The 144,179-nt window shown below is 37.9% G+C and overlaps 1 protein-coding gene across 4 annotated transcripts; it reads left to right on the forward strand.

Annotated features, from left to right (window-relative positions):
* The first annotated feature begins 432 nt into the window (after positions 1-432).
* Positions 433-110,588, forward strand: Fkbp5 (FKBP prolyl isomerase 5). 4 transcript variants are annotated; one of them, XM_078020127.1, is made up of 12 exons: positions 543-585; positions 36,836-36,905; positions 47,893-48,020; positions 52,482-52,626; positions 71,614-71,756; positions 72,645-72,759; positions 89,123-89,279; positions 94,121-94,211; positions 96,596-96,679; positions 104,731-104,916; positions 106,931-107,170; positions 107,902-110,588. In XM_078020127.1, exons 2-12 carry the CDS (start codon positions 36,899-36,901, stop codon positions 108,007-108,009), a joined length of 1,404 nt encoding a protein of 467 aa, XP_077876253.1. In that variant the 5' UTR covers positions 543-585; positions 36,836-36,898; the 3' UTR covers positions 108,010-110,588. The 4 variants fall into 4 exon arrangements, with proteins under 4 accessions (XP_077876254.1, XP_077876255.1, XP_077876253.1 ...); XM_005318774.5 differs by lacking the exons at positions 543-585; positions 36,836-36,905 and adding exons at positions 17,020-17,134; positions 18,695-18,938; XM_078020128.1 differs by lacking the exon at positions 36,836-36,905 and having other exon boundaries at positions 433-585.
* The last annotated feature ends 33,591 nt before the right edge of the window (positions 110,589-144,179 follow it).

Raw genomic sequence — 144,179 nt, forward strand, 5'->3', positions numbered from 1 at the left:
TTCAAGGTCACTGGTGTCCAGAGGGAGGTACTATGAGTTAAAGTGATTACCACGGTGGGATTTCCCCTGACCCCACTGAGCATCTAGGAGTTGTTTCCTGGGGGAAGACTGGCCAGCGGCTCCAGCCCCAGGGCAGGCCTGGTGAATCAAAGGGAGGGGCTGAGCCTTCAGGGAGACCTTGCAGATATGAAGTCAAGTAGCTTGTTTAGACATTAGTTTCTCTGGAGGTAAGGGATGATGTGAGGGGGTGTTGGTCAGCTTCCTGCATCCCTTTTCTGCGGCCCCCACAAAGGGCAAGGGCCAGACACGTGGCTGATGTGGGGAGGAGGAGATGCAAATGAATATGGGCGGGGTCTCATTTGCATGGATGGTGCTAGGCCACCAATCCGGACAGGCGGAGCGGCAGCCCGCGCGCCTTTTGGGGGCGGACTGACAGCCCTAGGACCCTATGGAAGGCGGGTCCTGCGGCCGGCGGGGGCGGGACGGCGCCGGGCGCTGCCCGGGGGATTCGGGCCGGCTCGCGGGCGCTGCCAGTCTCAGGCGGCGTTGTCCGGCGCGCGGGCGGCCTGCAGGGCGGGCTGAGGGGTGAGTGGGGCGCGGGCTAGGCAAAGAGGGACAGAGCCTGCGAGCTACCGCGGGGACAGGTACAGGAGCCATGGCTGCAGGGGTGGGGCGGGCGGCCGTGGCACCCCAAAAAACCGAATTCCCTCCTTCCCGGTCCCGTCGCGGTCGCTCTCTTCCCCGCCCCCTCGCGCTTCTCCCCAACCCGAGCAGCGTGTAGGGGCGAACCGGGCCCGGGAAACCTAGAGGTGAGCGCGCGGGAGGCCCAGCCGCACTGCGGGGTCCGTGCCGCGCCTCAGGGGCCTCGGGGCCGGGGCTCTCTCCCGGAGGCGCGGAGCGGGACGGCCGCCGGAGCCGCTCCCCGCCCCCGCCGCGCTCCCCCTCACCGAGGCGAGGCCGGTCGCGCCCGCGAGTCCTCGGCTTTTGTTTCCCGCCCGGGTGACAGGTCTCGCTCCGGCTCTGGTTGGCGGCCCAGGACTCGCTCCAGGCCAGGCGGGCAGTGACCGCAGCGGCTCGGAGCGGGCGGCCGGACCCTCTGAGAACCGGGCGGCGCCTGAGCAGCCACGCCGCGGGCGGGAGTGAAACTTCGCCTTCCGGGACCCGGACGGCCCGAGAAGTCGAGCCCGGCTGAGCCCGGCGCCGGACGCCGCGGGCGATGGAGCCCTGCTCACCTGGCGGGTCCGGGAGGGTGAGGATAACGGAGCGTCCCGGGGCTGTTTGCCGCCTCTGCCGTGGCCGGCCGATGGGTGTGGATGGGCGTTCACCGCCTTCACCTGCCGCCCTAGGACAAGTGACAGGGAACCGCGTCGCCGCTCTCGGCCACTTGTTGAGGGTGTGCGTGTGAGTCGTTCTAACAGGTGATCTGCATTAGCCTAGTGCTAGCAGAAAGCCAGTTAAAAGTTGTGTTAGGGTGCTTACTCACTTCAGCCCAAGGACGTTGTAACTCCTGCCCTGTCGATCGTCTAAAAAGGTGTGCTGACGATAGTGTATCGCCTAAAAACCAGTACTGCCAATGTTTTTTTGACGATTAGGGTGTAGATTGCTTTTTTTTTCCTATTGATGGGCCAGGAGGAACATTTTAGTCGCATTTTAAAAATCGGGTTCTGCAGTGTTGGCGAATGGACTGTAAGGTACAAGTTGTAAGAGGAGAACGCAGAGCTCTAGATATCCTTCAGTGTGGCTCAGGACAGCGTGTACAGCGATTGGCCGCCATTCAGTAAATTCTGCATGAAGCATTTTGAGCTCGTGGTTTTGGATTTACTTTTTAGGAGTACGTTTCCAGTGGAATAAGGCTTAGCATTGAATGGGAGCTTTCTTTGCCTGAGAGTAGACGGGTGTGTTTATTTTCATTGTTTTTCCATTTTCTTAGGTTGTAGAAAAGGGAAAAGTTAAGGCATAATTTGGTTAAGGATTTTTTAATAGTGTGTGGGAGTTCTGCCCCCCTTCTGCATTAGGGTTTTTAGAGAATATAGTAGCAGCTTTTCATGGTATCTGAATCAAAATTCAATAATTGACTTGAAAAAAAATTCTTATTCTAGTGGGAAGTTCTTATTCTGTCATGCTTTCACTTACCATTTTCTGTTTGTCTCTCTCCCAACTGACCTATGCCTAACAATCTACAATTATGGCCCTAATTGAGCGATTCTGTAGAAATAGTATATTTTGAAAATTACTTTTAAAAGGAGGCTTATAGTTAACTTGTCATTTGTGAGAAACACTTGCTTTACTCCATTTTTCTTTTCTAATGTGTTATTTGTAACCATATTGCAAATGATTTATACTTCAGAGAAGTTAACTTCTCTAAGAACAAAGTTAATATTTAACCATGCTAATTTATTCAGATTTAATTGAATGGTAATTTTACCTTTTTACCATGTAGAATTAGCTAATAGTTCTCATTATTTGAGATTTAAAAAATTTAAGACAGTCTTTGTAAATTTTTATTTCTCTAAAACAACAAACTTTTATGTTATGAGGTCTTTGCCATTCCAACATTAACAAATGTTTTTTAATCTTTTTTTTTTAATTTTTTTTTTTAGTTGTAGTTGAACACAATATGTTTATTTTTATGTGGTGCTGAGGATCAAACCCAGTGCCTCACATGTGCTAGGTAAGTGTTCTACCACTAAATTACAACCCCAGTCCTGTTTTTTAGTCTTTAATTTTTTTAGTTATGGGAATTTGGGATGGATTTCTTTTAGAACATAATTTTAATCAGTTGAACATGAAAAACTTAAGACTATTGGGTTAGATGACTAATTAAATCTTCAATTTTCTGTTTATATTTAGATTGGAAAAGAATGCGTATTTTGGATTTTTTAGTTTCCCAAAGTTTTCTCAGATTAGGATGAATTAGTCCAAAGAATGAGCATCCTTTTGGAGTACCTATAGAAGAGGTTAGTGCCACAAAAGGCTGAGTTGGCTTTTGGATGATTGGTGAGGGCAATTTGGTTGAACGATAACTTTTTCCTTCATGTTGAATGGGTTAATTCTACATAAGTATCTGGAGGGAACTTATAAGACTGGGGCTTTCATTGTTTGGGATGATTTAATTGATTCCATGATTTAACATTAATTTAAATTATTGTATGTAAAGAGAGGGTTCATAATCCTTTTCCTGTGATGATGATGCTTGAGTATGCCACATTATAAAGTTATAGTTCATAATCTTAGTTACAAAAAAACATATTTTAAGTTTTTAGATAGAAAAGTGCTTTCACTTAAAAGCCCAGTTTAGAATTAAATTTTTATTTATTTTTGTTCACTTTAACTTGTGGTAGACCACAATGGTAGAGTGCTTGCCTAGCACTTTTGAGGCACTGGGTTTGATTCTCAGCACCACGTATAAATAAATAAATAAGTGTTTAAAAATTATCAACCATATTTTAATTTTAAAATTAAGCATAAGTTGATTATCACATATATAAAAGAAAAAACTGGCACCATTTTAAAGCATCTACCTTCAGATATGGCTCATTTTGAGTTTGGGGGGCTGTTGTGGTAGTAAATTTTCTTTTTTTTTCTCTCTTTCCCTGTGGATTGACTCTTGGGCCATTATGTATGGTAGTCAAACACTACCACTGAACTACAAAAAAATAAGGGCTTTAAATTCAAGAATAGATCAAATGACACTGTTATAGATATTAAAACTCCTTTACATAACAGTAATATGCTTGTTGTACCTAGCATTAGGAATATCCTCTAGTCAGGTGTGATGGCGAATGCCAGTAATCCCAGTGGCTCTGGAGGCTGAGGTAGGAAGATTTGCAAATTTGAAGCCAGTTCTGGCAATTTAGTGAGGCTTTAAGTAACCTAGTGAGACCCTATTTCAAAAAAAAAAAAAAAAACCGGCTGGGGATGTTAAGCACCTTTAAGTACCCTTGGGTTCAATCCCTGGTACCAAAAAAAAAAAAAAAAAAAAAGAAGAAGAAGAAGAATATCTTCTAGCAGTTTCTGGTGGTGCATACATGTAATCCCAGCTTGGAAAAGCTGAGGCAAGAGCATCACAAGTTTGAGGCCATCCTAGGCATCTTAGCCAGACCTTATTTCAAAAAATAAAAAGGAGGGAGAATATAGAACTCTGTGGTACAGCGCCCCCAGGGTTTAATCCCCAGTACAGCAAAAAAAAAAAAAAAAAAAAAAAAGTCTAATTAATTTATGCTGAACAATTAAATATCTACATTTTATAATCTGGAACTATTTCAACATTCCAATTTAGCTGACTAGTAATTAGATTTTTGGTTTTGATATTTCCAGATTTTTCTACAGTTTGGTTTAGTGATTGCTTTGTGGTTTGTGGTTCTGAGAATTGAACCCAGGGCCTTGTGCATGCTAGGCAAATGCTCTACCCAACCGCACTTTTGTGCATTTTTATTTTTTTAATTTAAAAAATAACTGTAGTTTTATTTTTTGGGGGGGAGGGTGTATCTAACCCAAGGCCTCACACAAATTAGGAAAGTGTTCTACCAGTGCACTATGTCCCCCAGCCCTACTGCATTTTAAAATTCTGACATTTTCCTGAAATATGTAAAGAAAATTAAATACACAGGCATCAAAGACTGAGTCAACAATGATATGCAGATCACAACTACTGATTTAAAATGGCCCCTTAAGTGTGATTTAATTTGCAAATAAGATGTTTATTTACTATGTAAAAAGCAGTTCTGCAAATGAGACAGGTAAAAATGATTGATTGTAGGGCCATGTATTTTAACAGGTTATCAACAGATTGCAGCTAATAGATTACTATATTCTATTTATTTTATTTTATTTTCCCATACTGGAGATTGAACCCAAGTACTTTTTACCACTGAGCTGCATCTCAGCTCTTTTTATTTTTTATTTTGAGACAAGGTCAGGCTAAGTAGCTGAGGCTGGTCTCAAACTTGTGATCCTCTTGCCTCAGCCTTCTGAGTTGCTGAAATTATAGGTGTGGACCACCATGCCTGGCTCTAAAGGTAGTTTAGCAACATTTAGAAGACTAAAATTTCAGTACTCAAAATAAGTTGTATGTCTTACAATTTGTTATGAGAACTGACTTGCATTTTGTGCATACTTCCTTATAGTCTTTTGGATTTGGTTAATGAGAGTGAAGGACCACCAGAGGGAGTGTGGGGTCTGCACATTTGGTGTATTTGTTTTTCATCCTTGGTGTGAAAGCAAAACATTTTAAAAACAACCATAAAATTTTATTTTAGTTCTCTAGTACAATCAGGCAAACCATATTGAAAGTTAGGGAATTAAGCCAATAGGAGTTGTTATAAAAATCAAAGCTTAATCAAGGCTATTTTTCTTCTTTTAAAGAAAGGTACAGTTATTAGAAAAATGAAAATGGTGTATTTTCAGAGTGAAATAATGGATTTTTAAGTAAACAGTCACACATCTGTGAAAGCTAGGGAACATCCAAATTCTGAGTAGTACATTTGAATTTTATGTTTTTTAAATTACTCATTTTTTTTTTTTTGGAACGAGGAATAAAAGATGAAGAAAGATCAAAGACTAGAAGAGGATTGTTTTATCCCATTTGTAGTTTCAGATTCCTTTTTAAGGCAATGGTAAATTTCTAGAATTGTTTGTAGTAGTGAATTTTGGCAATTGATAGATTATATTAAATGAGCCGCTGAACATGGGCATCTGATTATCAAAAACAGGGTTGCAAATTTCAAATTGATCTCTAAAAAATCAGATTTGTGTATATTTATTACTGTTCTTATCTCTGGCGAATTAAAGAAATTTCTCTTGTCAGCTGAAAATTACACAGTAGAATTGAGAGTCAGAATGTTGCTATCACAGACAGTGCTGAAGTAAATTACTATTTGGAATAGAGAAAACATCCTAGAGATTAAATCTTTATCAGAATATATTCTGAATGCGTGTGGGATGTTCTTTACCCATGTTAAATATTAACTAGTGAAATTATTTGCATGTTTAACTTTTTGAAAAAGCAAGACAATAAAGTCTTGTAATCTTTTTTCTTAACTTTTTTTTTTTAGTTGTTGATGTAGAGCAGTTGCCTAGCACGTGTGAGGCCCTGGGTTCGAATCTCAGCACCACATATAAATAAATAAAGGTCCATTTACAACTAAAACAAATGTAATTTAAAAAAAGGACATGTACAAAATGTTCATAGCATCTTTTTCACAATAGGAATGAACTACTGATTCACACAATAAATAGAGCAATGTCAGAAATATTGTTCATAGCAAGAGAACACAAACTAGTTCAGACACAGATGAGTGTATACTGTATGATACTGTTTATGAAAAATACAAGAACAGACAAAACTAAGGTATGATGGAAATCAGAATAGTGGTTGCCTCTGGGTAGGAGCTTTGATTGACTGGAAAGGGACACAAGGGAGCTTTCTGGAGTGATGGAAATGTACTTTAGAATGACATGGGTGATAGAAATTCATGTGTATATTTTTGGGCAACTTATTATATCATTTTATCATTTTTAATCTGTGGAAAGTATAAGACTAGTATAAGGAACTTCTGCAAACCTTTATCCATATTCACCAATTATATAAGTTTGTTCAGTTATTAAGCTGAATTTTAAAGATCTGTGCATTTTATGATATGTAAGTCTTTAATAAAAAGGGAAAAAGCTAAAAACTATTGAAGATTAGGAGAAATATTTTAATGTCTGAAAAAAGTGAAATACCTCAATTAGGAATTAGCCAGTTGCTTAATAATGATGAAACAAAAGAATCATTTGAGTGTCTGTGCATACATGTTTTTATACTGCTTTTCACTCAAGTTTTATGACAACTTGTTTCTGTTGGAAGAAACAGGATTCTGAATATGATTTAAGTAGAACTGCCAGTGAGGAAACCCTGCTTTGTTATTTTATGGACGTCACCTAGGGAATGAGACTGATACTTAGCAATAGCTTTCTGGAAATCAAAGATGGTGATTATTGCTGTTTAAGAGTGGAACACTTGTAGTGTGCTAGGTTTTGCGTAGACATATATCCTTTTTACTGTTCTGGAGCTTATTAGTCAAGAAGAGGAGGCAGACAAATCTGGTTGTCATTTTTGGGTGGTGCTATTTATCATAGGAAATGTTGGTGCCCCAAACCCTAGAAACCATTCATGATTATTGATGAGTGGTGAATCTGCTGCTCTCTCCTAGTATTAAAGTCTATTTAAATCATAATTTAAGCAATGATAATTATTATTATTATTTTTTTTTATAAAGAGTGAGAGAGGGGAGGGGAGAATTATTTATTTATTTATTTATTTAATTATTTTTTTTTAAAAGAGTGAGAGAGGGGAGAGAGAGAGAGAGAGAGAGAGAGAGAATTTTTAATATTTATTTTTTAGTTCTCGGCGGACACAACATCTTTGTTTGTATGTGGTGCTGAGGATCGAACCCGGGCCGCACGCATGCCAGGCGAGCGCGCTACCGCTTGAGCTACATCCCCAGCCCAATGATAATTATTATTATTTTTTTTTAAGAGAGAGAGAGAGAGAGAGAGAGGTTTTTTAATATTTATTTTTTAGTATCGGCAGACACAACATCTTTGTTTGTATGTGGTGCTGAGGATCGAACCCGGGCCGCACGCATGCCAGGCGAGCGCGCTACCGCTTGAGCCACATCTCCAGCCCCCCAATGATAATTATTTTAAAAATGAATTTTCCCCTCTACTTATTATTTTGTATAATTTTAATATATGTTCATTACAATTTAGGATTAGGTATAATTTATGGATAGGTTTGCTTTTTAAAAATCTTTTTTGCATCTGTATCAGATTATTTATTAGAGCGGTAGATGTTTGAAGTAACTGGAGGGCTAACTGACTGCTTCAAGATGTAAGAATTGATATTGAAGGTAAATATTTTGACCTTCTTAATCAGAACCACACACACACAGCCTATACATACTTCAGCAAAGACTTAAGTTTAATGAAGAAAAAAAATGACATGTCTAAAATCAATCAATATGAATAAAAGGACCTTTTCCATTTAATGAACATATTCTTGTTCCTTTGAAGTGATAGACTAGGTCTTTTCTCCGTTCTATACACAGTAAATTTTATTGGTTTATCAAGAATGAAGCAAGCATTGTTTGAAAAGTATTTATTGTCTACTAGAATTTTATTTTTAATTGTCAGACTTATCTGTTGATAGAATTTTGAAAATATTTGTATGTAGTCAGATACTTTTATTATGATAGTTTCCCATATGTACAAAACTGGAGAAAAGAGTATAAAGAACCTCTATGTTCCTGCTCTCCAGATTCATTAGTGAACCTTCATGTACCCATTCCCCAGATTCATTAATTCTGGATATTTTAGTTGAAGTGCTTTTTTTTAACCTTTAATTAATTAATTAATTTTCTCCTCAAATATTTATTTAGTTGTAAATAAACACAGAGTATCTATTTTTATGTGGTGCTGAGGATCAAACCCAGTGCCTCAAACGTCCTAGGCAAGGGCTCCACCACTGAGCCACACCACAGCCCCTGAAGTACTTTTTTTAAAAAAAAATTTATTTATTTATTTTTTAGGTGTAGATGGACACAACACAATGCCTTTATTTTTATGTGGTGCTGAGGATTGAACGCAAGTCCCGCCCTTGCTAGGCAAGCGCTCTACCGCTGAGCCACAATTCCAGCCCTCCCTGAAGTACTTTTTAAAATGGTTACATTCTGTTGGGGCTGGGGTTGTGGCTCAGTAGTAGAGCACTTGCCTAGCATGTGTGGAGCCTGGGTTTGATCCTCAGCATTACATAAAAATAAACAAATAAAATAAAGGTATTGTGTCCATCTACAACTAAAAAATAATCGTTAAATTTTCACAAATATTGTAAAATAGTGGTAGTATGAGAATACCAGATTTTTCTGTTTTTTTTTTTTCCCCTTCCCTTTTATTATAGATAAATTTAAAAATCGTGTTCTAGTTCAGAGATTTGACTTCAGACAAATAGTAATTATGAACCTACTTTAGCTTGTTTCTGTTAATTCATAACATGAAATTAAAAAGAAAATTTAAGCTTCTCATTACAATAAATTGGTCCAAATGCACTATCTGTAGAATAGAGTACTGCTCACCTGGCAAGTTATTTCTGATGTACTGTCTGAGGAATGTAGTTGTCTAAATGTTCTTCTTTAATCTTTCTTTCTCTACAACCTCAATCATCAGAGTGCTCTAACACCCCTTTTAGGTCCCAAATCTATATTGTTGTCTAAACTTCAGGTCTAAATTTTCTCGTACTTCTTGAAAGAAAATATATTTAAATACCATCTCTCCAGCAGCTGTATACCACATCATCCTTTCCCCTTTCCCCAGCCCAAACACCTCTCTTTCCTCCTCTTCCCTCTTTAGCTATTAACAACTTCATTATTCTTTAAAAAAATTTTTTTAGCTGTAGATGGACAACTTTATTTTATTTATTTATTTTTATATGGTGCTGAGGATTAAACCCAGAGCCTCACACATGCTGGGCAAGCTCTCTACCACTGAGTAACAACTCCAGCCCTAACTTCTTCATTATTCTTACTGGTTATTTTTTACCCTTCCTTTACTTCTCAAACTCAGTGAGTAATTAAATTTGTTTGTTCTTTTTTTATCCTTTTGTCCCTTTCATTTTCACTATATTTGTCCTAATTTGATTAACATGTTTTAATAGGAAGTTATCCCTAATTTACAGTGAACTTCATACATATCAAAATTAAGGTATGTTCCTGAAGTAAAATAAGACATTTTTTTCCCTTCCAGAAAAAGCTTCAGTTAGCCTTATAGGCAGACATAGAATTTTTAAAGCTGAGATAATAATTATATTTATACCAAGGTGATAAGGAAGAATGCCAAATCACTCATGTCAAATGACGTGGTGAATGGTGGCTAACAGGTCCTACAGTTTATCAGGGTTTTGAGCACCAAACTATCTTAGACCACAGGTGTGGTCCATGATGACTACCTTCTAGCCTCAAATATCTACAAGAGCTTTGCAGTGGGGGAAATTCTGAATTGAATGTATATAACATATTTTCAGAACTTTCTAGTGTTTTTATGGCAAAAAGTGCAGGTTTGTTGGCCTACCTGATGTCTCTTCTCTTTGTTCCATATATCCTGGCCAAGACACTAAAAATCTACTTGTGTTAAAAGTGACACATACTCAGTTTCTTTACCTCGCCTTCTCTATAGTTTCTGGAATTGAAGTTTGTTAGAAAGATGGGAGCCTGAGGTTAGTCAGAAGTGGGTCAGTTCTAGTTGTACATACCTGTAATCCCAGGTACTCAGGAGGTTGAGACAGAAGAATCTCAAATTTGAGGCCAGTCTGAGCAACTTATAGAGACCCTTATAGAGATCCTATCTCAAAATAAAAAGGACTGAGGATATAGCTCAGTGGTAAAGCATCTCTGGGTTTAATCCTTAGTGTCCCCTTCTTTTGCCCACTCAAAATAGAAAGGAGATGCCAGGCTCTGTGGCGCATGCCTGCAATCCCAGCAGTTTAGGAGACTGAGGCAGGAGGATTGCAAGTTCAAAGCTGCCTCAGCAAAAGTAAGGCGCTAAGCAACTCAGTGAGACCCTGTCTCTAAATAAAGTACAAAATAGGGCTGGGGATGTGGCTCAGTAGTCAAGTGCCCCTGAGTTCAATCCCTGGTACCAAAAAAAAAAAAAAGTAAAAAAGAAAATAAATGATATCATTATATTTCCCACCTGTAGCTGTCCAACATCCTGGGTTCTTAGGCTCCTTCTTTCTGTATAGATTGTAGTTTATCTGCTGGCTTGAATTTGGTGTTTATGGAGATCTGTCTTCCTTCTGCTCTTCAGGAAAGTATTTGAATTTCTTCCTGGTAGGAAATAAGACCCAATTTAAGATTACTGACTTTGGAGATATGAAAATAAAAAGTTACATGTCTTGTTCTTGATAACACAGAATATCTGGTAATTGTCATCCAAGGTAACTATAAATTATGTGGGGATTCTGAAATGCATATGTAGAAATTTATGGTTATTAGGATGGAAAAGGAAGAAAAAATACCATTTCTAGGAAGTCTGGTGAGTTAGGAATAGATACTGGAATGAGATTCAGATGTGTTGCTATGAAGTAGCTGTATGATCTTGGGATTAAAGTTACCTAGCCTTTCTGGGCTTTACTTTTAACTATAAAATGAGTGGGTTGGATTAAATAGTGTCTCAAGGTCCTTTTGCAGCTCTGCTATTCTGAATAGTTTACTGAGGGAAAAAAAAAAAAACAACTCTTCCTAATGCAGCTGTTGTTTGTAGCTAATGATTTTTTTCTTTTTAAAGAGAGAGTGAGAGACAGAGAGAGAGAGAGAGAGAGAGAGAGAGAGAGAGAGAGAGAGAATTTTTTTTTAAATATTTATTTTTTAGTTTTTGGCAGACACAACATCTTTGTTGGTATATGGTGCTGAGGATCGAACCCAGGCCGCACGCATGCCAGGAGAGTGCGCTACTGCTTGAGCCACATCCCCAGCCCCGTAGCTAATGATTTTTCAGTTAACGTTTCACATACAGTTTTTTGTTTCCATTAGAGATTAGGAAAAGAAAGCAATCAGCATTCATAAAATGGATTAGCTCTAATTGTTTTTATTTGTACTTCTTCACTGAATTTATTCTGCATTCTTAATTGCACCTTCTATTTGTGTCTGTATTCCTGCTTTTCTTCTTATCTTTGCTCTACAGTGTGACTTTCCAGTATTCCTTTTCTCTGCTTCTTCTTGGTATTGCTTTTTTTAAATAACTGTCCTTCATTATTCATATTTTATTATTTGCATGGAATTCATCAGATAGACCCTTGAGTCCAAGTTATTGCTAATTTAAATTCAGATGTCCCAGTAGTTGATAGGATTAGCAAGAGTCCTTCTACTCTATAATACAACAAATAGAAAGATGAGTTCTAGGATAGAGGGAGTGGGTAATCCTGGAGGGAGGAGTGGTATAGAAGAGAATTTCTAAGAACTAAAAAAAAATTTGCCCCTAAACTGTAAGTTAAAATCTGAAGTTTTTTTTTTAATATTTATTTTTTAGTTTTAGGTGGACACAATATATTTATTTTATTTTTATGTGGTGCTGAGGATTGAACCCAGTGCCTCACGCCTGCTAGGCGAGCTCTCGACCTCTGAGCCATAACCCCAGCCTCCAAATCTTAAGTTTTAATGATGGTGACTCTGCTAGTGTTATCAGTTTGGTCCTGAAGTCTTGATGGAGTGTGAGTTTCTTGGAGGCAGTAACTATGAGTCCTGTATTAAGTACAGCTAAAGTACTGCTGCTAAGTAAATTTAAGTTGAATGGTTATTTTCAAGATTTATGGTAGACTGGAGATTAAGAGTATGGTGTAGACTGTTATGTTGTACTTTTGGAATTTGAGTCTTATCATACCATGGTGATACTAAACAAGATAGTTTCTTTAAGCTTCAGCTTCCTGGGGCCGGGGATGTGGCTCAAGCGGTAGCGTGCTCTCCTAGCATGCGTGCGGCCTGGGTTCGATCCTCAGCAGCACCACATACCAACAAAGATGTTGTGTCCGCCGAGAACTAAGAAAAAATAAATAAATGTTAAAATTCTCTCTCTCTCACTCTCTCTTTAAAAAAAAAAAAAAAAAAAAAAAAGCTTCAGCTTCCTTATCCTCTATATGGAGAAGGGTCAAGAATAATACCTGTCACTTAGCTCAGTATCTGGTGTGTGTTTTCAATAACTATTAAGTACTATTTAGTTTTATTAATAAGCACTGCTGTGTTCCAGATACTAAGTTCTGTTAGGTTTAAAATAGTATTACAAAATAAATAAGAAAAGATAGAACGTATGCACAAAGATAAATAAACTGGATCCCATGGTAAATGACAAGTGAGTAGTTTACTTAATGGCCTAAGAGGCAAGAATAATTGCCAAGTAGATGAGAATTTCAAGAAGGTGACAGAACTTGACCTGAGTGTTGAAGACTAATTAGCAAGTTGACAGGCTACTTGGAGCCAGACTGTGTCAATCCTAGCTCTGTTACCATGTAATTTTAAGCAAGTTATTTAACCTCCCTCCTAGGATTATTGAGAGAATTAAATTATTTAATGTATGTAAAATATTTAGAACAATACCTTATTAGAACTTGATGAATTATTAGGTTGAGAAGGGAATATGTGTTTCAGATCGAACATTGAATGATAGGGGAGATAATCTAAGTTCCTTTGAAATGAGGAAGCCAAATTGGCTAGACGGATAATCTATTGGAAAATAGTGGGTGATTATGTTGGAGCAGAATTATGAATGATTAAGCCAGGGAATGTGATATCTCTCTCCATATATACTGAGGAAACTTGAAAAGATTTCTTAGGTTATTTAGCAAGGCCCCTTGTATGTTACAGATCACACTTCTAAGTCTGCATCTCTAGCATTTCTCACTGTCTTTCTGGATAAACAAATGACTTATATTCAAATTAATTTTGACAGTGATGCTCATGATTCTGTATCCTGCACCATAATGCTTTTTTTTTTTATCTGTCCTTGTTTCTTTTTTTTTTTAATTAGTTACAATACCTTTATTTTATTTATTTATGTGGTGCTGAGATCGAACCCAGTGAGGCAAGTGCTCTATCACTGAGCCACAACCCCATGTTTGTGTCTAACTTTTTTTCTTCGTGTCCTAGTTATTTACATAATCCTCACTCCTTTTCTCCACAATCTAATAGATTTTTGTTGCTGCTTGCCTTTTTGTTTTCTAGACATACAGTGTAAACCCTATTTCATAAAGCCACAAAGAAGAGATGAAGAAAGGAAATAACACTCTGTTCTAGCCATCTTGTTTAAATTTTAAAAAAAATATTTATTTATTTATTTATTGTTAGTTTTTGGTGGACACAACATCTTTATTTTATTTTATGTGGTGCTAAGGATGGAACCCAGCACCCGGCGCATGCCAGGCAAGTACGCTACTGCTTGAGCCACATCCCCAGCCCTAGCCATCTTGTTTTATAGACAAGGAAATTGAGGTCCAGAGGAAGTAAAGTCACATTCTCAAGATCCACAGCTAATTTTTGATCAGGTCTGCATTCTTCAGGGCTAACCTAGGGAGATATATAAATCTTTAACTGTCATCTCTATATGATTCTCTTCCATCTGATAGAAATTATAGTATCAATAATTTTTTTGTCTAGCTATGAAACACCAAGATAAAAAATAATTTTATCTGCCAGGAACAATAAGATAATAATTCACCCTTAATAAGGAGAAGCTCATTTCTACATTTCTTGAGCATCACTGTTCTTAAAAGTAATGTTTAAAATCAAGACTCCAAAATCAGCTTTGAGAAGAAAAGGATTTCTTTCTATTTTAGTGTTGTGAATTATAAATACAATAGTGTTTTAAACATAAAGGGCTTTCTCATAAAAAAGTATTTTTCTACAATGGTAGAATAACCATTCTTTTATAGAGCTGTTGATAGGTTGGTAGTAAAATGAAAAGTTAATTAACTGTGTTTTTACTTCACAGCCCCTGACCCTGTACTTGTATTGTTGCTGTAGTCTCTAAGTTTACAACAAGGGTATTCATTTCTTACCTTTTGTTACATGCTGTGCATAATTGTGGGAATCTTACTAAGCACTGTGTTTTGTCTGTTTTTCAGTACAGGGGATTGAACCCAGGGGCGCTTTACCACTGAGCTACATCCCCTATCAGTTTTTTCTTTGGAGACAGGATCTTGCTAAGTTGCCCAGGCTGGCTTCAAACTTGTGATCCTCCTGTCTCAGCCTCCGGAGTTTCTGGGATTACTGGCATGTGCCACCACATGCAGTTCAGCATTTTTTTTTTTTTTGTACATTGTTTTTACCCAGATGCAATATGATGGAATATATATAAAGCCTAAAGCTTAGTGTCTGGTCACACCAGTTAATAAATATTCTCTTCCATTTTTACAAAGCAGGTCATTTTTTCTTAAATGTAAATAATGTCAGTTCCTGATCATCAGTGCACTATCACATCACTTCCTTTTCTTCCCTTAAAATGTATTGTTTTAACTGTGACAAGACACTCTCTCTGCATTTTGAAAAATTGTACACTATATAAATACTTTTTAGTCACTAAGCATAATTTTATCATTAAGCATAATTTTATCGTGAAACTATTTTGCAGTTGGTAATCTTTTCATGTTCTGTATTCTTTCTCATGATTAAAGAAATAAAAAGTGGCCTGGATTACATAAAGATGCCCTTGACCTGCAAAATCTGCCACATTTCTTCCCCAAAAAGCAGGCTTCTGGGCTAGGTTCATTTCTACTGAAATACTGATTTTTATTTTAATATTTATTTTTTAGTTGTAGATGCACACAATACCTTTATTTTATTTATTTATTTTTTTTATGTGGTGCTGAGGATTGAACCCAGGGCCTCACACGTGCTAGGCGAGTGCTCTACCATTGAGCCACAACCCCAGCCCTGAAATAACTAATTTTTAAAAGATTCATTTTTAAGCAGTGTGAGGTTTATACACACACACACACACACACACACACACACATACACACATATATAAAATTCCATGTCTTTATGCTTTGTATCAGATCACTTATTTATATTTCCTATGGTTTGGTTTCTTTTTCTAGGGGGAGGGTTTTTTTTTTCTTATGACTTGTGACTTGTTTTGTATTTAGATGATTATCCTTTATTACATATTTTATCTTTTGATCTAGTACAAGAGAAGATATATACTTCAAAATTAGATTTTGGGTTTTTTTGAGGTCTGAATGTGTGGATGTGTGTAGGCTTCTCTTGGCCCCTTCATGTAATATATAGGAACTCTTTCTGTTTTTAAAATATTTTCTTATGCTGTACTATTTTATTGTTTGGATAAACCACTGTATATAGGTGGTTGCTAGGCTTTCCTTCTAAATTTATATAGTAATAAATTGTTGATTTCATTCTTAGAATATTATTTCTTATAATTTAACCTCTTTAGGTATTAACCCTGTACTTCTCATTTTCATTTTATATATATTATTTTGCTACCTGGCACCTCTCATTATATATGATTTTCTAGTTTTTGTTTGTATCTTTTAAAAGTGGGAAAATTTAACATTATGTTATGCATTCTTCTTTTATGTGTGTGGTGTTGGGAATCAAACCCAGGTATTATACATGTTAGGCTGGTACTCCAGCTCTGGGCTATACCCCCCAGCCTGTTATACATTCTTATAGACTATTGTCTGTTATAAAATGTTTTCATTTCTCTTTTACATTTTTAAATGACTTTATTCTAGATCTTCTTTATTTAATTCACGATACATTTTTATTTAGTTTTTGGCTAGATTTGTCAGTTTGGATTATTTCTCCTTTTTTTTTTTGTTGTTGTTCATTAATACTTCACATATCCACTTAACAAACTGTTTTGCATTTTAATATACTAAACATCATCATATATATGTTTATAATTTCTAAATTAGTGTAATTGAGTTCCCCCCTTTTTATTAGATCATAGACTATTTTGTCTATTTTGCACCTGAAGATGTTAACAGTATGTGAGAAATAAATACACTTTATTAGAGTTAACTTTTTACAAAAATTCAACTTTGCCAGAGCAATTTTGTTTGTAATTTTTCTAATCCTCTTAATCTAGTGTCCCCAGTTTAGTAATTTAAGTTATGGTCCTTTTGTCATTTTATTATTATTTTATTTTAAAAATATTATCCAGCTTTTACAAAAGTGAATCATAATTTTATGAAAAATTAGGAAGAGATAATTTTCATTTTAGAACCTATATTTTAGGGGTTGGGGCTGGGGCTCAGCCGTAGCGCACTCGCCTGGCATGTGTGAGGCACTGGGTTCCATTCTCAGCACCACATATAAGTAAATAAAATAAAGATCTAAAAAAGAAAAAAGAACCTATGATTTATACAAATTGCACTAAAATGTTATGTAGTGATTTGGAAATATTAATTTGTTATAATACATTTCTTCTAATTTATGATTTATATTAGCCTATTCATTGGGAAGATTTTCATAATTTATAATTAAAACAGAATACAAGAACCATTAAAAAGTCAGAAAACAAACATAAGCCACTTGAGAAATAATGAGCAGGATGAGGGAGAGGGAAGAAATCTTTACACCAATAATCTGAGGTAAGATAATTTCTGTGTTTGAACATTAAATTTAGCTCTGAGCTTCCTGGCAAGCAAGAGAAAAAAGGAAACAGGATGGGATTCATAGTTATTGTCTGATAAAGAAAGCTTATCAGTTTCACAAAAGAAAAATTTTTTCTGAATCCTGAGTTATACAAGAAATTTGTTGTGTGAATTCTTTTTAAAAAATATTTATTTAGTTGTAGAAGAACACACAGTATCTTTATTTTTATGTGGTGTTGAGGATTGAACCCAGTGCCTCACACGTATGAAGCAAGCACTTTACCACTGAGCTGCAGCCTCAGCCCCTATTATGTGAATTCTTATATAAGAATAATTTCCATTTTGATAAATTATTAATTTCTGCTGTTGCTGTCTTAGCTGCTTTGTACTATTATATGCACTGTAATTATATTTGGTCATATTAAGTTCACATCCACTGTTGTCAGAAGTGGAAATACCATGACTGGGGTGTGTTTATGCATTGCCTCTAGAGTTGTAGCTATTGACGAACAGGAAACTGAAAGCTAAAAGTTCAGGAAATGTATTTTGACTGTGTGGAAAAAAAACATATATGATACTTAACTACTGAAATCATGAGCGTTTCAAGACTGAGAATTTTATTTGTATATTTAGAGAGGAATATTAAGGATTCTTGTAACAATGCTGTCAGATGTTTAAATATGATAATAGATACAGTATGTGCATTGTAGGCCAGGAACATTGTGCAATGCTAGAAAAAAGATGCAACAGATTATTATATGTTTCACTATACTCTTTCAAGAAGTAAATCAGCTAGCACATCAGTGGAATTCTTCAAGGATGTTTTATTTTCAGAGAATTACAGAGTTTTAGTTTTAGTTTAGTTCCAAAGATGGGGAGGTCCATGTCTTACAAGATAGTCCATTTCATTCTTAGAAAATTCTGGTAGTTAAATTTTGTTTTCTTATGTTGAATTGAACTTTTGTTGCAATTTATTAATATGCTCTGTAATTTTCTTTGTTAAGAGAATTATTAATTGATCAAAATTATTTTAAAAAGTTAAATGTATCTCACATATTTTCTTAGGTGTTATAGCATTTTAGAAACCTTATAAGAAACTACCTATAGGAGTCTTTATTCTTGAAGTTATAAAATAATTTCTATTAAAGAAAATGTGATGAATGTATATGCCTACCAGACTTGTATTTTCTTATTATTTCTATACTTAACTATTTTAATAGGATATGATTTATATGGATTTAACATTCTTATTCTTCGAAACAAACATGAAGTTTTATCACTTCTTTGAAATGGAAAATTTCCAATATTACATATTTTGTTGCTGTTTCATTGTTGTATATTTTAACAAAAAAAAAGTAACTTGTGACTATATAAGTGCAGGTTTTGTGATTTAAAATTTTAACTTCATAAAATATTTAGGGACCACATTAACTGAAAAGTCTCCTTATTACAAAGTTCTTTTTAGGAATTTTATCTGTATTATATGTTAGTAATTATGATAATTTAAATAATTTCATTAGTCTCTTATCAAGGTTGATTTTGGTTTGGATCTCTTAGGGTCATGTGTTCATCTCTGAACTATTAAAGTTGCCAGGGCCCTGACTGGCAAAGACTGGTCCCAGCCCAGAAGATTAAGAACACTGGTTTCCCAGAAGAAACGGACATGGACTCTGGGTTGACAAGGGCAGGGAATCTCAACAAGTACAGACCACAAGGGAGCTGGCGTAGCAGAAATCTTGGACTTTTTGTCATGCTGTTTTTGCAGTGGAAGTCTCTCCAAGAAATGGAGAAATCATGCTAGGTAAAATAAGCCAGACTGAGAAAATCAAGGGTCATTGTTTTCTCTCATATGTGGAAGCTAAAGCAGTATTACAAGAAAGAAGAAAGTGTGGAGGGGATCAGATATCACAAAGATATAGGGAAGATTTGTGGAGCAGAAATAGGATAATGAGGAGGGAGGAAAGAAGGGGTAAGGAAAGAAATGTGGTATGAATCTAACAGAGTCATGTTATATATGTATATAAATGTACCAAAGGGAATTTCTCCTTTATGTATATGTAGAAAGTGGCAACCAGGAATAAATGAATAAAAATGTGAAATGGAGATCAGTAAATTTGAAAAGGGGGCGGGGCTGGGGTTGTGGCTCACCCGTAGAGCTCTCGCCTGGAATGTGCGGAACCCTGTGTTCCATCCTCAGCACCACATTAAAAATCAATCAATAAATAAATAAATAAGTGAAATGAAAGGTATTGTGTCCAACTACAACTAAAAAATATTTAAAAAAATTAGAAAAGGGGGAGGTAAAGAAGGGGTAAGTGAATGGGGATTGAAATGAGATTCCTTGTATGTAGTTATGTCAAAAGGAACCCAGATACCATGTATGAATATAATGTTTTAAAATGTTAGCTATTTTAAAAGTAACTCTTGCTTTCTTTTTTTTTTAATTTTAATTTTTTAGTTGTAGTTGGACACAACTTATTTCACTTGTTTTTTATTAATTTATTTTTTTTATGTGGTGCTGAGGATCGAACCCAGGGTTTCGCACATGTGAGGTGAGCACTCTTATCGCTGAACCCTAGCCCCAGCCCCTCTCTTGCTTTCTTATGTTTAGTATAGAAAATTTTAGGCAGCATAAATCAGTGAAAAAAAAGCAAAGTTTTCCTATAATTTTCTTTTTCCTTTTTGAATGTTCTTACCTGATTTCCCTTAAACTTTATTTAGCATCTAGGTTATCTCCTTTTTCATTTATTTGAAAGGGTGCTAATTGATTTTTTTTTTGCTACAATATGCTTTTTTTTTTTTTTTTTAAGAGAGAGAGAAAGAATTTTAATATTTATTTTTAGTTTTTGGCGAACACAACATTTTTGTTTGTATGTGGTGCTGAGGATTGAACCCGGGCTGCATACATGCCAGGTGAGCATGCTACCACTTGAGCCACATCCCCAGCCCTACAATAAGCTTCTAATACTTTAAAAAATTAATTATGAAAGAAGTCGGGGTTATTTTTTTTTTTAATATTTATTTTTTAGCTTTCGGCGGACACAACATCTTTGTTTGTATGTGGTGCTGAGGATCGAACCCGGGCCGCACACATGCCAGGCAAGCGTGCTACCGCTTGAGCCACATCCCCAGCCCGTAGGGGTTATTTTTTAAAGTCTTGTTTGTTATGATTCTGTTCATTGGTATCTATTTTATGAGGTGCCATAGGTATAATTGGCATAATGAAAATAGACTAATAAGTTCAAGTGGTTCCTATAAGGGAAACAGGAAAAATGGAAACCAAAAGGCTTTTCTGTAAGCTCTTTGGGAACAGGGACTAGGTCTTTTCTGTTCTCCATTATGTTAGTATTATTAGGCACAATGCTTGACACATAGTAAGTGTTCCCTAAATAGTTGCTGAATGAATGGACCAGTTTCTCATAAAAGTACTTTTAGTACCTCATATTTCCTGCACTGTGGATAATCAGGATCAGTTATGTTCATCTAATATTAAGTGTCTATGTTCAGCCTTTTTTTTATTAACGAAAATTTAATAAGCTGATTATTTTGAAAAGGTGTGTGTTATACAACACAAAACAGAAAGTAAAAATCCCTTCTTTTCCCAACTGCTATGCACCAGAATTAATGGTTTAATGTATTTCTTTAGACATTTTCTCTACATTTTCAAATGCTTATGCATTCATTATACAGGTAGAAGAATTATTTACATTATGTTCAATAAATAGCTTTGTTTACCTTCATGCTATTAAGTATTTTCCCATACCAATTAATGTACAGCTGCTTCTTTATTTTTAATTGCTGCATAATATTTCTTTTAAATATATGTCATAATAGTCCTCTAAGGAAATTTCCCACTTTTTCTTTCAGTTATGAAAGGGTTGTGTTTATTAGCCTTTACTGTATATTTTTTGCTTGCTTCCATGAGAATATCTACAGGTAATTTTCTGGAAGTGGTGTTTCAGGGCTAAAGGAATTTAAACTTTTCATAGATATTGGCAATTTAAACTTTTTATAGATACTGACCTTTGAAAATATACTGATTTTTACTTCCACCAAGGATATGAAGTGTTATTTTCCTATAACCACATAATATTTATTATTTTGTCAATAGAGTCAGGGACTTGTGATAGCAGTAGCTAGAGAGTCAGTATGTGAAATGGTTGGAGTGCAAACTTAGGAGTGTATTGGTTCCACTGTTTACTAGCAAATCACTGACATTCTCTATTCCTTAGTTTCACACTCTGGAAGTGACATTAACACTTCCAGTGTTGTAAAAGTATTGAGAGAATCCATCAGGGAGCCTATATTCTAGCATGGAGAGAGGCAGTATATAAATACCTGTGCCAGTTGGTGAGTAGAGGGAATATGGTAGGGCTGATTATATTAGCTTTTTGATTTTTTATATCAAATAATAGGGAAAGTATTAGAACAGAGAGATCCAAAAGGAACTAGGGAACAAGCTGTGCAGCTGTTGGGAACGGTTTCAGGTAGAATAGTAAGTGCAAAGGCCCTGAGAAGGACCATGTTTGAGGGTATAGTAAAAATGCCAGTGTTGCTAAAGCAGAGAAAGTGAATGGATAGTGATAAACCATTTCAGAGATGGCCTGTGATCAGCATGTAGACTTTAAGCATAAGGACGACTTTGTAGATGGGAAGTGGTAGATGGGAAGCCATTGGAGTATTGCCAAAGTAATTTTTTTTTAAAGTCAGTCTGATTGTCACTTTTTTTTTTTTTTAATGTTTCAGTTCCTTAATTTCTTTGGAATAAAGTTCAGATGCTTTATTCTGGTACACAGGGTCCTTCACTGACAGGCCTTTTTATTTAGCATCATCTGACTCTTTCCCACATGTACCCTTTACTGTAGCCAAATTGGAACACAAGCAGTTTCTTGGATGGGTCATGGTGATTCATGTCTTCATGTCTTTCTGCACATTGTTTGTCCTGCGAGAAACCTTCCCATTTAGCTTACATGATCACCAGCTCAGTTTTAGAGGGTCCTCTCGGTTCTTTTATTCTCTTGCCATTCCCTCCCATGTCACAGTCTTGGAATGTGCTGTTCTTTTACCACTCTTGATTTTACTTTTGCCATACTTTGCTAGTTTAAATTGTGCCGTCTTCCAAAATACCAACTCGGATGCTGCCATTTTCATCCTCATTTGGACCCTTATAAACACTTCATAGCTCCCTTATATCTCATTATAGTTATTTTAAATTATTTCACAAAAAACCTCTTGCTTAACTTATTTCAGTTTCCTTTGTAGGCCCATATACAGTCTTGTGCACATTTCACAGTCAGTAGGTATTCATGTTGTGCAGGATCAATGGAAAATTAATTAAGGCATTATTTGGCATTCAATGCTAAAAGCAGTAAAAATGAATAAGCAAAGTGGATGCTATTATATTAACACAACATATTTACTGTACATAACGTTGATGCCATGGTTTTGCTCACTCTTTCATATACTTAGTACCAGAAATTTGTGTACCCATTTTGAGATGTAGGTTGGTGAAATGTATGTATTCAGACACAAATATTTGTATTAGCTTTCTGATGCCGTGACAAAGTACCAGAGATAATCAACTTATGAGAAGAAAAACTTTGTTTTGGCTCACAGCTTCAGAGGTTTCAGTCCATGATCAGTTGACTCCATTGCTTTTGGGCTTGTGATGAAGCAGAACATCATGGCAGGGAACATGGAGAAGGGGAAACTGCTTTCTTGTGGCAGCTGGAAAGCAGAGAGGAGAGGAAGAGACTGGATCCCAATATCTCTTTCAAGGACACACCATATCGACCCAGCTTCCTTCCACTAGGTCTCACTTTCTGAAGGTTCCATACCTCCCTATAGCACCACGGTCTAGAGGCCAAGCCTTTAATGTTGGGTCTTTGGGAGATGTTTAAGATCCAAATCATAATAGTATTATGAGCCACTCTTATCACTTCTGAAGTCAAATAAAGAAAGTAATACAAACTCAAATGACAATTGTAAAGCTACTACTAATGTTGAAAGCTTACTATGTGAGAGACACCATGCAAAGCTCTTTATGTATTACTTATTTTATCTTTTCAGCATCCCAAGAGATGTTAATAATTTTAAATCTCATGTTCTAGTTGGAGAAACTGAAGCAAAAAGTAGTTGAGTGACTTGTTCAAGATGTGCTATGTTGTCGAGCTATGTCGAGCTCAGATTAACACACAGACAGGAACTCTCACATAATATGATAAAAACATAGGCACAGCAGTGTTTTGTAATAAATAAATAGGGATCAGTGTATATCATGAATTATGGTCCATCCATTCAATGTGATAATTTTTATAATGACTTTATTTTATTGAGATAAAATTTCTATATCATAATATTCATCCTTTTAAAAGTGTGTAATTCAGAGATTGCTAATATATTCACAGTAACGTGCAACTATCATTTATATCCCAGCTCAGAACATTTTATTAGCTCCAAAAGAACACTTTACCCATCAGCAATCACTCTTCATTTCCTCTCCTGCCTCCCTCCCCAATCCTAGACAATTCCTAATCTACTATCTCTAGATTTGCTTATTCTGGGCCTTTCATATGAATGAACTTGTATAATATGTGGCTTTTCATGACTGACTTCTTTCCTTTGCATAATGTTTTCAAGATTCATTCATGTTATTAGTACTATCGCTGAATAATATTCCACTGTATAAATATACCACATTTGGTATATCCATTTATCAGTTGAGGCAAATTTGAATGGTTTCCACTCTTTGACTGTAATGTTCTTATGAACATTATGTATAGGTTTCTTTGTGGACATGATTTCATTTTTCTTGGGCACCTACCAAGGAGTGAAATTGTTGCATCAAATGGTAACTAAGTTGGATTTTTGAAGAAGTGTCAGGCTGTTATTTAAAGTACTTGGGCTATTTTACATTCCCACTAGCAATGAATGAGAGTTCTACCATGTCTACATTTTTGTTAAGACATTACTGCCTTTTTAAATAATAGCTACCCTAATAGTTGTGTGGTTGATTTGCATTTCTTTAATGATTAATGATTTTAAGCATTTTTACATGGGTTTATGACTCTACATGTTTGAATAAATGTCTGTTTAAATCCTTTGCCTATTATTTTTACTTTTTTAATTAATTTTTAAAATTTATATATGACAGTGGAATGTATTACAATTCTTCACACATATAGAGCACATTTTTCATATCTCTGGTTGTATGCAGAGTATATTCACACCAATTTGTGTCTTCATACATATAATAATGTATGGATAATAATGTCCATCACATTCCACCACCTATTTTATAAACTGCATTATTTGTCTTTTTATTGAATTCCAGGAGTTCTTATATATTCTAGGTATAAATTCCATTACCAGATGTATCATTTATAAAAATTTCTTTCATTTATACTCTTATCTCTCCCTCCCTTCCTTTCTTCCTGTCTTACTATGTTGCCCAGGCTGGCCTAAAACTGCTGAATTCAAATGGTCTTCCTTCCTCAGCCTGGGATTACAAGTGCATGCCACCACATGAGCTTTCTTTTCAGTTTCTTGATAGTATTCAAGTTTTAATTCTGAGGAAATTCAATTTATAAATTGTTTCTTTTATTGCTTGTGCCTTCAGTTTCCCATAAGAATTCATTATCTAAACCAAGAATAGCAAAGATTTACTCTGTGTTTTCTTCTAAGAATTTTATAGTCCTGTATTTTATATTTAGGTCTTTGATCCACTTTGAATTATTTCTTTTTTTTTTTTTTTTGTATATGATGTGAGGCAGGGTATCCAGTATTATAATGTTTTACAATTGGAGATCTAGTTGTCCTAGCACCATTTGTTGAAAAAGACTATTCTTTCCCCCCTTCAGTTATCCTGGCACACTTTTTGAAAATTAGTTGAGTATAAATATAAGAGTTTATTTATTTATTTAAGTTGAAGAAGGACACAATACCTTTATTTTATTTATTTACTTTTATGTGGTGCTGAGGATCAAACCCAGTGCCTCATATGTGCTAAGCAAGTGCTCTACCACAGAGCTACAGCCCCAGTCCAAGAGTTTCTTTCTTTCTTTTTTTTTTAATTGTAGTTATAGATGAACAGAATGCCTTTATTTTACTTGTTTATTTTTATGTGGTGCTGAGGATTAAATCCAGTGCTTCACGCATGCCTAGGCAAGCGCTCTGCCACTGAGCTACAGCCCTAGCCCCCAAGAGTTTATTTCTTGACTCTTGGGTCTATTCCATTTTATCTGTTTCTCTGTGTATGCTGGTATCACACACTCTTGATTACTGTAGCTGTGTAGTAAGTTTTGAAACCATGAACTGTGAGTCCTACAATTTTGTTCTTTAAGGTAGCTTTGGCTATTTTGAGTCTCATAATATCCATATGAATTTTAGGATCAGTTTGTTAATTTCTGTAACAAAATAAGTTCAGCTTTTGGCAGGGATTTCATTGGTCAGTTTGGGGAGCATTCAATAGAATATAATAATTTGAAACTATAGTTATGAGGACAGCAGAAACAGTTGAAAAAAACATAATGTTAAGTTAGAAGAAACAATATAAAATATGTATACTATGATCACATCTGTATGAAAAATACATTGGAAAAAATTCTGTCAAAAAAGAATTCTTATCGAGAGAATGAGAAGATAAACCAGACTTGGAGGGAGTATTTACAGAAGACAAGGAGTATTATCCAAAATATACAAATAACTCTTAAAATTCAGCAATAAGAACATAAACCAATTGAACATGGGTAAAAAAATCTGAGCACACACCTCACCAAAGAAGATGTATAGATGGCAAACAGGCATATGAAAAGATTCTCAATGATATATGCCATTAGGAAATTGCATATTAAAACAGAGATACCACTACACACTTAATAGAATGGCTAAAGTCTAAAACACAATACCAATGCTGATGAGGATGTGAATCAGTAGGATCTTTAATTGTTTCTGGTAAGAATACAAAATGATATAGATACTTTTGAAGATAGTTCAGCAGTTTCTTATAAAACTAAACATATTCTTGCCATATAATCCAGCAGCCATGCTCCTTGGTATTTATCCAAATGAATTGAAAACGAATATCTACACAAAAAATACACACAGATGTTTATAATGGGAGGATAAGTGCCAAAACTTAGAAGCAACCAATATCTCCATCAACAGGTTAAGGGATAAATAAGCTATGGTATATCTAGACAATGAAATGCAGACATTAAATTCAGTGCTAAAAAAAATGAGCTACGAAGTCATCAAAAGACATGGAGGAAAAAATGCATATTTACTAAGTGAAAGAAACGATCTGAAAGATTACATGCTGTATGGCATATGATGTGACATTCTGGAAAAGGAAAAACTATGTAGACGGTGAAAAGAGTGGTTGGATGAGAGTATTTATCCTCAGCAGAGCACTGAGGATTTTTAGGTTAGCAAAATTATTATTGTATGCTGCTATAAAGGTAGATACACATCATTATACATTTGCCCAAACCTATGTTGTACATTGGTACAACAAACACTAAGAGTGAATGCCAATGTAAACTGTGGACTTTGGATGATAATGATGTAGGTGCATTGATTGTAATGATTGTTGATGAAGGTTCATCTTACCACTCTGGTGCTTAGGAGTCAAACATCAGGTATTTGGGAGTTTTCTGTTACTCTGCTTATTTTTGCTGTGAACCTAAAATGCTCTAAAAATTATTTCTATAAATTTTGGCTAATAGGATAATTTCTTAACTCAAGATGCAACCTATATCTCTGTAGATAAACCATTATTACCAAACTTTCCAGGAGGAATGTATGAAAGTAAGGAGGTTAGGATACAGAGTATGGTTAAAATGAGACAGTCTCAGATTTAACACTCAGCTTCTTGATTTCTCCTTTCTTTGTCTAATTAGTTTCATCTCTGCCTTCTCATTCTCCATAAAAAACCTCTACCTCAGACCCTAGCTTAGGACTTCCTCAGGGCCTTTATATGAAACTTTAGGAATCTGGCTAGTTTGTATAATTGCCATTGATAAGTAGAATGAATGGTGGCAGAGGAGTTTGAAGCAAGGAGCCAGACAACATAGTTTGAGCCACAGAAGCTGCTTGTGATGGAAAGTGATTTTGAGAAGAGGAAAGAGAGTCATCCAAGTGGAGTTCTTTGTTGCCTTCTCTACCTGTATGTAAATTCTGTCAGTTTCTTTGCATTTGTATATATTGTTTTCTTATGAAGTTATGTGTTTCTTAAGGGCAGAGGCCTGCATATGGTGCTATGCCTGGTTAAAAGTTAGGTACACAGAGAAGCAATCTTTGTGACAGACTGTCATTAATTGGGCCACTTCAGGGTATGCTGTAAATAGTTTGGAGGCTTTCTTTCTAGTTGAGAGATTGTTAAAAATCTCATATTGAAATGCTCTATAGATTTTACGTTTAATGGGTGAACATTTGAGGTTAGTTTCAAAGTAAACAAAATTTAAAGACCTGCTAAAGTCCATTAATACCAACATCAACCAAAACCAACGTTTGTAGCAGCAGCAGCATGACTTTGAAGTATTAGGATGAGTTTTGCCAGGTGTTTGGCTTACTCCTGTAATCTCAGCTGCTTAGGAGACTGAGGCAGGAGGATTGCATGTTTGAGGCCAGTCTGAGTGCCTTAGTGAGGAACTGTCTTTTAAAAAAAAGTCAGGGGCTGGGGATGTGGCTCAAGCGGTAGTGCGCTCGCCTGGCATGCGTGCGGCCCAGGTTCGATCCTCAGCACCACATACCAACAAAGATGTTGTGTCCGCCGAGAACTAAAAAATAAATATTAAAAATTCTCTCTCTCTCTCTCTCTCTCTCTCTCTCTCTCTCTCTCTCTCTCTCTCTCCTCTCTCACTTTCTCTTTAAAAAAAAATAAAAATAAAAATAAAAAAAGTCAGGGTGTATTTCATTGGTAAAGTGCTTGCCAATGAAGGAGGTCCCAGGTTCAATCCGTAGTACCATTTAAAACAAAAACAATCAAATCTGTCTTTTCAGTTGAATTAATTAAAAGAAAGTGAAAAAAGATTTTTAATTCAGATTTTTTAATTGAATCACTTTCAACCTTTTGACTAAGATCACATGTAGACTTTTAAATTGATAGTCATTATTTACGATCTTTTGGGATATAAAACCACAAATTTCATTATTCTTTCCTTTTAAAGTTTAAAATCACCATTTCTTATGTAAATTAAAGAAGAAATATAAGATGTTACAGATATCAAAATTTCCAGAAATATGCACAAAACCATAATTTTGACTGGTACTTTAGAATACTTGACATTTTTTTTCAAAACTTTTTTTAGTAGATGGACACAATACCTTTATTTTATTAATTTTTATATGATGCTGAGAGACCTAACCCAGTTCCTCACATGTGCTAGGCAAGTGCTCTACCACTGAGCTATAACCCCAGCAGAATACCTGTCATTTTAGGAGAGTTTTTATTATAATTCACAGCCTTTGACTTCTGTGTCATCATGGAAAAACTGTACCCTTCAAATTTCAGACTGTCAAATTTTGTGTAGTGTTTATTTTAAAAGGTAATTTTTTTCCCTATTGAAACTTCACTTGTTTTTTACTTTTTATTGTTTCCCTTTAAAAAATTTTTTTTTAGTTGTAGTTGGACACAGTACCTGTATTTTATTTATTTATTTTTAATGTGGTGCTGAGGCTCTCACCCAGGGCCTCAGAAGTGCTAAGCGAGTGCTCTACCGCTGAGCCACAATCCTGGCCCTATTGTGTCTCCCTTTTTGAGGCTTAAAATATACTCATGAACTTATGCTTCTGGCCAAGATGGAGTTAACAGAAGTTAGATTTACCCTTCTGGCCATAATCACAAAACAAACAAACAAAAACTCCAGACAAAATATATGAAGTAACAGTTTAAAATCCTGAACCACAGGGAGCACAAGACATTCTGCATTTTGAGAATGCGGAAAATAAACAGGTAAGGCCTGCAATTACACTAGCATACTGCCAGGACAGAGTTACAGTATACAGGTTATGGAAGCCTGGAAAAAAATGAATAAGAATCAGTGAGCTGTGGGACTTCAGTTTTTTACAAATTATATGTATGAAGGTAAATTATATATATATAATATATATACACACACACACACACATATACATATGCACACAATATATATATGTATATGTATGTATGTGAATGTACACACATCCATATATACACACATATATATGATAATAGAGGGGTTACAGAAAAAAATATTTTTTTGGAACTAGAGATTAAACCCAGGGACATTTAACCACTAAGCCACATCCCTAGCCTTGTTTATTTTCTATTTTGAGATAGGGTCTTGCTAAGTTGCTTAGGGCCTTACTTAGTTGCTGAGGCTGACTTTGAACTTGTGATTTTGTCCCACCCTTCCAAGTTACCGGAATTACAGGTGTGTGTAACTATGCCCAGCATGGAAAAAAAAAAAAAAACTTAAAAAAAAACACAAAAAACCTTTATTTATTTATTTATTTTTATGTGGTGCTGAGGATCGAACCCAGGACCTTGCGTGTGCTAGGTAAGCACTCTACTGCTGAGCCATAAAGCCAGCCCTTGGAAAAAAACTTTTGAAGAAAAAATAGTCAAGACATTTCTAAATTTTATTAATTATAAATCTAAACCCAGTAATCCAAGAAAACAAGGGAAAAGGGAACGAAGAACAGATGTAATTAATAGAAAACAATTACCAAGATGCCAGATTTACATATACCCATATCAGTAATCACATTAAATGTAGATGGTCTAAGATTCCAATTAAAAAGCAGAGCATAAGGTGGTGGCATATGCCTGTAATCCTAGTAGCTCAAGAAACTGAGAAGGAGGATCACTAATTCAAAGCCAGCCTCCACTAAATTGGAGGCCCTATGCAATTTAGTGAGACCCTATCTCAAAATTAAAAAAAAAAAAAAAAAAAAAAAGGACTGGGAGTGTGGCTCAGTGGTTGAACGTCCCTGGGTTCAATCCCTGGTACCAAAAAAGAAAGAAACAAAGTACATAGTAATTTGGATAGAAAATCAAGACCCACTGAATACTGCCTATAAGAAATCTGCTATACATATAAAGATTAAAGTAGGTTAAAGTGAAAGTTCGTGAAAGGATAGGCCATACTAGATACTAATCAAAAGCTGGAATAGCTAGTGTAGGTTAAAGGTGTCAGTTAATCAGGTGTAACTAATAGTACTAAATAGATAAAGCACCTAATAACAGCTTAAAAATGCATAAATCAGAAATGATAAGACTGAAAAGAAATAGATTCTACAATGATAGTGGGAAACTGCAATATCTTACCTTTAAGTTTTTGATAGAACAAATAGACAAAACAAAAATCAGTAAATGATTTAAAAGACTTGAACAATACTATCAACCAACTGAACTAATTGATATTTATATAATATTCTACCCGATACAAGCCAAATACACATTATTTCAGTTGCACATAGGACATTTACTAAGGTAGACCAAATTTTGGCCAGTAAAAAACAGTGTCAGTAGAGTGACTTGAATTATAAAGAATATGCTTTGGTGAAAGGGAAATAAATTAAAAATCAATGACAGATATCTGGAAAAATCCTAAATATTTATAAGTTAACAAATTTCTAAGAAACCCTTGGGCTAAAGCAAAAAATGAATTTGGAAAGTATTTTGTTAATGAAAATCACATTGAAATTTGTGAGTTGTAGTTAATGCAGTGCTCAAAGTAAAATTCATAGCAACAAATGCCTGTATTGGAAAAGAAGTTACAAATCAGTGTTTCTAGCTTCCACCTTAAGAAACCAGAAAAAGAAGAAAAAAAATCAAACCCAAAGTAAACAGAATAAATAGGGTAAAGTTAAAAACTATGTCAATGAAATAGAAAACAAAAACAGTAGAGAATGTCAATGGAATAAAAAGCTGGCTCTTTGAGAAGTCCAGTAAAATTGATAAGTCTGTGGCCTGTCTGTGCAGGAAAATAAAAGAGAAACACTATCAGGAATGAAAGAGGTAACATAGCTACAGATCCCATAATTATTAAAAGGACAAAAGGCTGGATGTAGTGGTGCATGTGTGTAATCCTAGCAACTCAGGAACCTGAGGCAAGAGAATCTCAAAATCAAGGCCAGCTCTGGGGATGTGGCTCAGTGGTGAAGCACCACTGGTTCAATCTCTAGTACTAAAAAAGTGGGGGAGGGTAAATAAGAATAATTTGAGTTACTTTATGTTAATATACTGAAAACCTGGATAACATAGGCAAATTTCTTGAAAGATTACAAAATACCAAACTCTCTGGAGAAGAAATGAATAACCCGAAAAGTACTTTGTCGAACAAATTGAATTCCCTCAAAGAAAATTCTAGGTCTGCATAGTTTCCCTGAAGAATCTATGAAATGTCTTAGGAAGTCATGACATTAGTTCTACACATATTTCCTATAAAATTAATGAGGAGGGAATATATTTTTTAACTCATTCTTTGACACTGGTATCACCCTGATACAAAAACCAGAAAAATGCATTGCAAGGAAAGAAAATTACAGGGCAGTATCCCTTATAAATGTAGTTGCAAAAGTTCTTAAAATTTTCTTTTAGCAAATTGAATCTAGTAAGTAAAATGATAGATGTGATAAACAAATGTGGCTTATCCCAGAGATGCAGGATTGAAAGTCAATGCCATGTGCCTCGTTAACAAAGTAGAAGAGAGAACCATTCAATTCAGTAGATATACGAGAAGCATATAAAATATAACATGACTTCTTGATAAAAACTCAGCAAACTAGAATAAGAAGGGAACTTCAATCTGATAAAGAGCATCTATAAGAAACCAATACCTGAAATTATACTTACTGCTGAAAGACCAGTTGCTTTCCAAGATCAAGAACAAAACAAGATATACACTGTCACCATTTCTATTCAGCATTATACTGGAGGTTCTGGCCAGTGTACTAAGACAAGAAAAATAAGTCATTCAGATTGGGAAAGAAAAAATAAAGCTCTCCTGATTCACAGATGACATGATTGCTTATGATTTCTACAAAAATACTACTAAAACAATTAAGTGTGCTTAGCAAAATTGCAGGATACAAGATTGATGTGGAAAAGTCAATTTTATTTTATAGATACTAACAAATGAACCATCAAGTGGAAATTTAAGAAGAAATACTACTTACAGTAAATAAAAATATCAAGGGTTTAAGGATGGATTTCATAAAAGATAAATAAAACTACTACACTGAAAGTTATAAAACACTGCTGAGAGAAATTAAAGAAGACCTAAATAAAGTGGAAAGATACTGTGTTCAAGGATTAGAAGACTCAATATTGTTAGTTTTCCTCAAAGATAGAGATTCATTGTTATCCTACTTAAAAAAAAAAATCTTAGCAGGCAGTTTGTAGAAAGTGACAAACTGATTTTAAAATTTATATGGAGGGCTGCGGTTGTGGCTCAGTGGTAGAGTGCTTGCTTTAGCATGTGTGAGGCACTGGGTTCTGTTCTCAGCACTGCATATAAATAAATGAATAAAATAAAGGTCCATCAACAACTAAAAACATTTTTAAAAAATTATATGGAAATGCAAAGGACCTAGAATAAAAGCCAAAATAATTTTGATAAAGAAGAATAAAGAAAGGGAGTAACAGATTTTCAGAATGTATTATAGCTACAGTAATCAAAATATGGTATTGATGTTAATTGGTACAAAGATAATAGTTTCATGAAATAGGAAAAGTTCAGAAAAAAATATCAATTTTTGATCATGTCAAGAAAGCTAAATAGGGGCTGGGGATGTGGCTCAAGCGGTAGCGCGCTTGCCTGGCATGCGTGCTGCCCGGGTTTGATCCTCAGCACCACATACCAACAAAGATGTTGTGTCCGCCGAGAACTGAAAAATAAATGTTAAAAAAAAAAAAATTCTCTCTCTCACTCTCTCTCCATGTTAAAAATTCTCTCTCTCTCTCTCTCTCTCTCTCTCTCTCTCTCTCTCTCTCTCTCCCTCTCTCTCCCTCTCCTCTCACTCTCTCTAAAAAAAAAAAAAGAAAGCTAAATAGAAAAAAAGATTTTTCAAAAAAAAACCTTAGATGTTTTGAAGCAACTTGATCTTGATTTTTAAATAACAAAACTTGATCCATACTTTACATCATACTTAATTAAACTCAAAATTGACCTGAGACCTAAAAGTAAAGCCCAAATCTTTAAAAATGGTGGGAGAAAATCTTTTGTGATTTAGAATTTGGTAAAAAGGTTTTAAGGTCCAATGCAAAAGGCATGACTTACAAAACAAAAATTTTATAAATTGGATTTATCAGTATTCAGACTCTTCAAAAGCAAATTTTAAGATAATGAAAGGACAAGCCACAGACTGGGAGAAAATATTTGCAACTTGCTTATCTGATAAAGTCTTGTTTTTAGAATATGTAAAAAACTCTCAAAACTCAGTAATAAGAAAATAACCCAGTAAAAAACAGGCAGAAGTTCTGAACAGCTTCATCAAAGAAGATAGATTGGTGGCAAATAAGCACATGAAAATATGATCAACATTATTAGTCACTAGGAAAATTGTAACATCACAAGAAGATACCACTACATGTGTGTGAGATATCTTTAGTGCAAAAGACCAGCAGAACCGAGTGTTGGTGAGGATGAGGAGCAGTTGAATCTCCAATATATTTTTGGTGAGAATGTCAAAGTGGTACAACTTTGGAAAGCAGCATTTTCTTAAGGACTTAAAACATACCTCTTATGTGACCTAGCCATTCCACCTGTAGGCATTTATCCAAGAAAAATTAATGCACATGACCATATAGAGATTTGTACACAAATCAACTGTCTTCATAATTGTGTATCAACAGACAAATGTGTGTGGTACAGTCATACAAAGGGATACTATTCAGCAACAAAAAGGATTGATCTATTGATATACACAACATAATTGATTCTCAGTATAATTGTGGTAAGAGAACAAAGCCGGAATAAAATGAAATCAACATTACATATTCCATGTATATGAAGTTCTGTAAAATATAAAATACAAATATTTGGAAAGCGGATCAGAGATTGCCTGGAGAACTGTGCCAGAGATGAATTTTAAAGAGACAAGGAAATTTTTATTGGTGACATATATGTTCCTTATCTTGATTGTGGTGATGGCTTCATTATTATGCATACATATTTTAGAACTTATTAAATTGCATACTTAAATACATACAATTTATTGTAAATTATTTCTGATGAAATCTATAAGAAGATACTTCTTCAACATTTATAGCATGCTACTGAAATTTCAGAAGTACATAAGGGACTCACTAATTTTAAATATAATTAATAGGGCTGGGGATGTGGCTCAAGCGCTAGTGCGTGCGGCCCGGGTTCGATCCTCAGCACCACATACAAACAAAGATGTTGTGTCTGCCGAAAACTAAAAAATAAATATTAAAAAAATTCTCTCTCAAAAAAATAAAAATAAATAAATAAAATTAATAATTGAACTTGATATGGTGGTCAAACATAATTTTAACTTACTGCAAAATTGAGAAACCAGTGATCCAATTTGTGTTTTCTGAAATTCTGAAGGAATTTTCAGAATGATATCATATGTTAGATTTTATTTTACCGTCAGACTAAAACATTGTTACCCTACTGAATGATAAATATAAAGGGAAAGAATGTTATAAGAGCCTTAAGTACAAAATGGAGGAAGTCAATAGATTTCTACTAGATTTGGGAGAAATTCTCATGACCTTGACTGGGTGGCTAGGTACCTACCATAGGTAGAATAATGACCCCCCCAAAATGCCTCTATTCTAATACATGGAATTTGTAAATCTGTCATTTTACAGGGAAGAAGAGACTTTGCAGATTTAAGACTTTGAAGTGAGAGATTATCCTGGATTATTCAGATGGATGGGTCTGATTTAATCACAAGGGTTCTCCTAAAATGGAGAAACTTTTCCTGTTGTGATTAGGGGGAGAGGTGACTGCAAAAGAATGATTGAAGAATTGCAACATTGTTGACTTTGATGATGGAGAAAGGGAACACCAGCCAAGAAATGTGAGCAGGCTGGGAAATCTTGGAAAAGGCCAGGAACTGGGTTCCCTCCTAGGGCCTCCAGAAGGAATGCAGCCCTGCTAACCCTTGATTTTAGCCCATTGGGAATCATTATTACAGAATGATAGGATAATAAATTTGTATTGTTTCAGCCCCTAAATTTGTGGTAATTTGTTATGTCAGTCACAGAAAACTGATGTAAAGGGGGGTAAAGCTCAGAATTAATATCCGCCTCCTACTCCCAGGGGGAGTTGCAGTGGAATGCTAACTTTGTAATACTGAAATAAGTTTTTCCATTCTTTAGAACTTATTTTCCCTGCCACCTGTCAAACCTCATTGTCCCATAAAGTAAAGCTTGTGTTTATTTATTGAAAAGTAATTCTAAATAGAAAATATCAGAACTGAAGTATCATTTTAGTCTAACCCTCTGAAATTTACAGATGGAGAAACTGAGCAGGAATCAAAGATTCCACAACTATTTACCAGTAGATCTGAGTTTCCTGGCACTTCCACACTTTAATGGTGGGGATTTAAGGTGGCCATAGTTTTGTTCTTTGTACGTAAGGATTTGTTCACAGACTAAGATGATATTTTTTTCGTTTATATTGATTGATTCCATGTGTTCACAAACCTTCAAATCATTCCAGAATTACAAAGGTATACAACCACAAACAGATGTTACACATTAGTTTTTGCTTTAAGTACAGGAAGTTTATTTTTAGAAATAATTAAAAATTTTAATTATTATTACTATTATCATGATGCTAGGGGATGAGAACAGAATCTTGTGCATGCCAGGCAAGTGATTTACCAGTGAGCTATATCCATAGCCCTCAAAAGTTAATCTTTAATATATTTTTAAATGCTTTAAGGAAATGATTATTCTGTGTCTTTAACTCTTTTTGTTACAAATTCTATCCTTGTATAGTTTTTTTTCCCCCCAATGGGCTTTGGGAAACATAATGAAGTTCTGTGTTGTTTTTTGGTACCAGGAATTGAACCCAGGGATGCTTAACCACCACGCCACATCTCTAGCCCCTTTTCTATACTTTATTAGAGACAGGGTCTCACTGAGTTGCTTGGGGCCTCACTGAGTTGCTGAGGCTGGCTTTGAACTTGAGATCCTTCTGCCTTAACCTTTCTAGCCACTGGGACTACAGGTGTATACTACCACGCCTGGCCTTGTTTTTGTTTTTATGGTCTTGAATTCTGGACTCAAGTGATCCTGCTGCCTCAGACTCCCATGTAGCTGGGACTGCAGGCACTTACCACTAGCAAAATCATATTTTAAACCTGCTTAATTTGTATTGTAGTGCTTTAATGAGAAAATACTGTTATAAGAGGATACAATGTTTTATACACTTTTATCCTAGAGTTCTTCCCACTGCATCTCAACTCTCTCAACCATCTTTTCTTCCTGTTGCTAGTTAGTATATACTCAGATTGATGGTAAGATGTGATCCTCTGTTCTTGATTATCCATGTTTACAACAAACTAGCAAAATAAAATAAATATGTGTTGTTATATGCATAGACATCGATAGATTTTAATTATGCTTGGATTTCTTAGCATTCTTGATTAGAACCCAATATTATTTTTACTTTTATTTTTTTATTTTTTTTTTAAAGAGAGAGAGAAAGAATTTTAATACTTATTTTTTAGTTTTCAGCGGACACAACATCTTTGTTTGTATGTGGTGCTGAGGATCGAACCTGGGCTGTGCGCATGCCAGGTGAGCGCGCTACCGCTTGAGCCACATCCTAGCCCTATTTTTACTTTTATAGTTGACACACAGTGTAATTTTATTCATTAGATTCTTCAGATTAAAATTTAGAAAAGTAATATAATCAATTCAATGATATTTTGGCATGAACTCTTACCAGCTGCTGTCTTACCAACTTTGCTTTGAATACTTTTGAAAATCACAGTTAATTTCACCTTTTATTGAGTGCTGCTTATATGCCATTTGCTTAAACTAGGTGGTGGAAGCAAAAAATGAATAGGACATATTCTCCACTGTATAGTGTGCCAGACTTGTCATATGTTACCTTGTTGGCCTGTTACTAGAAATCATCAGCATATTTGGAACTAAACTGGCCTTAAGAAATCAGCTCAAGTTAGTCTACTACTGTGGCATAGGTAGAAATTTTGATTTTTCTATCAAAAGCATGGACAAATAATAGAAGAATACAGGAGTTAGTTTGGTTATTTACTCTTACCAAAATAAGTTCCATGGAGACAGAAAATTTTCTGTTGTTTATAGCTATATCTCCTGTAGAATAGAGGAGTAGGTGCCCCTTAGGTATTTGTTGAGTAAATAGGTGAATGGTCCCTATTTATCCTCCAGCTTTTGTTTGTGTCCCTTCTTAGAGTCTTCTTTTTCCTGAGATGGCCACTTCCTCCCTTAAGGATATTTTTTGGCTTATATCCCATTATCCAGAATTTTGTCACATGGCTACATTTAGCTGCAGGGGAGGAAACTGGGGCTTTATTTTGGAGAGCTTTCTATTCAGTTAAAAAGTGGATGTTTTGGGGCTGGGGTTGCGGCTCAGTGGTAGAGCGCTTGCCCTGGGTTTGATCCTCAGCACCACATAAAAATTAAATAAAATAAAGGTATTTATTTATCCAACTGCGACTAAAAAATAAATATTTTTAAAAAGTGGATGTTTTATTATTAAGGGAGTTAGAGAAAGGAATATTGAAAATTTCTAGCTGCCTCTCTCACAACTTTAATAGTGATGTCTGTCAGATGTACCTTTGAGCCAAGCTGTTTCATGACTTAGCCTTATACAGCTTTTGAGAGATAAGTCAAGAAAAATATCAGAGAAGGTTCAGATTGTTGCCTCAGGAGGTAGAAAAGCAGGAAAGAGTTTTATTTGAACCATGGTATAGTATTGAAGGACAATGAGAGGAATAGTGCGGTGACTTCAGTTGCTTTCCAAATTGCCATAATCTTTTTAATCTAACATGGTAATGTTGCTGACTTCTTTCGTGACAGAATTTGAATTTTAAAACTATTCAGCTGTGCTGCCAAAGAACTAGTAATCAGAAGTGAGACTTGTACATTAAAGGTTTGTGAGCCGTTGGTTCGTTTGCTTAGTAGTAATAGCAAACAATACTTTTATCTTGATTATTATTATGTAGAATCTTCTGACACCCCAGTATATCACTATCACCCAAACTTCCCTCTTAAGCTTGGCCCCCTCTTTGATTGCCTTCTGGACATCTTGCAAGGACCCCTTGTACCACATGCTCCAGCTAGAGTTCTCTTGCTTTCCTTAGAAAGCAGTCCAAAATGTGGAACTAAAGTGAAGAGAAAAAAGTAAAAAGACCTAATGAATGACTTAAGTGAAGTGTATCATGTTTTTCCTCTAAGTTTGAAAAGATCATGAAAGTAATAGAGCAGTGTTAAACCATTTAAATAATACAAAAATAAAATTGAAGAAGTGAAATTTCCCTATTATCCCTACTCCTCACAAATCTCATTATCCAAAGGAAGCACCATTTTGATAGTGGGCATTTGATAAGTATCTTTGCAAATTTCTTATTCTACATATAGGCAAATATGTATACATATATGCATCTTGCCTTCTAAAATAGAGTCATATTACAAATTATTCTACAGCTTATCATTCACTTAATAGTAAATCTTGGATATCTTTCCATTTCATTCATGTCAGTGTTAGATGATTATTTATTTGGAATGGCTAAGGCCTAACTTGTTCTGTATTCATCAATTTTCAGAGTTTAGCTGTCTTAACTCCGAGGAACACGAATGATGAAAAAGACATTTTGGCATATGATATGTAATATTGTATAATTGTAATTCAGTGCTCTAAAATGATTACACCCACTGAAATCTACAAACATCTGAGAATCATGGTTGTTTTCTGCAAATAATTAAAATATACCATGCTGTTTGTATTGAATGTATTATCCCATTGACATCAATTGACATTTTTTTTTTTAATTGCTCTAGAAGACCAAATTATGACTGGGCACCATGCACCATAATAACACACTTCATTTATTACAATCATTCATTTTTAATAAATGAACATTTATAAAATTCTTTTCCAATTCAGTTGTTTGGATGTTTTTAATGCTTAGGCTCTTAGCTAAATGATTCTAAACTTACCCTTTTCAAAGACCACATAGTCTTCTTAAATTATGCATTTGCCCAATTTTATTTCAAAATTCTCATGATCATCCTCTTGAGGAAAAACTGAAATACTTTTGTTTAGTCATAACAGTTAATTCAGCTTTAACTTAAGCAATCAAGTTTCATTGATGAGCAAATCTATGACTATGCTTTTCCTTTTCTTGAATCACTACTTTTTTTTTTGTTTTGTTTCCCCTGGACTCTTTCCCTTACTTAAAGCATGTCTAGTTCTTTGCTCTTAAACCTTTGCTCTCCACGACCCTGTCAACCCAAAACATTTCATTTTACCCCTTTTTCCCTGGTGCTAGTATCAGATGTCTCACCTCTCATTTTTGCATCTTTATGTATTCTCCTTCTGCTTAACTTTTATGCTCAAAACATACTACTTTTCTCATATTTCCAGTGATTACATTCTCAACCTTTACCATTGTCTAGGGCCCTAGGGAAGTGCTAGGAAATACACAAAACTGGCATTTTTTCCCTTAAAAAACAAACTAAAAAAATTTTAGTTAAATACTTATTCATAGAAAACATCCCATTTTATTCTGTGTAGTATCCTTAGAAAGACTGAGTGAAAATTACATTGATGAACACATAAAGTGCTAAGAAATAATCTAATAATAAATACAATGAGTGTGTAGAAATGAAATACATCATTACCAATTTTAAAAAATTCCTTGAACAAAATAGTGAACTAAACAAAATAGTGGACATAACTGTTTATAATCTAAAATTTCCATCAGGAAAAAATATCTTACAATATAAAACAAAGTCAAAGATGAAAAACCAGAAAAAAGCCCAATGATTCACAGCCATATCTGGCTGCATAGTAGAATATTCTTACATGCTGTTTGAAACACTTTTGTCCTTGCCCCACCATAGGCCAATTAAATCCAGACCCTTTGGGAATGGAGTACAATATCAGTGGCTTTTTAAAGCTTCACAGATGATTCTAATGTTTAGCCCAGATTTAGAAAGATGCTTAAGAAACCTGAAGACCCAAAGTGTCCAAAGTCTGTCTAAAATGACTTCTAAAAGTAGAGGACAGAGACACTGAAGGAAAAGAAAGAATAGTAGAAAATTTTCTGGAGATTCCCAAAAACTTGTCTTTAGCAAAGGACCAGGATATTAAGACCTCTGCGGAAATGAAAGAGAAAGACAAATACCTAGACATATCCCTGTGATATACTTGAACTCCAAGAACAAAGAACATTATTATGTCTTCTAGAGGGGAAAAAAACGAGATACACCGAGGTCTAGAGGGAAAGAAACCTGACTGGCTCCCTGATCCAAATCCAGCTCCTGCTCTCATTACCAGATGTTCTCCACTGAACTCTTCAGCCTACTTCTGTGCTTTCTGGTGCCAACTCCAGACCCAGAGCTTCTCCAGGATCCCTTGGAAAGAGCTGCTATTGATATTGGGAAGACAACTTGCTTCTCTTCTCTCCTTCAATCTGATCTCTGCTTCTAGCTTCTAGGAATTTCCCCAAAGTTCTAGTGCAGTCATATATAATTTTGTTTTCATCTGAGAGTTCTGTAAACTTCAAAAACTTTTTTCGGTATCCATCTTGGAGAGAGAAAGTTGAGGACTTGTCTTTTAATCTTTTTGAGGCCAAATTGGGCACAACCAAATTAAGAGGGAAAATATTGTATTCTGGTTAATTTTTTTTCTTTTTAAAAATTCAGATGAACTTTATTTTATTTTTGAATGGAGTCTTTCCTAAGCCTACCAGCAAAGGAATACTACTACTACTAATAACAACAACCAATAACATTATCAGGTGGTTATCATGTTCTAGTCACTGTTCTACACTCTAAACAGGAATTAGCTTATTTTTCCTCTTGTTCATTCTTTATTGTATACTGTTTACATTTGGATATTCTAATATTTTCTAGTTTTTTTCCTATTAATATAATCCTTTGCCTCCTACTTATTTAAAAATGATAATTCATCCAACTAAGCAGTCAAATATTTTATGTATTTAAGACATAAATTAAAGGGAGAAATAATTTGTAGTTATAGATAAAGCTTCCATTTAGGATTCTCTTTTTTCTCACCTGTCTTCCTGACTGAACATCTCAGAGGTTTTGGCCTATGAAGAATTGATGTTGTAATCACAGACAGAAGTCTGATTTACGGCTTGGGAAAGTACTTACTAGATAGGTGAGAGAAAGGAGGATTAAGAAGAGAAAAAGGAAGGGCTGGAGATATAACTCAGTTGGTAGAGTGCTTGCCTTGCACGCAAAAGGCCTGGATTCAATCCCCAACACCACCCCCAAAAAAAGGAAGAGAAAAAGGAAGGAGAAATTAATTCTGATTTTCTGTTATTTTTGTTCTGACCACAGGTTTGTTTCTTTTTAAATTTGCATAAAATATACATAAAATCTATTATTTTAACCATCTTAAGTGTACAATTTAGTGTCATTAAGTACATTCATAATGTTGAACAACCATCACCACCATCCATTTCCAGAACTTTTGCATCATCCCAAACAGAAAGTTCTCATTAAACAACTCCCCATTCCCTCCTTCTTGCAGGTTCTGGAAATCTTTTTTTTTTTTTTTTTTTTTTTTTAGAGAGAGAGATTTTTTGTAATATTTATTTTTCAGTTATCGGCGGACACAACATCTTTGTTTGTATGTGGTGCTGAGGATCGAACCCGGGCCACACGCATGCCAGGCGAGTGTGCTACTGCTTGAGCCACATCCCCAGCCTTGGAAATCTTTATTCTACCTTCCGACTCCAAATTTGGCTATTCTAAGCCCCCTTGTTCATTTGTTTATGGCTTATTTCACTTTCAGGATAATGTTTTCAAGATTCTGTGTTGCAACATGTATCAGAATTTCCTTTTTATGGCTAGATAATATTATGTAACATAAGCACATATATGCACATACATGTATATTTTTTAATACACATATTTTTAAAATCTATCTATCTGATAATGGGACACCTGAGTTTTTTTCACCTTTTGATTGTTGGGAATAGTGATGCTATGAATAGTGGTGTACAAGCAAGCATCTGTTTAGGTCCCTGCTTTCAGTTCTGAGTATATGTATGCCTGGGAGTAAAATTGTTGGATTGAATGGTAATTCTGAATTTATCACTTTGAGAAATGACCAAACTGTTTTCCACAGAGGCTATACCATTTTACATTTCTACCAGCAATGTACAGGGGTTTCCATTTTTCTTTATCATCACCAAATATTTTATTCCTCATTGCCCCCCTTTTAATAACAGCCATACTAATGGGTATGAAATATTATTTCACCGTGGTTTTTGCATTTCCCCAGTCACTAATGAAGGTAAACATCTTATTTGCTTACTGGATATTATATATCTTATTATAGTTTACTTTTTTAAAAAAGAAAAATGCAGGCTAAGGATGTAGCTCAGTGGAGGAGCACTTGCCTGGCATATGGAAGGCCTGGGTTTGATCTCCAGCTCCAGAGAGAGAGAGAGAGAGAGAGAGAGAGAGAAAGCGGGGAGGGAGGGAAAGAAACGTGTATGAATATGCATAGGAATATTAGTATTCATTTCCCTGACCCCACACCAATGTGGAGGAAAGAAATTTCCTGAGGGAAAGTACATATAGATATACAGTTTCATGTAGATATATAGTCTATTTATGATCTTGTTTCTTCTTTTTTAGATGTATGTCTTATCTACAAATAGATAATAAACTTCTGTTTATTGGAGTAGAGTGTTTGAGAAAGTGCTGAGGTTGAATTTGCTTGTTAGTCCATCCTCATAGAAATTTTTAAAATTAAGATCCACTTATGTTGCATTCTGTTACAAGTCCTGGATATACCTCCTTCCTGTGTCTTTTCTTTCTTTCTTTATTTTTTATTTTTATTTTTATTTTTTTTTTAAAGAGAGAGTGAGAGAGGAGAGAGAGTGAGAGAGAGAAAGAGAGAATTTTTAATATTTATTTTTTTAGTTCTCGTCGGACACAACATCTTTGTTGGTATGTGGTGCTGAGGATTGAACCCGGGCCGCACGCATGCCAGGCGAGCGCCCTACCGCTTGAGCGGTAGCCACATCCCCAGCCCGTCTTTTCTTTATTTAATGTTTTAGCTATAGGAAGCTGAAAGCCAGTATGACCTAGACATCTGTAGTGCTTAGAAAGAATGCTGCTATAATTTTGAGTACTTCTAACAAAGTAGCCAGTTCCTATATTCTTTTTTGTCTTCTTTCTACACATTCCTGTTACACAGTACAATGGTCTGATAAAAGATATCTATATTTTAACAAAGAGAACAACAGCAGTAAGTAATATACATGGGAAATTAGTGGGAAAGGCTTTAAAAATAAAATCTTATTTGGGGGCCTCTAATAATTATTTGTGTTAAGTGAAGTTTCCAGTACACTGTTGATGAAATATTAAGCGTATTCTCATTTTTCTGCAATGTCCCAGGTGTTTGCTGACTAGCGCTTTGGAGAGTGCATGCTTATCTGGCATGTCCATAACAGAACGAACTGTGTGTTCCCTTTCTGGTGTTCTGGGTAGCAATTTCCCCTCTTTGAACAGTTCAGCACAGTAAGCTTTATCATAGATTAATATCCATAGCTACATAGTGATTTTTAATCCAGAATAAACCTAGGATGGGGGAAAGGAAGAAAAATCTGTATTGTAAATACAGTAAAACTGTCCTAAAGTTTTTTTTTTTTTTTGGGGGGGGGGATTGTCTGTCCTTTTTCAGATAATAACTCGATAAAGTAAAAAAGAATCTATTTATTTTTGGCTTATGAAAATCTATACTACTAATGGCCTAACTGGAATTAAGGGGAAATACTTTTTATTTGAATTTAAGTAAACCATTGTTTCCAAGAAAGCAAGGCTAGAGCCAAAAGAAACTATTTGGTTTAGTTAGTTTGTTTCTTATTTTTTTGCTCTCCGGGGTGGGGGGTAATCGGAATTGAACTTAGGGGCCTTTTACCACTGAGATACACCCCAAGTCCTTTTTATTTTTTATTTTTTAAATTTTGAGTCAGGGTCTTAAAAAATTGCTGAGGTTCCTGCTAAGTTGCTAAGGCTGGCCTTGAACTTGCAGTCCTCCTGCTTTAGTCTCCAGAGTTGCTGGGGTTACAGGCATGCCAGATTAGGAAAATGTTTCTTGACTGACAGTATTTTCATTCATAGTTTTTGCTGAACTCCAAATGATGAGCATTCAGAAGAAAGCATTGCGTTGTTTGGATGTGTTGTAGTCATCCTTACTTAATGTTTTATTATACTTTTTTTTTTTTGGCAACATTTGTACTTTGGAGCTTTCTCTCTCTTTCAGTGATTCTCAGAACAACAATTTTATGTATCAGTTAAAAAATGAATTTTAAAAAGTGGCAGATGTGATGACAACTCACCCCTAAATACTTAAGCATGTGTCTCCTAAGAACAAGAATATTATTCTAAATGAAATCACAATACTATTGCATATCCTAGAAAATTAACATCTTACACCCCTAAGAAGTTCACTGTGGATTTCCAAATTTTTCTGATTCTCCCCAAAATATCCTTTTGTCCCCCTAATCTAGGATCCAGTTAATGATTACCTGTTACACTTGGCTGTCATAGCTCTGTCATCTCCTTTAGTCTAGAACAAGCCTTCTATCTTTCTTTCTTTGGCAGTGGGATGATAATGGTGGTCCTTTATGATATTAACATTTTTTAGGAGTCTAGTCCACTTGTCTTGTAGAATGCTTCACAATCTGAAGCATTTCCTACTGCATCATATCAACAGTCACATTAATATGAGCTTATTTCACTCTTAGTGTTGTAGAGTTTGGTTATGATGCAAATCACTTTATCAGAAAGGTCTTTTTCCTTTTTTTAAATAAGTAATCCATGGAGGGCTGGGGATGTGGCTCAAGCGGTAGCGCGCTCGCCTGGCATGCGTGCGGCCCGGGTTCGATCCTCAGCACCACATATGGACAAAGATGCTGTGTCCGCCAAATACTGAAAAATAAATATTAAAGTTCTCTCTCTCTCTCCCTCTAAAAAAAAATAAATAAAAATATAAAATAAAATAAAGGTCTATCAACAATTTAAAAAAAAATAAGTAATCCATGGAATGACACTTTGAGACTGTGTGGCTCTTTTTCCAATAAATTTTCACCTGGTGTTTTTAATTTGTTCAATACTTTAAACCATGGCTTCCTGGGGGTCTACTGATGGATGTCACTGTATCTATAAGACCCTAGGAACTTTTTTTACATGCTTGTATTTTCTCAGGGATACAGGCATGAACTTTGAAATATTTAGAAGTTCTTTTCCTTCTGTTGTTGAGGTGCCTTCTATAAGTTTAGGCATTAGAAAAAAGTGTTACAAACAGTGGATTTCTGGAAACTGAGAAGCAACCCTGTTCATCTCATTTTTCTGATTATCCAGCCCAGCATTATATAGAGCTAGGTACTTAATTTTGGTTGTTTGTTTGAGAACGATTTGTTCTAGCCTTTTACTTATCCTGAGCCAAACATTTGGATCTTTTATGTTTGGTATAAACTGTGCTAAAAAATAAAGCAAAGGGCCTTAGCCCCTGGATTTTGGTGTTCTCTTTGAAGATTTTTTGGCATAGCAATATGATTTGTGTCTTTGTTGTCACTGAAGTAAACTTAGATCATTTGGAAATGAGTTAAAACATTACAATACATGTTTTAGTTATATTATACCAGTAAGATATTTTTCACAAGGTAAAATAGCTCTTTTTGATTGTGTAGACAAGGGTCTAAGAGGTGACTTAAAGGACCCTTAAGCCTATCATTAGCATAATGTGGAATAGATTCAGAAGTCTTTGATTCTTGATTTGATAACCAGGGAGCAGTGTGGAATTAATCATGGGAGTGGCCAGGTGAGTTTTGTTTAGCCTATTGATTAGCTGATGGGTAACATTGGTTTGCCTTGCGTGAAAAAATTGTCCACCAGGTGATATTTGAGTAGTATATTTCTTTTTTTTTTTTTTTTCCTTTGGTACTGGGGATTGAACCCAGAGGCACTTAATCACTGAGCGACACCCCCAGCTCTTTTTATATTTTTTGAGACAGGGTCTCACTAGGTTGCTGAAGTCCTCCCTAAATTGCCAAGGCTGACCTCATAGTCTTCCTATCTCAGTCTCCTGAGTTGCTGGGATTACAGGCATGTGCCACCATGCCCGGCAAATGGTATATTTTAAAAGTGTAAATACACCACTAATTCAGGTCACCCTATGAAAGTGAATATTTTAAATCTAATTATACAAGTAGTGGGGAAAGGCTTAGAGAAGTTAAAGTAGTCAATATATACCTGTTTGTTAGAAACAGGAAGAAAACAAGTTCCTTGCTTTTATCATTCTAAAAGATAAGGCATTCTAGGGAATCTAAATGTGAACAAAGCATGACTTTTGTTCTCAAGGACCTTTTAAATCCAGCAGATGTATCCTCTATAACAGTAAGGTATGGGAAGAGCTAAGAAAGTATAGAAAAGGAAAAAATGACCCCCACTTAGTCAAGGTTAGTATGATGGAGGTAACATTTGATGGGGAAAAAGAAAGTAACAAAAACATGGATGTGGAAGCACACAGGACTTACTATAGGAGAGGAATTGGTCTAGTTTGACTAAAGCATGAGTTGTATGAAAGTAGTGAATGCTAGACTTGAAAGATACGTTAGGGTTGGATTGTGAAGTGCTTTGAGTGCCACAGGGAAAACTTAATTCTGTAGGTAGTTTGAGCAGGAGAGGGAAAATGCCCTATAAAAGACCCCATAATGATGATAAATGCTTACACTTTTTTTAAAAAATATATTTTTTAGTTATTGATGTACCTTTTTTTTTAAGAGAGAGAGAGAATTTTTTAATATATATATTTTTTTAGTTTTCAGTGGACACAACATCTTTGTTTTGTATGTGGTGCTGAGGATCGAACGGGGGTCGCACTCATGCCAGGCAAGCGTGCTACTGCTTGAGCCACATCCCCAGACCAAGATGTACCTTTTTTAAAATTTATTTTAACACCCCAAACTGTGTACTGTCTCCATTTTACAGATGGGAAACTAGGGACTCAGCAGGATTAAGTATATTACAAGTGTCAACAGCTGGAGCTGCATTAAAACTCCATCAGATTATAAAGCCTGTTTGCCACCATAGTACATTGTCACTTCTTTTATCAAATCACCAGAGAAGTTCTTAATTTTCTGTAATAATATAGCTGTAGGAAAAGAATATTTTCAAAATTCTGAGAATATATATAATCACCACCAAACCTGATTTGTACCACTCTTTAATTTGGGACCAGAGCTAGATGGGAAATTAAAGAATTGGATGATGTTTTATTTCCATGCTTGATGACAGCAATACATGCTGATAGCAAATGTTTTTGTTTTTGTCATCACTAATTCAGGTCACCCTATGAAACTGAATATTTTAAATCTAATTACACAAGTAGTGGGGAAAATCTTAGTAGACTTAAGATTTACTTACTGGCCCTAAGTAAATCTTAAGTCTACTAAGTCTCAGTTCCCAGGGACATTTAAGATGCATGAAGAAGTAATTTTTCCCCTATCTAAAATATATTTCTTCTTGGCAGGGTTCCTGCTTACAAAAGACAATATGACTACTGATGAAGGTGCCAAGAACAATGGAGAAAGCCCAGCATCCACTGTTGCAGAACAAGGAGAAGATATTACCTCCAAAAAAGACAGAGGAGTATTAAAGGTGAGGCTACAAAGATGAATAACACAGGGAAATCTGCTATCTGGAAAGATTGATTATAAAACCTTTTTTGGGGGGCTGAGGTTGTGGCTAAGTGGTAGAGTGCTCGCCTAGTGCACGTGAGGCACTGGGTTCGATCCTCAGCACCACATAAAAATGAAATAAAGATATTGTATCCACCTACAACTTAAATAGATTCTTATTTAAGTTGTAGGTTCTTATTTCATCTTCATAACTGTGAGATTTTTATTTTTAATCTCAGATTGTATATGGTGAAACTGAGGCCCAGGTAGGTAGATTAACTTGCCTCAATATCCTGGAGATCCTGGGGTTCATCTCCAAGTTATATCAGATACCAAAATGCTATGTCCCCTTAACTTCAGAGTGTGTGTGTGTGTGTGTGTGTGTGTGTGTGTGTGTGTGAGAGAGAGAGAGAGAGAGAGAGAGAGAGAAAGGAGGGAATACTTCAAAATGTGTGTGTGAACAAAGGGATGCTCTACCACAACTGTATTCCCAGATCTTACCATTTTTTGAGACAGAGTCTTTCTAAGTTGCTCAGACTGGCCTCAAACTTGCAGTCCTCCTGTCTCAGCCTCCCTAGTTGCTAGCATTCTCAAGATTTATTTTTAACATGAAAATGTTTCTGGGTACAATGAAGATTTTTGGGGGGAGTTTTATCAGAGAATATATCTTAACTTTTGAATTAGCTTTCCTACTTAATAAAATAATATATGTGAATATCACTCTATAGTTAATCATTTTTACATTTATATTTTACAATGGTGTGAGAAAATCAGAGCACCTCTTGATTTTTCCATTTTATAAGTGAATTAACTGAAGCTAAGTAAGAGAAATCAGATGGCTTTAATCAAGTAGTTATTTCTTGTACACTGGTAATACATACAGGTTTTGTATAGTTTTCGTTTTTTTCCCAAAAAGGATTATTTAACACATTCTAATTATTACTACACAGAAATTTTAAAACCCTCTCATGTCTGCAGTAGCAAATCAGAATTTTTGAGGTTGTTTAATCTTGAATATGTGAAAGCCTTTCTTCTATGCCTAGGTCTCTTTTGAATATACACATATTCCTATTAGGTTGCTTTGTGCCAAGCCAAATTTGGGGAATTGGCAGCTGTGGAATAAGGGCTTTATGCTGTATTTTTACATCATGCTGTCTTCTTTCTTCAGAAGGTCTTCTCAGTCTTGTAACTATAATTACTCATCCCAAATTCCAGGATGTTTTCAGAGACAGTGGAGATTCTTTAGGCTGTCCTCAGCAGAATCTTCTACCTCATCTTTTTAGTCCTCATTTCCAGCGTCCCCAACTTGCCTGAGACTCTGGGTCTTATTGTGTTTTTTCTTGTTATAACCGAATACCTGAGATTGGGTAATTTGTAAAGTGTAGAGATTTATTTTGGCTCACAGTTCTAGAGTCTGGGAAGTCAAAGAACATGGTATCTGCATCTGCTTGGCCTCTAGCAAGCTCACTTCACAGTAGAGGGCAGAAGGGTAGGTAGGCACATGTGAAAAAGACAGCACAAGGGGTGGACTTGCTATAGTCCCTCTAGAACTAGAATTTACACAAGAAAGGCATTAATTCCACTGAACTACCTAATTGCCTTTTGAAGGTCCCACACTCCAATATCACCACAATTACAAATTTCACCACAAATTTCAGAGAGGACAAATCATATTCAAACATGCTTTGTTCTGGGGAATAAATCTAATAACAGGATTTTAAAGTTTGTAAGAAATATTTGTGATTGGGAATTCCATAAATTGTGTTACTTTTCACAGCCTCAGGTTCACTATGAGACTTCTGAATAATACCACCAATCTTGTAGAGTTATCAGGATAAGGAAAAACACTTAGCTTTTATAGTAATCTTTCTTTCTTTTTTTTTTTTTTATTGGTTGTTCACAACATTACAAAGCTCTTGACATATCATACTTCGAACAATAGTTTCAAGTGGGTTATGAACTCCCATTTTTACCCCAAATACAGATTGCAGAATCACATAGGTTACACATTCACATTTTTACATAATGCCATACTAGTGACTGATGTATTCTGCTACCTTTCCTATCCTCTACTATCCCCCTCCCCCCCATCTTCTCTTTCTATCCCATCTACTGTAATTCATTTCTCTCCTTATTTTTCTTCCAATTCCCCTCACAACCTCTTTTATGTAGTTTTTTATAACAGTGAGGGTCTCTTTCCATTTCCATGCAATTCCCCTTTTCTCTCTCTTTCCCTCCCATCTCCTGCCTCTGTTTAATGTCAATCTTTTCTTTCTGCTCTTCCTCCCTACTCTATTCTTAGTTGCTCTCATTATATCAAAGAAGACATTTGGTATTTGTTTTTTAGGGATTGGCTAGCTTCACTGAGCATAATCTGCTCTAATGCCATCCATTTCCCTGCAAATTCCATGATTTTGTCATTTTTTAGTGCTGCGTAATACTCCATAGTGTATAAATGCCACATTTTTTTAATCCATTCATCCATTGAAGGGCATCTGGGTTGGTTCCACAGTCTAGCTATTGTGAATTGTGCTGCTGTGAACATCAATGTGGCAGTATGCCTGTAGTATGCTCTTTTAAGGTCTTCAGGGAATAGACCAAGAAGGGCAATAACTGGGTCAAATGGTGGTTCCATTCCTAGCTTTCCCAGGAATCTCCATACTGCTTTCCAAATTGGCCGAACCAATTTGCAGTCCCACCAGCAATGTATAAGAGTACCCTTTTCCCCACATCCTCTCCAGCACTTGTTATTATTTGACTTCATAATGGCTGCCAATCTTACTGGAGTGAGATGGTATCTTAGGGTAGTTTTGATTTGCATTTCTCTGACTGCTAGAGATGGTGAGCATTTTTTCATGTATTTGTTGATTGATTGTATGTCCTCCTCTGAGAAGTGTCTGTTCAGGTCCTTGGCCCTAATCTTTCTTATTATTATATGATTTCAAATAAAGTACCAGGGCAAATTAAGTCAGCAACCATCTGGAAGATAAAAATTAGGTTTACAGTTTTTTTTACATGAATTTAACTCCAGACTTAGGCACAAGTTTAGTTGGCTGCAGAAACCTAAAGTGAGACCGTAGTATCACTTGTCAGTAAGAATGACCATCTGCCTCCCTGGTAGCATTCATCCCATATGCCCAGTTGTTTCTTTTTAGTCCTTTGAATGTAAATTCCAACTGATAACTGATTGTAGGCTCCTAGATTCCATATGCAGTTCATGAACATGAGCACTTTAAGAATTTCATGTGGTTTCTTTTAGATTAATTTTTTTAAACTTTTTTTTTCTTTTGAAGTCCTAGAAGGGCAGTATTTTTTTTTTTTTTTCCTTTAAAAACTGTTTGGACATTTGAGCTAGGAAAAGTTATAGAAAAGAAGTTCACAGTGTTTATATGTGGGGCAGGTTTCAGAGGATACACCTCAAACAATTTAAAAGCAAATAATATAGTTCGGTAAACAAAAACTCTTCTACAAAAGATGTTTATGTGTTGTTAATTATTAGCCTCTGTTATTTCCTAAAAATGGTTAATTTATCTAGATGATTGACAGAATAAATTACACCACCACTTGCCTAAATAAAATAAGATTTCCCTTTCCAAGAATTGACCAACTGCATTAGGAGGTTGCTCTGACAATAACAGAATAAATATACTGGATTTTATGATAACTAAATATTTTTTTATCTTGGAGCTTTTTTTGGCATTTCCCTTACTAGAAAACAAATTATTCAGTATCATGTCAAACTGTGCAATGATAACTGATGTTTTTTACAGATTAAATATTTTTCTTTTTTTTTTTTTTAAGAGAGAGAGTTTTTTTTAATATTTATTTTTTAGTTTTCGGCAGACACAACATCTTTGTTTGTATGTGGTGCTGAGTATTGAACCCGGGATGCACGCATGCCAGGCGAGCGCGCTACCGCTTGAGCCACATCCCCAGCCCTAAATACTTTTCAAATAATGAGAAGTGTAGCCTGTTACACCAGGATGTTGGGCTTTCTGAAATTAAACCAAACTAGCAGAATCTAATAAGAAGCTAATGTTTTTAGACAAAGAGGAAAGTAAATGAAATCACACCTTTGGATCTTTGTTTTAGACTTTTTATTGATTGTTTTTGAGTCATTTTGGTCTAATTTAGTTTGTATATGGACTATCTAATGTTTTAAGAGATTTAAAGGTAAACAGTATAGGGCTTTAAGCAAGATTTATTGTTTAATTCTTTTGAAGAAATAAATAGTGTAATCAGCAATAAAATAGAATATTACATAAAAGGTCATGTCCTTACAAAAGATAGTTTTCTAATAGGGACAGTTATTGAAAGAACTCTGAACAGATAGAGTAGATTTATAAATATGCCTGAGTGGCTTGGAGTAGATTGTTACCTTTTTAATTATCTAATTATAAGTAAAATCTTTCTGTTTCTCAATTTTCTTTTTTTCCCCTAGATTGTCAAAAGAGTGGGGAATAGTGAGGAAACACCAATGATTGGTGACAAAGTTTATGTCCACTACAAAGGAAAATTGTCAAATGGAAAGAAGTTTGATTCCAGTCATGATAGAAATGAACCATTTGTTTTTAGTCTTGGCAAAGGTAAGATGGTGTTTTCTGAGTTGTATTTTGGTTAGATTTATTACTATTTGTACTAAATAGGAGCAGTGGAATCTGTCCTTGCCAAAAGAAGATACTTTAGAACAGTAATATTACCCATGGATTTCTGGTTTTCTCTGAGGTCCTTTTCAGGGGTTATTACATAATGATGATTATTTTCATAACAATGCTAAAATGTTATTTGCCTTTTAAATGTGTTGACATATGCACTGCAGTGGTAAAGATTGCTGGTGTCTTAATGTGAATCGAGGGATTATGGTATTTTTACTACCTCTCATTCACCATTTATATAGTGGAAAAAAAGCTAATTTTCAACATTGGAATGTCTTTGATAAATCAGTAAGAATTACTAATTTTTCTAAAATTCAAGGGGCTTCTCTTGATTTACTACTCTGTGATAGGGAAGAAGCACAGAGCATTGCTGCCATTGAAGACTCTCATGGTCTAAAAGAAGAGCACTTGTGAGCTTTCTGAACTTTTTTTTTTTTTTTAATAAATGGACACAATACCTTTATTTAAAATTTTTTTTTCAGTATTTAATTTTTAGTTGTAGTTGGACACAATACCTTTATTTTGCTTGTTTACTTTTATGTGGTATTGAGAATTGAACTCGGGCCTCGAATGTGCTGGGTGACTACTGTTAAGCCACAACTCCAGCTCCAATATCTTTATTTTATTTGTTGTTTGTTGTTGTTTTTTTGATTTTTTTGTTTTTCTTTTTTTTTGTATACAAAGTATATTCATACCAATTCGTGTACTTTGGATAATAATTATCATCACATTCCACCATCATTTATAACCCAATGTCCCCTTGTTTATTTTTTATATGATGTTGAGGATTGAACCCAGCTTCTCACATTTGCTAGGCAAGCCCTCTATCACTGAGCCACAACCCCAGCACCCTCAGCTGACTTTTTTTTTTTAATTTTTGTAATTGTAGATAGATAGCATACATTTATTTTATTTGTTTATTTTTATGTGGTGCTGAGGATCAAACCCAGTGCCTCACACGTGCTAGGATAAGTACTCCACCACTGAGCTACAGCCTCAGCCCCACTAACTGACTTTTATGAAATATCATTTTTACTTGAAAGGGCAAACTGTGGTTATTCAAACTTGATTATTCGGTATTTTGGCAGATATTTTCCTGAAAATGAATGAAGTGAGCCTGTCACTTCGAGGAAAAGAACTGACAATGCTTGTTGCCATTGAATTATTGTTTTGAAAAATTTGTGTTTACTATTGTGAGCTTAATAGCTTCCCAAAATTTAAGACAGTTCTGATGAGATCAGTGAGTGTTAATGAATATGATATTTTTTACTTTATACAATGAAAAGTATTATAATTTGAAAGAGTTATGTATATATAACTCATTAAAATTTTCTCAGTGATCAATGCAGGATGTATAAGGTCATGTGTAGATAAATAATTGATTTAAAGTACAAGCTAAACCAGTGGATTTTGATGTAAGACAATATGAAAAGTTCACTGGTATGCTTTTAGATTTCACAATGTGACTAACCATTAATATACTTTTGACACAGTGTCAGATGGTTATATTCACAGTTATCTGCTATTAAAGTACTCCTACCTTTTCAACTATCTCTTTGTAGGTTTGAACTTTTTTTCATGTACTTCAACTAAAATTAGAACAGATGAATACAGAATTAGATATGAGAATTCAGTTCTTAAGTCAAATACATTTTACATTTGTAAAGTTAGAAAACAATGCTATTCTTTTCACTAATTTTGTTTTGTTTTGGAAAATAGTTATTTTTATAAAATTAAGTGATTTATGTTAATATGGGGTTGTTTTACAATGAATTATTAAATAACTTTTAGTTTTAATATTAATCAATGGATGTACCATGTAAATAAAAGCTCTTTTTAGTCCTTAACTTATCTATTTATTTATTTTAGTATGAGGATAGAACCTAGGGCCTTCTACATTTCTACTATTGAGCTATTATATCTGCCACCCCAGTAGTAATTCTCAGTTTTCAATATGAGGAAGAAAAGGTTGAGAACTTCTGTTTTTAAGAGTTAAATATGATTTTTTACCTATTTCTTTTCAAGTATGTTAAAATGTCATTTGTTTTGGTATTCTTATTTCCTTTAATCTTGTAAGAATAAGAGTTCATACCTAAAATTTAATTTTGTGGACCATTTGACTTGTTGGATGCTAGTGGCTGAATTATAATGTCTTGTCTTTTTGTTTGCTATAGGCAGGTCTAATTCATTTCTAGATTAAGTGTGAGATGTTAAAACGGTTAATTCCCCCTATCTACCATCCATGGTTCAGGGTTGACTATAATTCCTTTCTCTTTATGATTCTATTGATAGTTGAATTGCTAACCAAACATAGATCTGGAAAAGGAACCAGTAAGCAATAAAGTCTTTCTACCTCTCTATCATTCCGCCTTCCCTGGTGACATGTGTTTGTGTGTCATGGTGATATGTGTTTCCTGCCCACCTGTGTTCTTTCCAGGCTTTTGTGCTAGCTGTGCCACTATCCCCCTTCTTCTTTAGGTCTTTAGTGAGTTAATGGCTGTGATAATAATTTGTGTTTGATTAAGATAGCAATCAAAATAAAAAATGGTCTTTCTCTGACATAGCAGATAATTATGACAGTTATTTTTTAGTTTTTTTTTTTTCTTTTCTTTTGGTGATTTAGAGAAGTGAACCCTTCTGTGCTACCAGAATGGCTATGGCATCATTATTTAATTTGGATAATCTCAGAGTGACCAGCCTCATTAGATCTCCTTGTTCTTACTGTCCCCCAAATGATTACTCTACCTTTAGAATTTCTGTCTTGAGGAAATTGAAGATTTAAGATAACAGGTCATCTCTCAGCAGTTGTCTTGGCAAGTAGAGTTAAGAATTGCTGAGAATTTATGCTGCTACCTTCTCTGTCCAGATTTTCTCGGTAAAATACTATAGAGAATGAGTCTTTCATGTTTCCTAGAATTTTAACAGAATGAAAAGATTTCCTGAGTTCTTTTTTAAAAATACAAGTTGAAAGAAAAAAATTGGCAACTTTCAGTTGATTTCGTACCTATGATACACCTGTGTAGAGACAGTATGGTTTTATGGGAGGAACATAGAGCTGGGTGGTAGGAAGTTGGGATTCCTGTCTTCTTTGTTTCCTGTGGTAAGCAAGCATGAGTAAACCACCTAACCTTCCCTGCTCCTATAAATAAGAATCTGTAGAGCATGTTAAGAGTTCTATTCCAACAGCTTTTGTAAAGAATGCAGGTACAAAGTCATAAAGACAAACACCAACACAGTAACAGACCTTTAAAGACAACTGTAAAGTGGCCTATCTATCCTAATTAGAAATATTAGGAAAGAACAATGTATATCCTAAACCCTTTGTAACACAATGTATTTTTCTATAAAACAACAAGCAGGGTCTGGGATTTTGGCTCAGTGGTAGAGCACTTGCCTAGCATGTGTAAGGCACTGGGTTCGATCCTTAGCACCACATGTGTCTATCTACAACTAAAAAAATATTTTTTTAAAAGATAAAATAGTTTAAAAAAAACCCAACAAGCATTAGTTAGGTAGTTTAATTCACACATGTAGCAGTAGCCACTTAAACAAAATGAAAAAATAATATAGAATATAGCATAAATACTATCTATTGAATTCTCTTGACCCCTTCTAGTTTACATCTCCAAAAGAAATACATAAAAAAAATATTTCAGAAGCTGTTCTATGCTAATTTTGGGATTCTGTATGACTTCAGTGTTTTAAATAGAATTATAAGAGCCAGTCTGTAAAAGTCACATTTAAGAAAAATACATATCAGGGGCTGAGGCTGTAGCTCAGTGGCAAAGTGCTTGCCTAGCATTTGTGAGGCACTGGGTTTGGTCCTCAACACCACGTAAAAATAAATAAATAAAATAATTTTTAAAAACTTGTTTTATACAGCTAACAAAAATTTTTTTAAAAATGAAAAAAGGGGCTGGGGTTGTGGCTCAGCAGTAGAGTGCTCGTCTGGCACGTGTGAAGCCCTGGGTTCGATCCTTAACACCATATTAAAATAAATGTATTGGGTCTAATTAAAACTAAAAAATAATTTTTAAAAAATGAAAAAAAAAAAGATAAGGTACTGTGCTAATCAGCTGTTTGTTACTGTGACCAAAATGCCTGACATAAACAACTTAAAGGAAAACTTGTTTTGACTCATAGTTTCAGAAGGTTTAATTTACGGTTGGCTGGCTCCACTGCTTTGAGCCTGAGATGAGGCAAAGCATTATGGCAGGAGGGCATGGCAGAGAAAAGCTGTTCACCTCATGGTGGCTGGGAAACTGGGCAGGGGAGGGGGAGGAGTGTGCATGTACCAAGGATAAGAAATAGAAATACTTTTCCAGGATCTACCTTCTAATCCATTACTAGATGAATCTATTAATGAATCCATTAATAGATCAGAGCCCTCATGATCCAGTCACTTCCCCAAAACCCTACCTCTGAACACTACTGCATTGAGGAACAAGCCCACACATGAGTCTTTAGAAGGTGTTCCAGATCCACACCATTATAGGTCGATACACAAATCTGAGCTATACTGACACATAGTACATTTTCGTTACTTTTTCTGTACCATCTTTTAAACTTTTATTTTCCTCATCTAAAGTGAGGATAATAATTGTGTATACTGTTATTACATACTATTAAATATAATGTTACCCTATGATGTTGAGATTAAGTAAGGTAATGCATATCATTGCTTAGCATTCAGCCTAACACATAGTAAGTAAGCACTCAGGTATTTATTAATATTGTCACTGTTTGGGTTCTTGACTGGTAAGAACTGTGTTATAGCAGTTTGGGTCCTAATTCTATTTATTATGCATGCATACAGGCATTTTGAAACAATGCTTAGCCAGCTTTTTTACTCCCAGAACATTAGGAAAGACAAAAAAATGAACTGGATATTATTACCATGGAATATGTTACAGAGATTAAGGTGAGGAGATGGATCACTGAGTTTTCTTGACTGAATTTTACATGTTCTGAATTCCTTAAACTATATCCATAATTCAGTTAAAAAGGAGTTAAAATGAGCTGGGTGCAGTGGTGCATGCCTGTAATCCTAGAGGCTTGGGAGGCTGAGTCAGGATGATTGCAAATTCAAAGCCAGCCTCAGCAACTTAGCAAGACCTTGTCTCAAATAAAAATGAAAAACATTTAAAAGGGCTGGGATGGGGGACAGCTAGGGATGTAACTCGGTAGTTAAAGTGCCCCTGGTTCAATCCCTGGTACCAAGAAAAAAAAAGTTAAAATGAAAATGGCCTAGGTTTTCATATGTACTTCTAAAAAAGGAGTTTTGTTTTCTCCCATCCTCCCTCCTCTTGCCAAAAAAATTTCATTAAAATGAAGGAGATAGATAGATTTTGGAGATGAGTTATTCTATTCATATTCTTATAAATAAATCCAAGAACACTAAAGTCTTACTGCCTCCGTGCTCACCCCTAAAAAGGTGTGGAAAAAATGGATTCTATTCTAATAGCATTGCTTTTTTTGGGGGGGGGGGTGTGCTGGGGATGGAACCCAGGGCCTTGTGCATACGAAACAAGCACTCTACCAAGTGACCTAAATCTCTAGCTGAAAAATAGATTCTCTTCTGAGAATCTTGATATATGACTAACTTGAAGATAAAAATCCTGTTATGGGGATTGGGGATTGGGGTTGTAGCTCAGTGGTAGAGCACTTGCTTAGTGCATGTGAAGTACTGGGTTCCAGCCTCAGTACTACATAAAAATAAATAAAATAAAGGTATTGTGTCCATCTACAACTAAAAAAAAAAAATTATTAAAAAAATTATATTTTCCACTCAGATCTGAGAACTAAAAGAAATAAACCAACAATTTTAGATTTTTCACATACCTATAGTTCCCTTTTATTATTGAGATTAAATCAAAATGAAGTAAATATTTTTTTTAAGTACTTGCAGTATAGGCCAGGGGCCTTATACATACATGTATTATCTCATTTAATCCTTGTGCTAATTCTGTTATTTTTTAGATTCTCTATTCAACCTATCTAATGTAGTTTAGGTGACAGTTATTAGCATTTGTGTTTAAGCCTCTTTGAAATATTTTATTGAGAAATTATTTACAGATGTTAAAATTTATCTTTTTAAGCAATTACTGAATTTTGTTAATCTATAACTACCACCATAATCAATTTTTTCAACCCTAAACATGTTCTTATATCCTTTTGCAGTCATTTGTCTTCCTTAACCTTAGACCCTAGGCAATCAGTAATCTGATTTCTGTTATAATTTTGCATTTTGTAGAATTTAATATAAATAGAATTATATATTGTTGGTATTTGACTTCTTTAGCAATTATTTTAAGATTCATTCATGTTGAATTGCTAAGTCGTGTTTCACAGTAAAGAAATGTCACTGTGTATCCATTCAAAAGTTGGACATTTTGTTTGTTTCCAGTTTGGGGCTATTATAAATAATGTTATGAACATTCACATGTGTATCTTTATGTAGACTTATATTTTCATTTATTTTGGTAAATAAATACCTGGGAGTAGCCTTGCTGGTCATATAATTTATAAGTGTGCGTTTTTATGAGACACTGACATGTTAATTTTCAAAGTGACTACCATAACCAGAATGCATGAATTTCAGTTTTTTACATCCTCATTGCACTTAGTATTGTCAGTTCTTTTTAATTTTAGCCATTTTAGTAGGTATGAAGTGATATTTCATTTGTTTCTTGTTCACATTTCCTTGGTAATTAGAAGGTATCTTTTCTTGTTAATGTTTGTATATTTTCTTTTCTGAAATGTTTGTCCAAACTTTTGCCCTATTTAAAAGAATCAGTTGTTTGTCCTACTGAGTTGTACTAACAAGACAAGAACTTTGACAGATATGTATTTGGCAAGCATATTCTCTTGGTCTCTTTTCAGCCTTCTCCTTTTCTTAATTGGTTTTTCAAGAAACAGTAGTTATTTGGATGAAGTCTAGCTTGTCAAATTTTTTCTTTTATTGTTTGGGTACCTACTACAACCATTTTTGTTTTGGTTTCTTCTGGGTTTTTGTTTGTATATGAGAAGACTGATATACAGAGGTGTTAAGGAATTTGCCCATAGAGAGACAGCGTCAAAACCAGGATTCAAACCCAGTTTCTCTGAAATTATATTAGATCTTAAGATTTAAAATATAAGCCAAGCCAGGTTCAAGAACAAAGGAGGTCCTAGTCAACAGAATGTGCTAAGTGGCTGCTATATACCAGACATTTTATAAAAATGAGACATTATAGTTAATGAAGTTTATCAAAAGCAAAATTAGTGCTGTAGTATGCTTGATATTATGGGCCTAATTCCTATCGTAAAGCTTTGTTTTTAGTTTTTGTGGTACTAGGGATTGAACCCAGGAGAGCTCTGCCTCTAAGATATATTCCCAGCGCTGGCCCCCTCCTTTAAAAAGTTTTGCTAAATTGACCAGGATTGTCTCAAACTTGTGATCTTCCTGCCTCGGCTTCCTAGTAGCTAGGATTACAGACATGCATCACTGCACCAGCTGAAGTATTTTTTTTCTCATATACTTAAAAGTATATGAGAAAAAAAATATGAAAATTCATGTATTAGTAATGAATAACCATGAGGCTAACCCCACACTGAGTTATTTGTGGTTCAGCCAGGTGCTCCCTTTAAGTTTCCATTGCTATTCTTACTCCCACATAAAAATATTCTTAATAAATTGACTTTACATTCAGTTTAGGGAAATGCAGGATTTGTAAGGAAAGATTTTAAGGAAAAATATTTAATTTTTCTAACCTCCAAAAGAATTTGAACCAGAAAAAGATAATATACTTAAAAAAATTACTTTCTTTGTTTTTACCTGGTACTTTACACTTTGAGGAAGCATGCTAAGTTGATACCAGGGAAAAGCCAAATTACGCAGACAGAACGAGTAGGCTGAGAGAAGCTAAGCAAATTTCTAACTCTATTTACGTTCATTATTGCATCATGATTACATTTCTTTATTGTGTACAATCTTGTGTTGTAGTTCTTTGGGAAATAAAAGTGATCAAAATAGGACCTTTTCCTTCAAGCAAGCGTTTAATAGTTCACCCTGGCAGAGTTGATGCTATGGCTGTCCTGGAACAGATAATGCCATCATATACATTTTCTTTCCCTGTTTGTTTTAAATTATAAGCTGTAAGGATAGAGAGAAGTCATCCTGTGATCAGTTTCTTAGAATTAGAGAAATGGCAAAAATAGGATGAGGTATTAGAAATTATGAGCACTTTAAAAGTGTTCATAAATTAATTTGTTCAATTTGTGATCAGGTACTTTTGGTAGGGATTGGGGATGATTGTCAGAATCCTTTGCTATTTTAGAAGAAGACCAAATAAAATTTATAAGAGGGAAAATATACAGGAAAAAATAATTTGCTTTATTTATTGCAAACAGAAAAAAGACAATGTCATTTTTATCGGTGATCCAAAATTTTCTGTTTTCAATGTACAAAATACTAGTAAAATACACAGATAGTTAAAATAGAAATCTGATGTTGATGCTCAGTCCTAGAAATCCATCAGTGAAAGAGAAGCAGGAATGAATCAGATGCTTTTGGTGGGGGGGATACTGGGAATTGAACTCAGGGGCACTTGACCACTGAGCCTCATCCCTAGCCCTATTTTGTATTTTATTGAGAGACAGGGTCTCACTGAGTTGCTTAGAGCCTTGCTAAGTTGCTGAGACTGGCTTTGAGCTCGTCCTGCCTAGCCTCCTGAGCTGCTGGGATTATAGGCGTGTGCCACCACACCTGACTAGCATTTTTTTTTAATATTTAGTTTTTAGTCGTCGTTGGACACAATACCTTTATTTATTTATTTCTATGTGGTGCTGAGGGTCGAACTCAGGGCCTCGTACATGCTAGGTGAGCTCTCTGCCACTGAGCTACACCGCAGCTCTCCTAACTAGCATTTTTAATTACTTGAAACATACTAAGAATTAACATTGAGTTTACCAACTTTTGTTTTTTGATAGAAAATATTTTATAATAAAAATATTTCTTTCCTGTTCTCCTTTTCTATCCCTTTATGAAAAATTAAACTTTTCTCTGTTTAATACTATATAATTTTCATTATACAGTGTTTTAAATTTTCTTATATTTCAAATGTAAACATATGTTTAATAATCCATACTTTTCAACAAGGGTGCCAGGACCATTTGTGGGAGAAAGGACAGTCTTTTCAACAAGTGATGCTGAGGAAACTTAATTTAACTTACATTTAACTTTTCTAACCCTTCTCAAAAGTGTAAGGCGGTAGTTGTGGCTCAGTGGTAGAATGCTCACTTAGCGCTGGGTTCAGTCTTCAATACTACAAAAAAATAAATAAATAAAGTATTGTGTCCAACTACAAAAAATAAATATTTTTAAAAAAGTTTAAGTCAGTAAACCTTAAGAAAGTATTTTCATTGGTTTTACCTGATTCTTTATAATCAAAGAAGAATGATTTGATCCCTACCTTACACAATATGGAAAAATTAACTAAAAATGGTTCAAAGACCAAGTGTAAGACCTAGAACTATAAAACTCCCAAAAGAAAACAGGGAAAGCTTTATGATGTTGGATTTAGCAGTAGTTTCTTGGAAATGACAACAAAAGCACAAGCAACAAAAATCTGTTTTAAAATAGATAAATTGGGCTACTTTAGAATTTTAAATTTCTGTGTGTCAAAGAATATAACAGAATGAAAGGCAACCTACAGAATGGGAGAGAAATGTTTATAAACCATATATCTGATAAGGGGTTAATATCCAAAATACATGAAGAAGTTTCACAACTCATTTTTTTTTTTAATTAAAAAAATGGTTAGCTGGGTGCAGTGGCACACAATTGTAGTCCTAGCTACTTTAAAAGGCTGAGGCAGGAGGATGGAAAGTTTGAGGCCAGTCTAGCCAACTTAGTGAGACCCTATCTGAAAATAAAAAATGAAAAGTATTGGGATGCTTCTCAGTGATAAAATGCTTACCTAGCATGTTTTAAGGCCCAAGGTTCAATCTTCAGTAACCCCCCCCTAAAAAAATAATTTAAATAAACACTAAAAACATGGACAAAGGAATTGAGTAGACATTTCTCCAAAAGGGTTATTCAAAAGATTCACCATCATAAGGGAAATTTAGTACAATCACAATGCAAATCTTATTAGGATGGATACTAAAGTAAGTATAAGGGTAAGTGAATGAATGAATAAACAAATAAATAAATGAAAGCTGGTAAGGATATGGAGAAATAGAATCCTTTAAACCTTTCTACACTGTTGTTGGAAATGTAAAAAGAGTACAGCCTCTATGAAAAATAGTGCAGCATTTCTCCCCCCCACACACACAAAAAAATTAAAAATAGGGTCTTGAAGAGATATTTGTACACTTATGTTCACGGTAGCATTATTCACAATAGTTAAAAGGTGGAAGCAACTCAAGTGTCCATTGTCAGATGAATGGATGGACAAAATATGATATATACATACATGGAATATTATTCAGTCTTAAAATAGGAGATAGTGACACATGCAATAGCATGGATGAATCTCGTGGACATTAGGGCAAGTGAAATAATAAGCCAGACACAAAAGACAAATACTGTGATTCCATTTATATGAGGTATCTAGAGTAGTCAGATTCATAAAAACAGAAAATATAATGGTGATTGCCAATGACTAAAGGAAGGAGGAAATGGGGAATTGTTTAATGGGTATAAAATTTCAAATTTGCTTATAAGTGGTATGAGATCAAATAAAAGTGTCTGCACAGCAAAGGAAACAAGATCATAAAGAGAGAGCCTACTGAACAGGAGCAGATCTTTGCCTCCTGCTTCTCAGAGCATTCATATCCAGAAAATATAAAGGACTCAAAACTTAACATAAAAACAAAAAACCCTAATTACCCATTTAATAAATGGGGAAAGAGCTAAACAGATACTTCTCAAAAGAAGAAATACAAATGGCCAACACATATGAAAAAAAATGTTCAATGTCCCTAGCAATTAGGGAAATGCAAATCATGTTACACAGAGGGCTGGGGTTGTAGCTCAGTGGCAGCACACTTGTATGTGTGAGGCACTGGGTTCACTCCCCAGCATTACATAGAAATAAATAAAGATATTCTGTCCATCTATAATTAAGAAAAATTTTTAAAAAAATACATAGATTTCATCTCTCTCCAGTCAGAATGGCAGTTATCAAGAATATAAGTAATAAATGTTGGAAAGGATGTGGGAGAAAAGATACACTCATACATTGTTGGTGGGATTACAAATTAGTGCAACCACTCTATTAAGCGGTATGGAGATTCCTAAAAAAAGAAAGAAAGAAAAAAAAGAAATGTAGGTGGTTACTCTAAAACCTAACTATACCACTCCTTGTTATGTATTTAAAAGATAGAATCAGCATACTATAGGGATGCAGCCACATTCGTGTTTATAGCAAGATAATTCACGATAACCAAGCTATGGAACCAACTTACATGTCTGTCAACAGCTAAATGGATAAAGAAAATATGGTCTGTATACCCAATGGAGTATTACTCAGCCATAAAAAATGAAATTATGGCATTTGCCAGTAAATTAATGGATCTGGAGACCATCATGCTAATGAAAATAAGCCAGACCCAGAAAGTCAAAGGTCAAACAAAATTTTTTTTAATATGTGGAAGCCAATCCAAAATAAAGAGAAAAGAAAAGAGCAGGGAGGAATTCCATAAATAGAAGAAAGATCAGTGGAGTAGAGGAAGGGAATATAGGGGGACAGGTTAAGGGAAGAACAGTGAAATGAACCTGATCTAACTTTCCTATAGACATATATGAATATACCAAAGTTAATCTCTCCTTTATATATATCTACAAGGTACTAATTTTTTAAAAAAACTACAACTAAAAATAAGTAAATAGCAGAACTGTAGAGTAAAGAAAACAAGGAAGGGAGGGAAAGGGGAAGTTCTATGGGCTGAATTATACCAAATTATGTTTCATGCTTTTATAATTATGTCAAAATGAATACTAATGTGGAGCTGGGTGCACTGGTGCATACCTGTAATCCCAGCAACTCCAGAGGCTGAGGCAGGAGGATCACAATTCAGTGCCAACCTCAGCAACTTTGTGAATTCTTAAGCAACTTAATGAGACCCTGTCTTAAAATAAAAAGGGCCGGGGATGTGACTCAGTGGTTAAGCCCCTCTAGGTTCAATTCCTTGTACCAATAGTAATATAATAATTAATAAATTAAAAAGAGTTGGGGATGTGGCTAAATGTTAAGTGCCTGGGTTCAATCCCCAGTACCAAAAAAAAAAAAAACATCCATAACTAAAAATAACTAATAAGCATCCACTGGGGAAAAACTTTTCAGATTAGGATAATACATTTTTATCATAATTAAACCTTTTTTAGTCGATAAAGAAAATAGTTATATAGTCAAAATGTCCTAGTCACTATGGTCTTTATTATGAGTGAAAGTGTTGGGTGATTAAATTAAAATGTTTGGAGGGGTATGATTTTTTAAAATCAAAATATATAATGGACTATATTAGAATACCAGGCTAATGGAATATATTATACAGTACTATAGAAGAAAGCAAAAATATAGTGGATTGCTTTTTTTTTTTTTTTTTCTCCAATAATGGTGCTGGGGATTAAACCCAGGGCCTTGTGCATGTGAGGCAAGCACTCTATCAGCTAAGCTATATCCCCAGCCCCTAGTGCATTGCTTTTTTGGGGGAAGTGAGGGAGACCAGGAATTAAACTCAGGTGTGCTCAACCACTGAGCCACATCCCCAGCCCTAATTTGTATTTAGAGACAGGGTCTCACTGAGTTGCTTAGTGCCTGGGTGGTGCCGAGGTTGGCTTTGAACTCTTCATCTTCCTGCCTCCACCTCCCAAGCCACTGGGATTACAGGTGTGTACCACTGTGCCCGTCTAGTGCATTGCTTTTTTTTTTTTTTTAAATTTTTTTAATATTTTTTATTTTTCGACGGACACAACATCTTTGTTGGTATGTGGTGCTGAGGATCGAACCCGGGCCGCACACATGCAAGGCAAGCGTGCTACCGCTTGAGCCACATCCCCAGCCCTAGTGCATTGCTTTTATACTGCATTTTGTGTACTTTTAAACTCCCCTGCTTCCCCCCGCCCACTCCTGGTACTGGGAATTGAACCCAGGGGCTGTTGAGTTATATGCCCAAAACGGTTTTTTAAAAATTAATTAATTTACTAGTTCTAATCGGTTACACTTGACAGTAGAAAGCTCTTTGATTCATTGTATACAAATGGAGCAGAATTTTTCACTTCTCAGGTTGTGCATGAAGTAAAGTCACACCCAAAGCATTTTAAAATATAATTTTTTGAGATAGTTAAGTTGCCTGGGCAGGCCTTGAATTTGAAATCCTGCATTATTCAGGGTTACAGGAATGTACCAATCCACTGACAACTTTTAAACTTTTTAAATTGTCAGTAGTTATATAGACATTAAAAAGTATGTAAACTTAGGGGATAGCTACATTTTACATTTATGATCTTATTTCATATTCTTTTTTTTTTAAATAAAGACTCTTTTTTTTTTTAAGAGAGAGTGAGAGAGAATATTTAATATTTATTTTTTAGGTTTTGGCGGACACAACATCTTTGTTTGTATGTGGTACTGAGGATCGAACCCGGGCAGCACACATGCCAGGCGAGCACGCTACCACTTGAGCCACGACCCGGGCCTATTTCATATTCTTTTACAAATGGAATAGGACTTCTAAAATTGATAAAGTAAATTGTGTTTGAGCTAGTAAAATTGAAGTCCAGATCAAATGTAAGAATAAATTGTGTTTGTGTATTTTTGGTGTATTTTACCAATAGCTAAATCCTAAAGATAAAAATCTTCAAAAGGTTTATGCTTCTGTCCTGGCAATTCTGTTTCTAAGAGTTTAGCCTAGGTAATATAGTAGAAGCTGCTTAATCAACTCCACACTTACTAATGCTTTCATTATTTTGCAATATCCTGAGTAATACAGCTGGTTACCCACTCTGCGATGTGGTCCCACATTCTGCTCCCACCAGTTGTGTGGACCTTGTCCATGCCCTGCAGCCACATCGTAGTTAAACAAGTTTAATTCATTACTTACCAAGGAGGACAGTATACCATGGGAAACAGCAGCATGTCTAAGTATGAAGAAAAGAAATTTTTTAAAAGTTTTGGGAATTCTAAGGAAGCAGGGCTTTGTTTTGTATTGGACACTGTTAGGATATAGGATGATTCTATGTTTAAGTGTCTTAATAAATTTTATTAAAAGAGGTTGGGCTGGAGTAGAGGAAAGCTTAAAATTCTGACTGGTAAAGAAACAGCAGTCACTCATATTAGCCAGGAGAGGGGGGTGTTTGGCATTTTGTAGGGTGCAGGGTGACCTTATTTTTTTTTTTCTGGGCTTAGACAAAGTTTAGAAGTGGTTTGTCTCAATTTACCTTTGTATCTGAGTGAACTTGTCTGATAGTGATGTTTTGTCACATTGTTCATGTCCAATAGGAGAGTAACACGGCCTCCCATGCCAGCTTTGAATAATACTAAGACCTACAGCTGGATATCTGAGCAGTTTCCAGATGTCAGGGACTGCTTTTTTGCCTTTTCAGACTCATTAAGAATCACTTGAAATCTGTTTATACCTATAGTACTTTCAGTAATTTATATAGTTTCATTAAATAGCATATAGAACACTGGAGTTATTATAAAAAGAAAATAATTATCTACAAAAACCAGGTTGAATGTTTTAGAAAGATTCATTAAGGCAAAATGCTAAAAGTGTGGAGCTGGGGTTTTGGCTCAGTGTTAAGGTGTTTGCCCAGCATGTGTGAAGCACTAGGTTCGATTTTCAGCACTACATATAAATAAATGAATAAAATAAAGCCTACCAACAGCTAGAAATACATGTTAAAAAATGCTAAAAGTATTTTTTAAATGGCTGTTGAATTAGGGATGGGCAGGCAAAATGGCCTTTCAGAATATATTGTTAACCAGACGGATCCTATATGTCCATTACTTTACATACTATCTTCTTTTTTTTTTTTTTAAGAGAGAGAGAGAATTTTTTAAATATTTATTGTTTAGTTTTCAGGGGACACAACATCTTTGTTTGTATGTGGTGCTGAGGATTGAACCCGTGCCGCACGCATGCCAGGCAAGCGCGCTACCGCTTGAGCTACATCTCCAGCCCCAGACATACTATCTTCTAAGTCTTGCTTCACCTTAGAGAAACTCGCATTGTAACAAGTGAAATTTATTCACTTCCCAAAATTTAATTCAATCCAAAATACAGTACAAAAAGAAAGGCATCTGAGACCAATCAAAACAAAATCTTTATTCTCCTTAGATTATTTTTTTTCTTCTTCAGGATAAAAAGCAGGTAAATAATTGGGATATTATAGAAACTTAAATTTTAAATTGCAAGTGATATATTATGAGTGTGATTTATATAGTAAAGATGATATGGGGGCTGGGGTTGTGGCTCAGTGGTAGAGGACTTACCTCGCACATGTGAGGCACTGGGTTCAATCCTCAACACCATAGAAATAAATAAAAAGATATTGTGTCCATCTACAATTAAAAAAAGAAAAGTTAAAAAAAAAAGATGATATGGAACTCTTGTTCCTAAAGAGCCTTAAAGACATCCTTGGCCTTTAACATACACATGAATTGATCCACTTTATATGTTTTAAATTTTAAAAGTTTGTATGGTTCCTTGCTTAAAGCAATATTTTAAATTAACCTACAACCAATCCTGATTGTGTCAAGTCAGAGGCTTTTACTATACAAAGAAATTTATGTAGCAATTTAGGTGCAAAATTTTCATTGGAATTTGATAATTGTTAAAGATAAAGACAATATGGTATTTTCATTAAGTCGTGTTTTTAGATATTTATTATAAGAAAAATGCTCATATAATCTGAAATATGAAGAGTGGGCTATAAAACCATGTAAAATTATGACTGCAGCTTTAAGAATGGTCATGTAAATATTTAATATGCAAAGTATACATATATAATTAAAAGGAAATGAATCAAGGAATTGATAGAAGTTTCCCCAGATGCTAGAATTTCAGAGGGTTTTTAATTGTATCTTCTGTGCTTTCCTGATAGTCTGTAAGTATGTATTATTTTTCAAAAACCAGGGGGAAATGTTCTTTAAGAGCCCCAATGTTTGTGGTTTTTAGAAATGTACTTGTGTTACTATGAGTCTGACTCTTTGCTCAGTGTGTTTCATCCATTTCTGAAGCTTTGTGTAAAAGAACTATTAAGGTTCCCAGTGTTCTTTAATGTTCCAAAGAAGAAGAGCAAAAAGTACTGGCATGATTTCTTTAGTGTGGGGCTCCTTTGGGTTTAATTGACAGGCTGGTGTTTCAAACATCTAAGGTCTAATATGGATAACACCCATGAATTAGGCCTTTTTTGCCTGCCCTCACCTGACCAGGCAGAATTAATCACTCCTTCTCCGTGTTAATACTCTTATTTTAGTGCTTTCCATGTTTTGTTAAAAAACAAAAACCAAAAAAACAATGCACATATGTATCTTCCCCCCATCCCAGCCATACTACATTGTGTGTTCCCTGAAAGGAAGAAGGGAATGACCTATCTTTGTATTCTTAGTACAAAAAAAAAAGACCTTTGCTTCTCAGTAATTGGCCAAATGTCTTGAGCAAATACACAATAGTACCTCCTCCAATGTGCAGATTTCCTGAAGGAGCATATAACAAATTTGTCTTAACATATCAGTTATAATTTAGAAGAGCAGAGGTTTTCAGTGCTAAACCACAGCACAGTGAAGAGTATCAGTGAAAGGAAAGCAGCCTATCAACAGCAGAATTTGAGTTTCTTCTGAGGATTGTGGATTGTTTTCACAAAAGAACTACATGTGGTGAGCATATAAATTGATGTAGCTATTTTGGAAAGGCACTTGAGCAATATCTGTCAAATATAAAAAGCATGTCACCTTTGAATTTGTAGGAATTTAGCCTCTAAATACACTTTTCATAAATAGTCATGGGCAATACTCATTAGGGGCTATTGTTTGTAATACGTTTCTGAGTAGGAGATTGTAATGTTACACAGAATATTAGCAAATGAGATTATATCTGTGATGGGGGTGACAACGATGACGACCCTGGCTTTATTAAAATACATATTATAGCCAGTTGTGGTGGTGTGCACCTATAGTTCCAGCTACGAGAGGCTGAGGCAGGAGGATCACTTGAACCCAAGTTCAAAACTAGCCTTGACAACATAGCAAGATTCTATCTCTAACAAGAACAGAAATAAAAATAAGCATCATATGCCAGGCAGTGTGCCATTCATTTGACATGTTTTATCTAGTAATTCTTATTACAACCATATGGAAGAAACGGTCACCTGTTTTGCAAATGAGGAAACTGAGCCCACAGAGATTAAATAACTTGCACAACAGCTAGTAAAGGGCAGACCTGATATTCAGTCTAGAACTTTTAATCGCTAAAATGCATGTTGTCCACTCTACTGATGGAGAAGAATATATTAAGTGAAAAGCAGTTTAGGATGGGGAGGGAGAAAAGCAGTTCAGTATTGAATGTATAGTATACTATCATATGTTTTTTAATTTTTAAAAAAAGTGATAGCACACACTGGAAGTAAACATAACAGAAGCTTTTTACAAGAAGAGATAAATGACCTTTTACCAATGTATGTATTTTTTTCTTTTGTGTTTTGATAGCAGATATGTATTACTTATGTAAAATTTTAACTAAACTAAGTGGAGGTAACATTTCAAAAAATTCTAGTATTTAATGAAGACTAAGCTGAAATCAACCAATAAGTGCTTTGTTCATTCCTACTTACATAACTTTATGTTGGGTTCTCCTTATTCTAATGACCTACCTTCAGCTCTCAATCCAAGATAACAGTTAACTTCCAAATTCACTTCTGCAGTTCATAGCTTATCTTATCCTACTTTGAGTGTTTGATTGACATAGCACAAGTATAAATTTTTATTCTTTTAAATTACTTTCATTTTCCCCAAAGAGTTTGAGACTACTTACAGTAAGATATAGTTATAGATAAACATGATAAAACTGTAAATATTGAGATTACAATTATGTAGTCTTAGCAGAGTTCTACATCTAAGTTTTAAGTTTCCTGAAATTGCAAAAAAGGAAAGGATTTTGATTTTTGTGTGTGTGTTTGTATGCATATATACTACTAGGGATTGAGACCCAGGGGCATTTAACCACTGAGCCGTATCCTCAGCCCTTTTTTATATTTTGTTTAGAGACAGGGTCTTGCTTAGTTGTTTAGGGCCTTGCTAAGTTTGCTGAGACTAGCTTTGAACTTGTGATCTTCCTGCTTCAGCCTCCCACTCTGCTGGGATTACAGGCGTTTGCCAGCACACCCAGCAGGATTATGAATTATTATTATTTGATAAGAGGACACACACTTTTTTGTCTGAAGAAACAGTTTTTTCTGATTCTAAATTTTTAGAAAAATTTGTTTCTTGGACCCTTTTATACAATTTATACTTTTTTAGTTGTTTTGTGATTTTGTTTTTTTTCTCCCCAACTAAATTATAAGCTTCCTTAGGACAAACTTCTTTTTCCATACTATTTTTGTTCCATCTCTGCCTAGAAAACATGCACTTATTATTATGGCTGAAAGGAACAGTTGCAGCACAGCCACATTTCATGGATTATGTTACCACTACTTTTCAAAGACTTGATCTTTGATACCACTTTCATCCTCCTCAGCAGGGAATCTTCTCTGATAGTTTTCCAAAAAAATCATAATTTATTTCTTTGCATGTAACTTTTACTGAGTTCTGTCTTACAACCCATAATTTCTAGCCAAGTACACAGTGTGAAAAATTGGAAATTTGTTTGAGCTCTTGTTTTGTGAAAGTTGCATCTTTTTAAATATGACCTATACCTTTTCTTTTCTCTTAGGCCAAGTTATCAAGGCATGGGACATTGGGGTGGCTACCATGAAGAAAGGAGAGATCTGCCATTTGCTTTGCAAACCAGAATATGCGTATGGCTCAGCAGGCAGCCTCCCTAAAATTCCCTCGAATGCTACTCTTTTTTTTGAGGCAAGTGTATCTCTGAGCCTTGTCAACATCTGTTCTGCTGTAGGGTTGCCTTTGAAGCAGCAGTCAATGAATGGAACAAGGAGCTGAGCTTGCTATTGAGAATCAGATCCAACTTATTTATTTTGGAGCTTGGCTTCTTGAATTATTTCCCACAAACTATAGGGATGTGTGCCAGTGCTTTCTTAGAAACGTGTCTCTGGCACAGAAAGGGCATATCCAAATAAACAAAAGACACTAGACTTAAAAATAAAGGTTCTGGACAGAAGTGTAAGTCTGACATACTTAGAAGTACAAGGATGAAAGTGGTGGAGATAAATGTTGAAATTTCCCTATACCAAGTTTTAAGTTATTTTCACATCATAAAGTTTTATAAATGTCATAGATCTCTCTTTATTAGAAGCAGTAGGTTGTGATATGCTGTTTTTCCTATTTTGAATTAACTATACATGTTTGTAAAAATCTAATATTAAGAACTGTCCTAACTGGGTGATATACACTTTTAGTCAGTTATAGGCCAGATTCCTAGGATTTATTCTTATATTTTGAAAATGGAACTTCATAACTTTAGGGTAGAAAAGTGGTGGCCTCAGAGTCAGACATCAAGTTCTGTGCCAGCACCTTGTCACTCTGGCTTTTTGCCCACAAGTTTTCCTAGTATTTCCTGTCTGTCTTTGCACTGCAGCCCCACAGGATATAGTCCTAGACATTATCATTACACAAAGTTCTTTCCAAGTATTGAAAAGTACAGTGTGTTTTTCCCCCCTATTTTTCCAATAACAAAGTTTTTAAAAAGTTTTATTTGTAAAATGAAAGAAAAATCAGTTGCCTTTACATATGTTAAATTGGCTTTGTTTGATCCTTTCTCAGCTAAATCTTTTTCCTTTCTAGATTGAGCTCCTGGATTTCAAAGGAGAGGATTTATTTGAAGATGCAGGCATTATCAGGAGAATCAAACGGAAAGGAGAGGGGTATTCAAACCCAAATGAAGGAGCAACTGTAGAAAGTAAGTATAAAACTTGGGTTCTATTTAGTGGATGAAATGGAAATTGTTTTAAAAACTCTGTTTATAGAAATAAACATTGAATATACCTCAAGAATAGTTTTAGATTCAACATTTATTTAAATGACTTCATTTAGTAAGTATTAATTTAACGTGTGCATGCCAGGCACCCTGCCAGTCTCTACAAACTCCAAAATGAATAAAAGGCAATTCCATCCATCAAGGAATTCTCAGTCAGGACTCTTTGGGGGTCCCAACAACTATATTAATAGTCTCACATATTTATTAATTTGTGTCTCTCAATAACCTTATGAGATAAGATTTATTATCCCCAGGCGAAAAAAGTGAGTTCTGAGATGTATAAAAATTGCCCAAGCTTACAAAGTTACTAAACAGAACACTGGATTGTAATCCCTTTTAGGACTCTCAAACCCATCTCCCTATGATAACTGATTATTCTTCTTCCCTCCCAGAACACACTGTATATACCACCCTATATAGGACATCTTTCTATCTTTCTTTCTTTCAATATCTCAATATTTATTTTTTAGTTTTAGGTGGACACAATATCATTATTTTATTTTTATGTGGTGCTGAGGATCAAACCCAGTGCCCTGTGCATGCCAGGCGAGCGCGCTACCACTTGAGCCACATCCCCAGCCCAGGACATATCACTTTATATTACAATGAGTATTTGCCTCTTTCCCCAAGTATTTAGTGAGCATTTGAAAACGAGCATCTTTCTTTCTCTTTTTATTTTCAGCATTTGCTTCACATATTTGGTATTTAGTAAAACTTTCTACATGTATAAATGTTTAAAATATACCATTATTGATTTGAATCCTTCAAAAGGGAAACATAAAGAAATACTTGCATTAAGAAAAATTCAAGGCTGGGGTTGTGGGTCAGTGGTAGTACGCTTACCTAGCATTTGTGAGCACTGGGTTCGATTCTCAGCACCACATACAAATAAATAAAATAAAGGTCCACCAACAACTAAAAATAAATAAATAAATATTTAAAAAGAAAGAAAAAGAAAAATTCAAAAGCCTAAAGGTCCATCAACAACTAAAAATAAATAAATAAATAAATATTTTAAAAAGAAAGAAAAAGAAAAACTCAAAAGCCAGGTGCAGTGGTATGCACCTGTAGTCCTGACTACTTGGCAATCTGAGACAGGAGAATTTCTGGAGTCTGACAGTTCAAGACCAACCTGAGCAACATAGCTCATTGTGCTCTGTATGTGTACTTTGAATTGAAATGCGTTCTGTCATGTATAACAAATTAGAATAAATAAATAACATTTTAAAAAATGAAAAAGAAAAAACCCAAATCACTAAATAACATGAACTATTATTATAAAAGGTTTATTTAAAATAAAGAGTTACCAAGTGTATTGACAATCTCAACAACTTGGGAGGCTGAGGCAAGAGGATCATAAATTCAAGGCACTGAAGTCTGGATAACTTAGCTAGACCCTATCTCAAAATTTTTTTTAAAGGCAGGAGCTGGGCACAGTCACACACGCTGGGATTACAGCCTGTAATCCCAATGGTTTGGGAGGCAGAGGCTGGCTCTGAATTTGCAATCCACCTGCTCTAAGTAACATAGCGAGACCCTGTCTCTAAATACATTTAATAAAAAGAGCTGGGGATGTGGCTCAGTGGTTGAGTGCCCTGGGTTCAATCCCTATTATTTAAGACAGTTAACCAAAATAGTTGATGTTCTTGTTTTTTTTAAACATTTTTAGTTGTTATGGACCTTTATTTTATTCATTTGTATGTGGTGCTGAGAATTGAACCCAGTGCGTCACACATGCTAGGCAAGTGCACTACCACTGAGCCACAACTCCAGCCCCAATGTTCTTATTTTTAATAGTGTAGATACTACTTTGGAACTGTATTTCATTTCCAAAGTCTATGTTACATCAAATTTAGTTGTCTTTTTATTAAAAGGAATTGTAAATATTCAACGAAATATTGTAGTTGAAGTGTTTAGAACATTGTCATTTGTGGTAAGTTTTACACTAAATGAAGAGGTCATCAAATGTATGTCAGAGAAAGAACCCAGGCCAGAAATCAGGAGATAGGGTTCCAGGTGTAGCTAGACCTCACTTCTGGTCTTTTGACTCCTTTTTAGACATTGAAGTAGGGGTTGGACCTCTGGTTTCTAAGGTTCTACCAGTCCTAAAAATCTGTGATAGAATTCTAAAGGTTTATGAAAGCTATGGGAATGATCAAAAATTGTCTTCACTATTTTAATAGACATTTAAATTTATTTATATCATTTGTTTAATTTTTTATTATAAAAAGTTTCAAATGCATATACAACAGCTTTTTTCCTATGATACAGAAACTCCTCAGATTAAAAACACATTATGAGTTGTTGAACTCATAATGTGTTTTTAAACTGTAGATTTTTGTCAGACAATTATAGACAAGATCACAAAACTGCCACTATAGAGATGACTTTGGAAATTAGATCTTGTTTTTGGTAATACTTTCAATGGGAGTCATATTTAACTGTTTTGAAATAATTTTAGACTTACAGAAAAGTTGCAAAACTCTTAGAAAAAGTTCCCTTATGTGCTTCACCCAGCTTCCCCTAATGTTAAGATCTTAACTAACCACAGGACATTTATCAAAATCAGGAAATTAACGTTGATAACAATACTGTTAACTGTCTACAGATCTTACTTGAATCTAACCAATTACCACAATAATGTCCCTTTCTGATCTAGGATCAAATTCAGGATCTAGTAGTATATTCAGTTGTCATGTCCCTATAATTCCCCTCCAGTGTGATAGGTCTTCAGGCTTTGTTTTTCATGACTCTGGCACTTTTGAAGATGACTGGCCTTTGTGTAGAATATCTTTCAGTTTAGTTTCCTCTGATGTTGAGGTTATACATTTTTGAAAAATTTCATAGGAGTGATGTTGTGCCCTTGTGGGTTCATCATTATCAAGAGGTACATTGTTTTGATGTCTCATTACTGCTGATAACTTAGATCTCTTGTTTAAGGTGGAGTCTGCCTTGTTTCTCTTCTATTAAAGTTACTATTTTGCACTTTGTAATTACTAAGTATTTCATTAAGAAAAATGCTGACACTGTGCAAGTTGGTTCACATCACACCTTCATATGCTTATTATCATTAATGATTAGCAATATCATATGCTCATCCATTAATGATTAATGATTTTTGGATAAAATAATGATTACTGTGGTATTTGACTAATGGCAATTTTTCTATTTCCATTGTTCTTTCCAAATTTATTAACTGAAATTCTACTGTCAGGAAAAGCAGCCTTTTCTCCCATATGTATATATTGTTTATATCATTATGTATCTGTGGTTATTTATTTTCTTCTCTTAGTCATTTTTCATTACTATTCTTATTTTGTTGCTCAGATTATTCCAGATTTGGCCATTGAAAACTTCTTTAAGTTGGCTTTTTAATTTTTTCAACATATCCCATTGGGTTTTTTGTTTTGTTTGGGGGCATTGTTTTTGTTTTTGCACTTCCCTATTTTCTGATGCTCTAGGCTCATCTTAAAATTTCTTTGCTCCAGGCCTAGAATCAGCCTTGCCTCCAAAGACCACTTTTATTAGAGAGAGGTATTTAGAAACCAAGATCTGGGTGCTAGGTGTGCTTGCACTGTAGGACTGCTTCTAGAATGTCTTAGCAGACAGAGGCAGGAAATATGTGTGTGTGTGTGTGTGTGTGTGTGCGCGCGCGTGCATTCTATGTATTTCTTTTTTAATCTTCATATGTATTAAGAATCGCGAGTAAACTGGGCATGGTAGTATATGCCTGTAATCACAGTAGCTTCAGAGTCTGAAGCAGGTGGATTGTGAGTTCAAAGCTAGCCTCAGCAATTTAGTGAGGCCCTAAGCAAATCAGCAAGACCCTGTCTCTATAAATAAAATATAAAGAGGGCTGGGAATGTGGTTCAGTGATTAAGTGCTCCTGGGTTCAATCCCTGGTACCAAAAACAATTAAAAGAACTCTGAGGGGCTGGGGTTGTGGCTCAAGCAGTAACATGCTTGCCTGGCATGTGCGGGGCGCTGGGTTCGATCCTCAGCACCATATAAAATAAAATAAAGATATTGTGTCCACCAAAAACTGAAAAATAAATATTAAAAAATTCTCTCTCTTTCTTCTCTCTCTCTTAAAAAAAAAAAAAAAACTCTTGAGTACATGCTGACAGTTTCAGTTCACTGCCACAGATTTGTTCTCCCTTTGCTCATTTGAAACTTTTTTCTTATCTGTGCTACCCTAGAATGTTTATGAAGTAGTCTTAGCATTACTAACCCATGGCCCCATGAAAAACACATTTCCTAAGCAGGAAATAATTATCTAGGGTTTTAATTTTTTTTATATTTGTTTTTTAGTTGTAGTTGGACACAATACCTTTATTTCACTTGTTAATTTTTATGTGATGCTGAGGATCGAACCCAGGGTCTCACACATGTGAAGCGAGCATTCTACTGCTGAGCCATAACCCCAGACCTTATCTAGGGTTTTTAATTTAGGAAAATTTTTTCTTTCTCACTCTCTTTAGTGTAGTTTTTATTCATTTGTAGTACAGTTTGGTTCCCATATTTCTTTTGCAGAGACGAGCAGATGCATGTTTGTTTTTTCATATATCCCCTTTTTTTAAAGAGTATTTGAAGAATTTTTTATGAATAATCCTATTATTTTTTCCTGTTTCCAAATATTTTAAGAGTAAAGGCAATGACTAATCTTTTGTTTCTCATCTTATTAGAAGGTACTTCCCTGGGAAATTTGAGTAAATCGTCTTTTACTTTCTGCCCGGTGTTTTTGTTTATTTTTCTTTTCTCTCTCTCTTTTTTTTTTTTTTTTTTTTTGTTGTTGTTGTTGTTTTGGGGATTAACCCCAGGGATGCTTTTACTCTGAGCTACATCCCCCAATTTTTTTTTTTTTTAATTTTTATTTTGAGACAGGGCCTTGCTATTTTTCTGAGGTTGACCTTGAACTTGTGGTCCTCCTGCCTCAGCTCCTGGAGTCCTTGGGATTACAGGCATGCACTACTATGCCTGGCCTGCCTGCCTTTTTTAAGCACATTAGCCACGTAAGGGCGAAAACAGAGATTGCCTTAAATGTGGTCTCTGTTTCAAACCAGGATTACCTTGTTCCTTTTGAAGTCTTCTCAGTTCTTACTGGTTTGCCTTTTCTTTATAGCATCACCCAAACTTTGAGTTTCAAATCCAGTTATAAATCCTAGAACTAAAGCTATCTCTACAGTGAAAGAATAGACCATGATCACCCATTACCTTATGTTGTTATGTAAGAGTTATTAAGTTTCTGTAATTTTGCATAAAGATCCAATAAAGTAGTTCTGCATAGGGGACACAAACAATTTGAAGTCATGGACTTGAGTTTTGAGTGTTGGGAGTATTACTTGATATTTTTAGGACTTTAGATAAATTACTTACCCACCTCAGGTATCCAGGTTTATCGGCTAGAAAATGGCAATAATTGTTTACTCCTACAGTTTATTGTGATAGTTATGAAGAAAGGTAATCTAGCATATGATGGATACTTAATTTCTTTTTTCCAATCTTATATATATCCTTTATATAATTTGTTTTGTTTCCTTCAAATGAATTTATGGAGGGCTAGGGCTATAGCTTAGTGGCAGAGCACTTGCCTGGCATGTGTGAAACACTGGGTTCAATCTTCAGCACCACATAAACAAATAGAATAAAAGGCATTCTATCCAATTACAACTACAAAAAAAAAAATGACTTATGGAAAGAAACCCTTGATTTCCCTTATTTCTTACATCTAGTCCATTAGCAAATCCTTTAGCCTATGCAGAGTTGACCTAGAACTCATGGTTAATTTGTCTCTAGTAACAGTAAATCAATTTTATATCTTTTTAATAGTTATCAGATATGTATCATATTTCTGTAGAATTTTTTTTCTTTTGAAGAGTAATGTGGACCAAATCAAAAGGCTTTTACTGATGGGCTGGAGCAGAGTAGCACTCAGTGGCAGACTGCTTGCCTAGCATTTGTGAGGCACAGGGTTCAATCCTTAGCACCATGTAAAAATAAACAAATAGAGGCATTCTGTCCATCCACAACTAAAATTTAAAAAAAAAATTTTTTTTAAATAAATAACATGACCTGGTTCCACTTGGAGGATGGGATTCCAGGTTCATTTTTTTTAAGTCTTTCTGAATTGTAATCTTTTGCTTCCTTTTCATAATTTGTCTCTACATGGAAGAGAGAGCTTATGTTAGTTTGACAAGATTTATTCTTTCTCAAAGAATTTTTTGTTTTTACTCTGTCAGGATCCTAATGTTAGCAAACCAATTTTTGGTTCTGTTCCACTGTGCTTTTTCTTGTGTCAGTTTAGATGACTGTCTTGTAATTTTTCCATTAAAAAAAAAAAAGGTACCCTAATTGATATGATTAAGAAGACTGATACTTTAGTAATTTATTTTAGTTAAATTGACAGTAGTGGTTATATCGCCACTTTTAAGCTTTGCTTTCCTAGAAAATCCAGTGTAGGGGTTGGGATTGTGGCTCAACGGTAGAGCACTCACCTAGCACGGGCAGGACCCGGGTTCAGTCCTCAGCACCACATAAAAATAAAGGCATTGTGTTGTGTCCATCTACACCTAAAAAATAAATAAATATTTTTTTTTAAAATCCAGTGTAACTAACAAGGCTCTAAATATTTCCAGTTCTCTTCCCTCAACTCCTAGTCTCTCACATCTTCTGATATTTCAATTTCAGTGGCTGGAGCAGGCTCATCAAAAGACTGGCCTAGTGTCGGGTCTCTTGCCTCAGTACTTTCAGTCACATTTGAATGCAGAAAATGCACAATCGGCAGTATTTCCAAATGAGAACATTTTGACAAAGTGATCTGTAGGTTCAAGTTGTTAGAATGCCCTCTTTAGCCACTGAAATGATAAGTGGGTGGGTTGGGGAGAGACTTTCAAAAAAAGAAGAAAAAAATCAATATCGGTACTGGAAAATAGCAGAATATAAAAAGTGGGCCAGAAATTATGAAGAAGTTTTAGAATATGTAAAGCAGATGAAATTGGACTGGTGGAAACTAGATTCAGCAAATTCAACCCAAAACAGGTGTAGAGAAGACCTCTGCAGAGGTACATACTGTTCTTCTCAACAGGCTAGGGCAGAACTCCAAGCTCACAATCAGTTGGTGCTAGGAAGCCAGAACAGGCTATGGGGCAATCATCAGGATTGTTATAAAACAATATGGAACAGCTGGGCTAGTAACCTCTTCTGCAGTAGTTCCTAGCTTTGGCTGAATTTAGAATTCTCTGGCGGTCCTTTAAAAATCCTGATGCCCGTGCCTTAGACCAATTAAATGAAAATCCCAAAGAATGGAACAATTATTTTTAAAAACTCACTAAGTAATTCTAGTTTGTAGCCAAGAGCTGAAAACTATTACCTGACTGTGGCTTTTGCTCCAAAGCTAAATCCAAGGTTAAGGCCAGGTTCTAAAGTAAACTGGCAATCTGCCTCAGAAGACTGCAGGTGTTAATCTTGAACTAGAGAAAGAGACTATAAAGTGTCTTTGAAATTTTAAAATAGACTTAAAGGGGAAAAAAAGTGAAAAGGCAGCTTGCTATAATAGCAAATAATTTCAGAGTTCCACTTCTGAAGTAAATCTTTTCCATAACATCAGCAATGGGAAATGGTGTTTCCAACCTTACTCTGCACACACGCTCAGCCCATAGTAACTGCTCAATAAAATCTGGGCATGGTGGCACACATCTGTAATCCCAGCAATTCTGGAGGCTGAGGCAGGAGGATTATAAGTTAAGGCAACCTCAGCAAGTTAGCAAGATCCTGTCTAAAAAAATAAAAAGAACTGGAGATTTTAGCTCAGCGGTAAAGCACTCCTGGGTCCAATCTCCAGTACCATATACCAAAAGTTACTACTCAGTAAATGTTTGTGAAATTGTCATCCATAACCCCCCTGCCCCCAAATCAGCTTACCCTTTTGGGAAAATACATTGCCATGAAAGTACATTCGACTGCTTAGAAAAACAGTGCCAGATCATTTGATCATTCTGAATTCCGTGTTTTGTTTTGTTTTGTTTTATAAAATTGACCAGACAGCAGCAGCATCAGCAAATATCACAAGGGGTGGGGGGCAGGGGCGGGGAGCACCAAGGTAAACTAACAGAAGAAATAGAAGAGAACTTTAAAATACTGATTACTATCTTCAGAGATAGTTGAAAGGATATTAGATTCATAAGTCAAAAAACCAAGTTTTCTGAAGGAAAGGGAAGACAAGAAAGTTTCTGAAAATTAAGAGTATGTTTATCAAAATTGAAACTCGAGGAAGGACAAAGAGTGCAACAAATGGTCCCTGAAATCTGAATTGGTGATCTGAATCATAGTCAAGGATATCTTAAAACACAGGAAAAGATATATAAAAGGTGAACAAAAAATGAGAGGACATAGATGAAAAATCCAGGAGAGACAATGAGCATCTAATCAGACATGTAATAGAAAATTTCCTAGAGGAGGAAGGAGTCTTAAGAATATCAGGGTCAGTTGATAGGCAGACAAGAAAAAGAAGTTTTCCACTGTTTTCATCTAGATATAGCCTAGTGAAATTTCTGAATTCCCTAGCTTAAAAGAAAGTTCTGAATTCTTCCAGAGAGGAACAAGGTATGTGCAAAGGAACGAGGAGAGTCTTATTGGTGATACTAAATACAAAGATGGGAGCTTTGACCATTATTATTTTCTGTATTTTGAATCTAGAATTCTGTCCACAATCTATCATTTAAGTAGGAGAACAAAATTAACTTTAGAATATGCAGATTGATACCCTTTTTGAAACAAATACTGTAGGTTGTGGTAAAACATAAAAAGAAATAACAAGGAATAAAATACTAGTGAACAAAACAACAATTTTTGTATTGAATATTTTTTTACCTGGAAAGAGCCTTGAAATGGTAGAGCTATAATATTAAAAGTAATATTGATAATTTAAGTTTAACAATCTGAACCAAGGGGCTAGGATTGTAGCTCAGAGGCAGAGTGCTTGCCCAGCATATGTGAGGCCCTGGGTTCGATCCTCAGCACCACATAAAAATAAATAAGTCAAACAAAAGTATTGTGTCCATCTACAACTAAAAAATAATAAATTAAAAAAATAAACAATCTAAACCAAGGTTCTGGGTCTTTCCCTACACACACACATTTTTTTAATTCATGCATTGTAGTTGTACATAATGATGGGATTTGTTATTAGCATATTCTTACATGCATATGATATAACAATATACTTTGGTCAATATCACTCATCAGCACTTCCCTTCTCCCTGCCCCCTTCCTACCTTTTCATCCTTCTTGAGCTCTCTTTGATTTTTTTTTTAAGTTGTGGATGGACATAATAACTTTTTTTAATTTACTTTTTATATGGTACTGAGGATGGAACCCATTGCCTCATAGGTGCCAGGCAAGTGCTCCATCACTGAGCTACAAGCCTCTCCCTCTGATTTTCTTGAAATTCGTTCCCACCTTTCTTTTCCTTTTTCCACTAGCTTCTGCATACAAAAATATGACTCTTGACCTTCTGAGTTTTACTTTTTTTGTGTGTGTGTGGTGCTGGGGATTGAACCTAGGGCCTTGTGCATACAAGGCAAGCACTCTACCAACTGAGCTCTATCCCCAGCACTCATTTTTCTTTATGGCTGAAAAAAACTCCATTGTGTGTGTATAATGGTTTCTTTATCCATTCATTCGTTGATGCACACATGGATATGTATGTATCACTGTAGCATAATGATTTTAATTCTTCAAGATAAATACCTAGAAGTAGGTCACATGGTGGTTCCATGTGTAGTCTTTGAGGAATCTTCATACTGATTACCATAGTGGTTGTACTAAATTATTAACCTACCAACAGTGTAAAAGTTATTTCTTTTTCTCCACAGCCTGTCTGTTCTGGGTCATTTTAACAGTGTGGTAGGTGGAAGAAATGGAGACAGGAAGCCCAATTGTCCAAAATAATTTTCTTATTCCAGAGAAAATTATGCTGTTTTGTGGTCTTTGGCAGTACTGGGAATTGAACCTGGAGCCTTGCACATGCTAGGCAAGTGCCCTACCACTGAGCTACATCTCCAACCTCTTTTATTTTGAGATAAGCCCTTTCTATTTTGTAACAGAGTTTTGCTAAATTGTGAAAATTTAGCTGACCTCAAACTTGCAGATCCTCCTGCCTTAGCCTCTGGAGTATCTGGGATTATAGGCTTATACCTCTGCGCCTGGCCTGTGCTGATTTATACAATTTGTGAAAAATTTAATGGAAAGTATTAGTAAAAATAGCACTTAGAACTACCAAAGCATCCAGTTGGAGTGGGGAACTAGAGGAACCAAAAAAAAAAAATCAATTGAGCAAAAATTAAGGAAACTGTTGTATAAGAAATCTAAAATAAGAATAAAACCGCTCATCAGTGATTACAAAAAATATGGATGAGTTAAAGTCTCCTATTAAAGACAGAAAGCCTCATAAAGTGAAAATGTGACAGTTATAACAAAATCTATCTGTTCTTTATAACTGAAATCTCAAAAACAAGGCACCAAAAATTGAAGATAAACTGGGCATGATAGTGCATGCCTATAATCCCACTGACTTGGGAGGCTGAGGCAGGAGGATTACAAATTGGAGGCCATCCTCAGTAATTTAGACCCTAAGAAAACTAGTGAGACCACGTCTCAATAATAATAAAACAAAAAGAACTGGGAATGTACTTCAATGGTATAGCACCCCTGGGTTCAATCTCTGGTACCTCCCCCACCTCAAATTGGTTTTTTTTTTTTTGTTGTTGTTGTTTTAAATAGACCATGCTGAGATCTTGTAGAGCTGAGGCTTTTTGTTTTGGTGGTGATGGTCATTGTTCACATGCTTTTGAAGTACTTATGAATGTCCTGGAAAATAAGTCTAAGAGAAAGCAAGTTCTTGAAACTATTTTATTATGTTTTCACAAAATAACATAGTGTATCTTGGTCTAAAGTGAACAATGTTAATTCTGTCAGAAGTTTTGGATTTATATAGCTCCTTCCTTTGTAAAAGGTATTCTATCTCCAAGTCTTCAGGTAGTATATAATCATAGTAGAAAATATTCTTTTATTGGTTAAAAAAAAAAAGACCCAACCAAACAATGGATAATTTATTTTAGAGTAATTACAAAACAAAAGCTCCATATTGTTAATAAATTTGAATAGCCTCCTAGAATTTATTAAAATAGGAGTAGTGACTAATGGATTCAAAAAGAAAAATTTCTATTAATTAGTGAAAATTACCACCCTTTTCTTAATGCCCATTTTCAGATTAGTCATTAAATAAACATTTACTTCCTGGCCCTGAACTGTGTGCTGAAATACAAAAGAAGTATAATACAGTGCATTTGCCTATTAGGAATTTTACTTGACTTATACTTGGACAGCTGTCTGTGGCTCCATTAAAATTTTCATATACAGAGTTCTAAGACATATTTAATCTGGTGTAATTTATGACTAATTATAGGAAAATAATGACAGCTAGCATTCATTGAGTTCATCTCTATATTCAAATGTAATACTGTTTTCACATGGTAGACACCACAGTGTATGAATTAATGAATACCAGGTACTGTGCTAAAGCTTTAATTCAATACCTAATTTAATTCTTAGTATCTATGAGTTAACTAGTATTATTATCCCTATTCTATAGATGAAAAGACTGAGGTCCCAATAATTTAAATTGTGTCCCCAAACCACAATTGTTAAGTTGCAAAATGGCACTGGCATCCAGGTCTGGCTCAGTGCTCTACTGGTATGGAATGAAGAGTGTTGAGTTTGTGTTGATTAAGTTATTTGCTGGGTGTATGCTTCCTGTTTAGACTAAGGAAGAAGAAATCATTTGTATAAATGTAACATCATTGCAGTGGCCAGGTCCCATGCCTGCCCTCTGTTAGTATCTGTCCTGAGTTCCATAAGCAATCTCCCAATAGTGTTCATTCACCTCAAATAATACAAAATGGTATGGGGGGGCGAGAGGCAGTTAGGGGAAATTTGACCACTATGCCTGATGAAAGCCATTTCCTTGTAATCAGTGATTAATATGTCTTTTAAAAATTCATCTCTGCTTGCCTTTATAGAGCAATTATTAAAATTCCACTCTGTCAGATGCCCTGCTCTATTAGGCAGGAGAAACTCATTTGGTATGAATTAGGCAGCAGAAAAAACCCTTGCTGAGTGGGAGTAACCTGTCACAACCTGATTTTCTCTGGCCAAATGACCAGTCTTGTTTAGTTAGTAGTAATGCCATTATATTCCCATTCAGATCCCCATGACCCAGCAATTGTTTTGGGAATGAGTGCAAAGCTATCAGACACCAACTACTATAATTAGAAAAGGAGAAAACAGACACTTACCAGAGCTAACGTCTTTAGGCTGGAGTGTTTACAGTGCCTTTTTTTTTTTTTTTTTTTTTTTAAGTTATGAAGCCTCTTTCTCAATTTCACTTCCTAAAATACCAATTGTACAGTTTAGGGGTTCTTGCATTCCAGTTTTTGTTACTGCTGTTCACTCTCTCTTTCCTTTTTTCCCCTATTTTAATCGAAGTACAAATTGCTGTCAGCACATCGAGTTCATGTGCCAGCCACATTCAGAACAGGGTGTTCTGTGCTCTTCAAAACAAAATTGCTCTAGGGCAGTAAGAGAACAATAAGTCAGAGCTCCAGTTTAAATGATGTTTTGCAGCAGACTGGGCTCACTTGATGTGGTTACACTCAGATTGCGCAGCTAAGCTTGGATAATTTGGTTTGGTTTAACTTTGTGGGACTTAGAGGACCTTCCTCCCTTTAAGTTATGTAGACTTTGAGTCAGGAGAAAATATTGTCTCTTTTTAACTTGTTTATTTCTTTCTCTACCAAAAAAGCCTTAAGTAGAAGCATCCTGTATGTACTTTTATTCTCTTTGGAACATCATAGATCGTTTACTTCCCATAAATCATCTTGGTTGAGATTAGCGACAGACATCTTGAGCCCTAGAGACTAAGCTCCCAAGTGAGTCATGCTGCTTTTTATTAAATATTTATTAAGTGAGTATTTGCACTAAGAGATATAAGGTCAAAAGCAACCACAGGCCTTCCACAGCCAGAGCTGCCATGGTTTTCTTTGATAGCAGTTGTTAAGACAATATACAAGAAAATAACTGGATCTATAGGAACTAGGCATATCATCTGTATCTATCACCTAGAGAGGGGAGCCCTCATTATGGCAATGGCAATCTTCCTGTACTCCAAGTGGTATGTGAATTATTGTTAGCAATCTTATAGAACTTGTCACTCGTTCCAAGTTTAGAAACCAGCTAACCCAGCAAAGATAGCCTTTGCTACTTGTAGATATAAAGAATCAATGGGCTGTATATCCCTGAGGCAATGATACCACCTCTTGGTCTGATATTGCAGATAACATCAATATTACATGGTGGTAGTTTTATGTATACAAATATAAACTGCTGTTCATGTGTGGGTCTGTATCAGAATAAGATTTTATGGTACTCTAATAGGTAGTGACTGTTCAGGTCTAATTTTGAAGAATTAGATATACCAGAAGAAAAAAAAGTAGCCTGTATATAAGATAATAAGTATTTATGGGAGCAAGCACAAAAAAGTTCCCCTTTATATTAGACAGTCACAGACACTACTGGTTCCATCATTTATTGTCTCTTTCAGACAGACTAGTTACAATGAATGTTTTGTTTTCTTAATTATGCCTTTTTTATAGTTTTACTTAGCTTTGTTTTTTATTTTTTGTTTGTTTTGACTTGCTTACTTCACTTATCTTTCCCAACATGTTTATTAGTAGGCAGTCTTTTTATCCCTCTAATGATGGGTTATCACATGTAAAGAGAACCCTGAAATTATTTATGTGATTTCAAGTACATACAAGCTGAAAGCCAGGCTACAAAAATGACACACAGGCAGAAATCCTTTGCAAGGTCTGGGTTTCCTGTTTTGAAAACACATTCAAACTTGATCAACCAAAAGCCACAACAAATATACTGATAATTTCCTCCCCTACTAAATGTGCTATCCTTTTGGGGTAGGGATAGGGGGAGGTAATACTTCTAACAATAACCCTCAGACCAAAAAAATCTGTTAACGTCCCAATACTTGAGACATTACATAATACATGAGCTAAAATTCATTTTGCTCAGCAATCTTTTTCATAAAAGTATCATCCATTAGTCTAAATTAAATTTCTTGGGAAGATTTAAGAAAATTTAGGTATGCAAACTCTCAACCTCTTTAGAAAATCAACTTTTACTCCAGTAAAAATATCTTAAGCCTTAGACTCCCTCCTGCAGAACCTAATGTGGATGGAATTGAAAATAGTAAATTGAATTTATTTTTTAAATATTTCCAATTCAGAATGACCTTCAATTTGTTGCAAGTTGAATGTTTTATCTAGAGCATTCCAAAAATGAATATAATTTACAGGGAAACATTGCATTTATGAGTATGGGATATAAAACAAAATACCATATACCAACCCCACCCTGAAAGCCAGTCTAGCTCCTGCTGTCACTTGAAGGAACTGACTCAAGATCCAGGCCTCTCTAGTTTACTCCAAGCTTTTTGGACTCCATCGTATATTTGCAATGGGAGCAAATCATTAATACTACCTGTATTAATCCTAGTGAGTTAAAATAGAGTAGAGAGCTTTAAAGTGTATATATCCAGGCAATATTTGGGTTTTTAGTATGTGTACTAACCACCACTGTTTACTCTTCATAGTTTATCTCATTTCGCAGGCCTAAGCTAAAGATAAACCCATCAAATGACTAGCTATAGTAGTTAGCTTTGAAGCTGGTTTCAGGCTTATGTTGAGTTATAGTATTCAATTCTCTGGGTCATAGAATCATAGAATTTTAGAGCTTTGAGGGACATTTGAGGTCATGTAGTTCAAATGTATAGTAAGTTGTAATTGAAAATCACAACTATTTTGGAAAATAATAGTTATCTTATTGGATGTGGGATATGTTTAAGAGAAGAGTGATTTTCAGTTTCTCTAAAGCAAGTTATTGATCCAAAGTTGATTATCCAGTATTAGAAAAGAAGTGTTTTAGGAAAATGCCATAGATTTGAATATAGGCTACTATATTACAGAAGTAAGAATAACGAATTTTCTCATGAAAGACAAATTATTATATTCCCTGGTGAATGTTACCCTAGCTTATAAGCCATCTGTTTTTCTTACTGAGTCAAAGACTGGAAGGCATAAATATTCGTAATGTTAACAGTAGTTGGAAGGTTTCAGAGAATTGTTTTTCCTAGAAAAATGAATCTAACCTATCAAGGAAAAACAATGTGTATATGTATTTTTTCTATTTTGTATTAATATGAAAGCTTCTTATCTAATATGAAATAACCCTGGGAATAAGCTCAATGAATTTTGGTGGCCTAGGGACTTAGATCCCAAGAAATTGACCTTTTCACTTTACATTTCAAAAGAGGTTGTTAATAATAATTTGATTTGTAAAGTTATAGTAATACTATTGATTCCTTCACACTTTAAATTTATTACTTCCACTAAGGAAAACAGCTTAGTTACTTATGTGTTTCCTTTGGATTTTTAATTTTTATTCATATATATTTGTGAATGTGATTAGGACCTTTAAAGAGAAAGAGCTTCAGTTAACCTTGGTATATTATTAAGGAAATAACCACTCAGTTGGGTTCTTGCCCAAGAATCTGAAGTCAAGATACAGTTATAGAAGGTCATTATATATTTGATATTAAGTTTTGGCATTTTAATAATTATCTTTTATGTAATCTGTCTTGACCCTGTGTTACAAGTAAGGAAACAGTCATAGGCTTAGATTAAACCTATGTTCTAGTTGGATTTTTTGTTGGGGGGGGTTGTTTTTTGGTTTTGGGGGTTTTGTTTGTTTGTGTCAAGGATTGAACCCAGGGGTGTTTAACCATCAAGCCACATCTCCAGTCCTATGTTTTAAATTTTAGTTTTCAGACAGGGTCTTACTTTGAACTTGTGATCCTCCTGTCTCAGCCTTCTAAGCTGCTGGGATTTCAGGCATGCACCACTGAGCCCAGCTTCTAGTTGGTTTTATTGCCCACTAAGCCTCTTATTGATAAGGTTATCAGCAATTTTATGTTTAGCTTAAAACAGAAATATGATTGCTGGGTAGGCGAAACTGAGATGAGATGTAGCACTATGTTTCTTAATGAAATGAGAGAGGGGAAATGGTATTTGCTACATTGGTGGCCACTCACTCTTCACGTCACTGAATTACTGAGTCCTAAGGAGCCAGTTTGTTGATTGTCCTGTCTCACCCTCAGTCCACCTGGAAGGCTGCTGTGGTGGAAGGATGTTTGATTGCAGAGATGTGGTATTCACTGTTGGTGAAGGAGAAGACCATGACATTCCGATTGGAATTGACAAAGCCCTGGAGAAAATGCAGCGGGAAGAACAATGTATTTTGTATCTTGGACCACGGTAAGCAGCATACCAGTTCAGCACACTGAGAAGGTATCTAAAGAACAGGAATATGCTTACTTTTTCATTCAGCATTTTGATATTTTCAGTGATGTTAATACAACAGTGGAAACAATTCATTGAGTCAGGTCATAGTTAGTCATCAAGTAAATTAATGGGCCTTATAGTATACAAAGGTTTGCAAGTATGTTTATTTGGTTGATGCATGTTAAGGATAGTATTACCAGCCATGTAGCCAAGTCAGGCAGTTATCAGTCCTCATATGTAATTCTCTTGCCCCGTTCTCTTTTTCTCTAAATTGGGCAGAAGGCATTGAGAATTGAAGCATTTGGATGATTTTTTATTACCACTTGAATTTGTGCCACATGTTCTTATAGAGTCATCTCCCTCCTCTACCCCCCCCCCCCCCCCCCGCAAAAAAGCCTGTTCTTCCTGGATCTAAAGACAGCGGAGATGACTCATTTTTGCCTAAATTTTTCCCACTATAAGGATATCCATTAGCACTTCCAAGCTTAGAACTATCAGACACTGACAGTCTCTCTTGTGAAAACATGTTTGGTATTATTTTTAGATCGAAAATTATACCATGAATCGAAGCCTTCTATCTTGAGAAATGAACCCCTGAGAGAAACCAGTGTGTTTTGATTCTGTTTACATGAAAGTGCATCTGCTTATCTAATAATGTGTTTCCCTGGGCTCCAAGGATTTTCATTGGTAGGATTTTGAGTTAATAAGACTCTTGATGACCTCCCTTGCCAATAGGTAATATCATGCCTTTTGTACTGTTGCCTTTGTGTAGCCTCTGTAGTAACACAGAGGCTTATTTACCTTTGTCCTAGCACTTGATCCATAATCATATTTCTCAGGTGATGTTTTGGTCATGGCACTACCCACTTGAGAATCCTTCCAAGATGTTCCACCATGAACTCTTCAAAGCCTTTATTGAGGCAGTAATAATTCTTTATTACTTTTTTTTTTTGTAATAGGAATTAAATCCAGGGACATGTTACCACTGAGCCACATCCTCAGCCCATTTTATTTTTTATTTTGAGATAGTGTCTCACTAACTTGCCAAGGGCCTCACTAAAATATCTAGGCTGGCCTTGAACTTGTGATCCTCCTGTCTCAACCTCCCAAATTGCTGGGGTTACAGATGTATAACACCATGCCTGGCTCTAATTACTTTTAATCTAGCATTCCAAAATTATAGTAAACTCGCTAGAAGATAGGATTTATATTTAATGTATGTTTGCATATTTAAGCTCCTTGAGGATAAGTTCTATATATATTGTGAGCATATAATATATGAATCAGTTCATTACATTTTAACCTAGGTTATTAGTGGCAAAAAGAAAAGAAAATTGTCTTTATTTATAAATGCAAATAGTTCCTTGAAGGCTTAAACTGTTTGCTGTATATATCATTAATCGTTAAACCCTGCTCTGCAGCTTACCAACTATGTGCACTTGAACAAGTCACTTATCTCCCCTTCTGTAAGTAGGGATAACAGTGTCTACCTTATAAAGTTGCAAAGGACTAAATGAAGTCAGTCAGATATAGCACTTAGCAAATTGCCTGGCACATCAAACCCTTGGTGTATCAGCTATCACTACTTTTGTGGTGGCTTTCTCTTCCATTTTACCCTTAGGCCACCAGAAAAAGGAGATTCTGTTTTAACATGTGGTAGGTTTTCCTGATGTTTTCAGGCATAAAAGTAGCAGACAAGTTTTTCATAAATTTTTTGGTATAAAAGTTTTCTCATTACATGTATGATTATATTACTGGTGTGACTCTTTACCATGTATAGCCAGAGGAATGAGAAATTGTGCTCCATTTGTATACAGCGTGTCAAATGCACTGTCATGTATAACTAATTATAAAAAAAACTTTTTTAAAAAATTTGTTCTATGTTTTATGGCTATGATTTGCATAATTGGAAGGAACATGTTATTTTCTGTTCAAAGTGATGGTGTGCAAAGTGTAATCTCTGCATATGCATTGCATAATACTATTCATGTATGTAGAAAATCCTTACACACCAAACCTGTTTGCATGTAACAAATTTACTTGTCTTATTCAGATTCCCACTTATATAACATTATATTGAGTGATATAAATATGGCTGTTGCAAATTTATGCTCTTAATGTCATTTCTATTTTAATCTCCATAAAATATCCAAGGCACCCTTTCTCTTTGACTTTGATAGACTTCTTGGCAAAATATTTTCATAATAAGAAATTCATGAAACACTTCCAAAGAACCCATTTTTTCCTCTTATTTTAGGTCCAAGTGTGAAAAATTTTAACTTTTTCTCTTTCCTTCCTTTCCTTATGTTTTTGTCTTAAAACAATCCCAAACAAAAACACAGACTACCAAGAGTTATAGTCCAATAATGAGGCTGCATGGGTCAAAAAACTAAAGTTTCTTCAGGCCACACTTAAATCCTGGCTCTTCCACTGCCTCTTTGAGACCACTCAAAAAGCACTTCTCTTTGAGCCTCAGTTTCTTCATCTATAAAAAGGATGCAGGGGTTGGGGTTGTGGCTCGGTGGTAGAACGCTTGCCTAGCATGTGTGAGGCACTGGGTTTGATTCTCAGCACCAAATATAAATAGATAGATAGATAGATAAATGGTCCATTGACAACTTTTTAAAAAGTGAACCAAAATAAACCTTTAAAAAAAAAAAAAAAAAGAACCAGTTGGTAACAAGGGTAATGTGAGTAGTTCTTGTATGTGTACAAAAGCCTAATAGTCACTAGAAGTTGTTATTTATATCTCTGCTCTCTGGAAGCAACCATTAATTCAAGGACAGGAATAATGAATTCCTTCTGTTACTGTAGCTCAGCTTATCTTTTGTTTAAGTCCTGGAATTCCATTTGTGGTATTTTCATTTTCAGACAGATGAATTGTATGCCCTGGGTCTTTCTTTGCTTAGACTGAACTAGCATAATCAGCCAAATTTTTATATAATACAGACGTCAGGGTAGATGTTCCCAGAACTATTTGGTGTGAGCTTCTGCCTCTGTAGGTTGCTGTGCTCTACCTACACTTGATAGAATCATTTCATTTTAAGCCAAGAGAGTTATAGAAATAATCTCCTTCTTTAGTCTTCTTTAACCCCTTTGATAATAGGCAGGATTCTCTGATGCCTCCCTCTACCCAGTTCTCATACTTCCCACCACATGGACCCTATTTGTGAGTTCCTCTGAAGTAGGTTTTCTTACCCTCAGCTCTATTGACATTTTTGGCCAGATAATTCTTTGTTATAGAAGCTGTCCTGGGCATTGTCGAATGTTCAGCAGCGTTCCTGACCTCTGCATAAGAGAAACCAGCAGCACCCCTCCAGTTGTAAAAACCTCAGAATATTTCTAGACTTTGCCCTGGGGAAGGGAGGATTAAAATTGCCCCGATTAAGGGCCATCAGTCTAAGGCAAATGCCAGATCATCTGTTGCATTTGTCCCCAAGTATTAGCACAGGACTCAATCATAACATGCTCTCAGTAAATAGGCTTTCAGTAAGTACTCCCCTGTTTACCTCATTCCCAGCAAGTTAGAAAAGTGGGCACCACTCCCTAAAATTGGCTACTGATAATTACATTCTTTTTATTTCTTTGCTGAAGATACCCTTTGCCCTGCTGTTAAAGCCACCACACCCCCATCCTACCAGCTCTCATTGTATGTCTATGCCTCTCTCAGTTCCAGTTGCACCTTCTTGTGTAACCATGGAGGTGAGTGAGTAAGCAGTTTTGTTTTGTTTTTTTTCCTGGAAAATTCAGGCAAGGGGTAAAGATCATAGGACAGGCCCATTGTACTTCTTCAGTCCTGAAGGAAACTAGGGGTATTATCAACCTCATTTTGACGTCTTTCAACCTATAACCTGAAAGTTTGAGTTTACTAAGTTTTTTATAATACCATTTCATGTACCAAGAATAGCTTGGCTTATGGGAAGAGAGTATATTCCATTGAATACTGTCTTGATATGCTGGACCTTGTTCTAAATGTTGGGTACCAACTGAACCAGCCAGACAGCTCCACTAGAACTTCCATTCTAGCAGATGCGTGCTTCTTGAATATGTTCAATTTGTTAAAGATCTTAAATGATCCTAAATACAAATTTACATATCCCCACCTTTTTATTCAGTAAGATTTGGCTAAAAGGTATAGCATTTTATAATAGGATAGTTACAAAACTGTAAGAGAGTGTCTCTGTGAGATGCTAGAGCTGCTACTTTTAATTTATGTGTATATTATGTGTGTTTCCTAGTATTATTTTTTAAAATATTAAATACTGAGAGAACATATTTCTTTCCTAATATGTGAGTCCTTCCCCTCATTTATCTGACTAGAAGTGGTACTATCAGAAAGTCAGGGTAGATGTTCCCAGAACTATTTGACAATAACACTTTAAAACTCAAAGCTCATTAAAACTTTAAAAAGCACCACTACAACAATTACAGTGACTATATCTCCTTTGTCTTTCCTGCTGATAAAGCTTAAGGAGAAGAGCCTAATGCCAGAAAGCTAATTGTAAAAACAAGTAGGGAAAAAAAGGCAATGACATTTGCAATCACATTAAGAAGCAAGCTGTCCCAAGTAGTATAGATGTTGCATTACATGTGTATGCAAAGCAGAAGAAAGCTGAATCTAGCCCAGTTTCTAAGAAAACTACAGTAGTGATATTTGGCACTATATCTTCTGATCAACATCTTTTGTCTTCAGGGTCACTGTGTGTAACTTGCAAATGATAGCACTATGCTAATATGATACCTCAAAGTACCAAAGAAAGTGTCTGGAAATACACCAATTCTTTTAAAGTTTTATTTTTTACTCTCCATTTCAGATATGGTTTTGGAGAGGCAGGGAAGCCTAAATTTGGCATTGAACCTAATGCTGAGCTTGTATATGAAGTTACACTTAAGAGCTTCGAAAAGGTGAGAAAATACCAATTTCTCTAAAATCACCATAAATTTCTTCTCCATCCACTTTTTATTTACTTTATTACTAGGTGGTATAGATAGCTGGTGTATATTTCTGTGTTGTGCTGTTCATTTTCAAGTTTGTCTCTTGTCTCCCACACTGCTACTAGAGTGTGGGACATCTGACATAGCACAGCTGATATACAACCAAGGACCTCAGTGTTCTCATTTTGTTCTATGTGTCAGCCTTTTTTTTTTTTTTTTTAACTTTTTTGGGTAGAATCCAAGACTTGTTCCTTTATTTGTTCCTAGACTTGTTCTTTTTGTACTTTTTTCTCTGGGTTGAGGACAGAAAGGTTCACGTACTGCCAAGAAGCTCCTTAGGGGTGTGGGGTGCAGCTTTCCAGGGCTGAAAGAATTGTACCTTTCACAGGAGTCACAAATAGACCTGACTGTCACTCTAAAAGTTATTATCCCAATTACCAGGCCTTGGGGGCCATCTGTCTGTGTGACCAGACACAGGAAAGAAACCTGCTAACCCTAGACCTTTTTTTCATATCTGTCAAAGTAGAAATGAGAGTATTTGTCAGTTGCCTTGGATTCCAGAAAGGTGTGTCTTGTTTGACGTAATTTCCAACCTAGGAGGCTCTTTAGCAGCAGATTAACAGAACAGACAAAGTCATACCTAAGTTAGATGTGTTGTCATTCTCAGCAGTGTGCACCCCCCCACCCCTGTGTGACCAGTGCCCCACCCTTCCTGGAGCTCCTCAGGGACTGCCTTTGTATTCTTGGCTTATTCACCCACAGTACCACCACCTCTTTTTTCTATACATTAAGCTTTGAGCTAGAAATGTGACTATTTGTAATTTATCAGACTTGGAAAGGAAATTGTCCTGTGGGCCTATAACTTTGGGCTAGGAAAGTAAGGGGAGGACTGGTTTGGGTTTCTCCCCTATCAGTGATGTCCCTAATCATGCCCCTCCTATTTTGTTTTCCTCAAAACAAACACATGCTCTTGTCACACCATCATTTATTGAGTAGCATTTTTGGAAGGCCTGCTAACTCAGCGCTGATCTTCCAGTGCTGTCCCATATCACCTTGTGGTTTTTGTTAAGGAAGGAGAAAATAACCTTTCACACATGGTCATTTAGACCTTCAGCTTTCCTATTTCCCTTTTTATAGAGGAAGCCCATTCTTCTTCCCTCCTGTGCTTATTTGGAACCTTCTTACTGTGGCCTGCCACAAAGAGCCTCTGCTCTCTCTACTCCTTGAGTGTATTTGTGCAGCATTGCCAGTGTATTGACACACAGGAAGGCATGTGGTGCTGTTGGGAGTAATGTGATTTCATTCTCTGCCTTGTGTTAAGGCTGTATTTATACTCCATAAAAACTGAAGCCAATATGAAAAATGCACAGGACCCTTGTTAATGAGGCTTTTAAATAACAGAGCTAAACGATTGGGAGGCAAATGAGTTGCCAAAAAAATTAGTATCCCCCTCATTCACTTAAAGTAGGAACAGGGAGCAGCTGTGACACCAGGAACACATTAATTATCTTTCAAATAGAATTTTACAGTTAGCCACTTAAACTTCACAATTCATATGCACTAAATAACACTTCTATTATTAATTTCCCTTAAAGATCCCAACAACCTTTCTAGTGACTTTTATGAGCCTAAATCCAGTTGTTGGTTTGGAAAGTGCAGTTTCTTGATTTGTGTCTTAATGGTGGAGAGTAGAGGATACACACAATATAAACTAGCAGATGATGAACTCATGTGCTCTGAAGCGATTTTTTTGTGTGAGCTTTACCCTCCCAGTTATATTTTCTTGAAATTCCCCAACTATATATTTACAAGCTGGATATATAACTTTGGAGGCTGTTGTATATCTGGTTATTTTATTTTACAATGACGAGAAAACTGCTTGCCCTGGAATTTTGAAAATTCAGTATGAATATACAACTCTGACTTAATTCCCATTTTAGAGATGAAAAACTAAGACTTGAGGGAAACAACTTGAAAAAATTATAACAGTTTAGAGGAAATGTTTATAGGAGGGATATAAGGAGCCCTCGCCTTTATTGGATGGCCTCACCTTATCATTCTAAATGTGCATTGTCTCACAGTGCTCAGCAATTTATGTTCCTGTGTTTTGCCTGCTCGACCCTCTTGAGCAACACGAGTTAAGCCACAATCTGATCCTCATGGAAAGTGAGTTCTTAAAGCAACACAAAGAGAGCACTAGCCTCGCAGTAAACTGGCAATGGCACGCAACTTTAACAGCCAGCGTATTTTGAGTTTGGGTATCCTCTAGAAGTAGCTGCTAATTGTTCTTCAGGGCATCAGCTGATGCTTTTCCTCCTGTACTCTTCTAACCACTGCCACAAATCTATACACAGGCCAAAGAATCCTGGGAGATGGACACCAAAGAAAAACTGGAGCAGGCTGCCATTGTCAAAGAGAAGGGAACAGTATACTTCAAGGTGTGTGAGCTTCTGTACTATCCTTTCTAGGTCAAAGAATTCACTCAAGAATCATTGAGTTGTGTTGATATTTCCTACTATGAATTCTTTGAACATCCTCCTTGGTGAGAATAAACCTGAATTTTCACAAGTCTGCCATTTTCAGTATAAAGAATGGTGAAAAATAATGAATTAATATGGAAAAAAAAACCCAACTCTTGTACACATCATAATTAGATTATAACCTTCCATAATGAATAGAATTCACAGGAGTGAATTTTGTCATTTTCCTTTTTCCTCTCTTAATAAAGTCATTAGGACATAAGACAAAAGGAAAGGAAAAAGAACATGCATAGATTTTTTTTCTCATATTTTTATGTAATAATACTTGACATTTCTCCTGTTTTTTTTTTTAATTTATACGACAGCGGAATGCATTATAATTCTTATTACATATATAGAGCACAATTTTTCATCTCAGATATATTTTTTAAAAACAAAAAAATTTATTAAGTGTTAACTGTTCTTAAGAAATTATGTTACATTTGCTTATATGTAAATATAGAAAAGATAATTGTTTCCTTAAGACTCTTGTTTTAATAATACTTTCAACTGAAAAATATGTAATCTCTGGTTATTAAATGGAAAAGCAATTTTCACGTAAATATTCCAACAATAAATACTTAATATATATTTAATATCTGTATTTTTATACATCCTGCTTATAAATATTTCTGTAACAGCAAATTAAAGATATTGTTTGTGATGTCAGCTGGTTACCAAGAAAGTCAAGACTAGAATGGATGACACAATGTCTGAGGGCTGGCTATATACAGATTTCAAAAGCAATTGACAGGAGGAGTATTAATTGCTTCTAACGGCTAAGATGATCCCTGCACATTTGGTTTTGTGAAAAATCTTCAGAAATTCCTAAGTAATATGTATCATAGATTGCTTCTGAAAATACTTTCTTGTAGCATCTAGGAATGCTACAAGATCTTCCTTAGATCTTAATCCCTCAGCTGTAAGGAAAATCTGCATGCTTTACCCATTGCTAACCCAACCCTAAATACATGCCTCCTCTGTGAGCAGAAAGGGTTTGGGGATTAAAATTAGAGAATGGGAATTCTGTCAAGGTTTCTTTCCTGGGTTTATGTTTGTTTGTTTTGTTTTTCCTGCTTCTTGCTATTGCCATTCACAAACACAAATTTAGTGTTGTTTTTCAAAAGTATAAAGCAGTGATACATAAATATACTTTAACAAGTCTTTGTGGAGCATCTGCTATAAGACATGCTATTAGGGGCTGGGGATGTGGCTCAAGCAGTAGCACGCTCACCTGGCATGCGTGCGGCCCGGGTTCGATCCTCAGCACCACATACAAAGATGTTGTGTCCGCCAATAACTAAAAAAATAAATAAATAAATATTTAAAAATTCTCTCTCTCTCTCTCTCTCTCTCTCTCTCTCTCTCTCTCTCTCTCTCTCTCTCTCTCAAAAAGACATGCTATTAGGTTTATAACCTTCTCTGAAGATAATAGAGTCAATGTTAAACCAAATGAAACAGAATTTTCTAAGAATGTACAATCAACACAAAAGAAAAACAGTCAGAAGGCAACATGTATGGTTTCTGTTTTTCAAACTGTGAGCTTGAGTCATGAAATCAACTTAGTAGAAAGGTACAACAGAATTTAAGATTCATTACATGAAACTTATTTTTTTAAGTGGCTAGTGGGTTGTAATATAAAACAGTTCTTACTGTAGGATGTAGTCAAATTTGAAGTCCAGATATTTAAATAATACATATATTTACTTATAATTACTACATATACTAAAATGATGCATGGATCACCAGAAAGCATTGGTATGTGGTGGAATGAGATCTGAACTGGGAATTTGGAAAACTAGGCTTTATTTTTCTTCAAATGATTTAAAGTCATTTAAGGTCCAAAGAGATTTTATTTGCATGTGAAAAATGAGGGAGGAACATTATTTAATCCCCAAATTTCTTTCCAGTTGTGTAAGTTTTTTTAAAAATATTTATTTTTTAATTGTAGTTGGACATGATACCTTTATTTTATTTATTTTATGTGGTGCTGAGGATCAAACCCAAGGCTTTGCATGTGCTAGGCGAGTACTATACCGCTGAGCCACAACCCCAGCCCTCCAGTATGAATTTTTGTGGGTTTTAAAATTCATGAGAGTGAGGGTTTTTTTTTATTTCTGATTGAGTAATATCAGCTACTTGTACATTGTTCAACCAAGATTCCAAATGGATTATTTTATACCCAAATAGATAATATACAAGAGTAAAATAGAAAGATTTCTATAAAATCCCTTAAGACCTGGGTGGTGATTCCTATATTCTAGAGTCCATAAAAGTCCTTACTATGCAGTCCTGTACCACATATCATTTCAGTTAATGACAAATTGCTTATGATAATGGTCCCATAAGATTATAATGGAGCTAAAAAGTTCCTATTGCCTATTTATGTCATAGCTGTCATAACATCATAGCCTACACATTACCCATGTGTTTGTGGTGATGCTGGTGTAAACAAATCTGCTCTACCAAGGGTATGAAAGTAAAGTATAGCACACACAATCATGTACAGTATATAAGTCTTGATAATAAATGACTATGTTCTTTGTCTATATATTTATTATCATTATTTTAGAGAGTACTGCTTTCACATATTTAAAAAGAAAAAAAAAGTTAACTATAGAACAGCCTTGGCAGGTCCCTCTGGAGGGATTCCAAAAAGCTTTGTTATCTATCATAGGATATGACAGCTCCATGCATGTCATTGCCCCTGAATACCTTTCAGTGGGACAAGATGACAAGATGGAAGACAGTGATACTGATAATCCTGACTGTATGTGGGACTAAGCTAACATCTGCATTTGTGACTTCAGTTTTGTTTGTTTTACACAATAATTTTATTTTACTTATTTATTTTTATGTGGTGCTGAGGATTGAACCTAGTGCCTTACACATGCTAGGCAAGTACTCTACCAGTAAACTATAACCCCAGCCCTTTTTGACTTCATTTTTAACAAAAAGTTTTAAAAGTTAAAAAAAATATATTGTTTTAATAGGAAAAACCTTAAAGATTAAGGCAAAATATTTTTGTGTATCTTTTCAATCTTTTTGTGTTTTAAGCTAAGTGTTATTTCAAAAGAGTCAACATTTTAAGTTTATAAAGTAAAAAATGTTACAGTAAGCTAAGGTTAATTTATTATTGAAGAAAGAAAAACATTTTTAATAAATTTAGTATAGCAAGTGTACCATACTGATAAAGTCTGCAGTAGTTGATAGTAAAATGTCTTCGGCCTGCATATTTACTCCACTCACTCAGAGCAACTTTCAGTCCTGTAAGCTTCACTCATGTGATAGGCCTGATACAGATGTGCCATTTTTTAATCTTTTATATTGTATTTTTACTGTATCTTTTGTGTGTTTAGATACAGAAATGCTTACCATCATGTTACAGTTGCCTGTGGTATCCAATACAGTGGCATGCTGTGCAGGTTAAAAGTCCAGGAACAACATGTCATACCATATAGCCTAGTGCACGGTGGGCTATACCACATAGGTTTATATAGTACATTCTGTGATGTTCTCTCAGTGATGAAATGACCTGATCACTCATTTCTCAGAATGTATCCCCATCATTAAGTGTGTGTGGCTGAATTTTATGTATTTTTCCAAACTTCTAATAATCCAAGAGCTTTGAGGCTTTGGGCATTTGACTAGAATTATATCTACCAGCATAGTAAACAGCTTAGTAATATATTACTAAGCAGAGTAATCAGAAGCTCTAATTGGTTGCTGATGACAGATAACTTGGAACAACATTTTTGGTAATAAAATGATGTTATGAAGTCATGTGTCATATAACTTTAACCCGAATATATATAGGGGATGGCTAAAATTCATGATCAGTAGTAGAAAGCAGTACTTAAGTATCTGTATGATTATTTAAATCTGTTGTTTGGGAGCATCACAACTACAACTGTATATATATTTATGTTTCATAATATTATGAACCTTCTTAAAATTACTGATCTTTGGATAAAATCTGGATCAGCAGTCACACATGGAACATATTACTTTTAACATGCACTTTGATAGATAAGATCTTTCAAAACATTAGTCCATTAGGGAAACATTAATGAAAGATTCAAAACCACTGTGACCTAAGACTTTTCTCCCAGAATTTCTCTGAACATTTTGTACCACTAGAAACTTCCCTGAAGGCACCTTCTTAATTATAGGTAAAGATCCCAGTAGTGACTCTAGTTTTAGTTGTAAGGCTTCAAAATTATTGGTAGATAGTTTCCTGTATACAGTCCCTTCCCTTTTCAAGTTTCAGGGCAGGTTTCAGTCTGCCATACTGCCCTCCTGGGTCTCATCTTACCAGGGTATTCAACTTGGCATGTTGTGTACATGCAGAGATCAGATGTGTGGGTTAGAGCAGAGATGGGCTCTGAATTTCATGCCCTCTGCACATTGGAGCTCCGTTTCCATTGACCTGTCAGTTTGGTTTATAACTTAGAGGGTAAATCTTTCCCCTTAGTAGGGTTGAACTGTTTCCAGCTTTTAAATGGGAATGATCGTGCTAATTATATTGTAGAATCTCATTTCAACCTGTGAACAGTAATGAAAAGAAAAAGGGGAGGGCTCTTCATTTGGCTCTGAAAATAATTATTAAGCATAGATAACATGATTTTGCTAGACATCATGCAAGCCAGTTCAACAAACATGATTTTTGTTCTCATAGCTGACGGTAACTGTTGGACAAGAAAGAGCATTAACTGTCTTACCTGCTTAGTATTTTTCTAACTTGGTGGCAGAGTAAGAAGTTTGAGGACATTGCAGTGACATGGGGTTCTTGCGCCCTCTTGTGAGCCTTGAGAAGAAAGCATTTCTAAAGCAAACTAATAAAGGATCACTATTCAACCTGTGAACCTTTTTCAGGCAAACAAAACTCTGCTAGCTTTTGACCACCCTTACTGAATTAAGAAGTAATGCCATAGACACAAGTCTAGGATTTGGGGTTTGGGGGAAAAAAAACTCAAGAGTTCACCTTGTCTTTTTGTCTCCTTAACTCTTAGTGCAAGATTTAATTTTATATATATATATATAAAGTTGTAGTTGGACACAGTACCTTTATTTTATTGATTTATATGTAGTGCTGAGGATTGAACCCAGGGTCCCACGTGTGCTAGGCAAGTGATCTACCTCTGAGCCAAAACCCCAGCCCCAATTAGTGCAGGATTTTTAAACCTCATCACTGTTGATACTTCGAGTTGGATAATTCCAACCCCAAAACCTTTCTTTGGGGCAGGGGCTGTCCTGTACATTCTAGGATGTTGAACATCCTCTCTGGCTTCTGCCCACTCAATGCCAAAGGCATCCCCCCCACCATGAAGTTGTGACAACTAATATATCTCCAGACATCTTCAGATGTAAGAGGGGGGAGGGAGGCAAAAATCACCCCCAGTGAAGAACCATATTATAGTACCTTGGGAGGAGGAATTCTGTAAAACAAAGACTAGATTAATTAGAAGTTGAATATATGAAAGAGGTTCCAAAAACTTTAAAAGCTCTAAATGTAAAGGAACTATTAAGAACTCTATTATCTGACTAAAAAGATTTTTTTTTAAGTATTGTTTGTTTTTATAGAAACCATAACTTCCACCATTCTGATGATTCAGAACCTATTGAAGTGATAAGATTGATGTGTTTGTCCTTCTTGGCTTTCTTTCCTATAATAATATATTAGGAAATAATCAAAAAGTTAGTAAGTATAGTAAAGATGAAGGAGGAAGAAGAAACTAGGCATGACAAGATGACAAGGAAATGTCTAGCCTCACTAACCTGGATGAAATGACAGCTTTCTTTTCTACTCATACCAACATTTTTGATCCCAATGATAGAAAAAGTTTTTCAGTTATATTTCTGTGACTTTAAAGCATACTCAGTAAACCTTTATAAAGGGCCTTTTTGTGCTAAACTCTGGATATTCCAAAAAAGATAGGACACATGCTGCCTGTCCTCAAAGAGCTCATAACCCAGCAAGAGAAAAGGCTGTGCCAGAAAAGAAAAAAAAAAAAAAAGCCAACCACTGAGACTGGTGAGGGCTTTATTCTCATTTATATTATTGTTTTTGTATTGCCCAAAAAAAGTAGGAGGCCTAAGGCTATGACAAAAGATAAATATTGTCTTAACTTGATTGCCATAACAAAATAGCATAGCTTAGATGGCTAAACAACAGAAATTTACTTCTCCCAGTTGTGGAGACTGGGAGCCCAAGATCAAGGTGCCACCAGGGTCAGTGGTGAGGGCCCTTTCTTGGATTGCTAATGACCTACTCCTTGCTGTGTCTTCGCATAGCCTTTCCTCACCTGTGTGTGGGTGGGAAGAGAGAGGATGTGAACTCTGTCTCTTCTTCAGAGGGCACTAATTTCATCCTGGGGGGCCCCACTCTCAAGACCTCTTCAAGCCTAATTATTTCCCAAAGTCCCTATCTCCAAACACCATCACACTGTGAACTTGGAGTGGGAAACACAGTTTAGTCCATATCAGGTGTAATTTCATATCAAGAACTTCAGCACTTACCATGAAAAAAATTTGGTTTCATATAAATATTTTATTCATATAAATAAACTGCATCATAGCAGAGAGAATAACAGACTGATTTCTGTGCCCTTCTCCTGCCTAGTATCTCAGCATCCTTTTGCATGGTCATCTTACAGTAAAACTGATGACCTCTGAGTTTTTCCTTTCCTAAATAAGTGACTAGTGGGAGGTGTTTGTGGAATGTAGCAGAGTCCCCATTCAGACCCAGGCCCCTCAGGTGGAACTGGTCTACCTCATCATCATCACCAGAAAATCAACATCAAGCGTTCCTTTCTAAGGTGAGCTCCTTTCTTATGCCACACACTTGAAGTCCTTTATAACAGGAACATTCTCTTAGACCTGCTTTGTCATTTTCCTCTTCTTAGTCTTTAGTTGAAGGTTAGAGTACATATGGGGAGAGACAACTTGCCGCTTTAAAGTGTGGTGGGTCCTGGTGAAAGTCTTCACACTGTTCATTGGATTTAATGTCCTAATGAATCTGGCTGCTCTTCCAACATCTGATAGGATATATCATCTGTTTCCAAGCTTATAATCATCTCCTGCAAAAGGAGAGCCCTTACCTATACTGATTTTCATTTGTGTATTTACCAGCTAGCATTCCATTTCATTTGTCTTACAGTGACAATAAGCACAATCTCACACCCACTGTCTCATACCCTCAATTTCTTGCATAGAGAATATACATATGTATTTTTCCACTCTTTTGTTTTGATTATTTATAGTTATTAGAATTCTTATCAAATAAGAGCAAAAATGAGTAGGAGATTTTTCTCACATAGTTGACACCTATGTTTTATAGTTATTTATACTGGAGGCTGCTAGCCTATAGGCCCATTGCCAGCAACAACTAGAGCCAGCTATGGGCCAGTTCTGACCATTTCCTGTATTAGTAAAATTTTACTAGGACTTGACCCATCCATTTACATATACGTTGTAATGTAAATGTAAAGAACTGCTTTGGCACTACAGGTGACAGCATTGAGTATTTGCAATAATGTCTGGTTTACGTAGCTTAGATTTGCTGTCTTTGGACCAGTACTTACCATATTGCAGTATTTACTATGCACTGCAAAATGTCAGGAGAAAATGGAAAAGTGATTTCCCTTTCAGTAAACTAAACCGCTCACTGTCCTTTGAAAGACTGATGAATATTAGCACCAAAGAATATAACCCAGAAACTGGGATGCCATCTTCTGACAGGATGGATCAAATACCAGGAAAACAGCACTGCATCATGCTAGTGCCATGTCTGGGCCACCCTGAAGGTTGCTGGGCTTCCACAGGAGTGGGAAGGTACCTAAGAAGACCAGGGTTCAGGTGTAAGTGGTTCTGCTGCAAGGGTTTGGCTCTCTGAGGCAGGATTGTGCTCACACCTCCTTTGTATCCTCTCCAGAATGAAATATAAGTAATCACTTGGTTTTTTCTCTTAGGGAGGCAAGTACATGCAAGCAGTGATTCAGTATGGAAAGATAGTATCCTGGTTAGAGATGGAATACGGTCTATCAGAAAAGGAATCAAAAGCTTCTGAGTCATTTCTGCTCGCTGCATTTCTGAACCTGGCTATGTGCTACCTGAAACTTAGAGAATACGCCAAAGCTGTGGAGTGCTGTGACAAGGTAAGGTGTCTCTGTGAGATGGACTTTAGATAGTCCAGTTCTTTTTCTCTGTGTCCGTACATGGTCTTCTGAAAGAAGATGTAGAATAACATTGGTCATATAATTATGTATGCACATAGGATAGCAATACTTGATTTCTTCTACTATCTTTCCTATTCCCATTCCCCCTCCCTTCCCTTCATTCTCCTTTGTCTATTCCAAACTATTATTCTAATTATTATTATCTATTATTCTATTGTTGTAACTATCATTCTCTACCCACCCCCCTTATTGTGAGTTAGCATCTGCATATCAAAGAGAAGATTTGAACCTTTAGTGTTTGAGGATTGGCTTATTTCACTTAGCATGACATACTTCAGATTGAGACATAGTTTTATGAAACAAAAACATCTTTCTATATTTAGTTAGTTCATCATAGAGCTCTCCCTTATTATTTTTAATATCAAAAATGGATCTTTTAAAAATATGTTGTATGTCCATCATAGTTTATTTATCCAATCCCCTTTGGAAGATTCTAGGTTTTTGATATTATAAATTATACAGCTTCTCTTTGCATAATTGGTTTTTGTCAGTATTAGTGGCAACAAAAGTTTTATTTATTGGCCATTTGTATTTCTTCTGGGAGTTGCCCATTCTTTTTTTTTTAGTTGTAGTTGTCAATACCTTTAATTTTATTTATTTTTTCATGTGGTACTGAGATCAAACCCAGGGTCTCGCACACACTAGGCGAGCGCTCTACCGCTGAGCCACAACCCCAGCCCACCATTCATGTCTTTTGACTAGATTTTCTGAAGCAATCTTTTTTTTTTAATATTTTATTTACATTTTAGTTTTCGGCAGACACAACATTTTTGTTTGTTTGTGGTACTGAGGATCAAACCCAGCCACACCCATGCCCGGAGAGCGCGCTACTGCTTGAGCCACATCCCCAACCCCAACATTTTATTTTTTTATGTGGTGCTGAGGATCTAACCCAGGGCCCCCGTACATGCCAGGCAAGCTCATTACTGCTTGAGCCACATCCCCAGCCCCTCTGAAGCAATCTTGATTGAAGCAATTGAGTAGTATCACTGAGTAACACTGTTAACCCTTTGTTCTCACTTGTCTTATAATTTTGTTGATTATAGTTTTATAAAGTTTTAATACTTACACAATCAAATCCATCATTTCCTTTCTAGTGAGATAGTCTTCCCCACCTTAACATTATAAAAGTAGCTCATTTTTATGTGGGTTTTTTGTATGTAAATATAATTGTTCTGGGATTAATTTTGGGGTTCATGTTGTAAGATAAGTATTTAATTCTTTTCTATGTAGGTGGCCACTGTCCCACCCCCATTCATTATAAAGTTAATCCTTTCCTCATTGATGTCTATCATTTTTTAAATGAATCTGTTTTTAAATGTTATGTTTCACTGAACACTTTGTCCATGTACTAATAACCAAACTTTTTTTTTTTTTTTTTTTTTTGGTACTGGGAAGTGAACTCGGGGCACTCAACCACTGGGCCACATCTCCAGCCCTATTTTTTATTTTATTTAGAGACAGAGTCTCACTAAATTGCTTAGTGCCTCAGCCTCCCAAGCTGCTGGAATTACAGGCATGTGCCACTGTGCCCAGCATGGCCTGCCCCAAATTTTTAAGTTCAGTAGTTTTATAGTATATCCTTTCTGCTTGTCAGATAAGTCATTTTTATTTTCTTTTTTTCCCAAAAGTTTTTCAGCCCTTCTTGGACATTCATATATTCTAATGACCTTAAAATTAACTTTTCCAGGGCCTCCTCCCAAAATGTCCTTGGGATAATTCTAGAAATCACATTAAATACAGAAATTAATTTGAGTAGTATGTTATTTTGATCATTCTATAATTGTCTTGAGCATTTTTTCAGTATACCTTTTCCATTTCCCTTGATCAGAGGGCTTTAGTAAGCTATTTATTGAATTTCTTCTTCTTAAAGTCCCCACAAGTAAGAAGGGTTACATTCATCCATTCTAAAATATAGACCATCTGTTTCTAGGCCCTTGGACTTGACAGTACCAATGAGAAAGGCTTATACAGGAGGGGTGAAGCCCAGCTGCTTATGAATGAGTTTGAGTCAGCAAAGGGTGATTTTGAGAAAGTGTTGGAAGTAAATCCCCAGAACAAGGCTGCAAGACTGCAGATCTCCATGTGTCAGAAAAAAGCAAAGGAGCACAACGAGCGGGACCGTAGGATATACGCCAACATGTTCAAGAAGTTTGCAGAGCAGGATGCAAAGGTGTGTGCAGAACCCACTTGCCTTCAAGTACATCAAGAACTGACCTTGCCCCTTTGGATTTTCTTCTAAGAAGCTTAAGTGTAAGGGACAGGTTCAGATAGACATCCTGGGAAGCACACGGAGAGGAGAAATTACTTCCATTCTGATCTGAGGCTGGTTTGTATCCAGAGGCAAGGAGGACTATTCCACTCACCAAAGGCAATGATTGTGAGGTTCTTGGCATATCCATACCCTCATTTCATGCAAGAAATGAGGAAAATAAATTCCCTTGAGACATACTAAAAACCCATCAGTTTTTTTTTCCCCCCAAGTAACACTTCCTTGCTGAGACTTCCAATGTTCACAGGAAATGGGTATTATAGTAACCCCACCATTATGCCTTTTACCTTGGCAGTAACCTGGCAAATGTGCTAGGAAAGATCTGTTGGGAAAGAGGTTTGCCTCCCCTATACCACAGTCATTCTCTTAATTTCATCTTCCACTCCCCAGCCCCACCACCACCACATGAGCTAAATTATCAAGAACTGCTACCTGCAGTAGCCTACTCAGTGAAAGAAAAGGGAAAGCTCCAACTCCAGCTGTTGGTAGCAGAACCCTGACTTACTCAACTGGGCAACTAAATAAAGTCATTATAATACACTCTTACTGTGGACCTGGTAAGCAGTCCAGAGGAGCCAGAAATTTACATTTCTTTATTCTCTAACCCTCATGATTTCTTACTTCTTCCTCAGGAAGAGGCCAGTAAAGCAATAAACAAGAAGACTTTAGAGGGCATCACCAATGAAAAAGGAACAGAAAATCAAGCAATGGAAGAAGAGAAAACTGAAGGCCATGTATGACACCACGCCAAGGAGGGAAGAGAGTCCTAATGAACTCGGCCCCTCCTTATTGGGCTTTTACCCAGCTCAGGACTAAACAGTGTTTAGTGTAAAGTTTGTTATAGTCTATGTGATTCTGGAAGCAAATGGCAAAACCAGTAGCTTCCCCCAAAACAACCACCCTGCTGCTGCCCAGTGGGTCATTGAGTGGGTGGCGTGGGACCACTCCAGGTAGAACAGAACAGAAAGGCTGTTGTCGCCAAGAGATTGAGCCAACAGCTAAGTCCATCTCGTTTCAGTTTGTCAACCTTCATATCCATCACAGGGTCCCTGAAGATAATCCTAATGATTTTGGGCTGTTAGATTTTACATTTGAATTTTAATAGCACTGCAGAAACCTTTTTTAAATATGCTTAATCAATTTCTCCTTTCCTATAGGTGGGTAGGTCGAAGGAAGGAGGGTGAGCTGTTTTTGTTTTGTTTTTTAATGACTAAAGTGCTGCAAATACAACCTATTGCATTTGTAACCAACAGAACCCAAAGGCAAGAGGTCTGGAACCCTTCAGTTCTAGAGCAGCATCACATACTTGAGAGCAAGAACCTGGGAGGCCATGAGCTTTACTAACTTTGCAGTTTCCCAAGCTCCTTCCTCTGCCAGCCTCATGTGAGTGTGGCTTTCTGCCACACCCAGCCTGCCCTGGGCGAGTCATTTTGTCATTCATTCCCACAATACCCTTCATCAATGATAATGAGCAGACAGAAGCTTCTGGATTTGCTTTCCCTGTTTTGGATGAAGTTTTTGAGATGCTGAAATGTGAAAAGAGCCATCAAAATTGTGCTTTTTTTTCCCTCCCCATTCCTTTGAGGAAACATTGTTAGTACACCTTACTTTCTGCAGCATTACTAACATTCAGCTTCTGTTCCCTTTCAAAGCCTTGCCATTAAGAATATAAGACTTGTAATAGCTTGACCTGGAGTGGATTTTTTTACATATCCATTCAGTATAATGCAGCTTTTTTGTCTTTTTTTTTAATTGCTCATAAACATATGTATACTGGCTTATGAAACTTTACACTCCTATCATCCAAAAAAAAAAAGTTGACTTTTTACTACTTAGTACCTTAATTTAAAAAAAAATAATTATGGGGTTGAAAAAAATAAGTAGTTGTTGCTCTTCTACATTAAGGGTTTTACTGGCAGGTTCACCAGGCAGATGCTTCTATCCTCCTGCACTGGTAGCTTCTTCCTTCTGGTGTAAGCTGTAAAAGAGTTGAACAGCTTCCCACTAAGAGGTACATCTAGCCTAAATCTCCAGTACTTGGGCATTAAATTAAAGCAAGTCTTAAATATATACATGTAGTAGCATTTTAGTTCTTTTGGGTAAATAAATAAAGAAACACTCATGGGAATGCATTTGGCAACCTAAAGAATCATTTGCCTAAATCTAGAACATCTCACTTCCTTAAGTCTTAAAGAACACTGGCTGTTAGTTACATTTTGAATTAGTTATTCTTTTTATGCTGGTTTTAACACTTTTGTTATTAGGTTAGGACCTTAAGACCTAAAAAATCAGGTCATTTTCTTTTATTTTCCCTGAAACAAATAGAAATAAATTGTGAGGTTTTGCCTTTAATAGTAAGTAAAACCCCTCTAATTCCTCATTTAGGCTTTTGTCTTTTATATGTAATATTTCTTTTAAAAGCCCCAGTCTTACCTAGGAAATATGAAAAGCAAAAGTCAATTTTGTGTATTTGCTTAACTGCTTAATATTTGTAGCTCTGTTGACTAGAGCGTGAAATTAGTGAGGCCAAGACTAAAATTTGAGCCTAGCTTTTTATAGGTAACAAATAAGAAAACTACTCCAAAACTCAGAAGACCCCAGCCAGCTGTGTCCCCATTGTGCTGTGGGCCAGCAGGGGAACTGGCCAGTGTGTGGAGAGAGAGGTGGGGCACAGATAGTTCCAATTAGATGACAAGGGGCTGTGTGAGACTTCATGTATTCTTGTATCAAACTCAGTAACCTTAAAGTGTGTAGAAACCAGAAGATGTCTTGGAATCAATCACCTTTCAGACTGTATCTGGAATGGTGAGGCTGCATAGGATGAATTTTTAAAACTGGCTTTTTAAAAAATTACTTAGAGGGCTGGGGTTGAGGCTCAGTGGTAGAGTGCTTGCCTAGCACATATAAGGCCCTGGGTTCAATTCTTAGCACCACATACAATAAATTTTTTAAAAGTATTAAAAAATTACTTAGATGCACTTTTGTGTTTCTTAAATAAATTTTTAAAAATGTTTCCCATTGTTCTTAGTTTTACTTAGTCTTCAGGGAAAACTCTGCTTGGAAACTATGGTGGGGGCCAACTTGAAGAAACGAGACTTCAGAGACAATATTGCTGTGTCCTCTCACCTGAAATAACATTGGACTGAAGGCAGTGAAATGATGCATCCTTGTTAAAATGAACCAAGTAATTGGAAAATTAACAGTTTTGTTTTTTTTTTCCATTAACTATTGGCTATTCCACCTTTTAACTGATTTTTACAGTAGGTTCCATTTGGAAAATGAAATTTAATTGTGACCTTTAATAAATATGTGAAACCTACTAGGGTGGTCTCTGTTGAGCATTTTCCTTTCTCAAGTAGCAAATTGTGTTGGGTACTCATCCTTACATACTCTGAAGGCCTAAAGAGATGGTGGTGTACTCCTGCAGAAGGTGGTGTGGTGCTGGGGTAGCAGTAGGAACTTCAAGGCCAAAGCAGGCTCCAGGCACCCTTTATTCTCTCTTGAATTATTTGCCTTATCTCCAGATTTGTATTATACTCCTCCCAGTTGATGTCAAATTATTTAATAATGAAATAATTTCCTTTATCTGCATGATTTTTTTCCCTATGCAAATAATCCATACTAAGATCTTCAGCATGAGCCAGAGCAAGTTTCCTCTCTAAATTTGTGACCGAAGTTATTCAGAAGCAGCCTGTACACAACCTCAAAAGCATGAAGAGTAAGTGAAGAGTTTTGACCAAAGTTTCTTGGCCACCTTAGCACTTTGAACTCCCTTTTAGGGTGGTACATTATTAGACCCTGTATTTTCTTAAGATTGTCACCAACATTGGTGACAGAATGCATTGAAATTGAACTATTAGTCAATATCCTGACTTGAAAAGGCTCAGGAGGCCCACAGAGCTTCTCTTCATGTTTTTTATCCTTGCAGGTCTGATAGACTTCTGTGGGAAGTGGAAGAAAGATATAAAGAGCTAGGCATGGTGGTGCATACTTGTAATCTCAGCAGATTAGCTCCAGAGGCTGAGGCAGGAGGATTGTAAATCCAAGGCCAACCTCGGCAATTTAGTGAGGTCATAGGTAAGTTAGTAAGACCCTGTTCAAAATTTTAAAAAGGGACAGGGATGTGGCTCAGGGGTTAAGCACCCCTGAGTTTGATCCAGGGTACCAAAAATAAAGAGGAGAAACAATGTGGACACAGCTATTTGCACAGTTTCTCTGTCAGTCTAGAATTGCTGATAACCTATATATGTAACCTTAATAATATTTTGCAAGAAAGGGACATCACAGGATATAGTTCCTAAAAAGATCTTTGATAGCATCCTATTGCAGGTAACTGCCAACGGGACAACTTGAGCATAGCCCAAGAGAGTATTTGTCTTGGAATGAGGGAACCATGGAGAATCAAGAAAGGGTAGGCCAGGCATAGCACAGTGATGCGCTTCTGTAATCCCAGTGACTCAGGAAACTGCAGCAGGAGGATCACAAATTTGAGGCCAGCCTGGGAACTTAGCAAGACCCTTTATTTTGTTTCAGAATAAAACATGGAGGGCTGGGGATGTAGCTCAGTGGTAGAGCCCCTCTACCCAAGAAAAGGGAGGTTGACCTGGGACCTGAAGTAGTGATGCAAGCAGCCCACAGTCAGATCACCTGTTCTTTATATGTCTATGGCACTCTCAGAATTCACAGGCATTTGGTGGACATGGAGTGAAGCAAAGCCAGAAGCCCCATTCTACTTTGGAATAAAGCTGAAGTGAGGAACTCAGCCGTGTGTTAAGAAGAGACATCTTCCCTGCTTCTTGGAGCAGGATCTGTGTTGAGTTACAGAACATGGGTGTGTGGTGCTTGTCTTTAGACCCTTTGCTCTTTTGATCCTATCACCCACCACCTTGGAACCTGGGAAGAGCAAAAAGAGACAAAGTTTTCCTCTGCTCTCTGCAAATTTTAAGCAGGCAGTTAAATGTTCATGCTTGGAGGGAACTCACTTTTTCTTAAATTCAAGGGCAAGTAGTAAGAGATTTCTCTTAGGAGCCAGGCATGGTGGTGAGTAGTAAGAACTTAAGCGCTCTGTATTGTGCCACTTAGTGATGACCAGGGTATGGCAGGTCATTTGCTAAGAAAAGTGCATAGGGACATGAGGGTGACGTGACGGCAATATCTGTCACCAATTGATCCCCAGGGCTGGTTTGGCTGATCTGGCTGGCTAAGCAGGTGTCCCCTTCCTCACTGCTCCATGTGCATCCCTCCCAAAGATGTGCACTTGGTCAATGAGAATGACCTTCCCTGATAGAGGAAGAACCTTCTTCAGTCAAGGGTATATGGGTAGCAAGCAGCACGCCCCTACCAGGACCTCCCAGCCAGCTCTTTGATAAGAAAAGCCACCAGGTGGCCACATACAAACTGGTCATAACTGCCACTTACTGATGTCTCCTGTGTGCCAGGTATTTAAATTCTCTTTCCAATGACCTTCCAAATATTAAGAATGTGGCTGCTGTGTCATTTCATAGTTTCTGAGTCTCATACAAGGGCATGAGTTATCCTAACATTAACTCTGCAGGGAAGGAATTCTGGGGCATGTCTTTCCAACTTAGCTAAGTTTCTACATTACAAATGTACCAATCATTTAAGCTTTCCTTGAGGCATTAAATATTTCTGGCTTGAGTCTGTGTTTTCCTAAGATAACTCCTTGTTATTTCCCATAGCCAAGCATGGTGCACACCTGCAATCCCAGCTACTTGGGAAGCTGAAGCAGGAAGATCACAAGTTTGAGGCCAGCCTGGGCAATATAGCAAGACTCTGTCTTTAAAAAATAAATAAATAAATAAGTTTTGGGGTTCTTTTAGTTGTAGATGGACATGATAGATTTATTTATTTATTTTTAATCTTGCCAGCTGATTTGATGATCTTGTATTATCTGCTCACAACCATGTTTTCTCCCTGAGGACTCCTGATTTTTTGGTTTTCAGTCTAAAAAGTTAAACCTACATGTATACCTCTGTAGGTACCAATGTCTTCCCAAAGAAGACACTAGCCTGTGCATGTAGTTAATAAAATGTGACTCACCTCCCTGAGGGATCCAGGAATTCATTCATTGCTTCACTCATCGCCATCCCCAGCACCCAACTCGCCCCCTCACCATCCTAATCTAGTAGATACTCAGTGATTTGGCTTCCTGTCCTTATAAGGTAGCCTCTTGTCTTTCAGTGGCCCTTCATTACTATCGCTTTTCTTGAGATGTGGAGGTCAGAATCACAGCATATTCTAGTTGTCCCTGCAGCCTGATTTTGTGTCTTGAATTCCTTTCCAAGTAATATACCCATAGCAACTTGACTTTGGGAGAACCATAACTACAAAATGTGTCCATGGTCTTCAGGCTACATGGATCTTAAATCTATTTCCAGGCACAACTGATAACAGTTTATAAGACTAAGCAGATCAAATAAAAAGTGGAGAGTTGTGTCATCTTTGGAGAAAAGGATGACAGTATTTCACATGGTGTTTATCATGTCCCTGAAACACTCCTCTGTTTTTGAGAACCTAGCCAAGCTAAGGGAACAGTGAGAGCAAGTCTGGGCCAGAATGTCCAGATAAATATTATCTCAAAGGACACAGGCTCTCATGCATGATGGGAATTAGGGCAAGTTCATGTTATCTCTAGAAAGCTGCTTTGCATGCACACCAAGTTCCTTGGGATGTGGTCATACAGTGAGACAAAGGGACCTAATGTCACTGCTTCTGTAGCCTAACTTATAAGTCCTCCTCCCCGTGGTAACTGGAGCAGAACTGAGGACTTTGTAGGGAGGAAAGTGCTAGTCATCCAGCTGCCAGGAGAGGTGTGGCATTGTGAGGGGTGGAGTTGTTGCCACTGGACCTTCCCCGTAAGCATTTTTTCAATAAAGTTCATGTTTTGCTCACAATCTCTGGGTGTTTTCCTTGGTCTCAGCAACCTAGCCAGCTAGTCCCCAAACATGTTATAGACCATCTGTTGTGAACTAGGCACTGTTTTATGAGGTTAAGGCTAGGGCCTCTTGTGCTTGAGATCACAAATAGTAAACAATGAGTTGTGCAGAGGGCTGTGCCCTGAAGCATCTGCCATCTGCTAGTGATACCTACAAAATTAGGGACCAGAGCAAGAAACTCACTTCAGCCTCTCCAGCTTTCCTGCTCATTCAGTCTTACTGCAGCCAGAACCCACCCACAACTCACTCCAGATGGGCTATGCTGTGCCAGCCTATCTAGAGCATGCCCTGCCAGCCCCCGTGACACCTCCCACTCCATACTCCCCTCCTGGCATCTGGGCTGCAAAAGGTGCCCTAATGTGAAATACTCCCAGCCCTATCTCGAGCCTCTTACCCTGGACCCAGCCTGGGCGATTTCTCCTAGTTGCAAAATCTTAGTGTCCTTGGAACAGAGCCTGCTCTTCCAAGGCAACCCAAGCAGAAGTCTGGGGCACAGGGAGCCACTCCCTCAAGTCCATTTTTCACTTATCTGGCCAGTGGATGGCCACTGAAAACACCATTTCCTTTAATTACAAAGCAAATAGCAGGTACATCATGACCAATGCTGTTGATCACAGGGTCACTGGGAAGTATTGAGTTTCAAGGAAATGTTTTTCATGTCTTAATTAGAACAACCTCCCTTAGAAAAGTGTCACTTCCTGACTATTTACTCTCCCACCTGCAGTAAAAATCAGCTGAGTGGGCTAGTCAGTGTTCTCTCTCTCTCTCTCTCTCTCTCTCTCTCTCTCTCTCTCTCTCTCTCTCTCTCTCTCTCTCTCTCTCAGACACACACACACACAAGTGTAGAGAGACACAGTCGTGCTGGGTTTCTGAGCTCTCTCTGAACCCAGCTGTATCTATTGACAAGGGGCAGGTGGTAATAAGACTGCACCAGTTGGCACCTTTCAGTTATCAAACTTGAGAATAGGTCAACAAACTGCCACTTTCAGGCTGGGAGTCTGAGCCTCTAAACCAAGTTACTGTGGTTCTAGCCACATCTCATTGGCTAGAGATGGTCAAGAGCAGACTTGCCAAAGTTAGCACTCCACGTTTCTGTAGTGTGACTTTCTGGTGCCATCTCCAAAATGGGGCTCTCAGAAGGTCCTCCAGGAGTTCCTCAGAGGACCCCAAAAGCCTCTGATGTTTGGCATGAGCACTAGATCAAGTCCAACTCTGTGTTTATAGGAAGTGGTTTTGGTCAAATCACTTCCTCTTGAACTTCAGTTTCCTCACCTATAAAATAATAGTAGAGTTTATATATATATATATATATATGTATATTTTTTTTTTTTTGGTACCAGGGATTGAACTCAGGGGCACTCGACCACTGAGCCACATCCCAAGCCCATTTTTGTATTTTATTTTGAGACAGGATCTCACTGAGTTGCTTAGCACCTCACCCGTTGCTGAGGCTGACTTTGAACTCATGATCCTCCTGCCTCAGCCTCCCTAGCACTGGGATTATAGTTGTGTGCCACTGCACCCGGGCAGTAAATTTTTAATTGTGTAAAGAAAATTTTTTGTACCATCTTACTTTTTTTTTTTTTTTTTGAGGGAAGGAATCACTATGTTGTCCAGGCTGGCCTCAAACTCATGGACTTGAGTGATCAATCCTCCATCTCAGTCTCCCAAAGAGATGGAACTATAGACACACACTATTGCACCAGGTTCATGTTAATTTCATTTTTATATGTATAGCGCAGTATTAAATATATTGACATTTTGTGCAACCAATCTCCAACATTTTTTCATCTTGCAAAACTGAAACTAGACTCCTTGAACAACAACTCCTCACTCCCCCTCCCACCAGCTGCTGGTAACCACCATGCTACGTCTCCATGAATTTAACTACTGTAAACACCTTGAATTAAGTGGAATCGTACAGTATTTGTCTTTTTGTGACTGGTTTGTTTATCTTAGCATAATGCCCTTGAGGTTTCATACTATATAGGATGTGTCAGGATTTCCTTTTTAAGGCCAAATAATCTGTTGTATATATCAAATTTTGTTTATCCATTCATCTGTCGTTGGATACTTGGGTTGCTTCCACCTTTTAGCTACTGTGAATAAAAGCTGTGTGAACATAAGTGTACAAATATCTCTTCAAGGTCCCCTTCTCAGATATTTTGGACATACACACACAAGTAAAATTGCTGGATCACATGATTCTATTTTTTTTTTTTCTTGGTACCAGGGATTGAACCCAGGGGCTCTTAACCACTGAGCCACATCTCCAGCCCTATTTTTTTTGTATTTGATCTAAAGATACGGTCTCGCTGAGTTGCTTAGCCTCTTGCTTTTGCTGAGGCTGACTTTGAACTTGAGATCCTCCTGCCTCAGCCTCCTGAGCCTCTGGGATTACACGTGTGCGCCACCATGTGGGGCTATTGAGCATCTTTTTAAATGCTTGTTAACTGTGTATCATTTCTGGAGAAATGTCAATTCAAGTCCTTTACCCATCTTCTTCTTTTTGTCACTGAGTAATAATACCTAGGATTTTTTCAACTTACATTGTATCCCATAAAGCTATGTTCAGAATCAAACTGAGACATGCAATACACCTGATAAATTGATAGTTTGGTAGCCCTTCACACCCGACCTTTTTAAATATTTACTACACATTTATAGGACGGGAGTAGACAGGGAGAAACTGATTTCCTGTTATTAAAATAGAGAGAAACAGACTCACTAATTCACTTCTATTGTCCACAGTGAGTGAGTCAATGTCTGAACAAAACCTTCTGACAGACAAAATCTTTCCCACTTTTCTGAGTTTCGTGTTCTCCAGTTTTTGTCTCTGATTTTCCAAGCCAGATAACTTCTTGGGAGGCATATTAAGGGGCTTAGGATTTCAGTAATGAAATGAATCACCCCTTCCCAGGAAGCAACACCAAGCCAAGTGTTACTCAGACGCAATTTCAGCCGAAGGCTCTTGCCAACTCTTCAATTGATGGAGACAGAGACTGCACACAATTGGAAAAGGTTGGAAAGAGAAGTGGTGCTAGCAAGCAAAGCTCTCCATTTCCCTTTGCGGGCACCGGATTGAGTTACATTTCAATAGTTATTTAAGGCAACGCCTGCAGAGACCTGAATTACCTGGCACATACTTTTGTTTTGTTGAAGTGGTTTTCTTCTTTTTCTCCTCCTCCTCCTCCACCTCCTCTGAAATTGGGAAACGGTTCTAATACGCAGATATAGGAAGAGAGAAGCTTAGAAAATAATGATACTCATGTGCCCACCAGCAAGCACAAGAAGGTGTTAATGTGTTTGCCATTTTTGCTTCAGAGGTTTCAATTAAAAAAAAAAAATGTGGGCTGGGGATGTGGCTCAAGCAGTATCGCGCTCGCCTGGCATGCGTGTGGCCCGGGTTCGATCCTCAGCACCACATACAAACAAAGATGTTGTGTCCGCCGAGAACTAAAAAATAAATATTTAAAAAAAAAAATGTTACAGATACAGCTGAAGTCCAAGTCTCCTCTACCCTTCCTCCTCAGAGGTACCCACTTTCCTGGAATTAGTGGGTATCATACTCATGAATGATTTTGTGCTTTTACTACCTGGATATTTAACCACAACTATCTATTGCTTTGGGTATTTTTAAGTTTTACAAAAATGATAGCTATGTAGCCATTTGCCATTCCTTTGCTCAGTGTCTAGAGTCCCGCCCCCTACCTTTTTTTGTGTGTGTGTGTGTGTGTGTTGGGGATTGAATCAGGGATGCTTAACCAGATCTTTTTTATATTTTATTTAGCAGGAGGGTCTTGCTGAGTTGCTTAAAGTCTTGCTAAATTGCTGAGGCTGGCTTCGAGCTCATCATCCTCCTGCCTCAGCCTCCTGAGCCGCTGGGATCACAGGTGTGCACCACTGCGCCTATAGAGCCCCATTCTACCAAAGAGTTTCCCACCTGCCCTTCCCACCTGGGACAGGCACGTGACCTCAGCTCTGCCAACCAGATCTTCTCCCCCTAACTTGGCATTGCCCAGAAGCAGGAGCTGCCCCAGGCAGGAGCAGTTGTGAAAAGAGCTTCCAGGTGGCAGAGGCCATAGGACCAGAGTCAGCCTCCCCTGTCACTGTCCAGAACCACTGAAAGGAGAGATTTTGTTACATGCTTTTGTAATTTAACATTTTCATTTTTTAGATTCAAATGGATATATGAGTTGCTTTATTTTAACTGCTCATCCTATTCAAGGGTGGGAGTTCTTTCGTTCCTTTCTTTTCTGATATCCTTATTGCTGGGCTGGGGATTAAACCCAGGCCTCATACCTTCGAGGCCAGATCTCCACCACAGAGCCACATTCCCAGCCACATCCATTCCTTTCTTGGGGCAGTTTCCATGTCTAAATCCCTGGCGCCACCAGGTGGGGCAGAGTTGAGTTATAGCTCACTGGGCCCTGGGTAAAATATAGAATTTTGAGCAAATAAGTGGCTACCTGCTGTGTCAAGTCACTAAGTTTTGGAGTGGTTTATTGGGAAACCATATTCCAGAAACCAGACCCTGTGATGGGAGAGGAGGAGTTCTGAATCATCAACTTCGTTGACTTTCAAAACGCACATTTTGGTTTCCTTGGTTTTTGCTGTTGATTTTCCACTCTCTATTTATGTCCACTCTAATCTTTATTATTTCATTCCTTTCGCTTGCCTTGGCTTTAGTTTCTTGAAGTTGTAGATTTGAGATTTTTCTTCTTCTTTAACACAGGTGCTCAGCACCCTGAACTCCCCTCTCAGCACTGCCCTGCCTCCCACCCCACGCTGCATTGGGGGGATTATGCATTTTTGCCTTCATTCATCTCAAAGTATTTTTTAATTTCTCTGGGATTTCTTCTTTGACCCATAGGGTTATTTAGGAGTGTGTTGTTTAATTTCCACATATTTGTAAACTTTCCAAATTTCCTCCCTTCTGTTATTAATTTCTGATTTCATTCCATTGTGGTTGGAGAACATATTTTGTACGATTCTTTGCATGATATAAGCCCTTTTAAATATTTTCAGAATTTTATGGTCTAACATATGGTCTACACTGGAAAATGTTCCATGTGCTCTTAAGAAGAATACAAGCACGCTGTTGTTAGTGGAGTTTTTGTTTTTTAAACTTTTGCCTTCTTAAAAATTTCTTAGTTGTCAGTGCACTTGATTTTATATATTTATGTGCAGTGCTGTGAGTTGAACCCAGTTCCTCACACATGCTAGGCAAGTGCTCTACCACTGAGCCACAACCCCAGCCCTTGGGTGGAGTTTTGTCTACTGGGTTTATTTATTTATTTTTGTCGGGGATTGAACCCAAGGACACTTAACACTGAGCCACATCTCCAGCCCTTTTTTATATTTTATTTGGAGACAGGGTCTTGCTGAGTTTCTTAGGGCCTCACTAAGTGGCTGAAGCTGGCTTTGAACTCCTAATCCTCATGCCTCAGCCTCCCAAGCCACTGGGATTACAAGCATGTGCCACTGTGCCTGGTGAGGTCTGGGTTTATAGTGTTGTTCAAGTTTATTTTGTTATTGTTGTCGTTTATCTTCTGTCTTTTCTTTTTTTTTTCTTTAATATTTATTTTTTTAGTTGTAGTTGGACAGATTACCTTTATTTTATTTACTTGTTTTAATGTGGTGCTGAGGAGCAAACCCAGGGCTCTCCCGTGCTAGGTGAGTGCTCTACCCATGAGCCACAACCCCAGCCCCGATCTTCTATCTTTCTATTCAACATTGAATATGTGATCTTTGATGTCTCCAACTATTATTGTTGAATTATCTATTTCTACCTTCAATTCTGTCAGTTTTTTGTTTCCTATATTTTGGATCTATAATTTTTATATAGTTGTATATACTTTTAATTATTTCTGATGGGTTGATCCTTTTTATCATTATGAAATGCCCTTCTTTGTCTTATGTAATAAATACTTATCTTAAAATCTATTTTTCTGACACTAGTATTACCACTCCAGTTCTTTAGGTGACAGTTCACATGGGCACATCTGCTTGAAAGTCATACCCTCCAGGTCAGGTACAGACAAACACCAACCTACACTCTCATAGGCCAACCTGAGAACCACCCAGGAACAAGTAACAAAGCCCAGAAGACACAGGAACTGAAGACAACCATGAATGAGGACATAAGGGTCATGACCCAGCAGGGAAATGACAAGAGGCCACTAGAAGAAGCAGACCTTCAATGGACAAGGATGGAGAGATCCCACCTGCTGGGATGCGGGTTTCCTGTCACTATGGGATGTCAGTGCTTCAGAAGGTAGCTGAGAGAACCCGGGAGCTCTGGCCTGACAGCCAAGGGTGGCCTGGCTACTCTGGACAGCACCCCTGGCTCTCCTGGGGCACCCTGGGAACCTGGCATGATTGCACCTTGCTGGGGGTTGGTATGTTTACCATTTTCTTCCAGGCACCTGTCCTTCCCAAAAAGAGAAGTCCTCATGTGATTGAACAACAGGCTGTGCAGAAATCTTTTTCTAAATAATAAAATAAGTTATCTAAAAGATGTCAGTTTATGAACAGAAGAGCAAAGTGGCTATGATTTATCTTGAAGAAACCAACCTACCAAAGGAAGAAATTCAATCTTCTTTTTTTTTTTTTTCAGAGTAGAAATTAGAAGTTTATTAAAGGACAGCAGAAAAGACTTCTCCCGGAGGAAGAAGGGGACCCAAGAGGTGGAATCCCAGAAATTCAATCTTCTGAAGAAATTCAATCAGAAGGATTTAAATCAAATCCACATGTGATTTGGGGGAATTAAGAAAGAATGGAAAGATGTGGAAAACTGGTACTTTATGAGCAGATGATAAGTGTAATAGATTTAATAAAACTTGATAAAAGGGAAAGTCCTTAATAAAACAAAACCAAGGAGGCAGAGGATCCAAGAAAACAAAAAATACCAGACTTAAGTTACTACGGGAACAACGTCAGAAGCCTCCCTGCGTCTCCAGAAGACTTCCTGTGGGAGCTCTGGCTTGCCTCCCTGGGCACATGCTGGCAGCCCTGGGACCCTTAAAAACCACTGATGCCAGGCCCCACCCAGAGGTCTACATCTAAGGGGGAGGTGTAGCCTGATAGCTGGCAGTGTGAAAGCTCCCTAGTTTTTTTTGTTTTTGTTTTTTTTAGTTGTACATAGACACGGTACCTTTATTTAATTAATTTATTTTTATGTGGTGCTGAAGATCAAACCCAGTGCTTCACACATGCGAGGCAAGCGTTCTACCACTGAGCCACAACCCCAGCCCACTCCCCAATTCTAATGCACAGCTAGGATTGACATCTGAAAGAGAAGGAGGGACAGGAAAGAAGGAGGGAAAGAAAGGGAAGGGGAAAAGAAAAAAAAAAATCTCGCTGGGCAGGGTGCATGGGCAGGGTCAAGAGGATGGCGAGTGTGAGGTCAACCTGGGCAACTTGGCCAGACCCTGTCTTATAATAAAAAATAAAAATAAAATCAGAACAAGGAGGTGAACCCCAAGACAATCTGGCTTTAAAATAAAGTTTTCTAATCAGTTGATTTAAAAAAAATAAAAATCTAAAAAATAAATAAATAAAAAATAAAAAGGACTGGGGACCTGGGCGCAGTGGTGCACGCCTGGAATCCCAGTGGCTCTGGAGGCTGAAGCAGGAGGATCCTGAGTTCAAAGCCAACCTCAGCAACTGTAAGGCTCTAGGCACTCAGTGACACCCTGTCTCTAAATAACATGCAAAGTGGGGCTGGGGACGCGGCTCAGTGGTCGAGTGCCCCTGAGTTGAATCCCAGTACCCCACCAAAAAAGGACTGAGGATGTAGCTCAGTGGTAGAGTGCCCCTGGGTTTACTCCTCAGCACCAAAATACAAACAAAAAGGCTCATGAACAAAATTCTGGTTAAAAAATAATAATAATAAATATACACACACACACACACACACACACACTTAAAAGTTTTACTATATACATAGATATATGTAATATATATATGTAATATAGATATTTTTACTATATACATAGATATATGTAATATATATTACATAATATAATATATGTAAACATATAACATACCTATGTATATATCATATATGTATATATGATAATACATTGGTATGATATATGTTTTATACACATATGACCTGGGGAATTATCTATATATGTATGTATATATATTTGACTGGGGAAAAATAAGTCCATTAACAGGAGACGGGTAACCAAGCTGTGGCACATCCACCCACAATTACAAAGAACGATCTGCTACAGGCATCAAGTACACACCTCAGAAAACATTGCTGAGTAGAAAAGAATAGGCAGAAGAATGGTCCATTCTGGGTGATTCGGGTGGCGTGAAGTGAGGAGGGGCGTAACCTGATGGTGACATCACAGGAGCCCTTGCCTCTGGGGTGTGGAGGTGGGAAGTAGCTGGGAAGATCATGAGACGGAAAAGCTTTCTCCCTTGTTTGGAGCAGTGATTACCCAGATTATCTGACTGTCCGTCATCAGATGGAACACTTAATCTCCGTGTGTTTTATTGTATCCAACTCACACAGCACCCCTGGATTCCATCCCCAATACTGGAAAAGAGAGAGATGAATGAGTCAAAGAGAGCAGACAGCAGAAATTCTGAGCTGCAGAGGAAACAAGAAAAGAAAGAAAAAAAAAAAACTAAACAGAGAATTTTAGCTCAGAAAGATGAATTGCAGGAGGAGGAGAGCAAGGTCAGTTGAAGAAAACCTAGATTGTTCTTCATGACCCGAGAGTCCATGGCCGAAGGTGGGCTGTTACTGCCGCCAACCTTGGACAAAAGCTAACCAGATAAAACTTAAGATGGTGATGCTTCAAACACCAGGCCCTGTAAAACCCATTCCAGGAAAGACAGGATCATGAACCGCTCCTGCAGAAAGGTCCTCTGAGCTAGGAGTCAGCAAATATTCTCCTATAAAAAGCCAAGTGGTGAATATTTCAAGCTGTGCAGGCCTAAGAGGGTCTCTGTTGCAATTACTCCGCACTCAGCATCGTAGCGTGAAAGCATCCACAGACAGCACGTCAGTGAATGTGTCTGTCTATATTGCACTAAAATTATCCACAAAAACAGATGGCAGGGCTTGGCAAGACAGATCAAGACGGCTGACTCTATTCCAGTCAAAAAGGAGAGGGAAAAGGAGAATGGGGCCAGCATAACTCGGAGTTGTCCTATGGCTTCCGTTCACATTCAGTGGCCAGAACTTAACCCTTTGGTTATACTAAGTTGCAAGGGAAGCTAGGAGGGTAGTCTATACCATGAGAAGCCGTGTGCCTATCAAAAGTCAGCCATCCGTCACAAAAACAAGCAACCAACAAGGGTTAATAAATAAGTTCAGCAAAGTTGCTGGAAAGATCAATCTACAAAAATTCGGTTGCATTTCTACACACTAGCAATGGACAATTCGAAGTGAAAAATTAAGGAAAAAACTTCCATTCACAATAGCATCAAAAGGATAAAATAGGAACAGGTTTAACAAAAGAAGAATAAGAATGTGCACTGAAAACTATAAAATGTCATCCATGCAAATTAAAGAAAACCTAAATAAATGGCACCTTCTAGAAAACAATGTTAATAATATTACTTAACATTAATATTCATGTTAATGTTAATATTAATAATATTAATACTCTCCAAATTAGTCTACTATTCAATGTGATGGCTATCAAAATATCAACTGCTTTTTTTGTGTATAGAAATGAATAAGCTGATCCTAAAATTTACGTGAAAACACAAGGACCCAGAATAGCCAAAACAATCATGAAAAATGAAGAACAAAGTTGCAGAAATCAAACTTGTACTTTCAAAACTTACAAAGTGGCAGGGCACAGTGGTGCAAGCCTTAATCCCAGAAACTGAGGAGGATGAGGCAGGAGGATTACAAGTCTGAGGCCAGCCTGGACAATTTGGTAAGGCTGTCTCAAAATAAAAAGGGTCAGCAGTGCCAAGCATGGTGGCTCATGCCTGTAATCCCAGCAGTTTAGTAGGCTGAGGAAGGAGGATCATGAGTTCAAAGCCAGCCTCAGCAACTTAGGGAGAATCTAAGGAACTCAATGATACCTTGTCTCTAAATAAAATCCAAAAGGGCTGGGGATGTGACTCAGTGGTTGAGTGCCCCAGAACTAACTTCCTGATCAAAAAAAAAAAAAAACTTATAAAACCACAGTAATCCTGACTATGGTGCTGATATAAGAATAGATATATTGGGGCTGGGGATGTGGGTCAAGCGGTAGCGCCCTCGCCTGGCATGCGTGCGGCCGGGGTTCAATCCTCAGCACCACATACCAACAAAGATGTTGTGTCCACCAAGAACTAAAAAGAAAATAAATATTTTTTAAAAATTCTCTCTCTCTCTCTTTCTCTCTCTCTCTTAAAAAAAAAGAATAAATATATCAATCAAATAGAACAGAGTTCAGAAACAAACCTATATATCTGAGGCTAACTGAATTTGATAAGAATTCCAAGACCATTCTCAATGGGGAAAAGAATAATCTTTACCAAAAAGGGTGCTGGAATGACTGGGTGTCCCCAGGCAAAAAGAACAAACATGGATGCCTATTTCATATCATGTACGATATTGACTCCAAATGGATCAGAGACATAAATGTGAGGACTAAAACTATTATGTTATTTAGAAGGAACTCATAGGAGGAAATCTTCATGACCTTGAATTAGGCAAGAAGCACACTCCCTGGAGAGAATCTCAGCATCTCTGGAAGGAAACAAGAATCTGTTGAGAGTGGGTACATCTGAGGAGGAGCGCTGGGTAGCTAGGGGTTGGGAAGAAGGAGTTACCTTCAACTGCATATTCATTTTTATTTTTTGAGAGTTCTACTGTGTGCATATAAAGTTTTAGTGAACTTTTTGTCACTGCGACTAAAAGACCTGACAAGAACAACATAGAGGAGAAAAAGTTTATTTTGGCTCATGATTTCAGAGGTTCAGTCCATGGTTGTCCTACTTCATAGCTTTGGCCTAAGATGAGCAGAACATCATGGTGGAAGGGCATGTGGAGGAAAGCAACAAAGAACAGCTCTGCTCACCAGGGACAAATGTATACCCCAAAGGCACACCCCCAGTGACCTGCCTCCTCTAGCTACACCCTACCCACCTAGAATCAGCACTTAGTTAATGTATATCAGTGGATTAATCTGCTGTTAGGTTACAGCTCTCATAATCTAATCTTCACCTCTGAATGTTCTTGCATTGTCTCACATATGCTTTTGGGGGACACCATACATGCAAAGTATAGCATCCCTCCCCTGGCCCCCAAATTGGTTCATACCAATCTCACAATTCAAAATATATTTAGTCTATTTTCCAAGAGTCCCCATGGTCTTAAACATTAAGTCCAAATCTCTTCTGAGACTGAAAGCAAATTCTTAGCTCTTTTCCCATGTAAAGATCAAAAGCAAATTACATATATCCAATATAGAAGGGTGCAGTGCCACATACCTGTAATTCCAGTGGCCCTGGGGGCTGAGGCAGGAGGATCATGAATTCAAAGCTAATAAAATACAAACGATTTTTTCTAGGACTGGAGATGTGGCTCAGTGGTTGAGTGCCACTGAGTTCAATCCCTGGTACTCCCCCTTGGAAAAAAATAATCCATTCCAAAAGGGAGAAATAGGAGTCAGGCCTGGTGGCACATGCGTGTTGTCACAGAGACTTGGGAGGCTGAGGCAGGAGGATTGCAAATTGGAGGCCAGACTCAGCAACCTAGCAAGACCCTGTCTCAAAATAAAAAATAAAAAGGGCTGGGTATGTGGCTCAGTGGTGAGTGCCCTGAGTTGAGTTCAATCCCTGGTAATGCCCCTTTGCAAAAAAAAAAAAAAAAAAAAAATTCCACTCCAAAAGGGAGAAATAGGAGTCAGGCGTGGTGGCACGTGTGCGTAGTCACAGAGACTTGGGAGGCTGAGGCAGGAGGATTGCAAGTTGGAGGCCAGACTCAGCAACTTAGCAAGGCCCTAATCAACTTAGCGAGACCTTGTCTCAAAATAAAAAATAAAAAGGGCTGGGGATGTGGCTTAGTGGTTAAGCATCCCTTGGTTTAAGCTCTGGTTCAAAAAATAAAATAAAGGAGAAATAAATAGGGGCATAAGAGTAAGGATGAGACCAAAACAAGACTGAAATCTAGCTGGGCAAACAAATCCTGTAGCTCCATGTCTAGCATCTGGATCACATGGCATCATGTTGTTGTGTAGCGCCACCTCTATGGCACTGCTGATTGCAGCCCACATGACCTCACCTTTGGCCTGTCTCTGCTCAGTTTCACCAGCCTTCCTCAGCATGTGTCCCACATTACTGGCATCTCTTAATTTTGAGGGTCTCCACTGCAGCTGTGGCTCCCTTTTCACATCTTCACGCATCACCCTCTCAGAGGCAGCCTGCAGGGATTCCAACCCTTCTTTGCCTTGCCTACCTCCCAGGCCTTTCTTTGAAATCTTAGTGGAAACCTCCATGACCCCCCAACTCCAGCACACTGCATTCCTGCAGAATCATCACCATGTGGCTGATGCCAAGGTGTGCCACCCTCTCAAGCAGTAGCTAATCCTCCTGGGACCAAGAATGCAGCAGCCCCTGAGTGTCTGGGTGGCTGAACACAGTGAAACCACTTCCTAGATCCCCCTGTGCAAGCAACGTGCCCCATGGTCTCTTTCAAAGGAATTTTTATTTCACATCCTTGAGCCTGAGAAGGGTGTGGTCTTGCCAATTCCTGATATGCACCCATCTTTCCTCTTGTTTCTGGGGAAAGTATTTGGCACTTCTTTAGTGTTGATAATCTCTTAGGCAACCACACCTTCTTAGCCCCAGTTTTACTTCACTTTTCTGGACAAATTGTAAGTTTTCACTTTTTTTCTGCTGTTTTCTCCCTTCAGATTATGGCATTAAATTTGGCTAAAAACTGCCAGCAATATTCATGCCACCACTTGAATGCTATACTGTCTTGAAATTTCTTGTTGGATTAATTAATCCATTACTTTTAAATTCAGCCTCACAGAAAGTCTCAGGGCATGGAGAAAACTTCTTTGCCAAAGTATAACACAAATGGCCTCTAGTCCAGTTGGGTTCCTCTGAGCCCAGTCTTTATTGTCTGCAGTCCTGTCAGCATTCTGGTCTTCTAAGCTCCCACCAAAATTGCCCCTTAAGCTCTGCTTACAACATTCTAAGGCTTTTCCAGTTTGCCTCTCTAAACTGTTAAAACCTCCTCTCAGCTGGCTGTGATGGTGCATGCCTGTAATCCCAGCAGCATAGGAGGCTGAGGCAGGAGGATTGCAAGTTCAAAGCTAACCTCAGCAACTTAGTGAGGACCTATACAAGTCAGTGATACCCTGTCTCTAAGTGAAAAATAAAAATAAAAGATGGGGGATGAGGCTCGGTGGTTAAAAATCTTCCAGTATTTAGGTTCATGGTTTCAGAAGTTTAGTTCACGGTTGGCCTACCCCATAGCTCTGGGCCCGAGGTGAGGCAAAACATCATGGTGGAAGGACATGGTGGAGGAAAGCTGCTGAGGACACAGCAACCAGGAAGCCAAGAGAGAGCTCTGCTCACCAGGGACCAAATATACACCCCAAAGGCACATCCCCAGGGACCTACTTCCTCTAGCCACACTCTACCTGCTATAGTCAACACCCAGTTCATTCATATCAGAGGATTCATCCACGATAAGGCTACAGCTCTCATAATCTAATCATTTCACCTCTGAATATTCTTGCACTGTCTCACAGATGAGGATTTTTATATTTATTTTTTAGTTGTAGATGGACAGCATGCCTTTATTTCACTTACTTATTTTTATGTGGTGCTGAGGATCGAACCCAGTGCCTCATGTATGTGAGGCGAGCGCTCTACCACTTGAGCCACATCCCCAGCCCTCACATATGAGTTTTTTTGGGGACACCACATATGTAGACCATAACATAATACCCTAATACCCATTCAGTAAGTTAAAAGTAAAAGAAAGAAAAAGCAGCTGGCAAGCCCAATTTGGCCCAAGGACGATAATGTGGCCAGCCCTGCTCTGGGGCAGAATGGCTCCATCGGCCCAGCAGAGCTCTCTACCCCAATAATGATGAGTCTGTTGCTCTAGAATGTTGTGTTAATTGAGATGGACCAGCATCCCCCATCCTCTGACTTGCTTGGGCCTAAGGAATCTAAAGTTCTTGTTTATTATCTAGTAATCTCCAGAAGATCTGAGAATGTTTCTTCCCCCAGGGCACAGGTAAATGGCTGCAGGGACCTTTGAGGAAGCTTTGGAGAAGGTTTCTAGTACTTACTTATGAAATTTTGCAAGATTCTGCCTCAAAAGAACCTTGGCCACAATTCAATCAAAGGGCTCTATGAACTGCTTTAGGTTGCCAAAGTGGGTGAGAGTCTGTGACCATTATTGTGAGAACCAAGTCAGGTTTCTGGCCACCAGACCTGGAGTTTTTCTGTTCTATAGATCACATAATATTTTGGTGGACTGCCTTCTATTTGATTCCTAGGGATATCATGGTCAATTAGCCACAATCAAATCCATGCAGGACAAAATATTCCAATTACCATTCTTCCAAGGCCCCTGATGTCTCTCGTGACTTAAGGTGGACACTCTAGGACTCCAGCTTTCTTCCCTGTAATGCATGGGAGCCCATCCCGATGGTGAGCATCTCCCCCATTACACCTGGCAGCACAGGTGCGCAATAATGCTGTCCCTCCACTCATACTCCTAACACTAGAGTGTGGGTGTACCACGAGCAGGGAATGTGCAGGTGACAAATCCACTTCACATTTCTCTCTTCCTGCACTTTTGGATCCCTTCTTCTACATTATCCCAGGGGAGGGCTGCCATCTCAACTTGGCTGCATGCAGGCCATTCTTAGATTCTAAGGCTTTTCCAGTTTGCCTCTCTAAACTGTTAAAACCTCCTCTCATCTGGCTGTGATGGTGCATGCCTGTAGAGTAAGAGATAACTGGAGCATCTCCCTTGGCCCTAGCAGAAGAGCCCTTGACTGTGACCTAGTACAGTAAATCTGGAGATAGTTGAAACTCCAAGGTACAAAATGGGTGAAGCTGGTGCCCAGAGCAATGGAGACCAAGAAATGACGAGGGGCATCAGCGGGAAAGGACACCTGCAGCTGGGATCTTGGGTGAGCCAGCAGAGCAGTCCCAAGGGTGAGGGGCCTATAGGAGCCCCAGCAAATCCTCAGGTCTGACCACAGGAAGAGTCCAAGGTCAGGATCAGGCAAGGCCACCAGTGGAGAGAAGTCAAGGGCCTGAGGACCTGGGAAAGGGAGGGGCACCTCCGTGGACCCCGAGCACGTGGGGAATTTTGGCAGCAGTGATGTTGGGGGAAGGGCAGGAGTTGGGGCTGGTGAGGAGTCGGCCAGGGGTCCTCATGTGTCAACGGTGACGATTTTGTCAAATAGCACGATTCAAAGCCAGGAGTTTGGGGAGAAGAGGGAAAGTCATGTTCTAGAGGTGGAGCAAGGAAGGCACAGTCCCCACCTCTTGGTCTGGTGGCAGGAGGAGGGAAGAAGAAATAACAGCCACCACCTGAACTAGCTGTAAAGGAAGTAGGGTCCCTGGGAGAGCTGGACAGCCAACATGTTCCAGAAAGACAAGTCCTAAGGTCCTTCCATGTCTGAGCTCCTGGGGTGTGATGCAGGGTACCAGGGGTTGGGGGAGGGGAGGAGAGAGGCCAGATGGGGATTAGGTTGCAGGCAGAAGGAGTGTGGGCTTCTTATAGTAACCTGTGTAAGCAGGGATGAAGGGTGTAATGAGATTAGTCCTGGTGTCTGCAGCAGAGCCTTGGTGAGCTGAGGGCTGGCAGGGTGACACGGGGCGACACAGGGTGCCAGGAGGCGGCTACCATGAGATGCAGAAACAATCCCTGGGTGCAGGAGGGGGTCTTTCCAGGGGCATCCAGTCATCTGAGCTGCCCACCCTTCAAATCCAGCCCAAGGACTGAGGAGGGATGGACTTTTCTAGAACTCTGACCTCTGCCAACATTTTTCCATGAAGGGTCAGAAAAAATGACAAAGAAGCCACTGAAACAGGAAAGAACCCAGGAACAGCCTCAGTGCAGACTTGATGTAGTGTGTAACAAGGGGGGGGGGCTTCCATTTGGTCAGAGAAGGATAGCGCTTTATCTAGTACGTGCTGGGGACCTAGCTAGGGATCCCCCCAGGAAGAACATGAAGTAGAACCCCTGCTTCTCACCATAGCCATGGAGAACACATGGGTGTAGACGATATTAGCCAGGCTGATGTAGGAGGACCTCAAGTACAAAGTCAGCCTCAGCAACTTGACACGGCCCCAAGCAACTTAGCAAGACATTGTCTCTAAATAAAAAATAAAAAGAGCTGGGGATGTGGCTCCGTGGTTAAGTGCCCCGGGTTCAATCCACAGTAGGAAAAAAAAAAAAGAAAAGAAAGAAAAGGAAAAAATGTAGATAATATTCAGAATATATAAAGTGTGTATTCTGAGAGACCTTTTAAGCCAACACCAGAAAGCCAGAAGACTTCAGAGACACATTTAGTCATATGAAGATTTGTAAATTGTGGCTCAGTGGTAGAGCACTCGCCTAGCATGCATGAGGCACTGGTTCGCTTCTTAGCACCATACAAATGTAAAATGAAGATATTGTGTCCACCTATAACTTAAGAATAAATATTTTTTTAAAAAAGTTTAAATTGTATGTGGCAAAAGATGCTTAAATCAAAATCAAAAAGGAATTAACAAAATGGGAAACCATTTGAAATTCATGTGACAGATGACAAGTTACTATCTATATTACATAAAGAGCTCCTACAAATTGACAAGAAAAAGACAATTCCTGGGGGGGGGGGAGAAAGAGGAAAGAGTTCACAGATGAGCAAAGCTAAGTATTAAGCTTTTGAATAGACCTCAAGTACAAAGTCAGCCTCAGCAACCTGACAAGGCCTTACTAGTTATAAGGAAAATGTAAATTAAAGTAGTTGTGTGCTATCACGAAACACCCAGAGATCAACAAAAAATAAAAACATAAATGAAACCTATTGCTTGCATCGTGGGAGGGTTGCAGAAATTGTGCCAATCTCATTTATTGCTGGCAAAATGCATTTCATGCAGGGTGCAGTGGTGAATGCCTGCAATCCCAGGGACTCAGGAGGCTAAGGCTGGAGGATCACAAGTTCGAGGTCAGCCTCAGCAGTTTATTGAGACCCTGTGGCCAAATAAAAAGTGAAAAGAGGACTGGGGACTTAGCTCAGTGGTAAAGCATGCCTGAGTTCAATTCCCAGTACAAAAGAAAGAAAATCTCTTTTCTGACAGCCTTTTCGGAAATAGCTAGTGAAATTGAAATACACATCCTTTAATCCAACAATCACACCTGAGAATCAGTCCCCACAAAAATACAAGCAAGAGCACGTGAGGATGGAGAGTTGTGACAGTGTTCACTGCTGCAGGAGTCACGGTGGCCAAAAGCAGAACAAACCAAACTGGAAAACTAGGGGGTGTTTTCCTTTTCGTTCATCTTCTTTTCAACATGCTTAAATTTTCATAGTGATGGGCTTCCCTCCCCGCCTCCCCCCCTCCCCGTTGTGTGCAAAGTGAAGAGGGCCTGAGTGTGGGTCCGGGGATGTGGTCACCACGGAGAGGACGGTGGGGCCAAAGAGAGCGCCAAGCGCTCTGCATCCCCACAGCCAACACCCTTCCCCTGTTTGCTCCTTCACCTGCTCATCACAGTCCCTGAGTAGCATGTCAGGTGGGGCCCAGGAGAGTGTGACGTCATGGGCACCCAGGGAGAGGATCTCTGGAGGGCAAGAGCCTTCAATGCCGCAGGAGAGGCCAAAACCAAAAGGTCCCCGCTATTTAGTGACATATTTTGCAAAGACTTGGGGACTACAAAGTGGGGCAAAGAGCGTGTGTGCTAGGCCAGAGGACATAGGGTGGCGAGGATAGTTTGAGTCAGATGTCATTTAAAACATCTGAGGGGCTGCAAGGGTCTTCATTTATTTAAAGAAGCGCGGGGGCGCATGCCTGAAATCGCAGCACCCGGGGAGGCTGAGGCAGGAGGATCCCAGGCCAAAGCCAGCCTCAGCAAGGTAGCGAGATCCAGTGTCTAAATAAAAGGGCTGAGGATGTAGCCCAGTGGTTGAAGACCCTTGGGTTTAATCTCCAGCATCACAAAAAAAGAAATTTTTAAAATAAAATAAAGGAGTACGCAAGCATAAACATTCGAAATCACAGGTATGCACATCCCCTTAAAAGTGTGACTGTGAATGGGAGAGAAAGGAGGTGGAAGGATGTGGACGGGCGTGGGAAGGTTCATTTCAACACAAGCCTGCGCACAGGCTTAGGGGAGAAGCTTTGAGCGCGAGGGGAGCTGAACAGCATGGGGAAAGGTCACCAGCCCAGGGAGCCCGGAGAACGCGGAGAGCTGGGCTCTTTTTGCGCAAGGACAGTCAGAAACGCAGTAGAGAGTGTGGAACAAACTGAAGGCGCTGTGGACGGGGGTTATAATCTAAGTGGCACTAAAGAGCACAGGGAAAGTACAGCCATTTTCAATAATTGAATTTAGTGTTCATATAGGAGAGAAGTGGAGCCGACCATCGCACCGCAGATGAAGTGGCTTAAAGGTGAGACAGGTCTGGCTAAGTCCTGAATCTGAAGATAGAACAATAAAGCTCATTAAAAAAAAAAAAAAAGCAAGTGAAAAAAAAAATAAGAATAAAAGCCCTAAAGCTGGTGGAAGATTTCTTTTCATGACCCAAAGCACTAACTTTAAAAATGAAAAGTCTCATTGGTGCCCTGGCACACGCCTGTAATCCCAGAGGTTCAGGAGGCTGAGGCTGGAGGATCTTGAGTTCAAAGCCAGCCTCAGAAAAAGCGAGGTGCTAAGCAACTCAGTGAGACCCTGTCTCTAAATAAAATACAAAATAAGACTGGAGATGTGGCTCAGTAGTCAAGTACCCCTGAGTTCAATCCCTGATAATCCCTCCCCTGACCAAAAAAAAAAAAAAAAGATTAATACAAGCTGGTGGGAGGTGAATACCCTAATGCCAGCTACTTGGGAGGCTGAGGCAGGAGGATTCCAAGTTCAAGGTCAGCCTGGAAACTTAGTGAGACCCTGCCTCAAAATAAAAAATAAAAAGAGGCTAGGGTTGTAACTCAGTGGCGTGCTTGCCTAGCACGTGTGAGGCACTGGGTTTGATCTTTAGCACCACATAAAAATCAAACAAATGAAATAAAGACATGCTGTCCATCTACAGCTACAAAAATTTAAAAATCAATCAATAAATAAAAGGGGCTGGAAATGTAGTTCAGTGGTAAAGCAATGTACTAGGGTTCAATCCTTGTACATTAAAAAAAAAAGTAAAGAAAAGAAAAGTCCAAAGGGAAAGAGAGAGAGAGATTAATACATAATTTCATTTACATAACACTCCAAAACAGGCCAAATGAATCCAAAGATTTAGACAAGCAAAGTATCAAAGAAAGTAAGGAAGAAAAAGAGCAACCAATATCAGGATAGTGTCCCTGTGAAGGGGAGGAGGGAGACACATCTTTAGTCTCACAATGCTCCATTCCATGATCTAAAGGTTATGTGGGAGTTGGCTGTATCAAAGGCATTAATTTGTACATTTATGTTCTGTGAACTTTTTGTATGAATGCTATACTTCACATAAAGGTTTTTGTTTTGTTTTGTCTGTTTGTTTTGTCTGTCCTGGGGATTGACTGCAGGGGAACTCTACCATGGAGCTATATCCGCAGCTCTTCTTATCTTTTATTTTGAAACAGGGTCTCACTGAGTTGTGAGGCTGGTCTGGAATTTTTTATCCTTCTGCCTGAGTCTCCTGAGACTCTGGGATTATACGCATGTGCCAAGGTGCCTGGCTACATAAAGGTTTTAAAAACAAAACAAAACAAAAAACCTTCTCACTTGATTCTGAGGAGTACCCACATTTTAGGGACAGATACTGTCACAGGTCTTTTTCAAGTGACAGAAACTAATTCTGTCTCATGAATCTCAAATACTGATTCATACATTTGAAAATCCCAGGGTTGTTTCAGAAATGGCTGAGGATTAGTCTGTTTTCATTACCACAACAAAATACTTGCAACTAGGTAACTTTATAAAGAAAAAGGATTTATTTTGCTCAGTTTTAGAGGCTGAATGTCTGCTATCAGGCAGCCCCATTGGTTGGGCCTTTGGTGATGGCACCATGGCAGGAACACACAAAGGAGGAAAAGACCTTAGGCCAGAGAGGAAGCCAGAGAGAGGGAACCCCATCATCCCTTCCAAGGGTAGTGCTGCTGGTAACCTAAAGACCTCCCACTAAGCCCCACCTCTTAAAGGGCCCACTGCCTCAATGCTCTCACACAGAGAACCAAGCCTCCAACATATAACCCTCTGGCTGGGGCTTGGGGGCAGAACACGTCCAAGCCATAGCAGGCTGAATCCAGATACTCCAACAGGATAGCAGGAATCTCCTTCTTCTTGTCTCTGCTCAGCTTTTCTCATTGACCTACAGGTCCCCAGAAGGCCAGGCTACGTCCTTCCACCAGGGACACCAGAGCCACCAGAGGCATCGGAGCAGAAAGAAAATGGTCCTAGAGGTGGCTCTCCCAAAACTGACAGCATCCCATCCTTGACCAATTGCTTTGGCAGGAGCCCAAAATATGATTGACTAGATCTGGGTCACGGTCTGGAGCTGGGGAGGGTGGAGTCGGCCGCAGCCTCATCGTATGTATTGTCCGCATGGAGGAAAAATGAATTCTTCTCAGGGGAAAAAGTGGGTGCCCTTACAGGAGGGAAGCGACAGTCGCATGGGCCGCCCGGGGACCAGTGGATGGGAAGTCGCGATGGGTGAAGGGAGAGGCTCAGGGGAGGAGTCGGAGTCAGGCGGAGGGGCGAGGCTGCCCTGAATGGGGTGGTGAAGTGGAATCTCAGGGGTGGAGCAGTTTCGGATGATGACAGTGTCCAGGGCGAGGCCAGGGCAGTGGGTGGCTAGGTTGTCAAGAAGCCAGGACACCAAGGTGCTGAAGGCTGGAGAGCCACGTGCCCAGGTGGAGTCTTAATAAGCTCAGACCACGGGACTCAGCCCCAGAATAGAATCTGACTCAAGAAATACAAGGAGGCAGTCTAAAGTAAGGAGAAGCAAGTTCCTTCCTGAGCCACACCTCTCAAAGGACTTTAAAGGGAGTCACACACAGATGGTCCCCTACTTAGAATGTGGTATGAAAGGAATGTGCATTCCGTAGAACCTGTGCTTGGCATTTTGAATTTTGGTCTTTCCCAGGCTGCGAACCCACAGCCACCAGATCCTGTGAACAACCAGTGCTCCAGGGGACTGTGCAGCCAAGCTGTGATGTCCACTAGGGTAGTGTCTTAAGTGAATTTTGGCTTATGATCTTTTTAATTTATGCTGGGTTTATATAAGAGGAGAAGGAAAGCGTAGATACTAAGAAATGAAACTGACCAAATTATGTTATGTGCAGGTATATGTGTGTCACAATAAATCCCACTATTTTGGATAACTATAATGCACCAATTTAAACCATTCCCACTTCCAGACCCACCTCCATGTGTCCACTTTTTCTATACGAGAGACTCAGTCTTCCTTAGGAAGGGAAGAGAGATGGAGGGGAAATTGGACTAACTGTTATGGGACTCTAGTGGCCCCAGAAGCAGGGGGCAGTCTGCCTGGCCTGGCCTGGACTATTTTTGTCTTTGTAGAAGGAGGGTGACCTAGGAGTGGCATAATACCAGTCACCAGGGAGACCAGGGGCTGGTCTCAATGTTTACAGATGTGGTCCCCAACACCATCACCTTGTCTTGAGATCTCCATTTGAGAAGTGGAACATGCTGACCAAAGAGGAACAGTGGAGGCAGAAGTTATTTCCTCCTTCACTAACAGGCCTGGTAGCTCCGTTAACAATACTATGGATTCATGCTATTTGGTGTCATAAATTGGGAATTAACATTTTGGGGAAATCATTCTGAGGCTGCCAGTGCCATTAGTAAAATCCAGCTCTTCCACATTAGATCTCAGAAGTGTTAAGGCAAATTCATCAGTAATGAAGAACTATCTCTCACCCATTAAATAGGGGGAAAGTAAAATAATAAAACACAAAGCTGGTGAAGTTATTGGGAAAAAGGTATATTCATGCATTATTAGGACAATCCTTCCTGGGAGGAGAGATGAAAGCAATATTCATCATTGAAAAGGAAAAAAAAACCCATATTCCTTATTTCTCACCTACCATCCTCCAACTGGGTGCAGATGTGCCCGCCCATCCTTCCTTCCTTCCTTCCTTCCTTCCTTCCTTCCTTCCTTCCTTCCTTCCTTCCTTCCTCCCTCTCTCCCTCCTTCCCTCCTTCTCTCCTCCCTCCCTCCCTTCCTTCCTCCCACCCTCCCTCCCTTCCTTCCTCCCTCCCTCCCTTCCTTCCTTCCTTCCATTCTTTTTCTTGTACTCAAATACATAATAACATGAAATTTACCTCCTTAATCACCTTTAAGTACAGTTCAGTGGAGTGCAGTTCAAGTTCACTTACATTGCTGTGCAACAGTCACCACCTTCCACCTCCAGAAATCTTTTCATCTTGCAGAACTGAAACTCTGCATCCACTAAACAATCTCCATGCCTGCCTCCTCAGTCCCTGCCTCCTCAGTCCCTGGAAGCCACCATTTTACTGTCCATCCCCATGAATTTGATTATGTGCTTCATGTAAGAGAGGTGTGTAGTATTTGTCTTTTTCTGACCAGCTGATTTCATTTAGCCTAATGTCCTCAAGGTTCATCTGTGTTGTAGCACGTGTTAGAATTTCCCTCTTAAAACTGAATACGAGGATGTGGGGGGAAAGGCACACTCTTACATTGCTGGTGGGACTGCAAATTGGTGCAACCAATCTGGAAAGCAGTATAGATATTCCTTAGAAAGCTTGGAATGGAACCATCATTTGACCCAGCTATCCCACTCCTTAGTCTATACCTAAGGAACTTAAAATCAGCATACTTCAAAGACACAGCCACACCAATGTTTACAGCAGCTCAGTTCACAGTAGCTAAACTGTGGAAGCAACCTAGATGCCCTTAGATAATGAAACTGTGGTATATACACACAATGGAATATTCTCAGCATTAAAGAGAATAAAATTGGGGGCTGGGGATGTGGCTCAAGCGGTAGCGCGCTCGCCTGGCATGCGTGCGGCCCGGGTTCGATCCTCAGCACCACATACCAACAAAGATGTTGTGTCCGCCGAGAACTAAAAAATAAATATTAAAAAAATTCTCTCTCTCTCTCTCTCTCTCTCTCTCTCTCTCTCTCTCTCTCTCTCTCTCTCTCTCCTCTCTCACTCTCTCTTTAAAAAAAAAAAAGAAAAACAAAGAGAATAAAATTGGGGCTGGGGTTGTGGCTCAGTGGCTTCGATCCTCAGCACCACATAAAAATGAATGAACAAAATAAAGATATTGCATCCATCTATAACTAAAAAATATTTTTTTAAAAAAGAATAAAATTATGATTTTGCAGGTTAGTGGATGGAGCTGGAGAATATCATACTAACCAAAGTAAGCCAATCCCAAAAACACAAAGGCCAAATGTTTTCTCTGATAAGTGGATGCTAACCCATAATGGGGGTGAGGCATGGAAAAAATGGAGAAAATTTGATTGGGCAAAAGGAAGGGAGGAGAGGGTATGGGGGCAGGAATAGTGGAATGAGATGGACATCATTACCCTAAATACATATATGACTGCACATGTGGTGCAATGCTACATTGCTATATCATGTACAGAGAAATGAAGTTGTGTTGCAATTGTGTACAGTAAATGGAAATGCATTCTGCTGTCATATATACCTAATTAGAATGAATAAATAAATAAATAAAATAAAGTTTAAAAACTGAATAATGTTACATCGTGTGTATATATCACATTTTGTGTATCCATTCATCTTTCTTTCTTTTTTTAATATTTATTTTTTAGTTTTCAGCGGACGACAACATCTTTCTTTGTATGTAGTGTTGAGGATCGAACCAGGGGCGTGCGCATGCCAGGCGAGCACGCTACCGCTTGAGCCACAACCCCAACCCTCCATTCATCTTTCAGTGCACACAGGTTGCTTCCACATTTAGGCTATTGGGAATGAAGCTGCTATGAACATCAAGTGGATAAATATCTCTTCAAGACCCCACTTTCAACTTCAGATATGGACTCAGGAGTGGAACCTCTGGTCCTATGGTTGAGGATAGCCTGTCTTTTTTTTTCCTGGGGGTGGAGGTAGGGATGATAGAACTCGGGGGGCACTCGACCACTGAGCCACATCCCCAGACTTATTTTGTATTTTATTTAGAGGCAGAGTCTCATTGAGTTTGTTAGTGCCTTGCTTTTGCTGAGGCTGGCTTTGAACTCCTGATCCTCCTGCTTCAGCCTCCCAAGCCGCTGGCATTACAGGCGTGTGCCACTGCATCAGCGTGGCCTGGCTCTTGAATCAGAGAATTATTAGGAGCTTGGAGGGTATTAGCTGTGGATCCTTAAGCTGGTCACATTCCCTCTTTGGGAACCGACCCAGGTTTCTAAAATGGGCTTTTGGCAACTACACACATCCCCAGGCCCCATTTCCTAGATGATTCTAATTCAGCGCCTGGCCTGGCACCGGGCTGACTTTTATCACCTAACAGGTTGAGGGATCACAGGGCTTGCAGCTCTGACCTTCTGTGACCTTGGTGGTTAACAGTCTCAGACTGGCTTACTGTAGTTTCCAGTTATCAACACCGACCCAGTGTCTTCACCACCAAAGGGGGACGGGCCCCCTCGGGCTGTTGCATGAAATAAATAGAAATGAAAGAAAATAAGGCTTTAGAACACATCTAGTGCCAGAAGGAAGGGAGGACTGGAAGGAGCGCTCTATACCCTGCCCTCTCCGTGGGGTAGGCCGGGGTCCTCCTCTTAGGTGGGTTGGTGCCGCCACCTGGTGGTGAGGCTGGGTCGGTGCACCCACATAGTCTCTGCCTATCCCGCCTCAAGCCTGGACTCTCCAAGAGGCTTCAGTCCCTGAAGAGGGCAGAAGCCCAAAGTGGGAAGGCCTGGTGCCTGGGGATCCTAGCAGCCTACATTCTACTGCCACATCCCAAAGATGGCGAGTTGGCACCGCTGGGCCTCCCTGGGTAGCTCTGCGAGATTCCACCCTGGGGCCCTGGTTTGATGTGGCTGGACCCCGTGTCAGCTCTGTGCTGGGGCCTTTTATAGACTTCGTCTCACTCACCTAAATCTCTTCCTAAGGTGGAAAGACAGGCCTTTTCCCCAGAGGAAGGAACGGAACCTCAGAGAAGTTAGGTAACCTGCACCAAGTCACACATCTTGGAATGACGGAGGCAAGTCTCCCACCTAGGTGGATCTAGCTCGGGCAAGCCATAGCCTCTGTCCCGGTAGTTTCCACTTTAGATGGACAGAATTCACCTGGGGAGCCCAAAGGAATACTGATGCCTGGGCCCCACCCAGAGACTCCGATGAACCAATCCAGGGGTTTCGAAAGGCTCGGGAGGGCCTCTAATGGGCGCTCAGGGTGAGAAACCCTGCTGTGAACTTGCTGGTCCTGTTTCCTGTCCCTTGGGGCTCTGCCCTATGAACTGGGGGTGATAACAACCTGATCCGGCTGAGGCCGTCCACCCTGTCCCTTGAGCTGTACCCGAGGGCGAGCATTACTCCCCAGCAGGGGCACCCCCCGGGGGTGGAAACCTGGATTGCGCTGCATCCTGGCTTCGGGGCCTTGGCTAAGTGACCGCACCTGTTGGGTATTAAGGGCGCTAATACAGATAAAGCGCTGAGTGCCGGAACCAGCAAGCTCTCCGTAAATGTTACAAAGTTACCTTCACTGTTAGCATCAGTTCCGGCTGAGACTGCTCTGGATGCTGTCAGCCACTCCCCACCTGGACTACTAGCAGACTCTCAGAAAAAATCCCTGTTTCCCTTTTAGAACCCCACTCTCCTATAGAATGGGACACGTGACCCAGGCTGGCCCATCAGAGTATCCTATACTCACTTCCTAAACCCACAAAACCACCCTCTGCACCTAGATGAGTGGAAAAGATAGGAACTCATTCCACCACAAGAGCATCACCCTCTGGCACCGTTCCAAGTGCATTTGTGGGCCCCCAATGTGACTGTGGTGGTGGGGGCACTACCTGACAGGCACTGCACAAGATTTTAATAGACAATTTATAAGATGTTTTTCTTCTTTGCAGTACTGGGGACTAAATGCAGGTGCTCTCTACCATGGGCTATGTCCCAACCCTTTTTCTTTTCTTATTTTGAGACAGGATCTTCCTAAATTGCCAATGTTGACCTTGAACTTGGGATCTTCCTACCTCAGCTTCTGACATAGCTGGGATTACAGGCATGGACCACTGCTCCCAGCTGTTTTAAAACACTTTCAAACTGTTACATAAGTTGCAAGAATAGTAAAAGGAATTCTGGAATACCCTTGACCAAAGACCCCTCTGAATGACCCAAATAAATCCAGCCAGGCCCCTCTTGGGGGGATCGACAGGGGTGACCAATGCAGAGGAAAGCAGAGATGCTGAGGTGCATATTTTTGAGCCCGGGTGTACAGCTATAGCTGGGGTGAGAAGGCTTCTAGCCATTGGAGGGAAGGGCCAATCAGCTCCCTCTTGAGCTTCTGCTAGTTTGCACTGGACTTCTGTCACCTGCCATCAGCAGTGTCTTGCCTGCTTCCCCCAGGGCCACTGTGGATTCAGCAGAGACGATGCCCAGAGAGCAGCTACTGACCTAGAGGCTGGGTGCTGCAAGCAGTGTGCCAATGACCTTAACTGGCCGTGAGTGAAAACGTCAGCCTTGACCGACCCTCATGGGAAGGGACCAGGGGGACAGAAACCAATGCCAAGATGGTCCTGCCCCTGTAGGACACTGTGGGGCAGTTTGAAAAATTCCAGAGTTCTGTTCTTGCAACGTATGTGTCAATATGAAAGTAAAGTGTTTGAAGATAAAAAGCAAAAAGAAACACAATCTAGTAAATTGACTGTGTCTTCACCCCCACATTCACAGGGCAGGCCCCCAAATTCACTTTGGCAGAGTCCCTGTCTTCTGCACCTAGCGCTGGGTGAAGAGGCAGGCCGTCAAGAACACCCCTCCATGCCAGAAATCTACCTTGAAACACTAGAAACACCAGAGTCACATTCTGGGGGGGGGGCTGAAATAAGGTGATATGAGGACCTGATAAAGTTATCTGTCCTCCCTCTCTCCCCTTCTCTTGCCCTCCCTCATTCTCTGTCTCTGTGTCACCAGCAGGGCCAGGCCCTGGAGATACATTTACGAACAGGAGGCACAACGTCCCTGTCCTCCTGCCACTCTCCATCCCCAGCTCATGGGACAGGACATAGCTCCATCCTTCAGAGGAGCTGAGAACTACCCACGGGGTCTTTGTGCCTGGGGTCTCCTGGAGACCATGGTTTCCTGCAGGGGTTTGCAGAACGCCTGGAGGATATGCTAAGGTGCTGCAGCTGGCCGCCCCAGAGCTCCCAGGGCTGGGAGACACATTTCTTCATATTCCCAGGTGCTCTGCTCTGGGCACCCTCCTTCATGCTCTGCTCATCCCTAACGGAACTTCCGGTGATTTTTATGTTTTAGTAACCCTTCCCAGCACTGGCACCTCAGTTCCTTGGCCGCCTCTCTCTCTGTGTCCTCACGTCCCCCACCTCCCCTCTGTCACTAGCTTTCAGCATGACTTGTTTTATAACTGACCCCCAGAAGGTCCGTTTCCTCCCTCCCAGGCTCTGGCCACCTCTCTTTCTGACTCATTCTCTCCACCTCCCCAGCAATGACATCCACTGATCTGTCTTTCCCTGCCCCTTCGTTATTCTTCCCAACTTATAAAAACAGAAACAAAACTCAAAGCCCTTCCTCTCTCTGCACTCCCTGGAGCAGGACACCTTGGGTCCACTCTGTTCCTCCACATTCCTCTCCTTCCCTGCTCTCCTGACTCACTCCACCCGGGTGTCACCATCACCCCACTCCTCCAAAACCTGCTCATATCTGTGTCACCAGTGGCCTCTGAGGTACTGAGCCAGCAACCAACTTCCTGGCTCCTCTAACTGGGCCCATCCCATCAGAAGAGCCAGCAGGGACTGGACGTGGTGACACATTCCTGTAATCCCAGCAACTAGGGAGGCTGAGGCAGGAGGATCACAAGTTCAAGGCCAGCCTCAGCAACTAAGGAAGGCCCTAAACAACTTCGCAAGATCCTGTCTCCAAATAAAAAAATAAATAAATAAAAAGGCATGGGGATGTGGCCCAGTGGTTAAGTGACCCTGAGTTCAATCCCTGGTTACAAAAAAAAAAACACAAAAAAACCACAAGAGCCAACAGGTGCAGGGCTTGGATAACTGTGCCACCATCCCGTCTTCCAGCAGCTGACTGCTGCCCACTCCCTTCCTGCACTCTGGGCCTCTTCCTACCTCCTGGGTTGCTCCTTCCCTGTCTCCCGGGACCCCTAACTCTAGACCTGTCCTTGCCTCCTCTGCTCCCACTTCATTCCCACCAGATTTCAGTCAGGTATTGGGTTTTCACAACTATTGGGAGGCTGCTCTCTCCTAGCTCTATAACTCCTTATGTCCAAGTGTCCAGGTGACATCTCCACATGGAGTCCCTCGGCACTTCAAACTGCCATGCCCTGCACTGGACTCCTGACCCCTGCCTCACTCCTCAGGCCTCCCATTCCCTTGATGTAACCGTCATGCCTGCAGGTACTCAGACCAGGACCCTGGTGTCCCCCAGACTGCCCTCACACCCCAGGCCCTGCAGAACCTGCTATCTCACCACCTCCTCACCCAGCTACTGCCCGGAGGACCACCATAGCCTCCTCCCAGGCCTCCCTGCCTCCCCTGCTGCTGTGGATGTGTGCTCCACATAGGATTCTGGGTGATCTTGTTAGAACTTGCTATGTCCTATCTCTGCTCAAAGCCCTGCAAGGAAATCAATGGCATAGAGGAAAGGGACCAGTGGCAGGCAGAGGGGAAGAGAAAATACTTGGGAATGATACTGGGCAAAGTACATTGTTATATTGTGTGCCTGAATCCCACTGTCATTTAAAATGATGATGCACCAATTTAAAAATATGGTGGTGTGGGGGGACCTCCAGTGTTCCCAGCTCTCACCAGCCCCTGTGTCCAGCCCTGGTCAGACCTCTTCCCTCTCTGACCTTGCCTGACCCTCCCCTCCGAACTCTGCTGCACTGGCCCCAGGCTAGACCTTAAATAACTGTGGCGGAGAGCACTCCTGCCTCAGGGCCTTTGCACTTGTTCTCTCTGCCTGGAATGTTCCTCCCCGAGATACTGATGCAGCTCACCCCTCACCTCTTCAGATCCTAGCAGAAATATCGGGTCACAGGGAGGCCGTCCCCTGTTGCAGCACGCAACCTTCTCCCTTCTCATACCTGAAACTGGTTCATTCTTCACTGCGTTTATTTTCTGCATAGATGTTATCACCTCTTAACAAACTGCCTGGTCACTTAGAATGAGAGTGGCACGAGGTCAGGGACTTTAGTCCACTCTGGTCATGGCTGTGCGTTAGGTGCCTGGAAGTACCTGGCCGCCTTCCTGGGGGCCTGCCCTGCCCCCGGCTCCTCTGGCTCCAGCCCTCAGGTATCCCTGTGTCCCTCTCCAGGTAACTGGATAGAAACAGCTCTGGTCCCCACTCCCTTGTCCTGGACCCAGGTGTTGGAGCTAGGGCCCTGGAGGGGGCTGTTCTTTCCAACCCTGGATCCTTGGGAACTTGGGGGGTGGAGGCCACTCTGGGTCAACTGAGGCTGTGCTTGTCCCACTGCAGAGGGCCCCGTGGACCACAGGAGTGGCCTCTTGTGCAGAGGGGCTCCCCTTGCCACTGTCTCTGTGTAGCATGATGACTTCAGAAGGTCGTGAGTGGCCGGTGCCTGGACAAGTGTGGGCAGAGGCGGGCCTCGTGCCTAAGGGGGACCT

The sequence above is a fragment of the Ictidomys tridecemlineatus genome, chromosome 8 (assembly GCF_052094955.1).
Source record: "Ictidomys tridecemlineatus isolate mIctTri1 chromosome 8, mIctTri1.hap1, whole genome shotgun sequence".
Lineage (NCBI taxonomy): Eukaryota > Metazoa > Chordata > Mammalia > Rodentia > Sciuridae > Ictidomys > Ictidomys tridecemlineatus.

Excerpts from the sequence above, each read along its gene's own strand:
- Fkbp5 (XM_078020127.1), top strand. Across the intron at positions 52,627-71,613 it reads TGTTTTTAGTCTTGGCAAAG|GCCAAGTTATCAAGGCATGG; the intron begins GTAAGATGGTGT and ends CTTTTCTCTTAG. Across the intron at positions 107,171-107,901 it reads TTGCAGAGCAGGATGCAAAG|GAAGAGGCCAGTAAAGCAAT; the intron begins GTGTGTGCAGAA and ends CTTCTTCCTCAG.